The sequence below is a fragment of the Rhipicephalus microplus genome, unplaced genomic scaffold (assembly GCF_043290135.1).
Source record: "Rhipicephalus microplus isolate Deutch F79 unplaced genomic scaffold, USDA_Rmic scaffold_12, whole genome shotgun sequence".
Lineage (NCBI taxonomy): Eukaryota > Metazoa > Arthropoda > Arachnida > Ixodida > Ixodidae > Rhipicephalus > Rhipicephalus microplus.
In genome coordinates, this window is record NW_027464585.1 from 39,662,524 (window position 1) to 39,784,419 (window position 121,896).

At 44.5% G+C, this 121,896-nt stretch overlaps 1 long non-coding RNA gene across 3 annotated transcripts; it reads right to left on the reverse strand.

Moving 5' to 3' along the window:
- Window positions 1-33,376: 33,376 nt before the first annotated feature.
- On the reverse strand, window positions 33,377-111,284 carry LOC119167846 (uncharacterized). Of its 3 annotated transcripts, XR_012888501.1 has the most exons (6): window positions 111,017-111,284; window positions 42,081-42,219; window positions 35,548-35,622; window positions 35,147-35,237; window positions 33,953-34,108; window positions 33,377-33,511 (listed from the first exon to the last, which is right to left on the reverse strand). It is a non-coding gene; the product is annotated as an uncharacterized LOC119167846 (long non-coding RNA). The 3 variants fall into 3 exon arrangements; XR_012888500.1 differs by lacking the exon at window positions 35,147-35,237 and having other exon boundaries at window positions 111,017-111,250; XR_005109319.2 differs by lacking the exons at window positions 33,953-34,108; window positions 35,147-35,237 and having other exon boundaries at window positions 111,017-111,240.
- Between the last annotated feature and the right edge of the window lie 10,612 nt (window positions 111,285-121,896).

The following is a 121,896-nucleotide window of genomic DNA, read 5'->3' on the forward strand; positions in this document are numbered from 1 at the left end:
GGGGACTTCACATATGCCAATATGTTTCGCTTACCAGTTTTCTGGTGCTCTCGCTTCTCTCTTGCAGCTTCCACTTTCCATGTTTGTTTGAGGTTATTGGAGCATTTCTTGAGCTGCACGTGGTCGCGCCGGGTGATTCCGTGGTTGGAATTGAAGCACTTGGCCATCTCTTTCCATGTTTCATTTTTTTTCGCTATTGACGCAACACCAGTCTTCTTGCACTCGATGATGTGCTTGAACTCTCCCACGAGAGCGATAAGCACAGTCTTTTGATTGATTTGTGGGGTTTAACGTCCCAAAACCACCATTTGATTATGAGAGACGCCGTAGTTGAGGGCTCCGGACATTTTGACCACCTGGGGTTCTTTAACGTGCACCCAAATCTGAGTACACGGGCCTACAACATTTCCGCCTCCATCGGAAATGCAGCAGCCACAGCCGGGAATCGAACCCGCGACCTGCGAGTCAGCAGCCGAGTATCTTAGCCACTAGACCACCGCGGCGGGGCAAGCACAGTCTTTTCGTCTTCGGTGAAGCACGGTGCCGCCTTGTGTGTAGGTGTCTCTTGGGACGATAGCATACTTTGCTGCGACATCTCGGAGTGAGTAGTTTTTCCTCTTTGACTCGACGATGTCGCTCAGAAACGTGACACGGTGGGCCTTGCTTTCCCCAAAGGTCATTTTCTAGCAGACATTTCAGGAATTTTTTCTCGTTTCGTGCAGCCATGTGGGGTTGCAAAAAACGCCAGACATCCATCTGCAGCACAAAGCTACAAAAACTTTACAAAAAAGCTGCTCTTTCTTGTGGTTTCTCTCTGACTAGGACGAGTTTTTGGGTAAAAACACGAAGGTTTTCTCCGGAGTGCCTCGTAGCTATGCCTTGCAAAAGGGCAAATGCACCCTTCATTTACCTCGCAGGCCTGTGCCCTTTTCATTATTCTTGACAAACCTTCGAGCAGGCATCCTGAGGCTGACCGCGATCATGCCCCCCCCCCCTGCACCTCACTAACATGGAAAACAAATTTGGTCTCATTTTGGTGGAGGCAAAATATAATGGCCTTGTACTGGCCCATATCTGTGCACGATAAATAACACCAGGTGATCGAAATTTCTGAGACTTTTTCATACGGCGTTCCTCATAGTAACATCATGGCTTTAGGACATAAAACCCTCGAATCATAACGCATACAATCTCTGCTGTAATGCCTTCTAATGACAATGCACATACCAAATAAAAAGTACTTAAATATTACTATTATGACCCTTCCCCCATAGAAAAAAAAAGACCGTAGAAAACCGCGCTCATCATCCGCACTTTTTATCTTCTTAATAAATGTAGTTTACCTTTTAGCACCTCCGATTTGATTTAGCTTTTTTTCGGGTCACCACACCCACAGGGGCTTTGTACATTGCGTTTCTTTTGTACACTGCGTTGCTTTTTTGATTTGAAGTATACCTACAACGTAGCCCGCTAAGGGCATGTTCATTGGCAGATAGAAAGGCGAGTACGACGAGAAATCGCTATGCTTTCTTAACACTTGCGACCTAGACACGTGCCGCTGCACATGACAGCAAAATACGATGAATGAACACCTGGAGAAACGCGCCTCTTTTGGGCGACCACTGAAACCGGCTGAAAAAGGACGCTTTCCACAAACAACAATGCGCGTCGCGGCGCGGCGGGCATCACGTGGGCGTTATTTGGCGCTCCGTAGCAGTAAAACGACAAAAATATGCTTTTAGCACTTTGAGCAGATATGTATTTCGTAATATACGAGCTTTTTTTGCATTGACACGTGCAATACGCGAACAACTTCATTAGTAGCCTTGTTAACAGGCGAGCAACGTGTTTCTGCATTGAAGCACGTTCTTGGCTTGACCAAGCAAGACAGCTTGAGCATCTATGAAACGCGAAGGCCGACTTGAGCGTTTTCAAGACCGGTACTTGCTTCGCGCCGACTTGCTCAAGTCAAGTCGAAGACGCGGCCAAGTAACATCTCTGCATTCGGGGGTAAGCGGTTTCGCGCCGCACGCTTCCCTCTGTGGTTGCTCGTCAACGGTCTATCCGTTCATCACGCGCGCCTATTGGGCTCTGTTACTCCTTTTTGGGTAATTTTGCCTTAGAGTGTGCGCTGTGAAAAAATAAAAAAATTGCAGCGTGTGCGTTAAGTAAAAGCCGAATTCTGCTGTCTCTCATTCTCCCTTAGCAGCCATTGGCATGTACATTAAGCACTATCTTTCATTGTTCAACAACGCACAGAAGAAATCGCTACCCGGCACCACCTTGGAGGTCAAATTGTTATACTTGTTTAACACTACTACAATGGCTACGAGGGACAAACAAGTGCCGCTATATAAAGCTTCGCCCCTAAGCAACGGACACGAGCGCTAGCACTGGTGTGCTTTGTGTTTTTTGGCTCTTTGTCGTCGTATTCTCGCGCTATAACTATCGTAATGTCATACCAACTGGCCCAAGCTGCCACACTTTTAGGGAAAACGCAGAGGACGGCGCTGAAGCATCGGCCGACAAGAAGTACGCAGCAGGCGGAAGCCAAGCAGAACTCTCTTTATATGTTAAAAGCATCACTATATGTACAGGTACAACGCCCGCTAGCGGCCGTGAAGCCAACCGTTTCCAATACAGGAACCGAGAACCCGACACCACAATTTACAATCCATGGTCTTGCTGCTCTTGCAGTGGTTTCGTTAACATGACATGTTGCAAAACTGGTGTGGTATAACATGACTCCATGGTGAACACAAACGACAGACCCTAACATGAAAATCATGACATGCGTGTCATGTAACATTACTGCATGTCAAGCTCATGATGCGCTCGCGGCCATTTCGCTAGCTTCACATATACTATATTCTGTATCCCGGGACGTCAATGGATGACGAAGGTATGTGACTGGTGCAAACAGGATAATCATGAGATGCGTGCCATGTAACAATATAACTACATGCTATGCTCATGATGCACTCACGGCCGTTTCGCTAGATTTACATGTGCCAAATTCGGCATTGCGTGGCGCGAACGGACGACATAGATAAATGACACGTCCAAACATGATAACTATGACAATGCGTGTCATGTAACAACATGACTGCATGCCACACTCATGATGCGCTCGTGGCCGTCTCGCTAGCTTCACATATGCCAAATTTGATATTACGTCATGTGAATGGATGATGAAGGTGTATGACTAGTGCAAACATGTTAATCATGAGATGCGTGTCATGTAAGAACATGACTACATGGCTCAAGGCGCCAATAAACGTTGACGTGACCCATGGCGTTCGTTTTGTCACAACACGCCGGCGATGCCACGCCAGGCGCAGACCTGCCTGCCGTATACTCGCATGCGTGCGCCGCGTTGTATTGCTTTGACGCATGCGCGTTTGGGCACGCCCGGCGTCGCTTCGTCACGAAGAGAGGCAGACGCGTTGCTGTCTGGGTAATATGGTCGCCGCGAAATGCACCATGCCGCTTTTCGCGCGGTTGCCGCCGGGTCGCGTCGACGGACGCTGGTCCCACCAATGCTCGCGTTTTCCTAGCGTATAGCGTCGCTGCGCTCAACAGGCACCCGTGGCAACGTTCCATTTTAGTATGTTGGGCCCTTCATGACGCGCTCGCCGGCGTTTCGCTATCTTGCCATATATCAAACGTGGTATTTACGGGACGTGAGTGGACGACGAGGGTAAATGACACGTCCAAACATGATAATCGTGACATGGAAGTCATGTATGGCTTAATTTACCTCCGCCTCGTAACGTTTTGCTATTTTTCAAGTTGCATATCGAACTTCCTCATTCGCGCTGCCTATATCATCGACTCTCACTGTACGCGTTATCCACCAATTTTTTGCAATTTTTTTACTTCTATTGCCTTGCGAGAGCATGCGCGAATAAATGCAAATGTTCGGAGTTTCTCCATGAAATTTCTCAGTTGAAAGTCAAACCTCGCCTTTTTTCAAACTTTTTCCGTCTTCGTTTATTGCGCTGTTTACCTCGAGTAGCCATGGTGGTGGTGGTGGTGGCGGCGGTGTCTGGCGGTAAAACTGTGATGAGGTAGTGTCCTGTCGCGGCCCTGGAAAACCGTTGCGGTGGCGTAGCTCATACCTTCCGGTTCCGGCTGCGGTGCTTTGAGGATTCCGAGCGACTGCCGAACTTTATAGCGTACAATGTCGGCGATCGAATTATCCTGAGGCTGCGTCGAAGGCAACAGCTTGCGCAGCTCCTCCCACGTGATCGCTCCAATGGTCTTGCACAGGTCGTTCGTGCTGAAGTGTTCGGCACAGTTCCATGATGCGCGGTGGTTCTACTGCGTTATCCGCCTCTAAAGCGCCTCTTTGTAGTCGTGGCCTCTGTAGGCCATGGAAACTAGCCCAAGACTGTCAATTAGACAGTCTTGGGCTGGTTACAGACAAGTCTCGCAAGCAGCAATTTTATTATTCTTCGCATCAGGAACCGGAGCTTCTTAGCCATGACTGGGTAGGCGTGACAAAAGAGCCGGGTGATATCTTCAAAGAAGATGTAGAAATTTTTGTTTGGGAAGTTGCACATGTGTCTCTAAGGCAGCAGCGACACGTTCCTTTCAGGCGATGCTTGTGAACGTGCTCAGGAAAGTCGTCCGAACGAGATCTAAGGTTCGTAGCGTAGATTCCTGGTTAACGAACCACGTCTTAATGGCGTCTTTTAGGTAGAAGTAGACGCGGCGTAGTTTTTTTTTCGTGGTCACACCTGTCCAGGATGGCCACGGTCTTATACCTCGATAAAGCTTTCAGGTCATCGACAGACGATCCACTGAACGTTGGGGGCTCCTCGGGCTGCCAGAGAACAATTGGGGCAGGCGGCACGGGGGCGGTCATCCTTGCTGCTGTTGATGTCAGGATCCGGGGTTGCCTAGTTGTTTTAGGAAGAGGGCCCGTACTCTGGTTACAGACCCATCTCCTGGCGGCTTGTTCGCTGTTTGGGGTTGGCTTCGGTGTCTTCTTTGCCACTTGAAATGGGTTCACGTCTGAAACATGAAAGAAGCAGCGTCTTTACCAGATGTCATGGATTCGTGACGTAGACGAAGGTAGCACACTCGATATTCAGATGAAACTGGTTATTCGGCCGAACTAGTGGCCAGAAAACTAGAGGTCAGAATACAGCAACACGTGGGCTCCGATAGCGGTGAACAGGGCATTGGCCGGCGATCAACTGACAAGTGGCGAATCGTGGTGCCATTTATACATGTGTAGTCGAATAACCCAGCCTTATCACTGGTCTTCGCGCAAGCTCTGGAGTAATTGCGAGTGTTCGCATCCAGCGGAAAATCTTAACAGAACAATCTACAATGATCGCGAAGGTTCTCGAACATTGGTGCGCCGTTTGCGCTACGCATTTCTGACCCAGGCATGGCGGGCTAGAACCAAATAAAACAAAAGTGAAAATCACAAACACGCAAGGCAATACAGTGACTCATTGATCGATCCATTGATCGATGTATGGATCGATGGACGGATGAATAAATGAATGGATGGATGGATGGACAGATGGACGGACGAATGGATGGATATGGACGGATAAATGGATGGACGGACGGACGGACGGGCGGGCGGAAGGTCGGATGGACGGATGGACAGACGGATGAATGAATGGATGGACGGACAGACGGGGATTGAATTTCACTCGCACCTTCATTCTAGCCACCAATCAGTTAGCCTCCTCCTGGTTACTTCAACCTGTTTAATGTCTATTTTGCCTTCACTTTCCATAAACCCCATTGCTTTGAAAAATTCCCCGCACAGGAGTATCAGCCCGGCTCCCCCACTGAGAAAAGTTAAGAAAGCTAATCCCCCCCCCCCCCCCCCACTTTTGACAGTGGTCACAGTCGGCTGCACGCTGGGGAAAACAACAACTAAAGCAATAGTTTCCTGCACCACTGCAATAAATCAATTATATTGTTAAAAGAAAAGGAAAGCATTACGAGGCAAGGGTACATTGTAGTGATAATTTTTCAACATTTCCGCAGTATTTAGCACTGTCGATTTTTTGGAGGTTTTTGCGACGCTTTCCGGCCCGTGCAGTAGCAATGCAAAGCAGGCTAGCACTGAACAGGTGACCTAGATATCACATCATTTGTTCATGTTTTTCTTCTACTGTAACTGGCCGATTCCGCGATAGATAGGGACGAACAGACGTTTAATAGACCGGTCAAATCTTTTGCTGCTTCGGCAAAATCACTTTTTTTCATCAAAAAGGATTACCACCAAGGCTCCTCTGTCAAAACTGCGGTGAGCACATGATTTGATTTTTATTTCTAAATACTTTCGTTTCACCGTACTAGAAGCACCACGAAAGGTTTCCGCTTGAGAATCTGATAAATCTGATCAGCCTTGCTTTTGGCAACTTGGAGCTTTGGAGGCAGCTAGCAAAGCGGCAACGAATAAAGCAGTGGACTACAGCTCAGTGGCAAGCTAAACTAAGTAGATAGAAGTGCTCAAAATACTTCTGGTTCCTCGAGGAGTGCTTTACCTTTAAAAACTAAACTGTTTGTAAGCTGTTAAAAGTCAATAAAAGTCATTCAGTGATGAAAGTTTACTGTTAAGAAGACCGTCATGAATATAATTGTATTCATGCGGAAAGTTATGAGGTAATACATAAAAAGCGTGGCGTGTAATATTACATGGGTCATACATAACAAACATATACGTATTGTTCTACTGCATGCTGCTTTAAATTGACTGTCCTTTTTTACTCAACCGAACAAGTGCCGTGTGTATGAAAAATCACATGAAGTGTGAGCGCGTCGAAAGATCTCCCTCTCATATATATATATATATATATATATATATATATATATATATATATATATATATATATATATATATATATATATATATACCAAGTGTGTCAAGAGTGAACGGGAGCATCGAACGCGTTATTCGAAGGTCGCAGGTTCGGATCCTGCCCACGGCAAGTTATATTTTCACCCACTTTTCTTTCTTCTCATTTACAAAATTGGCCTTATAACTTCCCCTATACCTTCCTTGGCATTATTGTCTGTTATATCTCATTATTATTGTGTAAAAACACGAAAAACGAGCCCTTAAGTGTACACTTGTTTCCCTTATTCATTACCGAGGGTCTCGTACTGGCAGACTTGGTGCCTTAGGTTGTATACGAGAGACTATTGGTCAGCTGCCAAGTAGTAATAACTTCACGTGCTACGTGATGCCAAACAGGCTCAAAAAGAGTGTGCCACACTCGCCGCCATGGCTACTAGTGGCGCTGACTGACACTCCACGTTTAAAATTCACATAGATACCCAATAAGGTGGCTGGGGGGATGGCTGTCGTGGTAGCTCAAGTGGTAGAGCCTCGAACGCGTTATTTGAAGGTCGCAGGTTCGGGTCCTGCCCACGGCAAGTTATCTTTTTACCCACTTTTTTTCATGATCATTTACAATACAATTGGCCAAATAACTTCCCTTATACTGTCCTTGGCATTATTGTCTGTTATATCTCATTATTATTGTGTAAAAACACGAAAAACAAGCCCTTAAGTGTACACTTGTTTCCCTTATTCATTACCGAGGGTCTCGTACTGGCAGACTTGGTGCCTTTAGTTTGTATACGAGGGACTATTGGTCAGCTGCCAAGTAGTAATAACTTCACGTGCTACGTGATGCCAAACAGGCTCAAAAAGAGTGTGCCACACTCGCCGCCATGGCTACTAGTGGCGCTGACTGACACTCCACGTTTAAAATTCACATAGATACCCAATAAGGTGGCTGTGGGGATGGCTGTCGTGGTAGCTCAAGTGGTAGAGCATCGAACGCGTCATTCGAAGGAAGCAGGTTCAGATCCTGCCCACGGCAAGTTATCTTTTCACCCACTTTTCTTTCTTCTCATTTACAATACAATTGGCCTAATAACTTCCCCTATACCTTCCTTGGCAGAATTGTCGGCTAGATCTCATAAATATTGTGTAAAAACACGAAAAACGAGCCCTTAAGTGTACACTTGCTTCCCTTATTCATTAACGAGGGTCTCGTACTGGCAGACTTGGTGCCTTAGGTTGTATACGAGAGACTATTGGTCAGCTGCCAAGTAGTAATAACTTCACGTGCTACGTGATGCCAAACAGGCTCAAAAAGAGTGTGCCACACTCGCCGCCATGGCTACTAGTGGCGCTGACTGACACTCCACGTTTAAAATTCACATAGATACCCAATAAGGTGGCTGGGGGGATGGCTGTCGTGGTAGCTCAAGTGGTAGAGCCTCGAACGCGTTATTCGAAGGTCGCAGGTTCGGGTCCTGCCCACGGCAAGTTATCTTTTTACCCACTTTTTTTATGATCATTTACAATACAATTGGCCAAATAACTTCCCTTATACTGTCCTTGGCATTATTGTCTGTTAGATCTCATTATTATTGTTTAAAAACACGAAAAACGAGCCCTTTAGTGTACACTTGTTTCCCTTATTTACTAACGAGGGTCTTGTACTGCCAGACTTGGTGTCTTTAGGTTGTTTACGAGTGACTATTGGTCAGCTGCCAATTAGTAATAAGTTCACGTCCTACGTGATGCCAAACAGGCTCAAAAAGAGTGTGCCACACTCGCCGCATTTGCTACTAGTGGCGCTGACTGACACTCCACGTTTAAAGAGATAGAAAGAGAGAGAGAATAAAATGAGGGAAAGGCAGGGAGGTTAACCAGAAAATGGAGCATCCGGTTTGCTACCCTGCACTAGGGGAAGAGGGAATGGGGAAGAAAGATTGGAAAGAAAGCGAAGAGGGAAATAGACGCGCGCGAAAGAAAAAAAAGGGTGGGGGGGAGCTGGGGTGCTACAGTCCATACAATAGGCCACTGCCACGCAAAAAGTTCAGTAGGGCCTTCACTGATTTTCTGTGAGCACACAAATCATGTCGTCTTTCCAGCACTGATTGTTCAGACAAAGGTCTGTCGTCAAGGCGAGCTAACGCAGCAGCTAGTTGCCGTCTTTGCACGCTGTAACGAGGGCAGTGACAGAGAACGTGCTCTATAGTTTCATCGCTGCCGCAATGACCGCAAGCAGCACTGTCTTCCATGCCGATTCGGAAGGTGAAAGCTTTGGTGAAGGCGACACCAAGCCATAGTCGGCAAAGCACCGTTGTCTCGAGTCGGGAGAGTTCAGACGGAGGCCGGAGTCGACGAGACGTGTCCAGTCTACGAGTCGCGTGTGCCGTAAGCATTCGGTGTTCCACAGGGATTTTAATTCTGCATTAGCAATTTTTCGGATGGTCATTGCAGCATCAGTCCTTGAAAATGGTATAGATTTTTCTTCACCATCTTCGTGTGCTGATCGGGCAGCTGCATCGGCATGTTCGTTGCCCAATATGCCGCAGTGACTTGGAAGCCACTGAAACGTGATTCTGTGTCCTTCGTCGCAGAGGGGGTGAAGCAGCTCTCTAATTTCCAGCACTAGTTGTTCATGAGGTCCCCAGCGTAAGGCGAATGTCAAACAGTGTAGTGCTGCCTTAGAGTCCGTGAACACGCTCCATTTCTTGGCTTCTTGGTGTTTAATGACTTGAATTGCGCTACGTAGAGCAGCAAGTTCCGCAGCTGTCGATGATGTCTGGTGGGATAAACGAAACTTCACTGTTGTCGCTGTTGCAAGAAAGATCACCGACCCTGCAGACCCATGCACTTTAGTTGAAGCGTCAGTATATAGATAAGTGAAAAACTACCGCCCTATTTTGTTGTTATGTACAGCCGGCAAGGTTATGGAACACTTCCTTTTCAAACACTTAAGTTCATTTCTGGAGAGCAACCATTTTTTTCCCAAATCAACACGGTTTCTGGCAAGGCTTTTCAACCACCACACAGTTAATTCACACTACTGATGGCTTTCTAAAAACACTTGACAAAGGCGGGCAAATTGATGCGATTTTTTTAGACTTCGAAAAAGCTTTCGACCGAGTTTTCCATTCCCATTTGATGTTTAAAATTCGCCGAATCCTAACCAATGAAAGAATTCTTCGATGGCTTGATTGTTATCTATCCCACCGACACCAACACGTTCGGATAGCAGATAACAATTCTTCTTCCGCTCCCGTGCATTCTGGGGTACCGCAGGGCTCTGTCCTAGGACCACTTTTATTTTTAGTTTATCTAAATGATATGTCATCCGAATCTACTATGCAGTGTCGTTTTTTCGCGGATGACTGCGTTGCGTACCTGCCCATCCAATCAAGAACAGATCACGCCACCCTAAATGAATACTTATCGGTTATTACAGCATAGTGTAACTCCTGGAAAATGAGCCTCAACATAGCAAAGTGCGTCAAGATGACCTTAACACGTAAAAAAAAACCCTCGAAATTCACTTACATGTTAAACAACACTGGTATAACAACCGTTAAACAGTAAAAATACCTTGGTCTGAAAATCACTTCTAATTTGAGCTGGAAAACTCATATTGAAGGTATAACATCAGCAGCACTGTGGCGATTGTGGTTCTTAAAGCATCGCATGAGGCACTGCACCAGCAAAACAAAACTAGTCGCTTACACTACATTGGTACGCCCATTGTAGGAATATGCTGACGTTGTATGGGATCCTCACACACAAACAGAAATATACTTACTAGAACGAGTCCAAAATAAATCCTTTCGGTTTAGTTACCACGCGTACAATAGACACTGTTCAGTCACTGAACTCTGTAATAGATCCGCTCTTCCCACATTGGAGTCCCGTAGAAAGCTACATCACTTAAAATTCCTCTATAACATAGTCAACGGACACTCAGTACTCGCCCTTAACACTTACATGCAGTGCAATACATCGCGAAAAACTCGGAACAAGCATGATAACACCATATTGGTGCCGCTTACAAAAACAAATTCTCGGCGATATTCATTCTTTCCACGAACAATTTCCGACTGGAATGAACTACCTCATGACGTCACCAGCATCGCAGCGCCCGATGCATTCTTATCAGCTGCCACTGCCTGTTTGTAGTAAAAGCTGTCTGGTCATATGTGCAGATTTCAATTCTTCTAATGGTGTTTTTACACTTCGTGTTAGGAACAAAAATTTGGATTGTATTTTCGATACCGCTCTTGTGTTTCTCCTGTAACCCGAGTATTCATGTTCCATGCAAACCTGTTATGTGGGGATTTTATTTCTGCGCCGTGAAGTGTAGTGTTATATGTGGCTGCAAGTATGAAAGTTTGTATCACTCCTGCCTTGGCCACCAAGAGGTGGCTGGCAGTATGCAATAAATAAATAAAAAAATAAAAAAGTATGGTCACTGTATTTCTCATATAACAAGAGAAGAGAAAGCTGCTTTAGCGCTGGAGACGAGAGCCGCGCTTTTGACCCTATGCCTTGAACCGTGAGTTCAACATGTGCACGGGTCATACTCCATGAAGGAGTTGAAATCCTCGATGGAGTTGTATATCCCGCAGGAATGCGTGTGCGATATGACAAGACTGGCTGGCCAAATGAGGCACGAGGTCGGGCTTCTGGCAGTGAAGCTAGATGATGGGCAGGGGCACGAGTAAGATGCCTCACGTGTGCTCTGAGCACTTCCATCATGATATGCGTCTTTAGCGGGTAGTCATTAGCGATCTCAAATGTCTCAGCTGATGATGAACATCGCGGTAGCCCCAGAAAAACTCGCAGAGCCATGGCCTGGATGCTTTCGAGAGTCCGAATGTTGGTTCTACAGGTGTTGGTCAACACAGGCAAACTGTAGCGCAAATAGCCAAGAAAAAGAGTCTTCTACAATTGCATCATTGCATATACTGAAGTCCCCCAGGTTTTTCCTCCGAGATACTTGAATGAGATAACAATTTCTGTCAGCCTCTTCTTCAAGTGGGCCACATGTGGGCGCCAGCAGAGGTCTCTATCAATGAATACGCCTAGAAATCTGTGCGTCCTGACATATGGTATGACTTGGCCATCGATTAATATAGCGTATGGTCTCATTGGCTTTCGACCAAAAGCAATCAATGCACATTTTGCTGGCGACATTTTCAGACCCTGGTCCTTGAGGTACACTGACACCAACGTCACAGCTTTCTGAAGTCTTGCGCGTACCTGAGGCCTTGTCACGCCAGATGTCCAGACGCAGATGTCGTCAGCGTACATGAATAACTTGACCACACTTGGTAATCGTTCTACAAGAACAATGAGAACGAGGTTGAAGAGGGTTGGACTCAAGACGCCATCTTGCGGGACTCCACGATGCGTTGGGTGTTGGGAAGTTGGACCATCTGCAGTGTTCACAAACAAGGTCCGCCCTTGTAAATAGCTGCGTGTCCAACAATACAGTTGCCCGCCTAGGCCCACTGACTCAATGGCTTCGAGGATGGCGTCATTTAGAACGTTGTCGTATGCTCCTTTAACGTCAAGGAGCATGGCTGCAGATAGTCGTTTACCTGCCTTTTGTTGCTGGACATATGTGACGAGATCTATAACATTGTTGATCGAACATCGTTGACGGCGAAAACCAGCCATGGTGTTCGGATATATCTCATAGTATTCCAGGTACCATTCAAGCCTGGCCAAGATCATTCTCTCCATTACCTTTCCTACGCAACTTGAGAGTGCGATCGGTCGGTAAGAGGCAATGTCCAGGGAAGATTTTCCAGGTTTAAGGATCGGTACCAAACGGCTAATCTTTCAATCTTGCGGAACGACGCCAGCTTGCCAGGAATCGATGAAGATGTTAAGGAGTGCTTCTCGTGCCCGTTTACCAAGGTTGCACAGCATCTTGTATGAGATGTTGTAGCGAGAAAGAAAGACGGAACGGCGGCCAACGTAGTCGTGTCGTTCTCTCGCCACTTTATTCCACGCCTGAAGCGGAGCCTCGTGGCTTTCCACGTCCGATACGCCAAGTGCTCTAGCTTGTTCTAATCCTCGCGCAGCTCGAGCTAGCATCAGATGCGCGAGAGGCGCGGCGCGGTGATTGAGAAATGATGATGGTGATGGTGGCACTACAGGGCTCCCCCCCTAGCGCTTTGCGCGATTTGAAGGCATATGAAAAAAAGAAAGAGAGTGACAAATGCTATATACATGAACGACAATCCATAAAGTGTTCATTTGGCAAGTCCAGGTTGTCAACGTTTATAGGCCATCGGTAAGCAGTGTGTCTCCGGTGGGCGAAGAAGGAAATGCCGGGTCGCTGTGGTTGCCGACAAGGGGGTCTCAGGATGACCTGGTCGGACAGGCCGAGAGTGGACAGTGTGTCGCGAGGTCACGCTGCTAACGTCGGCAGGATGTCGGCAGTGCGGGTTTTGACGTTGGGGTAGACGCAACACAGACCTCAAAGTTGAGCGGCGTCTGACGTGCCGGTATAGATAGACGTGCCGACGCACGCAGGAACGTGCCCTAACAATGCCGGCAAGTGTACGGTGGGTAGTCGGGTACACGACTAGTGGTGGGACATTGCGTCGGATAGGCCGAGTAGGCGCTTGCGCTGTCTTCAGGGCTGTGACTGTAACTCGTGGCTGCGTAGCAGGGCGGCTCAAAAGTGGCCTCAATGTGTGACGCCAAGCACGTTGTCGTCGCCGACGTAGGGTAATGGGTGGTAGACACGTATGAGGTATGAGCGTCATCGCGGTTGTGACACACGAGCTGGCCTTGTGGACACGCGTCTGGTTGTTGCCGTCCGGAGGCAAAGGCTCCGGGGAATGGTGGTGGTGGAACCCAGTCAGCGTGGGCTCGCCCGGAGTATTGGACGGGGCACCTGTGCTCGTGTAATGACCTCCGGTAGTCCGCGCACGAGGTTTGGCGTGCAGGTCGGCATAATTGATGGCTGCCTCTAGCGAACACTCCCTAGATTGCTTCACCGCAGGTGTGGTATGCCTGGTGAGCCTTGTTTGAAGCGGACCGGGCACGTCGTCCTCAAGCGCGTCAGTCATAGTAGCAGCGTCTTGGAAGCTTGGCCGTGGTTGATGGCTGGTGGCTTTAACTTCAGCTGCGGGAAACTGCGAGGACGATGGTGGTCGTTGCTGTCAGGACGTGCAGAGCATTGAGGCTGGTCGACAGTCGCCTTTGGACATCTGGGAGGGTGAAGGTTTTGCAACTGGGAGGTGAATAGCGGGCGTGATAATGCCCATAGTCGTGGTAGCCACCAGGGCGTTCGGTGATGTTGCCGTCGTAGAACCTGACGTGTCAGGCATGTTGTGAGCCATGGAGGTCGGCCGAGACGAGCCGGTGGTAAGCATGCTTGCAGTGTCGTCGGCCGAGGACGATGAAAACACAAACCCCGTGGCTGACTGGTTGCCTTCAGCCCAAATGTCGAGAACCTTGGCGGATGGGCAGTCGGGCGCATGACACGCGTCGCTAGTGGCAAGACGAGAGGTTAAGTCTCGTTTATCGGACGTTGTTGAAGGCGAAAGCTTCGAGGTCTGGAAGTCAATAACGGGTGAAAGGTCACCTGTGCCAGACTCCGAGGTGGGCGGCAAGGTGGTTGTCATGGAGTCTGGTGGGGCCACGGTGTCGCGTGCCGTCGCTTTCGTGGAAAACCTGCACGTAGCAAGCGTGCCAGAAGGACCTTCAGCCGAGGACTTCGAAAAAACGCACTTCGTGGTGTACGGGTTGTCGGCAGCAGGAACGACTTCAAGAACCTCGTCGGATCTGTGACCGGGTGCGAGAATCACTGCGCTAATGGCCGGACTAAAGGTGGAGGGAGACGTTGTCGGGGAAGTTAGGTTGTGGTCAGATGAGAGCTGCAGGCCGGAGGGTCCAGCAGGCTGCGACGCAGGGAAAACCTGAAAGTCACGGATAAACGGCAGCGGGTGGTAGGTGAGGCCATAGCTGGCAAGCACCGCAGAGCAGAGGTCATCGTAAGGCTGCTGGCTGGAGGTTGAAGTGGCAGAGAGATGACGCAACTCTACCGGAAGGGCGTCATGAAGAATGGCATGCATCAGCGGCTGGTCCGTGACGCCATTCAGCGCAAGAACGGCATCGAGCTGGATGAACCATACCTTGGGGTAGGTCGATTGGAACGGTGGCACTGGCGGGCAGAGTTGCGGGAGCATGGCAGCGGGCCGCTCGGCGAAGGGCGTGTTCTCCGGGTCACCAATGTAGCGAGAGAGAAAGACGGAACGGCGGCCAACGTAGTCGTGTCGTTCTCTCGCCACTTATTCCACGCCTGAAGCGGAGCCTCGTGGCTTTCCACGTCCGATACGCCAAGTGGTCTAGCTTGTTCTAATCCTCGCGCAGCTCGAGCGAGCATCAGCTGCGCGAGAGGTGCGGCGCGGTGATTGAGAAATGATGATGGTGATGGTGGCACTACAATGTCATCCGGGCCAGTTGACGACGACTTATTCCATAAGAGGAGCGCCGCATCGAGCTCCTGTGATGTAAACGGTAGATCCATGCATGGGTCCCGTGAGTGAGGGATTTGATTCACTGTATGTAGGCTTGTGTACGCTGTCTGGCCCACGGTCATAGCGCAGAAATCTTCTGCTACCTCAATTTCATGCCGGCGATGAAAAAGTGCAAGCGCTTTGAATGGAAAACGCTGCTCTGGAACAGAACGTAGGCCTCGCACAATTCTCCATATCTGAGACAGTGGTTTATGAGGATCTAGCGACGCACAAAATTTCCTCCATCGTAGGCGCCGTTGTATCTTCTTTTGGATGCGCCGGGCTGTCCGTAGATCGTCTGTGGAATTGGTGCGTCGGTATCGTCTTTCGGCACGACGGCGTATTGCACGAAGTCGCTCCAGCTCGAGGTCATATTCAGAGTACTTCGAAGAGCGTATTATTGTGCGCATAGTCGCATGTGGAGTTTCCTTAATAGCTTGCTGAAGTCCATTGGACAGGCCTTCTTCACAAGCATCCTCAAGTTGAGTTTTGAACACACTCCAATCTATTCTTTGTGTTGTGGTAGAGGAGTACGTGTTCGAAATACCTTTGATCTTCAGGTAAGTGGGGATGTGGTCGCTTCCGTGTGTTTCAATGTCCAAAAACCAGTTTAACCGTGTAGCAAATCGGCGTGAAACAAAGGACAAATCAAGGCAGCTGCTATATGTAGTGCCTCGTAAAAACGTAGGACTGGCGTCATTCAGAAGGACGAGACCATGGCTGGAAACCAATGATGCTAGACGTCGTCCCGTTGAATTAAGCCTTGAGCTTCCCCAGATGGGATGATGCGCATTGAAATCCCCGGTGATAACCCATGGACCCGGATGTGCCCTTAATATGCCGTCTAGTTTGTTGGCGTCGAAATGACTTGATGGGGATATATACATCATCAGACTCATCAGATGGCAGCTTCGTGTCTGTGATGAGCCGCAAGGCCAAAAGGAGGCTCATCAAGACGTCATCACCAGCAAGCACGTCAACCGTGAAGGCAAGGAGTGAATGCTGGCCGCATACCATTCTCTTCATGCCCGTGGATCCTTCCGCCAGCCTTCGAAAATTGAACAGGCAAGCCATTTCCAATGTTCTTGAGGGAATAGCACAGAATGAAATCAAAGAGGTCCGGCTAAACACACGTAAGAACGTTTTAGCCGTTGGCACAACACATGCAGATACGCTGGAGAAGCTTCGAATGATGACAGAGTTTGGAGATGTCAAAGTACGAGCGGTCGTACCGATGACTGGAACCTGCACTGCAGGTGTCATTTACGACATTGACTTGGCAATTCCAAACACGGATCTACCCATTTTGATAAAACCAGCGTACGAAGGAGTGGTCATTAGGCTTATAAGCCGCCTCGGGAACAGCCGCTGCGTTAAGATAGTCTTTGAGGGCGACTCAATCCCTACGCACGTCAAGGTAGGACATTTCCGGCATGTGGTACGGCATTTTGTTCCAAAGCCGCTTCAGTGCCACAAGTGCTTCAAGATCGGTCATGTCAAGGGCGTCTGTGTGAACTCCACCGTATGCCCCCGGTGCGCGGAGGCGCACACGGTAGACACCTGTTGTGCAACAACTTATATGTGCGGCAATTGTCGAGGTACACATGAGGCCACGTCTAAGGAATGCCCAAGACTCAAGAAAGAAATGGGTATCCTGAAAGAAATGGCAAGGGATAACTCCACCCATAGAGAAGCTTCACAGAAAATCCGGCGTCGACGTCGCCACCGACGGAAGCGCTCCAGTCATGGTGATATTCATGCACCACTTCGGTCTACACCACCATCAACATCCAGTAGAAAACCGGCGAGTACAAGAATACCTCCACCGGCGAAGCGTCTCTCCCCAGAAGACTGGCCGGTGCTTGCGAACGCACGGCCTTCCAAGCAGCCTTCCCGCTCTCTGCTCCCAGTGAAAGCCAATGCTGCTGATGACGAGGCTCCAAAAGCAGATCGTCAAATTATTCCTATGCTGCGATCCATTGTGAGTGTCATCAGAAGTCTTCTGACAAGCATCGATACGCCAACTGCTAGGAGCGGCCTACAGGTGCTGGACGCGTTGAGTCCGGTCCTTGCAAGCCTCAAGTAAAGCCATGGCGGACAATCACAAGTCGTTCCGTCAGGAGGTCAAAGAAGCGTCGATTTTTCAGTGGAACGCAAGAGGTCTGAGATCTCGCATATCTGATATTCGCCAGTTTGTTCATCTGTACCAATTTCCTATCTTGATTATATGTGAACCGAAATTATCGCATTCAATCAGAGTATCCGGCTACGAGTCATTTTTCTCTTCAAGTGACATCGAAAGTAGCAAGGTTGTTGTATTTATTCGCCGGGAGCATACTTACGTCGTCCAGCCAGTGCAACCTCACGACGGCAATCAGTATGTGTGCTTGTCTGTTAAAAAGGAAAAGTGACATTCGCACTTCCACGTTTAAAATTGACATAGATACCCAATAAGGTGGCTGGGGGGATGGCTGTCGTGGTAGCTCAAGTGGTACAGCATCGAACGCGTTATTCGAAGGAAGCAGGTTCGGATCCTGCCCACGGCTAGTTATCTTTTCACCCACTGTTCTTTCTTCTCATTTACTAAACAATTGGCCTAATAACTTCCCCTATACCTTCCTTGGCATTATTGTCTGTTAGATCTCATTAATATTGTGTAAAAACACGAAAAACGAGCCTTTAAGTGTACACTTGTCTCCCTTATTTATTAACGAGGGTCTCGTACTGGCAGACTTGGTGCCTTTAGGTTGTATACGAGGGACTATTGGTCAGCTGCCAATTAGTAATAAGTTCACGTTCTACGTGATGCCAAACAGGCTCATAAAGTGTGTGTCACACTCGCCGCCATGGCTACTAGTGGCGCTGACTGACACTTCATGTTTAAAATTAACATAGATACCCAATAAGGTGGCTGGGGTAATGGCTGTCGTGGTAGCTCAAGTGGTAGAGCACCGAACGCGTTATTCGAAGGTCGCAGGTTCAAATCCTGCCCACGGCAAGTTATCGTTTCACCCACTTTTCTTTCTTCTCATTTACAATGAGAAGCTAACATCATCTTAATACATAAGAAAGGAGATGACAAGGACTTGAAGAATAACAGGCCGATCAGCTTGCTCTCTGTAGTATACAAGCTACTTACAAAGGTAATTGCTAACAGAGTAAAGAAAACATTATAATTCAATCCACCAAAGGAACAAGCAGGATTTCGAACAGGCTACTCAACAATTGACCTTATTCATACTATCAATCAGGTAATAGAGAAATGCTCAGAGAATAACCAACGACTATACATAGCCTTCATAAATTACGAGAAGGCGTTTGATTCAGTAGAGATATCAGCCGTCATGCAAACACTGCGGATGCAGGGCGTAGATGAAGTATATATAAACATTCTGGAAGAAATCTACAGGGGATCAACTGCCACCATAGTGCTTCATAAAGAAAGCAACAGAATACCAATCAAGAAGGGTGTAAGGCAGGGGGACACAATTTCCCCAATGCTATTTACCGCGTGCTTACAGGAGGTTTTCAGAAGCCTAGAATGGGAACAGTTAGGGATAAGAGTCAATGGAGAATACCTTAGTAACCTGCGCTTCGCCGATGACATTGCATTGCTGAGTAACTCAGGGGACGAATTGCAACTCATGATTACGGAGTTAGACAAGGAGAGCAGAAAGGTGGGTCTTAAAATTAATCTGCAGAAAACGAAAGTAATGTACAACAACCTCGGCAAGGAGCAGCACTTCGAGATAGGTAATAGTGCACTTGAAGTTGTAAAAGACTATGTCTACTGAGGGCAGGTATTAACCGCAGAGCCGAACCACGAGATTGAAGTAACTAGAAGAATAAGAATGGGGTGGAGCACATTCGGCAAGCACTCTCAAATTATGACAGGTAAATTGCCATTATCCCTCAAGAGGAAGGTATATAACAGCTGTATCTTGCCGGTACTTAGCTACGGAGCAAAAACCTGGAGACTTACAAGGAGGGTTCAGCTTAAATTGAGGACGACGCAGCGAGCAAGGGAAAGAAAAATGGTAGGTGTAACCTTATGAGACAAGAAGAGAGCAGAGTGGATTAGAGAACAAACGGGGGTTAAGGATATCATAGCTGAAATCAAGAAGAAGAAATGGACATGGGCAGGGCATGTAGCGCGTAGACAGGATAACCGCTGGTCATTAAGGGTAACTGACTGGATTCCCAGAGAAGGGAAGCGGGTTAGGGGGAGACAGAAGATTAGGTGGGCAGATGAGATTAAGAAGTTTGCGAGTATAAATTGTCAGCAGCAAGCACAGGACCGGGTTAACTGGCGGAACATGGGAGAGGCCTTTGTCCTGCAGTGGACGTAGTCAGGCTGATGATGATGATGAGACACCCAATAAGGTGGCTGGGGGGATGGCTGTCGTGGTAGCTCAAGTGGTAGAGCAACGAACGCGTTATTCGAAGGTCGCAGGTTGGGATCCTGCCCACGGCAAGTTATCTTTTCACCCACTTTATATATATATATATATATATATATATATATATATATATATATATATATATATATATATATATATAAGTGTGCCGTACATTAGCCCTCTCCGTCTCGCGAAAGAGTAGGTACACCACTAATTCCGCGCCATTATCTTGTACTATAGGCTGGAGCCCCTTACTTCTAGAACATTATCAAATGTTCAGCCGTTTCCTCCTCCATTCCGCACGCAATTTATACCTTATCTTCGTATTTGGCTCGGTACGTCTTGGTCCGCAATACTCCTGTTCTGGCCTCGAACAGCAATCGTATGTTTTTTCTTTTGCAATTTTGTGCTTGAAAGTTTGGTAGGTCTCCAGTGATTATTTCGTAAGCATTGTAATCTCCCATCTTCATCTTCTTCTTAAGCGATGTTTTTTTGTCTTGGTATTCTTCTGTTATCTAAATACTTGCTTGATAAATATCGAGTTCACTTCCTCCATCTAGTATCAACATTCTTCATGCACAAGTGGCTGAAAGTTTCCCTAGCTCAATGCTCCTCTCTCATTTTTGTCAATCGTCCCTCAAGCTCTATCTTGCTGCAAGCTTTCCTGTGCTCAAAAGATACCCCGGTGAGGACAAAGCGCCGCCTCGCGGCCCCGGTTTCAGCACAAAAAGCCCCCCGAGAGTTACGCCGAAGCTTCATAAGTATAGTGAAAGTTCTCCAGGACTCTGGCAGCCCTAGTGCCTCATAAAAAAAAACCTCCAAAACACTGCGTGTTTCGACTCTCTTTATTGTTCAGCGTTAATGCAGCTGGCCGAAATAACTCGATGACTCTTTCAAACTTGCAGCCAAACACTTCCTCGCGGCCTTTGAAACACTCAGAACTGTGAGATTTACCACTACCGCGAAAAAACTAAAGCTTGCAGATGTTGCAGTCCAGCGTGCCTCAAATGGTAAATAAATTTATTCTAACTACAGAAAATTTGCATGCTTTTTCAAACAATTAGGTACACTTGCTTCTTGCATATATGCCTGTTATCGCCTAGTGTCTCGCTTTTTAGTTGTAAATTCGCATGTACCCATTATCTTACTTGTAATTATAAAAAAAATGTTACTGTTACCTTCTGCGCGCATATTTTGTTCATTTCTCCGAAAGCGTCTGCTATATATCTAAATTTTAAATAACTTCATTTTCCAATTCAAAGAACTTTTATGAATATTGCTTCATTTGCTTCTGCTGTAGTGTCCGCAGCTGGGTAATGAAAGGTGGGGTCAGTCAAGCTACGTATGTGTAGGCTTTTTCTCTCCTTCCGAACCACAACGGAAGTTTTTATACTTTGTATGGCAAAATAAATCCGACTTCAACTTCAAAACACTGTTCCTTACATGCTGGAATCTATGCACGTAAGCATGAAAGATAGTTATAACAAGAAGAACATTCAGCTTACGTTTAACCTTGCTGAGACTTCAGCTGGATTGAACCTTTTACTTCGTCAGTCTGCTGTGGAAAGCTAGTACGCATGGCTAATTTGCGAATTATATGTGCCAAGACGGCCGAAAGGTCGGTATCCGCCACCTCTTCTTTCAGCGTGTTAACTTTAGTGCTCTGCCTACACCATATCGCCATGCGCTACGCCCACTCTTGACGTTATACGTTGCTTCACCACAGCCAGAGCGATTTCCGTGGTGGTACCCGTACTTACAGTAGGAGTACTTCATGAAGCGTCCATCTGCAGCAAGGATGTAGTTGCAGGACCGGCATTGCATCTTCATTGGCCCACCAAGTGTACACGTTGTGCAAGGGGTACCGAAACGCCAAAGCACTTGACATCAAAACAGCTATCGACACGGTGGCAGCAGGGGTAGCCGTGGAAAAAGATATAGGGAAGCACAATTCTGCAGTAACCTAAGTTTACCAACTTGGAAAGGGTAGTGTAAAGATGTAATGGAGGGCGTCTTATGAATGTCACTTTCCGGGTGAGTTGGATCAGCTTGACCCTCACGGGTCCAACCAGCACTGCCACTGATGTAAAAGTACATCCATTGATGTAATACACCTGTATTATTCTTTGCCTAACGAATCAGTTTTTGTTTGTGTAGAAGACTGTATTGACAAGCTTTGTAGCAGAACATTTCAAAACAGTGGTAGTATAATGTCTAGCAGCTTTTAGGGGCGAAGCTCTTTATAGCGGCAGCTGTTCATCCCTCGTAGTCGTAGTGTGTAACCAGTCTTGCATTTTGACCTCCAAGGTGGTGCCGGTGAGAGGTTTATTCTGTGCGTTGTTGAACAATAAAAAATTCGCAGCGTGCACGTTAACTAAAAGCCGAATTCTCTCTCTCATTCCCCCTTAGCAGTCATTGGCATGTACGTTGAGCACTATCTGACAAGAAAGGGTTGCTACGTTATACTCGCTGGGCATAACCTCCTTGGTTTTACAAAGCTTTAGCGAGCGTTGGGCTGCAGTGCCATGAACACAGTGAACTAATATATACCATGAACTCGAGGGGGTTAAAGGTGGGAAGTAGACACAAAGCGCAAGCCTTAAGAAAGTGTGCGTGTGCCACCTCTAGTTTAGTCCTTGGAATGTCCGCTGGATGGCGGTGCATATGTGGATTATATGATGAAAAGGTGCGAGATGGTGGTACTTGGAGTGTCGAATAGATGGACGAACAGACACACAGACAGATGCATGGACGTACTCACGGATGGCTGCACCAACGGATGAACGCGTTCACGGACGCAGGGGCGGATGCATGGACGAACGCAGGGACGGATGCACAGATGGACGTGCGGAGGCACGAACAGACGCATGCACGGACGGGCGAATGCACGCACGGGCGGTCACACACACGAACGCATGGACGGACGGAAGCGAGAACGAATGGACGGACGGATGCTTCGGCCCACTCCCTATCATTCACTCCGTGAACATGCTGCCATGTTTAAAGATCATTTATGTTTTTATTTGAGAGCTACTTTTCTCAAATGGGACGAGAAGCCACATATTCAAAAGGAGGGTATATGTTTCGGGTCATGTATTGCTCCAATATTAAGGGACTTGTTTTTAGCCAAACTTGAGAGAACTGCTTCAGGTGACCTTTTTGACAACCGAATCATGCGCATTTTTTTATTTGTTGATGACTGTGTCATTCTTCTTGACTGCGACCACAAATCCTGTGTCTTAAATATCCTCACCTTTATCAAAGAGCGGTTCAAACCCCTTGTTTAAACTCATGAGCTGCTTGTAAGTAGCTCTTTTAGATTTTTAGATACTGCTATAATTTTTCACGAAGGCCACACTTGTTGGACGTATAAGTCAAGGAGCAATAGACCCCTGCTACCGTACCACCCCGGCTACACAAAACTCGTAAAAAGAGGCATTGTAAACCTGTGCTTTAGCAATCCTTTACCGAAGTCTTGTCCACATCTAATGGCTGCTAGTTCTAAAGAGCAAGCCGGGCGACTTTAGAATGCTGGCTACCCCTCCCACATACGGTGCAACACCGGACAGTATCTATGTGGCGGAAAATCTGGTGAAGAAACTTCAGACCTCAAATGAAGCCCTCCCCCAGGTTGAGCCATTGAAGCCCAGGAAGGTTGCCATAGTTTTTTATTTACATTGAATCTCCCACAACTTAAAAAAAGATTGATGAGTGGGCCGATGTAAAGGTAATTTTCTCTGCCCCGAAAAAGTTGTCTTACTTGGGTATGAAGGTTGTTTCGCATGCAATACCAGATTGTTCTAAAAAGTACAAAACCCTGTTTGTCATTAGTGCTGAAAATTTAATCTTTCTTACGGCAAGCACTACTTAGGGCAAACTGGCCCGCTGTATTAATGATCGTCTCCATGAACACGCCTGCAACGTCACGAATGGTCATGATAGTTTTTTTGGCACAGCACTGCAGCACGTGTTGTGGTTGCAAACCATTTTTTCGTGATACCGTGATTATGGGTAGAAAGAGAAATAAATTGACGAGAGAGATTATTGAGGCAGAGAAGGCAGGACTGAACTGTGTTAGCCCTTCCTCAATCGAGCTTAGTCACAAAGAATTGTTCTTCCTAAGATAGTAAGTTTTCGCGCATGTCATTTGTGAGTTTCAAAGCTGTTTTGTCTGTTTTTTGCTTTTCGAGAGTATATATATGTACGCTCTGCAAAATTAAATTTTGTTGGAAGTTAGCGCTCCCCTTTTGCCCCTTTTCTGTGTCTCACTTGTTACGCGCTACGATATTATTAGTTTTGATGTAAGAAAGGCCTACTTCCATCACTGCTCACCACGCTCTTCACAGTACTTAATTTACTCTCAATATTTTGGCTAACCAGCATTTTATCTCCCGGAGGTTTTCACCTGATATCATTCCGCTAGGCCCAGATAAGTGTCTGCTGAGACCCCCGTAAACCTTGAAGTACCCGGGATATACAAAAAGGCTAGGCTGTCATTTGCAGCCATCAAGTAGTTGTCATTGGACTTATTGCATATACCATGTATGCTTACCGAAGTCATACAGACAGTTCAGCCTTGGGAAGGTCGATGGAAGCCTTTTTGGTTCCATCTCGGTCAATCACCGTTAAGTTAACCCTTTGATGTCTGCTGTTGCTCCGGGCCAACAACCCCCAAATTTTTTTTCAGCAAACACACCCACCTGTGCGACACTTCTGGTGCTATATGTGGTAAGAGCACGGTGTAAGTTACTAACACTTCAGATGGGGACACTTTTTGGCTTTTTTATGGGACGCGATTTACCAGATAAAGTAACAACGACGCGCGTCCGCTGAGCCGCTGCTGGCAGCGCACCTATTGGCAAGCCAGCGCAACTTCAAAGTGGAAAAAAAATTCACGCACCTTTTCGAGAGCAACCGGTGAGGTTTGTGGCAATGCCGGCGTTCAAAAAGCGTCATGTTTTTCACTGGCGCGTTTCATCATCTCCGTTTGCGAAATGAACTTGTGATGTGGCGAGCAGCCATAAATAAAATCTGCTGAAAGAAGACGTCCACACAGTGAGGGAATATGCAACAAAGTGCTTCGTTAGTGGTTGGCGGTCAGGTTACCCTACGTGCCAAGAAAAAAATAGTAGTATCCAATGTTCCTTCTGATCCCAAACGCCTCAAAGCATGTACTGAAGCAGTTTACAGGATGGACCATCCGCTCACCACAAAGAATGCAGTCTGCAGCAAACGCTTCACAGATGAGATGACTTGTCATGAATGTGAATGAATTATTTTCGCTGCGAGACCATTGTTTTGTTTATGCAACACAATGATACGCGCAATATGAGCGTTTCTTCTGTTCCAGGAGTAGTCATCTTTTTTTTACTGCATTTTGTTGTGAATTCACTGCTTTTTGTGAGCAAGCTTCCAGTGGTATTACTCAAAAGGTCCGCCGATCGTTCTAAGCGCAGAAAAATACTGCAATCCTATTTCCGCTCTTTCCGTGCACGGTGAGAAAGGATGGCGAAATCAGCGAGAAGATATGCGCGGGGTTTCCCGTAAACTTTTCTCCCAGCGGGTATTGACGCGGTCGACAACTTTTCGCCGTGTAGTTATCATTAGAGCCGCAAAAATAAAATTTGGTGCAACACCGGACGGCATCTATGTAATGCACGCCAGCAAATTCGTCAAGGTATCTAAGTGGTTGCTCCATTTTTACGAGCAGTCACGTGGTCTTATTCAACTTCTGCTTTGCTCGTCATCAAAAGCATGTGAGTCCACCCACGCCTTTCGCGTGCTTCGCAGATACAGCTTGCCGATACGAAATAGGGCATTTAAATAAACAACTGCTTGATATCCAACTTTGCAAAGCATGTCAGTTAAGTGCGTATCTACACCCAAGGCAGTATTAAGTTCAGAGGACGAGCGACAACCGCTTCAAATATCGCCATGCGTTCCACGGGGAGGCATGTAGACTGTGCTTTCCACGTAACTCAAGCCCTCGTCATGCTGGCAGTCAACTGTAATCAGCTTTCACTCTTTAGCATGAACAACGCTCCAGTGCCATTTATTTCATAACAACCGGTTGTTATAAGAACGCTTCTTTCGGTCTTCAAGTTGCGTCTACTCGCCGATAGACACGCTACCGGCAGCGGTCGGACAGACGCGCGTCACTCTTACCTTACCTGGTCGATTGGGTCGCACGAGTGTTTTCACCTAAAGTGTTTTATCTAACACCGTGGGCAAGACACAAACACAACCGAGTTCTGGAGCTTTATAAAATTCGTAAACATAAATGCATCGCGTTTTGGTATTGTTTTGGTCCTGCATTTGGTGGTGAAAAAAAGTTCAACACACGGAAGGAAATTTATTTGACTAGAGCGGAACAGCATACAACTGGGACATTTGTTATACTTGAGAATTCAGAAGGTGTTATGGAAGGTTTATGAGCACCTTTATTGGTGTGGCCTCAGATTATATTGCAGAATTCTTGATCCCAAATGCGTTGTTGCTGACGAGCAACTTCGGGGGAGTAAAACCGGAAATGGGAAAACGCTATTGTAATAATTTGCAGTGTGCGGAACAATTAATATTGATTCTTTTAGCATGGGAGAGAAAAACAACTATCAATTTCATGAACTGATTCAAGCTCCTTTAACCTTCTTCCTCACCTTCGTCACTCCCAGAAGAAATGCGCTGATCAGTGCAGCACTTAAAAAGCAGGAAACTATATGTTTTTAATAATGTCTGCGTGTTTCAGTGCCCTTTTTATTTATATAAAGTGACAGTTTATTTTCTGTTTTTTAGCTTTGAAATATTTTTTCTAGGCTACCCTACTCAAGCCCAATCTTTCAGGGCAGGTATAAACCTAAATTTTACTAAGTATACATATCAATCTCAATCTTGGATGGTGCAACTAGCATCTACACCTTATTCGAGGCCGCTACTGCTGTAAGAAATTCTATGTGAAGTAATACCATAGGTACACATGTTTCTCAGGAGCAACTACTCATTACTGACCTAATAATTATGAAAAATTTTTCTGAAAATGGTATTGGCATATTTTTCACTTCGTTACCCATACCGGAGTTTTCTGGGTGTTGTTCTTTAAAATAAATTTGGGCACCAAAGGGTTAAAGACCTCACACATCATGAAATCTGCGTGTTCCAAGCTGCCCGCCCTTCCAGCCGCAGTTATATTTGTTATGCAAGAGTCCCTTGGTAAGTTGACTATATTCTGCGACTCCAAGGTGACCCTTCAATGTGCGCGAAGTCTACGACACGAGAACTACCATAAGTAGGGGTCTAAAATCAATAAAATCAGTCATCGCGCCTCTAACCAAGAACGGGGCATTCTTTTAATGACTGTCTAATCATTGTAGGATCGGTGGTAACCGCCTCGCCGACAACACTGACCGATGTGCCCACAACGGAGCGTCCACACTGCTCATTACCTTTTCAAAGGTGAACGCTGCAAGAGAACTTCGTCACATCTCGCATGATTCTACACATATGCATTGAAATCTTCCGCTGAACTCCACTTCTCCACTAAAGAACTTCGATTCATTATTCCAACTACATATGTCATCAATAACTTCGTGACGCGGCACCACAATACTGTGTCGGCTGTGGGTCGGTGTGGCACTTACCAACTCAATCAGCTATTGCATTCGTATTAATCAGCTATTGCATTCAACTAAGTGCGACAACTGTGTCTTTGCAGAAACTCTTGATCACGTCTTGTGCGAATTTCCCAACTTTTACCAAGATCGCTAGACTCTCCAGTGTGCCTTGACGAGACCGAATGATTATGCCTTTACTATAGAAATTTTCAGTGCGTGGTCTTCGAGTACATCAGCCCGCAAAGCCACCTGAACCCTTCTACAATTCTTCAGGGCGACATCATTGAGTTACCCTTTGTAAAACCCTGCACTGAGTGTGGGGTGTTTTTGTGGTGTGAAATGCGCGCTCTCTCTCTTCTACTCCTTGATGCCTCTCCCCATGTGTAAGGCAGCTAATTGGACGTAGTCTAGTTACCCTCCCCACCTTTCTTATATTCTTTCTCTGTCTCGCTTAATCGTAGTATCAGCTTTACTCACAGCATCAGCCAAGGCGGCATGACAACACCTATTGATTCAACAATCATGTCCTGAAGTGTTATATTTCATCTAGGTTGAACGGCACACACTAGACGACGACGAAGTAAAAGAGCACAGACAGGGCCTGCCTGTGTTCTTTTACTTCATTATCGTCTCGTGTGCGCTGTTTAACAGTGATGAATTCATACCAACTCGCTCAAGCTTCCATTCTTATGCAGTGTTATACTTGTTTGACTTAAAGAATGCTACCTTAAATAAGCTTTGCACGCTCACAATCATTGGACGTTACCGTACTACATTGAAGGGCCAACACTGCGATGGCGGAACATTGAAATAGCCACATGACCTCTAAAAGGCACAGTTTGTCTGTCTAACAGACCATCTGTCTTTCTGTCTGTCCATCCGTCCATCCGTCTGTCTGTCCATTCGTACGTTTGTCTGTCCACCTGTCTGTCTGTCTGTCTGTTGGCAGTTTTTCAAGGCCTTTGCCCGAGAGGACAGGAAAGGGACGGCGGAGCCTGCTTAGAGACAAGGGTTCAAGGCCCTGACGAAAGGGTGACGACCTACATAAAGGACATGAATCGGCTTTTCAGGCGTGCAGAGCCCTCTATGACCGAATCCAAGAAAGTTCGCCACTTAATGCGTGGCGTTAAAGAAGAGATTTTCGCCAGCCAGATTCGAAACCCGCCTGCGACACTTGCGGAGTTCCATGACGAAGCCACTGCCATGAAGAGGGCCCATCAACAGCGTTCGAGGCAGTATAACCGTGGTGTATAAGTGAGGTCACTTGTGTCACTCTCGGCAATGACATCAGCGCGTTGCGAGAGCTCAGGAGAGCTCTCGCCAAGGAGGAGATACGAAAAATGCAGGTGACTACTTCACCTGCAGAGCAGCTCTCTGTTGCGAAGATGGTACGTGCTGAGCTACAGCAAGGCGTTCACGCTCCTCAACTGTCCGAGGTGCCACAACAGCGGCACTGCACTGAAATGAGCTACGCAGAAGCAGTGCGACATCCTCTATCGTGCAGTTCATCCAGCGTGTTATACCCAAATGAGCGACACGCTCAGCAAATGGAGGTAGGCTTCCGCCCTCGCAGCCCGCCGTTGATAGCCGAAGCACGACCGAGGACGAGTGACAAATGGCGTACACACGACCACAGGCCCCTTTTTTTCACTGCGGGGAAGCTGGACACGTCCACCAAACATGTCCATACCGCCGTGTGTGTCTCCGTGGATTTTCGCCTAATGCCCCTCGTCCCCGACCTGGCGAGTGACTATTGGAAATAGTTTCATCTCGAATCGTCGCAGTATCGAACATCGGTCACACGAGCCCCGCTCATCGTCGCCTGGTCGCTACAGGTCACCGAGCCCAGCCTATACAAGCGGCGCTCCGAGACACCACTCACCCAGTCCTGCAAGTCGGGAACACCGAGTTCAGCGACCTACAGAAGTGAGGCCGCTCACGCTGACTCTACGGGAAATCATCAACTACGACGACAGCGACGGCAGCAAAAAATATGTAAAGGCGCAGTCACAAGTGGTACGAAGAGTGGTAACATCAAACATTGCAGTAACCGCGGACGACGAAGAAGTAATAACGCTAATCGACATTGTAGCAGACACTTCCATTACCAGCATGAGTCTTGCCTGCAGGCAGAAGGTTTCTACCCAGCGGGCTGGGTCCCAGATACGTACGGCAGGAGGCCATCTTCTCACTTCAGTGGGACGATGTACAGCGCCAGTCAGTGTTCACGGATTTACGTATCTCGGTGATTTGTAATATTGCCGAGTTGCTCGAGGGACCTGATTCTCGGACTGGACTTTTTGCATGATAAAGGGAGCCGTGATTAATTTTCAAGAGTCGCAGGTGACGTTTTATACGGCACACGCTTTAGCGCGCAACGCTCACGACAGTTACGCAAATGCTTTGAGAATTGTCGACGATGACGTCACGTTACCAGCGAAAAGTAGCGTGTTGATCTTGGTAACCTGCGACGTTTTCTATGAATTCAACGAATATGAAGGTATGGCAGGGGCAAATATCCCGCTGTTGCTCAAAGGAAACATCTGCATAGCCCAAAGCCTCGTTCGGTTAGAGAATAAACGCTCTTGAGTTCTGCTGACCAACTTCAGCAATGAGTTTCAGTACGTCCCTAGAGGCACCACTGTTGCTTTTCTCAGTGAAATTGCCGACTTTTCCGATGTCGACACATAGAATGTGACTTCACAGGATGCAAAAGCTAATGCTGACTTGGACAGCCGCATTCACGTTAATCCCGACTTGCCATGTTCACAAAAAGAGTGGCTGATAAAGTTTTTGACGGAATTCTCAGACTGCTTCTCCACACTGTAAAAAAATGAGGACCCTCCTTCACGGAGAATGCTGAAGGTATAGCGGGGCCGAGCGATTCCGAGAGCATGAATACAACTATCTCCTTAAGATGTAGCCTCGTCACGGAAGTCACCCTTCAGCACAGTTACCACAGCACCCGTTACTCTACTAAGACGACAAATATTATTCAGTGGTCAAAATACGACAATTTCCTTCGGACAAATATTCTATACGTTATGGCAACTAATAAAAAATGTTTGTATTGTTCAACATAACAGTCTGCTGTATTGCTGCGCACAACAGTATGCCATACCACAGCTGTGTCGTGCAGCCTGCTTGCAAAATATAGCAATGGAGGATTTCACTTATGTTCTGCGTGCGTGTGAATGTGAGTTATTTGTGCTGTTTGAGGGAGAATTTTGTTGGCTGGACACGCTGTTAATTTAGTTTCTGGGCGCACCTTCATCTGCAAGTGAACACAGGGTTCATTAAATGATTACAACGTAATATATGTTTTGCACAGGTAGCATGATTTCGTGGATCGAGTGCAGTCATTTATGGCTAACTCCCTAAAGTACTTGTTTGTTATGCACACAACCCCAAATGTAAGAGGACTCCAGTTGAACAAAACTTTACACAAAGAACACAAGAATGGAGTGTGCAGCAAACAAATGCGCAAAGAGCACATGACATGTTTATAGAGCTGATCACGGCACCGAAATGACGAAGATGGGGCAGGCCAAACATACACAAGCCTGTCCCATCCTTGTAATTAAGTGCTATGCTTAACTTTATGAAAGTGTTAGACCAAAAAGGCCAATTTTTACCTGTGGTAAGTTCACATTACACCCTCCCTTTACCCATTTTGCAGATTTCTTTTTGTTGAGCCAATCTGTACATGCAAACATGTTCCAAACTACGTGTGAAATAATGAGTAAAAAGTTTACTTCAATTTCCAAATAATGAAGTTGCGTAGAAGTGTTCCCACCTAAGCAGGTGACAGTTGCAGCATATTTTTGCAACAAGTCAGTGAAGGTTAACCAGTTCTTTAGCAATATACATCCTCGTAAACATGTTGTTCTTGGAAGTTGATGATTCAGAAGAAATAAACCAATATTCCAAGTCCTCCCCCTCCGGTCTGTCTCCAAGCCACTTTCAAGCACTCTTTATAAAGAAGGTACGCCTTATTGTCCAGCAGTTAAACTGAGTCTTGGAACAAGCTGCACTGGTGGCAATAGCAGCATCCCCCTTTTGTCGTCCTTAAACCTCTGAACTCTTTCTGCCCATTTTGCCAATTGGATTAGCGCTGCAATACCCCAGTGTGCTTTGTAGAAGATCTTCCTCCGATAATGCGCAAGTGTGCAGTCGTTGAACGTATATCTCAAGGTATACCGAAAAGCAATTAAGATTTGAGTGAGGTCATCGGTAAAGTATAAAGCGAAAATTGCGACCCAAATTCTGTGGGCAAAAAAAGTGAGAAATGGTGTCACAGGCCCCGTTAATTAGGCAGCGATCGCCTGGCTGATTCCAAGGGCCTAAATATCGGCCCCCCGAACTGCACCGCTAAAGCGTGGACAATTTAGAAGTGGTCCTATTTGGTGCGCCAGCGGACGCTGGCTGTGGCCGAAAGAAAAAGTCAGAGCCGAGAGGTGATAAACAGAACAAAATTCTATTCTCAATTATGGCAGATCAAAACGATACACAAATATGCACACTCGACAATAGTTGAATACGATATGTCACCAATCAAACAACGTACTACACAGTGCAATCAGCTACACTGGAAACAACGGACACAAACAACAATACGCCCAACGCAGTCGCATGCATCGAACAAACAAGACACCTAAAGATTAAAGAGTTAGAAAACTTGTTCAGTCCAAAGTCCTTGGAACAAAAGTCCGAATGATACTCTTCTGAGAATCACTCACTCAAAGTTCAGCGCTGTTGTCGTTCCGCTGCCCCCGAAGTTTCTCTTCCAAGAAACCTCGTCACTTCAATTGGCCGCTCTCCAAGCGCCAAACTTCTTCGACGGTAACACGTCGCCTTCCCACGCGCAGCTGTTGCCACGTGTCTTCGCTCGCTGGTGGTAGACAAACACTCCTGCCTGTAGCACGAGTCTTCACCCCTCAGGTGGAAATCCTCTTCTTCTCCTCCTTTGTCACTGAGGACAAAAGGCTTCACCCACACGGCGGAAAGACCCTACGCACACTTGCGCAAAACTTTCACCTTCTGCCTACGCCCACGGGCGCGAAATTTCTTCACACCTCTGTCACCGAGGACAAAAGGCTTCGCCGACAAGGTGGAACACCCTACGCACTCTGGCGCAAAATTTCTTGTTCTCCTCATCTTCCATCTCTGCTGCTCGGTTAAATACCCTTCGCGCTAGATTCCAGAAAATTCTCATCGTTTCCGTCGGTGCGATGCGCAGCGAAGGCTGGGGAAAGCGCGAGTCGTTTCGAGGGCCGTCTGCGACACATGAGGCAACTCCGCAACACCACGCTCCTTTCCCTCCAGAACCTTCCAGGGCTTGCTCGGCCGCCGATGTGAGGAGGTTAGTCGGCGAACTACGCTTCCGAGGGGAAGAGAGATGGCGCGCCCAGAGAGTCTTTGGATGCTTGTTTTCTTCTTTATCGTTGACCTTGAGGCGTCTCTCTAGCGCTTGGTCGCGAGAATTCGGTGGCGCGCCCTTTTTGAGTGCTCGTTTGTGACAAATGGTCACCAAAACCTAAAGAACACAAAAAGGATGTTGCTTAACTTTTCCATGCAACATGTTCTAACTCTGAGCTTGTTGAACGCTGCAGAGTGATAAGACATGGCTGCAGCCTGACCAATTTGACTATGCCACCTCGTGTACAAAGGTGAGAAAACAGAAAACTTCTGGAGTCGCGCTTCAGTCATTACCGTGTATCAGCTACCAACAACCCCAGCCTTCTATCTATAAATGTTTACAAGATAATATGTGACCAGTGAACTGTTTGAAATTTGCACACCTAGTGCCAGCGTGTGCTGAGAACGCTACCTGCATAGATGGCAAAGTTTTCATGTCATTTTGTCAGTAATTATTGTGCAAGGTGCGAGTAAACAATTTACAGTTAAGCCACAAATCCCGAGTGTATGTGGGGGTAGTTTGTGTGTATGCACTGTGCTGCGTTGTGTTGCAGATGTGTGAGTCATACCTGCTGCAGCGTGCCAAATGAACAATGAAACGCACTACTACACGCTTCTTTTAACATAAGATTAATAGATGTATTCAGAAACATATTTGTCAAAAGTGCTGAAAGCCCTCTTATATAACGGTGTGCGTGGCCCATAAACAGCTCCGCTTGGCTCCTTTCTGTATGTCTGAAAAGGAAGTACAAAAAACTATTGTAGCAGCACCAATGTTCAGTGTTTAAACCACTTTGATGTCTACTACATATATCACCTCTGTTACACCACTATTTCATGAATCACAACAAGCAGACGGTATTTCTGGGCAAGAACAGATCACATGCAGAACAAGCAGCAGGATGCTACGAGGGCCTATTGCTATACTAGACAAGAACTCAACGTTGAACGCACTATATTCTAACTGCAAAAGATTTCATAGAGTAGCATAACAAATTCCATTTAGTTAGTGCCATGGTGTGGCAGTTAAAAATTCTGTAACTACTAACACCATGGAGAGTTGTGTGGGTTAAACAAAAGAATTTTGCATTATAATATGAAATCTTACACAAGACAAAAAATACTGTAGACCACTGCAAAGGCCTACGTGCGGCAGGCAACATACTGTAACGGTACCTTTGGAGCGAGAAACAGAAGCTGTGAGATGAGAGGTTAAGGACTTCGTCGTCGTTTCCGTGACCTCAACCCATTCAACACTATGTCGCTGCGCCTTACAGAGTGCTGGATGGGTACACGTTGCCTTATTCATATCATCATGGTGGAGGTATTAGTCTGATGAAGACAATGAATAATGCATCAACACAAATGGTGAGGACTAACTTAGGAAGCAAGGCTTGAATATATAGTTTTTAAAATCCAATAAACATTACATGACAGTTGTATATCTCATTACGGCAGGAGCTAACTTGAAGATGGGGGCTTGAGTGAGTGTGATTGCTAAATTAAATATGTTGTTAGAGCGAATGTTTGAATAAGACAATTTGCCTAAGTTGTGGCAGCAACCTTGATTCAGCTTTCTACCTCGGAAAAGAAAAGTTCCGTTGTCAAAGAACAAGCTCTAACATTTGTTCAATAATTTTTTTCATCAGGTATACATCTCAACACATTCATTACAAATTCTCAACTTTAACAAATGCTTCTATTGTAATGATACTGGGTGCCAAACATAAGCTGCATAGGACAAGGCATTTAGCAGGGGTCTGTAGCTCAACAGTTTTATAACACTATGTCCTAATGCTAAAAATGAGTGATTCGACAAGAGGACATCTATTTACCAGAGCAGAAAACCGTATCAAGGTTACTGCCACGACTTAGACAAACAGTTTCGTACAAACATTTAAAACGATCTAATTTAAAAAATCTTGATTGGCTCCAGAAAAACTTTATTTATTGATTTGACCCTCATTCAAGCCCCCCCCCCCCCTGTCATCATCTTAACTTCTGATATAATAAGAGAACTGTCATGTAGTGTTTGATAGAATTTTGAGATATGGACAGTAAGCCTTTCTTCTCAATTGATGCTCACCTTTTACGTTTATTCTTTAATAACTGTCTTATCAGCCAAACAACCCATGGTTAAAATGTGTCGAGGCGTCTTTTTTACATTCAGAAGTATTTTTAACTCTTGGTAAGTACCCCTTTAAACAAACTCTGTAATTATATGTAAAAAATCACTCCTATAAAAGTATACAAAAACACTGCATTTTGCTATGTTTGATTTGACTGATATGCTGGGTTTAACGCCCAAAAACTACCTTATGATTATGAAAGATGCCGTAGTGGAGGGCTTCAAAAACTTTGACCACCTACAACATTTTTGCAGCTGCTGCAGCCGGGACTGAATCCCGCGAACTGTGGGTCTTGGGCGAGTACTATTTTGCCATGTTCTCTCATGACCAACCTTAGCATAAATTGAAACAAAAATTATTTCGATACCATAGCCATGAAATTTTGCTGACAAAGAAACAAAGGCTTTAGTAAAAGCATGAAGCCACAGTCATGTGTAGGTTATTTTTCTCTTATAACTCAATTTCTGTGCACATGGTTTCAAAGGCCTCTGCTGTATTAGAAAGTTTGTACCCTAAAATAGTGCTGGAACAACTCCTTTTCACATTAAGGCATCAAAGCACCAGTTTTGGAAAATATTGCAAATAGTCAAGAAACCACTTCACATACTAACATGACAAGACCATAAACTCGCAAATACTTACAGGTTAATGCTCAGTCACAGTTTCTGAAGCAGCCCGATGGCTTCTGTGTGTTCACCTGTACTGCCTTCCGTCCCCCTTTGGGCCAGTTTTGTAGAATGTCCGCCGAGAAAACAAAAAAAAACACATTAGAAACAATTCACTTTTTCTAGCGTGCCCCACATAACACAACTTGACTTTCGCGGCCTCATGAGGTAGCAGTCTCAAAGGCATGCTAACAGCTGCTGCTTTATTTACGTATATCTCATACTGCATTAGCAGGCTCTAAAATAATGCCCCGTCATTGTTAAGCAAAAAGTTTAACAGAAGAAAACAGAACTAACATTTTACACTAGACATAAATTCCACTTCTTAATACCTACTCAATAACCTATTTTCCTTACACATTATATGCATACATGTTGAAAAGACAGGGCTTGCAAACATAGCCGCAGGTGGGTCAGGACACTTCAAATGCCAACTAACAATGACAAGGCAGACTAACGGAACATATAAAACAGTTAACCATACGCCCACCAATAAACGTATCTATATATTACGACGTAAATACTTGCCAAAATTCGAATCACGCAGTTTCGTACAAGCACAGAATTGAAGAAATGCATATAATGGTTGAGCCTTGGCATAGCAACATGTAATAGTGCTTGTGTTACCTCTCACATACACCAACAGGCATGACGTCTCGATCAATATCTCCACTTGCCTTGCATCGTTCCTAGCTTAATGTCAACTTTTACAGTTGGTGTTTGCGGTGTCTTGACAACTCTCTTAAGTCCATGTTTGCATGGCCTGCCTTTTTAACATGAATACCAACCTACTAAGCATCTCACCTCTCTTATTTGAAATAAGTATACAATCTAGAATCACCACTTTGTTCATTTGACGTAACAATAATAATGGTGTTCTGAACGTGAGTGTCGATTCCGAAGCATTAGGGCCTCTAGCATTTTTGCCTTCTTCAAAAGTGCAACTGCTGACCTAAAAATCAAATTCACTCAGTGCGGGGGTTGTTCACAAGGTAACATAGCTCTGAGCAAGGTAAGATAAACTTTAGGACTGTGAAAAGAGCTCTAAGTAAAAGCAAGACACGCAACTAGCAAGGAGCCGCATATTATCCGGCCTAAAATTTCTTCCTGGTAACCTAGAATGCTGTGGCGCAGGCCATGCACCTCAGCATCTGTTCAGATTTTCTTTCTGAACCAAAGTAGTAGAGTCAATATTGATATCAACAGATAGCTCTGAAAACAGCAGTTAAGTTGCCAAAAAGTAAAAGCCAAAAGACCGAAAAAAGCTCCACGACCAATAAAATATTTAACACCTAATGACGCAAGTATACCCAAAACACCGTTTTAGATGTGCTGGTTGAATAGGTATTAAATAAACAAATCAGCAAAGCAATGAGCTGCCAGCTATGTAGCTGCCAAAGCGGAGAAAAGAGGTGGATATAGTGCAATAAAAAATTTATGAAAGTACTATCTACAGGAAAAGCTCGGTAGATGTTGAATCCACAACAAATGCGAATTTCCGCTACGTCGGTACTTACTTAACGCTTGTAATTAGACTGGTGACTGCATGCGAAGTGCCGTACGAAATATTTCTTTCAAAATGCATTCTTGGACAAAGTGAGAATTTTGCTTCATCAAACATATCGTGTACCACAAACTTTTGCTGTTGATGGTATATATTGATTACACAGAATGTTTCGTATAATGAACACATAAATATTGACAGAAGTTGCAGGCTATTGCACAGACGAGCATTGCAAAATATAAACCAACAAAGCCATGCAGTGCATAAACTGACCATTCATAATTGGAATATAAAAAGCTATAAACAACCCCACCATCTGAAATTTCTGACGACTGCCAAGTTGTAAAATGTGTGCACGTTCCCACAAATATAGTGTTCACATGATGAAATGATGAAGTCACAGCTAACAAAGCACACATTGTAACTGTTTTCAGTTTTTCACTCGGCTTCTCCATCGTTCTCACCGTGAAGAGGGGTACGCATAGGTCACCACCATGACTACAGTCACATGGCAACAAAGCATGAGGTCAGTGATTGTGCAATCAGCATGCAGCCATCAACTAAGCAAGGCCTCGTTAATGTGCCGCTGTGCTACATCGGTGTGGGGAAGAAGTACTGTGCAAGGCATAGGTGATAATGAATATGCAGCACGCGTCACAATGACACAATCTATACGGCGTATTTATTAGGCCAAAACACTATTTCATATTCTAGAAAAAACCAATCGACAGTCAGTGCAAAATCACATCACTCCGCTAGCGAAGAGCATACGCTGGTCAGACATGAAAGGGTCACCGTAGTTGTTTTTCGAAATGAAGTTTCTGTGACACTCACACAATGCGATTGCTGCAGCACTCTGTATGAATTAGCAAGATGGTCTGGAAGATGATAAAAAAGAAAGACAGAGCCAAAGCTGCCTAATGGCACTCTGAGAGAATGGAAAACACACTGTGCAGGGAATTACTTTAGCAGACATATCCCTATAGGCTATAAAACTGCAAATTAACATACGTACTCTATGCAATATAGAGATGTCTCACAACTTTGCAAGAACTTTACTGTGGTGGCTGCACTGTCGGTGTAGGCCAGAAGCAGCCGGCCCGTGGCACTCAGGCGTCTGATCCGTTCATTGAAAATAACTTGTGGCTCACATACTTGTAGTACTGCTTTTGGGAGGTGCTTTCCGCGATAACAAAAGTAGCAGTGCACAATTATGCTCTGTAAACACTCACATGAAATCCACATTGGTGTCTTTAAACAAATTTCAGCTATATACTGAACCACAGCAATACTTGCTTCTGTTATATCGCAGCAACTTATTGCTTTCCCTGGCCTGGTTTCTTGTTTTCACCCATGAGACAATCCTTAAGATTTAGTTGGGAGGTAGCAGTTGAAAAGCATTAAGCTTAATGTACAATGTAAAAACTTGAAGAATTTTGCATGATATATGAAATTATATTTCATGTAATGTCCCACCACTAAGAATTGAGCGAGCAAGCTGTGCTGTTAAGGTGTCAAAAAATAATGGAGTTTCTGGAAAATGCAATATACAGCTAGGTAAATCTGCTATTCAAAGGTGTTGTTACTACTGACTTTGTAGCTGCGAGTGCCTGCTGAATCTACTCGAGTTCATTTAGAAAACCTGTGTAATGATGTTGACAAACAGAGAAAACTCAGTAATCACTTAGCGGCCCCATCACAACATCATGTTGCTTCACATAAGGGTTCCTGGTATGCAGGTTGCAGATGCATGAACATTGTGGCTATGTCGTACTACAGCAAACGTGATCGACATCTGCTCGAACTAAGTAAGCAGCTGAAAAACTCTCCATTGTGCAATTAGCTGTAACAATGCAGTATTGCTAGCTACCAGTCACTTCCTCGTACCCCACAACAAATTTGGCACCAGCAAGGTTTCGCAGCGTATACAAGCGTCTGAACACAGTATTCATTGCTGCCAGAAGCATACTCTATTTTTATATTTTATAGATGAATAGAACGTGCACACAGTAGCCAATAATTGTGCCAAGTAGAAGAGTCTATTTTAGGTATTCTATAAATTCACAGACAAGAATCAGGCACACCACTCAAGCCTGTTGTTTAATGTCATAAGTGAACTTGTGCTCGCAAACGTACACAGAAAAATTAGCAATTGACCATAAAACATGGTAAAAACTAGGCTTATGTTTGGCAGAAACAAATCGCATACAGTAAAGATTGTCCAAGACACTGCAATAATAAGGTTGTAAATTTCAATGTGGGTTACTATTCTTCAACTATGCATGCATTTACAAGAAAGATAACAATGCTTGCTGCAAGAAACCATAAAGTTTTACAGTTTTTGCGAAATTCCACTTGCCAGTACCCTATTCTACAGAAAGGCAAGACTTTGCGAAACCAAGTCACGTTTCCAGACGAAACGCACTCGCCATGGTGACAGTGACAAATAGGTGGAGTACAGCATGATTTATTGGAAATAAAAACAATGATAACAGTAATTTCTTATTATAGCTAGCAAGAGCTTTTCTACTGTTGTTTTTGTGAAGCAATTTTATGACAGTGAGAGGTCACAAGAATATGGGCCACATAATAATGAGCGGTAAAGGCGCAGTGACTGGTTGTGCAGCAATTTCCAACTATGCTCATTAATGGCAACCATTGCACTTCTCCCTCAAATAAAGGTTGCACATAATTAACACTTTAGCACGAATAATGTTAGGTTGGTAGGCAGCTTACATCCTGATGTTACTCTGTATACTATCACTTATTTAGACACATTCTCACTTCGACTTGACTAGCAAAAAACAACACTCTTCTTCATAAATGGAACTTTGTACATTATATTTGGCTTAGCCACACATGCTGAATAAGCACCTCCTATGGGACGCTTGGCTCACCGCGTGGTCAGCACTGCCGAGTTTGTCATGGCACTTCTGTTTGCTACCTGCAGTACGCAGCCAAAAACTTAGGCATTCAAAAAAAAAACGAAGCAAGTATGGCAGCAGCACTTCGTCCTTTGGAGATAGAGAGAGGGGAGGGGTAGTGCAGCAATGTTCTTCAAAAGCTACAAACACATGCAATAACTGTTTTAGTTTGGCGCATAAACAGTATAAACGAGTGAAAATGGATAGGGGAGACAAGTGGCCGCAAATTTAAAATCCTCCAAAGAAGCCAGAAACACTAACTTGGGATTTTACAGTATCTATTCTGTGCCATCTATAAAAGGTATGTAAGTGCTGAATTCACTAATACTTGTGAAACGACAACGTATTGCACTCGCTTTGCTGTCCAGCTGGTGCTTCCGAAATGTGCTGAAGTTGTACAGACAGCAAGGTGGTCTGGCAAAATTTGAGTTAACTCATTCCAACAAGCACCGCTGGTTTCAACTCCAAGTGACAGCACCAAATGAATTGAACAAATACCCCGTCATCCCGTCATGTATGTTTTATGAACATACACCTAATAGTGGCATGCGACTAATACTAAGTACCTAAGCGTTTCAATAAAAGAATGCAAGTATATTTCAGTTGAATGATCGATTCCTATTGTTAATTCTTCCGCATGTCACCTTTTCTCTGATGCTTGGTATCAAAATAAAGGCAAAATATTTTTAAAATATACTATTACAATGTGTTTACCAGCCACAGTCATACTATATTATACCATGTAGTGCTAGCGATATCACTGCGAACATTCAGAGCAACGGCAACGGCAGATCTCAGAGACCTTCACAGTCTTTCTTTCAGCAGCAGTTAAAGGTGGCAGCCGCTGTATAAACTTTGAACCCCTTCTTTCAGAAACCGAGTGAGCTGCTTTTCGTCAAAAAACTTGCGGATGCATGGTGCAGACATTGACGGAAGTAGATATAGCCCCGGCAACGGGGACTATAACGCTCGAAGTTGATGTGCCGGCACTCTTGCCAAACCGTTACAGCGAAGACAGCTTCTTTGTCCCTTTTCGCCCTATAGGCTTGGGAAGCGCCCGTGCTAACGCACTGTGAATCCCTCGGGGTTGCTCCAATCAGGCGATCTCTTCCGTGTGGTGTTTCCGCTTTGTTCTTCTTTTAATTCATTTTTTGTGATAGCCAAATAGCGAGAGACGCGATGCGCCACAGCATAGGTCACTGGCACTCAACTGTGACGAGAAAATCACTAACGGACACTTCGAAAATAGCGGAAGCCAATTGAACAACACGCTGGGCGTAACTTGAGCAACTACTGCCGGCACAAACCTGCAAACGCTAAAATAAACGCTGCCGGCTGAATAGGCCGCGCTTATATTTATAAGTGAATTATTGCAATCAGATACAGCCCAGATGTCACACTTCTGCTAATCAAAGTGGCTTGTTTATCTACACGGAACACTCCAACTGAACTTCAGTTATGTCGTCTAATAACGCAACTGCAACGAAAAGAATTGGAGTCCCAGCTTTGTCGGCCACTTCCCCGGGACGTAGAGGAATTTTCGTTTACTATAACGCAATGCGTACTGTATACCGAAACGTGACAGCAGCTACCAAGCCCACACCGCTAAATTCCTGGTAACCAACTTTGCGGTCAGGGGCACGCGACAACGTTGCACAGAATTCGCAAGTACGCCAAAGCCGTGGCCCCGCCGCGGTGGTCTAATGGCTAAGGTACTCGGCTGCTGACCCGCAGGTCGCGGGATCAAATCTCGGCTGTGGCGGCTGCACTTTTTAATGGAGGCGGAATTGTTGTAGGCCCGTGTGCTCAGCTTTGGGTGCACGTTAGAGAACCCCAGATAGTCGAAATTTCCGGAACCCTCCACTACGGCGTCTCTCATAATCATACGGTGGTTTTGGGACGTTAAACCCCACATATCTATCATGCCAAAGCCGCACGCGCGCAAGAAAAAAAAAAGCCGATTTCGAGTAAGCCTCTGTGCGACTTCAAAGCAGCGTAAACATTCAAGGCATGAGCTTTTTGTCGGCAGTCGAACAGGGCGAAGGCGGGGAAAATTTACGAGAGTCGTAAGATAGGACTTACCTCATAGCGAAATCCACAAAACTTGTTCGCTGGTCAGCAAGGCGGGAAAGCTCCGACATAGGCACCCGACATTTAACCAGAGGGTGCGACGAAGCTCTTTGGGCCGCCTCAGCATTGTTGGCGCCGACCACCAGGGATACTAAGAAAATGAAACGCTCACTGAACACAGTGACACGCTGAAGTGTCAGTGCCTTTTTCGGCAAGTTTTCAAAGAACGCTTCCTCGGTGCTTACATAATCAGCCGTGACCCCCATGCTCACATATAAAAAAGAAAATGATATGCATGTGCGAGTATGGTTTCGCTGCGTATAGTCGCTAGGCTACGCATTGTAAGACTCTGTTTTGCTGCATCTAGTCGCTAGGCTCTGTGTTCTGGTGCTACCATGACATCTCGTAAATTGCATTGCCGGGTGCCTCTAATGGTGACTCGAAGCAGTGAAGTTAACGGTACATAGCGCTAACTTCTGGTGATATACTGTTCGACTCCATGCAACCACAGGTTAGCCGATCAGAGTAGGACAACGAATACATGTCTTGGTGTCGCAAATTGCCGTTGAGCATGGTCGTTTCTAACGAATCCTCGACCATGACGTTCCACCGTGAAAATCGTCCATGTTCGCAAGCGAGTGCCGCGCATGCGCGACCTTGCGTGTGCCGCGTCATGGAATTTCCCGTTCTTGATGCGCCGCGTATATACATCACGTGACCACGTCGTAGATGTTATCACGAGCCAGCGCACGCAGCTGTGTTCCGGTGTCGCGAAAGGGCCCACGCTCGGAGGAGTTTCTTGTTGAAACAGTATTAAAACCATGCTTTGCGGTTGCGGTATAAGCTCGCTGTATTCGCTACACCTCCCCTGCAGTACGATATCATGTGTACTTGAGAATGAGACAGTTCGTAGAAACGGTGAGCCTGTCGTAGTTAATTTTCGCATGCAAAAACATTATAAGTACACTATGATATTTTCACGTTACACCGTAACTGTAACCTGTAGACATTGGTACACAAGGACGTCAAACGGATTCGAACAACGGCAATATGACTATTGTTTTTCTCGTCACGCGCATCTTCGTCCTCTTCTGAACAGTGGCACATACAAGCCTGCCAGCATCTGTGGAAATGATACTTTCAGAACTTGTACTAGTGGCATTACCCCCCTTTCCAAAGGACATCGTCCCGATGTCACAACATAATTACCAGATGAAAAGAAAACACATACGATAAGCAGTACACAAGGGGGTGTTCACAATTACTGTAAGTCTACTCAAGGGAGTTTGACGAAAAGTCAGCATTGGTAAAATGGTTTCATCCTCGAAACATGAACGACGTGTGGCTGTTGTGAATGGCGGGATTGACGAGCCATGTCCTCGTCAAGAACCTTGTAGTTCACTTCGCTGAGACGAAGGAGAACTCTATAGGGACCAAAATAGCGGTGTAACAACTTTTCTGACCGGCGCCGTTGTCGAATGAGAGTTCACAACCATACTAGTTCTCCGTGTTGGTAAGAGACATCGCGACGACGAGCGTTGTACCGCAGCGAGTCGATGCATTGTTGCTTATGAATTCGTTCGACTGCAAGCTTACGAGCTGCGTCTGCCAGTCTGATAAATTCGTTCGTCTTGACACTAATCTGGTGTCTGTCTGGCAGAACTATGGCATCCAGCATTGTAGTGACCTCCCTGCCGTGAAGCAACCGGAATGGAGTGAATCCAGTTGTTTCTTGCACAGCGGTGTTGTAAGTGAAGTCGAGGTGAGGGAGGATGTCATCCCAGTTTTTGTGGTCTTGGTCAACGTACATGGATAGCATGTCGGCGATCCTCTTGTTCAGTCGATCTGTAAGGCCGTTGCTTTGTGGGTGGTATGCAGTAGTTTTTCGATGTACTGTGCCGCTAAGCTGCATGGCGTCTTGTATCATCCGGGTGGTAAAAGCTGTGCTACGATCAGTTATGACAACTGCTGGTGCTCCATGTCGGAGGACGATGTTTTTCATAAAAAAGCGGGGAGTCTCAATGGCAGTGCCAGGTTGTAATGCCTTCGTTTCGCAGTAGCGCGTCATGCAATCAGTAGCGACTACAATCCAGCGGTTGCCGTCACGAGACTTGGGAGAAGCTCCGAGTAGATCCATGCCAATTTGTTGGAACGGTTGTGTCGGAGGAGCGACGGGATTCAAAAAGCCGGCTGGGCGCTGATGTGGTGCTTTACAGCACTGGCACTCATGACACGTCTTCACGTAATGCTTCACGTCTCGATTGAGCTTAGGCCAGTAGTAGTGATGGCGAATCCAGGCCAAGGTACGTGTGAATCCTAAGTGGCCTGAGGAAGGCTCATTGTGACAGGCAGACAAGACATCAGCTCGTAACGCTGGTGGGACGACGTGCAGGTACTCAGTCGCGTAAGGGTCGAAGTTTCTTTTATAGAGGATATTTCTGCGAACGGAGAACGATAATGACGAGCGGGCGAATGCTGTCGGTGGATGCGGCGTACGGCCTTCGAGATATTCGATGAAGTCTCGAAGCTTGGAATCGTTCTTCTGCTGTTCAGCCAAGTCGGTTACACTGACGCCGCAGAGAACACGGCCGTCGATATCGTGATCACCTGACGCTGTCTTAAGAGGAGCTCGGGAAAGGCAGTCCGCGTCAGTATGCTTCCGACCAGACTTGTACACGACTGTCAAATCGAACTCCTGAAGTAAGCTCCACCTGGCCAGACGTCCGGAAGGGTCTTTAAGGTTCGCCAACCAGCAGAGCGCATGATGATCGGTAACAACTCTGAATGGGCGACCATACAGGTATGGTCTGAATTTAGCTATTTCCCAGAGAAGAGCTAGGCACTTCTTTTCAGTTGTTGTGTAATTTGCCTCCGCAGATGATAAAATCCGGCTCGCATAAGCAATAGGGCGTTCGACGCCGCCTTGCCACTGGACGAGGACAGCACCAAGGCTGATGTTACTGACGTCTGTGTGTAGTTCAGTGTCGGCATATTGGTCGTAGTGTCCGAGTAAGGGCTCAGACTAGAGACGCTGCTGGAGCTCGGAAAAAGCGCGTGTTTGCTCAGGGCCCCACACGAAGGGAACGTCGTCTTTTGTCAGATGAGTGAGGGTGTTACAAGCTGCCACTCAAGCGTCGCCAGCGTGAAGTCGGCGACGGGAATGACAGCAGGTTGGTTCGTTCCGCACGCAAGCAGAGACAGTGAAGAGATCAGAGACGTGAGAAAACAAAACAACTTTACTCTAGTGATATTGCAGCACACGGGATCTAATACAACACTTCAATACAACTAACAAAATTCATCTACACTTGTTACATCTAAAGAAATATATAACAGAAACAATAAATCAGCTTACGAGAGAGAACTACTACAAACTACACAAACTAACAAGAATAGAACGACGGAGGAGAAAGTTCGAAGGCAAAAACAGGTGAAGGCATACGTGTGATGACCGGCAGCGTTGTGTCCACGACGATCGGATGCGAGAAGTCGAAGAGAGTTCTGGCACGACTGCGATGTCGGCGGTGTTGCAACGCTGGTGGCTCCGGGAGGCTAGTGCTTGCAGGTGACTTCGAGCAGGTTGAGCTAACTCGAGGCGAAGTCCCGATGTCTACGTTGCAGACGTTAATATCGCGTCACAACTAGACGAACGGCTAAGTTTAGGAGGCCAGCCGATACAGAGCCACACTAAAAACTTCTAAAAGAGATGCTTGTTGATCTGTTTCTACACCATGTTGGTCAACGACTAGTATGCCTAGCAGGGCGAAATCCTGCGCTTAAATTCCCCTCGTGTCTCCTCGCTCTCTTCCTTGGGGACAAGAGACCTTTACCTGGGTCCAATCATGCGCGTTTAATTGATGGAAACTCCGCTCCAAAAATATTTTGACCCCACCCCTTTTTAATTGGAAGAGGGCCCTCAACTAGCGAGAGTGACAGCCTGTCGGGTTGTTGTCATACGGCTTGGCCACCAGAGCGTTTCCCACGCTTTTCCCCGTGGGAACGGTCAACCGTTCGGCTCTCAGCCGGTGCGTCTCATAGTCTAATCCTTGTTCGGGGTATACCGCGGCCTTCTACGACCTTGGAGACGCCGCCGCAGTTACAAAAGGATCAAACGTCGACGGCGACGTTCTAAGAAGAGCACCCCATTCTGCACTTCTCGGCTCCCTTTCATGCGCCGCCGTTCTCACGGTCAGTCGGGGAGTACGGCGCCTATTAATTGCCGTGACGCGGTGTCGCCAAAAATGGCCGTCCGTGACAGAGGGGTTCGGCAATGTTTGCGAAATTTTGCACAAAGCGTCTTTAGTATGTGCAGAGGCCTAAAAATAGACGCACATCACGTTTGTTGGCAGGTGGTGGAAAATCTGCGACAGCCAATGTTTTGTCTGGGTCCGGCCGAATACTATCAGGGCTAACAAGGTGGCCGAGGAGCTTTAGTTTGTTGTAACCAAAATGACATTTTTCTAGTTTCAGTGATAGGCCTGCCGTACGAATTGCAGCAAACACAGATCTGAGTCGCGGCAAGTGCTGCTCGAACGTTTGGAAGAATACAACGACGTCGTCTAAGTAAACAAGGCTTCCCACTTGAGACCGGAGAGCATCATCCTCTGGAATGTCGCAAGGGCTGAACACAGACCGAACGGCAGAACCTTGAATTCGTACAGACCATCAGGCGTAATGAATGCTGTTTTCTCTCGGTCGCGTTTATCAACTTCGATTTGCCAGTAGCCACTGCGTAAACCCATAGAGGAGAAGTATCGGGCGCGTCGGAGGTGGTCTAGTGAGTCGTCGATGCGTGAAAGTGGATAAACGTCTATCTTTGTGACTTTGTTGAGTTTGCGGTAATCGACGCAAACTTGGAGAGTGTCGTCCTCCTTTTTTACTAGCACGACGCGGGACAACCATGGACTGTTCGAGGGTTGGATTACGTCATCTTCGAGCATCTGCTTCACTTGAGAACGTATAGCCTCTTGTTCCTTTTGTGATGCTCGGTAGGCGTGCCGACGTATGGGTCACTCAGCAAGGTCAGTGACAATGCGGTGCTTTATGGTTGGCGTTTGTTTTATCTTGTATGTAGGCGCGAAACAGTCGTTAAACATGCGGAGGATACAGTGCATTTGCTCTTTCTGCGCACATGACAGCTTCGAATTGACATCGACTGTATCGGCTACCATGGTGTCACTTTCAACGGCTGCAGAAATTGGGGCTATCGTCGTACACGCTTCAACGTCAATAGATTCGAAATGAGCAATAGTTGTTTGCTTGGCCAAATGTTGGTATGCTCCACTAAAGTTGGTGACCAACAACTCAGTCGTCCCCCGTTGAAATTGAATTATGCCGCGGGCCACGCAGATTTGTTGAAACAAGAGCACCGAAAGGTTGGCTTCAGCGATACCACTACTGCCATGGTCTATGTCGCCCTGTACAGTAAGGAACATACTGGTGCGTGGCGGAAGTGTGACGGTGTCGTCGACAATGCGAAGCGCAGTATTCTGCGGATCGGTAACTCTAGGCTTCGGGCCATAGTCGTCAGCAAATGTCATGAGGCAGTATCGAAGATTTATAACAGCGCCGTGCTCACGAAGGAAATCCATGCCAAGGATAACTTTCCGGGAGCATTCGGGAAGCACAACGAAAGAAGCAATGAATGTCGACTCACAGATTTGCAGTCTTGCGGTGCATCTCCAGATTGGTGTCAAGAGATGACCACCTCCTGTCCAAAGGTTTGGTCCATGCCCCCAAGGAGTCGTGACTTTCCTGAGTTCATCCACAAGTTCAGCGCTGATAACTGAGTAGTCGGCTCCGGTGTCGACCAGAGCAGTCACTGGATGGTTGTCGACAAGAACGGCAATGTCAGCAGAAACGGGTTCGTCAGCGATGTGAGGTGTCGGCTGACAGGAATCGTCGAAGGTCGGAGGATGGGTCGGAGGAAGCTGTTTTGACGATAGCTTAACAGCGGTCCCACCCCCAGAGGCCGCTGATTCTAGTTTCCCCGGCATGGACTTGGAGACCTAGCGGATCGTCCCGCAACAACATCGGCGAAAGAAGAGTATTGACTCGCGGACGTAGAGCGTCGAGGAGACGGAGAGCGTGATTGGCGTCGCTGAAGATTCGGAGACGGTATACTTGCCAAGTATTCTGCGATGGCGCGGGGTCGTTGGCCGTCCCTGGGCCGACGAGCATCTGGCCGAAATCCAGGTATGCCCATCTGTCTGTACGAGAACTCCCGGTACAAGTGACCTGGCTCATCACAGTGGTAGCATAGTGGCCGATTGTCGGAAGCGCCCCACACGCTAGATTTCCGCAAATTAGGTCGCGGATTCTCATAGTACGGCGGGCCCGAGAAGTACTGTGGCATCTGCAGGCAAGTCGGTCGTTGGTTTTCATAGTGCGGCAGGCTCGATAAGTGCTGCAGCGTCGCCAGGCTGGTCGGTCGTTGGTTTTCATAGCGTGGCAGTCCCGAGAAGTGCTGTGGCGTCTGAGGGCTAGTCGGTCGGGGGAAATAGCTGGCTGCCGGTGCAGGAGTGCGTACAGCTTCCGCGTACGTTAGCGGAGGAGCTTCGGTTGGAGGTGGCGCTAATGGTCGTACCAGCTGCCGCACCTCTTCACGGACGACGTCTGGCAGAGCAGCCACTTGAGGCAGTGAATGCATTGCGTGAAGCTTTTGCAGCTCGTCGCGTACAATGCTACGGACAAGCTCAGCAAGGTCTCTCACGCTCGTGACATCGTGTGTTACCAAGGGTGCTGGCAGACATGCAATGTTGTCGGACCACTAATACTGCGAAGACCGCTGTCTTAGCATTCGCTCCATTGTCGTCGCTTCACGGAAGAATTCCACCACGGTAGCTGGTGGGTTTCGGGCAAGTCCTGCAAACAGCTGCTCCTTGACACCCCGCATAAGAATGCGTACCTTTTTGTCTTCCGTCATTGCAGAATCCGCAGAACAGACGTCATTGCAGAACAGACGAGACATCTCCTCAACGAACATGGCGACGCTTTCGTTTGGTCTTTGTTGCGAGAACTGGGGAGACGTTCGGCTTGTTCTTTGTGGTCAGCGCTACCATACTGTTCCGCAGCTGAGTGCAAAACACCGACCAGGTTGTCAGGGCGGCCTCGTGGTTCTCGAACCAAATACGTGCTGAGTCCTCCAGGTAGAAATAGACATACCGCAGTTTCCGGTGCTCGTTCCATTCATTGGCGACGGCGACTCGATCGTATTGGTCCAGCCAGTCTTCAACGTCTTCGTAGGGCTCCCCATGCAAGGGCTTTGGGGTTCGAGGGGCTGGTGGCCATGGAGCTGGTGGAGTCGCGGTCTGTTCAGTCTGGCTTGCAGTTGTCGCACTTGCCATGGTTCTGGAGCATTCCGGAAGAGGGCCGAATTGGGGTGGTAGGCCCAGTTGCTGCCTACTGCGTCTAAGGTTGGCTGTTTCTACCAAGGCGTCGATGTTGGGGCCGAGATATTCCTCGTGGTAACAGTGCAAATACTATTACCCAGCACCTCCGCCAGTGTCACGTTACACCGTAACTGTAACCTGTAGACAATGTTAAACAAGGACGTCAAACAAATTCGAACAACGGCAACAGTTTGTTTGTTTGTTTGTAGCCTTTAATCCATGGCTCATACCCACTCTGGGGGATTGGCCAAGAGAGCATATAGTCTCATATGGACGATAACTGCATTATTGCTTACAACGAAAAAAAATGGGGGGGAGAAGTCGTATAGTGAAGACAGTATGTTAAAAAAAAGAAAGAAACCAAAGATTTAGATAGTGAGAAAAAAGAATCAACAAGAAAGTAGACACTAATAGCTATAACATGATTTTGGGAGCCGACCAGACAGCTGGTTTTGCCAAACCCGATTAATTTGGTATGTCACGGATTTATCCAGATTTGTGAATTACTTTTCGACCCGGTTTTCTTTTTGAGTACCTGTTAAAGTGGTCTTTATGTTGAAAAACGATTATAGTCTTGAATAAAATTACACACCGCATAGAATGCATCTCTGTGGCAATTTCCCAAAACAGAGGCACCAAAACTTGGAACATTTTCTGTGGTTAAATTTAAACCTAGCTTCGCAAATAGAATATCTGAAAGTCGTTTCCTAATTAGTGCATAGTTCTGACATTAGCCAAAATAATGTTCGATAGCTTCTGATTATTTGCAAAACGAACAAAAGGGGGAAGTGTCAGACCAGCACTGTGTAAATAAAAATTTAATTGGGGTGACACGGCACTGTAATCCAGAGATTATAATTTCAAGTTTTTTTTAACGGACTCCACTGCGATTTCCATGGAAATTTGAGGTGCTGATATTCTGTCCATTGTGTGATATTTTCTAAACTATCTGTAAAAATAGCGAATTTCCTATATCTAACCCCTGATAAGTATTCTAACTCGGGAAGTACTGAAATTACTGGTCCATTGAGTGATGCTCGTGCCAAAGCATCTGCCAATTGATTTAACTGTATTTCGCAGTGACCTGGGATCCACGCTAATTTGAGAAGTTTTAAATGCGGCGGTGCTAATGTGTGGAACGCTGCTAGGGCACGAGATCGTTCGGAGGTTTTCAGAGCTGCACACACCAAAAGTGAGCCTGTTAGAATGATTGCACTGGTCTCGGTCGTAGGAATTTTACGAAGAGCTAAAATAATAGCTACTAGCTCGGCTTCAAATACAGGAGTGAAATATGGAAGCCTTACTAAAAAAGACCAGCCGAGGAAATCATACGCAATTCCAATATGACTATTGTTTTTCTCTGCACGCGCATCTTCGTCGTCTTCGAACAGCGGCACATACAAGCCTGCCAGCATCTGTGGAAATAGTACTTTCAGAACTTGTACTAGTGGCAATATTATACGTAAGCGCTGTTTGAATGACGAGATGAACTCAGGCATTCAGTTGTGCAAAGCACGTAAATGCAATTTTCACCTCTAATTCAGACAACGTTTTTTTTGTGAGGCGAATAAAACAGAAAAAAAAACAAATTTTAACCGAGAATAAAAAAATTGTGCACCAGCTCTGTTAATTTTAACGCACTTCGTTTTTTATTTGTTGTTGTAAGTGCAATCTGAGAACCCTGAAATGCTTGATAATAGGACATATGAGTTTTCACATCAGAGGGGTCACAATAAATAAAAAATTCCCGCAAACTAGAAAGAACGTGTGGAACTCACTGTTACATCGATACTGGTTTCAACGACATATCAGTGATGATAATGACATAGAACCACCAATGTTTATATGCTCTCTTTGGCAAAACAACCCGCTTACGACAATGCTGCTGTGCCACATTATCAATTATATCAAGCGAGTGTGGCTGCTGTGTGTTCGGGCCAAAAAAAAAAGGGGGGGGGGTAACGCTCGTGGCGTGTAATCCTCGAAAATAAAGAAGAAAATGAGAAATGTTTGCGTCCCAACACCCCTCTATTAATATAAGGGACTCCGTGTGGTAGTGGTCTCTAGAATGTTCACTATCTGCCATTTAAAGAGATAATAAATGAAAGTTTCGAAAAATTGACAAAAACACGGAAGTTCTTTTAAGAAGGCCTGCATGTTCCGCTTTTTGAATAATTTGGTTGTATTTTTGGTGGATTTTCATCGCGCGGCGACAGCACGTGACCCTTGCCGACACATTCTCCGAGGCGCACGCAGGGTGCCGGTATTCAGACCCTTCTCTTCCCTTTTTCCAACTCTCTTTTCATCCTACCCTTTCCTTACAGAAAAGCGCTGATGCTTTAGCTCTAAGCTAGGAGCATTACTAGCTGCCAATGCCGTTCGTAGTGGGGTCATTCCACATCAAACATACCAGCTATTTTGGCGACCACCTCAAATCGATTCGAAGAAATATTCTGCAGATTTACTGCATTAAAACCAGTGAATCACTAGAATAATTCAGGAAGAACAAAATTGTGGTCACGTGAGTGCTTTCTGAATTTATCGAAATGTCGTATGGCTGTTGTTCGGGAAAGGAATTATTTCTTAAAGCGTAACTTCCTCTTTTAATACCAAATTTAGTTTGTATAATAAGTAATGGTGACTGTGCAAGGTGTTTTAAGCTAATCATTATCATAGCAATTTTTCGGCCACAAAAACAACAAGAATTTAGTCGACAGGGGTTATGTTTGCAGTTTTTCTACTGCATTACTGCTCTTTTAATGAATAGTTGAGAAACTAATGATTACTGCATAAAAGGTACATTTTGCAAAAAAATTACGTTTGCACCCCTCAAGTTGAAAAACTTTAGGAGAAAAAATCACAAATTTCCGAAAATCATCAACTTTGTCCACATTGAGGCCAATTTGCACCACGTGGTGGTTTAATTAAAGATAACATTATCAAGCTGGAAAGCAAGTAAGGAGTTCTTTTGATATTCCAAGCTTTATCATTACAAGTTTTGTTTCATGGAAGAAAATAATCTTTTAAGTTTACAATTGATGGCTATCTTCCCATTTGGTTATATGGCACCTTGCCTCTTGTTCTCTGTGGCCCCAGCATTCTTCAAGACAGCCAAAGCGTTTCCTCTCTGGCTGAGTATAAATCGATGACATGCCTCGCACGCGGGTGATATCGCATGCGCCCTTCGTGTGACTGAGATGGGTCAGCTTGCTTCCCTTTTGATTCTGCCTCGTTTGTAGGGCTCGCTCGCTTTCATTTACGCGCGGCTAGAACACACGATTTTCGGGGGCTGTTATCGATTTGGACTTTATACGGTGCACGACGGTGATGGCGATATCGGAAACACGTCAAGAGTATTCAAATCACAGTAAAACGAATAAACAAAAACTATAAAAAAACGAATGTTAGTTACACGCACCCAGGCTCTCTGTCAACACATCGTGCCCCCCAAAAAGTGGCCTGGTAGTGGCATTTGGGCTAGAAACTAACTATTCAGAGCAGCCAACTTCTAGACTTTTCCGTAAGGTCCACTGAACAAGGACATTTTTTTCGTACCTACAATAACAACACTACGTCTGTTGGCATCCACGGCCATTTTCTCCTTTTTCCCTCGAACTAAGAGGCACACGTGAACTTTACTTTGATCTTTGCCGTGCCTCTAACGGACAGTTTTTTCAGTGCACAGCATCGAATTTTCAATGTACTATCGTTACAAAACACCGTATTGTTACCGAGGAGTTGGCGTGGTGTCTTCACCAACATTCATACCACGTGTCCTCGAAGGAAAGATAGGGTATTTAGTGTCAAGTTCAACAAAAGCTGAATTAAGACGTCATTCAACCCTCGACAAGTATGGGGCGCCATTTGTTGTTTTAGTAAAGAAAAAGAAAACACAGCACGCTTCTGCGACGACTACCAATGGCTTAACAAAGTCACAAAACGAGACGTTTATTCCCATGCCACGGATTGATGAAGCCTTAGACCGTCTACGGCATGCCAAGTTCGTCATTAGATCTCAAGTCATGGTACTGGCAAATTGAAGTTGATGAGCGCGACCATGAGAAAACCGCGTTCATGACTCCCGACGAGCTCTACGAATCTGAAGTGCTGCCCTTCAGTCTCTGTTCCGCTCCCGCCACGTTTCAACACATGATGAACACTGTAACCGCTGCACTATAGTGGCAGGCGTGTCTTGTATACTTGGATGATGTCGTTGTGTTTTCAAGCAAGGTTGACGAACATCTTTCAAGGCTAAAAAGTGTCCTCACTGCAATACGAAGAGCAAGTTTTAATATCAAGCTTCAAAAGTGCTACTTTGGCAATTAGGAACTCAAATTTTTCGGCCACGTGGTGAGCCCGAAGGGGGGGTGTTTTACTTGATCCGGAGAAGTTGGCTGCCGTCGCTAAAATCCCTCATCCTGGTGAAAAGAAGGTTGTTCAGTGATTTCTCGGACTCTGTGCCTATACCGTCGTTTTGTTAAAATATTTTGGGAAATTGGGGAATCTCTTACAAGACTGACACGGCCAGATGTGCCCTTCGTATGCAAGGTAGAACAACAACAAGCCTTCGTAGAGCTATGCAATCGACTGCAGACAGCTCCAGCACTGGCACATTTTGACGACATTGCCGACAATGAGATTCACGCGGATGCAAGCAACGTAGGAATCATAGCCATTCTAGTTCAATGGTAGGACGGCCCCCAGCGTGTGATCACTTACGCGAGCTGCAGTCTCACGAAAACAGAGGCTAACTACTTTATCAACGCAAAAGAATGCCTATCAGTCGTTTGGGACATTAGCAATTTCCACCCTACCTATACCGCCGGCCATTCCGAGTGGTCAGCGACCAATATTCGCTCTGTTGGTTTGTCAATCTACGGGATCTATCAGACCACCTCACCCGCTGAAGCTTCCGCCTTAAAGGGTACGACAACGGTAGTCTACTGGTCAGGACATAACCACACTGATGCTGACTGCCCATCTCGTGCTCCTATTTTCCCAACGTCATCTGACACTGAACAAGATTTACTATTTATAGGCATTGTGGATGTGGTGTGGATTGCTAAACTTCAACGTGAGGACAGTGAGCTACTTCCTGTCATCCAGCATCTTCAAGGAGAAGACGTTATCGTCCCACGCCCGTTCTCAAATAGATGAACATCGTATTGCCTGCGGAACAATGTTCCCTACAAGAAAAATCTTGAGAGCAGCCACGAAGCTTTTTTTGATCGCCATTCCAGCAACACTGTGCGAAGAAGTTTTGCAGGCGTGCCATGACGATCCTGCTGCCGGTCACTCACGCTTCGCTAGGACAATAGCACGCATTCGACAAAAGTACTACTGGCCACATCTGTATTCGTCCGTTCAGCGCTATGTGCGAATATGCCAAGACAGTCAGAGGCGTCAAGTTCAACCCACACAGCCCGCTGGCTTCCTCCAGCCTTTATATCCACCCCCAGCACCGTTTCAGCAAGTGGGAATGGGTCTTCTTGGTTCATTCTCTGCGTCAACAAAAAAAAAATAGTGGATAACCGTCGCAACCGACTATCTGACTCGCTCTGCCGAAACCGAATCTGTGCCTAGGGGAACTGAAGTTGAAGTCGCCACATTCTTCGTCCACGACATCGCTTTCGTGCTGCACCTGCTGTTTTCATAACTGATCGCGGAGCAGCATTTATGGCAGAGTTATTGCAACAGGTCACCAAGTTGACGCATACCAAGCACCGGAAAAAAACGGCTTATCGTCCCCAAACGAACGGCTTGACGGAGTGGTAAACGAAACACTGGCCAACGTGCTATCTATGTATGTTGATTTAGAGCGCAAAACGTGGGATGAAATTTCGCTGTACGTCACGTTTGCTTACCATACCGCTGTGGAAGAGACCACAGACCTAACACCATTCGAGCTTGTTTATGGCCGTCGCGTCACAACACCGTTAGACGCTATGCTCCCCGTAGATCAGGACATTAGCGGAAATGACAGCGTTGACTACTTCGTTCAGAAAGCCGAGGAAGCCCGCCAGCTTGCACGGAACCGTATTCCCACGCAGCAACATACCGAAGCTCGCCGTTGCAACCAAGGCCGAAGAAACGTCCACTATCAACCAGGTGACTAAGTATGGGTCTGCACATCAGTTCGACATCGTGGGCTTTCGGATAAGCTATTGCGACGCTACTTTGACCCCTACGAAGTTGTGCACTGCCTTAGTAAAGTGAATTACGAGGTAGTTCCCCAAAGCTCCGATACCAGTCTAAACAAAGGACGTCCACGTCTAAAGTAGTCCACGTAGTACCACCCCCGTACCACCCCCGCGGTACTACGTACCACCAATACCACGTACCATACAATGTATCACCCTCGCGCGTTATGAACACTGCGAACATTTTTCTTTTTTATCTACAACAGCGCGGGGTGACTTTTTTCTGCGTTGACGTGACCATCATTCTCCATGGCGATCTCCAGCATCTTAGTCAATCGACCGGGATGGTCGCTCTTGAAAGAAGGGAATTGATGCAAAGTAGGCTGGCAACTATAGTGGCCAGCCTCTGAGGAGGATAACGTAGTAGCTCTTTGGGCACGTGCTCTGGTGCTCGTGCTTTTGGCCTATCCTAGTCCATTCTCAAACATTCTATACTAATAGAGCAGATGCAAGACTCACTTTTCAAAATATGTAGCTTCACAGATTACAGAGTTTCTAAAAGACGGAGAATTTTATTGCTTCTTGAGTGAATGCTCCTCTAGGAGATATGAGCAGACACTAGGTGTACCTAGTGTCTGCTCAACAGTGCAAATTCTGTACTTAGTAAATTCCGTACAGTGCAAATTCCGTACTAATTCCGTACTTATTAGATACACACCACAAACAGTGGTGTGTATCTCGGCAGTTAGAAATTAGAATCACTAGATTACGATGCAGAATTCCGCACCTGAATATTACTTACATAAAGATGGACCCACAGCATGTCCGTTATGTCTCTTTTGCAAGGAATTAGAAACAATAGAGCATTTATTTTTTTTCTGTCACCGATATTCTTATCAAACGAAAAGATACCTGGTCGAACCAATTAAGAAGCTAAGTTTCAAAATAAACGTAGCAGTAATTTTATCCATTGGAGGGATTACATTGGGTTATAGCCATAGGAAGGCTTGCCCTGCTGTGTCTTCGTACGTAATGGCAACAAAAAGATTACCTCGTTAGTCTATTGTCAATAATAGTTTCGGCTCCGAGACTACCTGAATGCCTGACCAATAGCTCGTGTAGCATTTTCATACACTTCTACGATTTGTTTTGCTTTATACTGAAATTTTATTTATTGATAATAAAAGCATAACTGACTTGATGATCCTGTCGACCAGTTTTTGGCCCTCCCCCCTTCATGGACGAGTGCCAGCAAAGCAAAAGGCTCATCATCATCATTGGCCTTTGGTACCGAAAGTAAATGCCCTGTTTTGTGCCTGCATTCCTGTGTCCTTGTGACAATATATAAATGCGATGCGGGATAAGTAAACCTTCAGTTGATAGCCTGCGGTTCTTGTCTTTTTCTCGACAATATTTTCTACCGCGTAGTATCTTAGATCATGTATCACCAACTGGCACAGTCGTCCACTCTATTTTTACGTCTGTTTACCCATGCGGCCGTCTGTCCATCCGTCTCTCAGACTGTCTGTCTGACTGTCCATCCATCTCTCTGACTGTCTGTCTGACTGTGTGTCTGACTGTCTGCCTGTCCGTCTAACCGTCTGTTAATTTGGCTGTCCTACCGTCCGTATGCCTGCCTGCCTGCCTGTCCGTCCGTCCGTCCATCCGTCCGTCCGTCCGTCCGTCCGTCTGTCCGCCAGCCAGCCAGCCAGCCAGCCAGCCAGCCAGCCAGCCAGCCAGCCAGCCACATTTTTCTTGGATTCGTATATATCCGCGAGAAAACCCTTTCGTAACGTTTTTCCTTCGCTTTTCTTAGCTCTGAATTTACTTGGTAACGATAAGTCTTAAATTCGGCTGAATGAATAATATTCCGTGTTTTAATAAATGCGCGGTACATTTGATTTTTTTCTTTTAATTTTTCTGAGAAGCGCAGCATTAACCCATGGTTTCCTACCTTTTTTAGATCATTTCGTAACACTTAGTTGCGGAAAGGCTTTATCGTAACCAGCAATCATTTTATTAAAAAATGCATTGTATGCCTTATTTGAGTCACTTTCAAGCAGTTCAGATTCCCAGCTTATTTCGCTAATAAGTAAGCGGAATAGGGCTATTGTCGTTTCATCAATCAGACGATAAGAAAAGGTGCTACGCTTGAATTTCTTGAAGCAGTGCAGAAAACAGAAAATTGGAAGATGATCACTTATGTCGACGGACATGACACCAGCAGTCACAGTAGGAGCATGTACATTGGTGATACAAACATCCAACAGGTTGGCACTAGAAGTGGTTACTCGTGTTAGCAGGGTTATCATATTCGAGCATGCGTAAGAGTACATCAACTGCTTATATTCTCTAATTGTTGCATTTTTGGCCATCATATCTATGTTCGTATCACCTAGTATGGCGAACATTTTGCCTGTTTCGCAGAGGTAAGATAGAAGTTTATCCATATAGGAAAACAAATCTGTTTTGTTTCCGCAAGGTGGCCTGTACAGAACGGAAAGCGTCACTGTTTTAAGACCAATAGTGTGGCATTCAATGTTTTGCTTATTCAGCGAGAAATCCGAAATTATATCCGAATTCAGACCATTTCGTACATAGACAGTCAAGCCGCCACCCCGAGCGTAGGTGCAGTTCAGTCCGTGATATTTGTAGTTATCGAGCCGGAAGGCCTAATCCTTATCAGAAAGCCACGTTTCAGTAAAAAGAAGCACATCGGGATAGGTTTCGGTCTATTGAAGCAACTCTTCAACTTTATCTTGCTTACTTTTTAAACTTTGGACGTATAAATGAAGGACTGAAATATGTTTTTCAAGCGCGGCAGATATATTTCTAAAGGCAATGTAATCATGAGAAAGGCATTTATCGATTGAAGCCATGACTATACTGAAGAAGTAAAAACATTCTTTGAGTGAATAAAATTATAGCACTTCGTAAACTTCCTGCAAGCGAATCAGAAGCAGTCATAGTTATTGATTCTCTCTCAGTATTTACTGCGCAAAATATTAAGCATTATTGAGTATGATTAGTCGTTTATTACCTGTAAACTAGAGAAAATTCCACTTGCTATGGGTATCTGGCCACTGCAGGATTTGTCTGAATGAGATGGCCGACTCGTTAGTCAAAGCAACTTTAAGTGAACCACTCTTACCATATTTTACATCATTTCGCTTAAGCAACAGCACTCAGATATAGAAATGCTTGTTTGCACAAAGAAATAGAAAAAAATTATCATTGGATAAATTCAGAGACTTCGTACATCTAGGATTTCGCTGGAACAAACAGTAGTGTGTACCTCGGCAGTTAGAAATTAGAATCACTAGATTACGATGCAGAATTCTGCACCTGAGTATTACTTACATAAAGGTGGACTCACAGCATGTCCGTTATCTCTTTTGCAAGGAATTAGAAACAATAGAGCATTCCTTTTTTTTTCTGTCAGTGATATTCTTATCAAAGCAAAAGACATCTGGCCGAACCAATTGAGAAGCTAGGTTTCAAAATAAATGCATCAGTAATTTTATCCTTTGGAGGGATTACATTGGGTTATAGCCACAGGAAGGCTTGCTCTGCTGTGTGTTCGTACGTAATGGCAACAAAAAGATTACCTCGTTAGTCTATTGTCAATAATAGTGCCACGTTCCGATTTCCCAAGTTATCGTTATCGTCCCAAAACACCACACGATTCTCAGCGCAAACCGCGCCTGCAGTTTTCCAGAAGGTTCCGGACTGTAGTAGATCATTTCGATAAGATCACGCCCACTGGGCGAACGGTACAGATTGTTCTGGAACCTACACCACCGCCAGCAATAACGCTAGAACATTCGATGGCAAGAGTATAAATGCCGACGCGCTTAGCCGCTTGTCAGTTGTTGATCGAAGGCCGACGCTCCGTTCGCCGCTATCAGCCCGAGACTGCTATCTGTGCAAGACTGCTGCTGTAATTGGACTTTCTGTTTACCGGGCACAGGTTCGCCCAAATAAACAGTTAAATCCCGACACGAAGTCTCCTGTCTTCGGCCACGTCACAACCCCGTGACATCTGGTGGAGGTGCTGCTTCTTTCATGTACCGGACGCCCCCGTCAAGCCGTGAACCCAGCCCACGTCGTGAAGAAGACACCGACGCCAACCCAGAGCAGCGAACAAGCCGCCGACAGCAAGGTCTCCCACCGGAGTACGGGCTTCTACAAGACAAGGCGCGGAAGACGAAGGCCATGACCGCGACTGCAGCGACAATGACAACCGCAGCGTCCCAGCCCACGATGGTCATGCATCAACCCAAAGAACCACCAATTTTCCATGGGTCATCGTTCGAAGACCCGGAGTCCTGGCTGGAGACATACGACCGTTTGGCCACCCTCAACGACTGGGACCATGACGAAAAGCTGCGTCGTGTGTTCTTCTATTTGGAAGACACCGCAAGGACATGGCTTGAAAATCGGGAGTCCACGCTCCGAACGTGGGATGTTTTCTGCGGCGCATTCCTTCAAACGTTCGCGAGCGTCGCTCGCAAAGAGAGGGCCGTTGCCTTATTAGAGACCCGGGTTCAGCTACCAAATGAAAATGTCGCCATTTTCACAGAAGAAATGACCCGACTATTTCGTCATGCTGACCCAGACATGCCTGAGGAGAAAAAAGTTCGTTTCCTCATGCGAGGGGTCAAACAGGAGCTCTTCGCGGGACTGATGAGAAACCCATCGAAAACCGTCCAAGAATTTGTAGCCGAAGCGACCACTATCAAAAAGACCCTGGACATGCGCACCAGACAGTATAATCGTCGCCTGACCACAGACTGCGCTGCTGCTCAAGAAAGTAACTCCGGAGACCTGCGTGAAACAATCCGAGCGATCGTGCGGGAAGAGCTGCGCAAGCTGTAGCCTTCGGTGCAGCCTCAAGTGGATTCAATCACCGACATTGTGCGAGAAGAAGTTCGGCAATCGCTTCAAATTCCCCACGCACCGCTGCCCGAGCCGGATGCTATCAGCTACGCCGCTGCAGTGCGCCACAACACTCCTCCCCATCCACGCCGAAACGCCGCCCCGTCGCACTTCCGTCGCCAGACACCACCGCCGCCACCACCCCCACCGACGACCTACCGTTCGCCAACGGGCCAGCTCAGTGCGCCGAGGAAAACCGACGTTTGGCACATCCCTGACCACCGCCCACTGTGCTACCACTGCGGCGAGGCCGGGCACACTTACCGCCGTTGCCAGTACCAACAGATGGGACTGCGTGGCTTCGCCATCAATGCACCACGTCCGCAGCCAGGGGAACGGCCACGTGACATCGCCGACTACCTGACAGGAACTCAATGGACACCACGAAGTCCTTCCCGTTCGCCGTCGCCCAGCCGCCGCATGTCACCGCACTCCCGGCAGTACTCTGGCCCAACGCGGGGCCGGTCTCCTAGCCCGTATCCGGGAAACTAAGGGCAGCAACCCGTGGAGGTGAGGTTGCTGTGCGACGAACTACCGAAGATCCTCCGACGACGACGACGCCGCGACGGAGCTTTCCGTACACAACGCCAACCAGGCAAAGCCCTGACGGCGAAAGCTCACTTACCGAAGGTGGCCTGACGACGCAACATGGAAGCAGCGGAATAAGCCGACGCAGCCGTGACCCGACGCCACGCCCTAACTGTAATGCGAGACGGCGAACTAGCGACCTCGACGTTCTTATCGACGGCCACAGTGTGACTGCTCTCGTCAATACTGGAGCTGACTATTCTGTCATCACTGGGTCGTTCGCCGCGAAGTTAAAGAAAGTGAGGACAGCTTGGAAAGGCCCTGAAATCTGCACAGCTGGAGGTCATCTCGTAACGCCTGCAGGAATCTGCACAGCAAGAGTCACCATTAACGGCCGTATTTATCCTACAGACTTCGTAGTCCTACAGCGTTGCTCGAGAGATGTCATCCTTGGCATGGACTTCTTATGCCTCCATGGTGCTGTCATCAACCGAAAAACAAAGTCGATAACGTTATCCACAGAAGAAGCACTACCGCCGCGCACGCCGTCAGGACACCGTGCCTTGAATGTGCTGGAAGAACAAGTCACCATTCCGCCTCGCTCAAGCGTCATTATTTCAGTCGGCGCTCCTAAATCACCTGACTTGGAAGGCGTCAATGAAGGCAGTCAGCATCTGTTGGTCACCAGAAATATTTGCGTCGCAAGAGGAATTGCAGAGCTGCGGGGAGACAAAGCAACGGTTATGCTCACGAATTTCAGCAATAAGTACAAACATGTGAACAAAGGAACAACGGTCGCATACATCGAAGAAATTGTCGAAGCCACCAGTGCTTTCGCCCTCGCCGATTCTGCGGAACCTGCTCAGAAGAACCAAGCCCCCCCCCCCCCCTCTAGCTTTCGACGTCAATCCCAGACTTCCGAACGATAAGCAAGAACAGCTCAAGGCCCTGTTCCTTCAATACGAAGATTGCTCTTCGTCATCATCGAAAATTCGGCAGACCCCAATCACGAAACATCGCATCATAACCGAAGAAAAGGCCAGACCACTCCGTCAGAGTCCGTACAGGGTTTCGACGCGAGAACGTGAGGCCATGAAGAGAGAAGTTGATGAAATGCTGCGGGGTGACATTATCCAGCCGTCCAAGAGCCCATGGGCATCCCCCGTGGTGTTAGTGAAGAAAAAAGATGGGACCCTACGTTTCTGCGTCGATTATCGCCACCTGAACAAAATCACAAGAAAGGACGTGTATCCTCTCCCACGAATAGACGACGCACTTGATCGGCTCCATAACGCCAAGTACTTTTCGTCAATGGACCTCAAGACTGGCTATTGGCAAATCGAAGTCGACGAAAGAGACCGAGAGAAGACGGCTTTTATAACACCGGACGGCCTCTTCGAGTTTAAGGTGATGCCCTTCGGCTTTTGCTCAGCGCCTGCAACTTTTCAACGCGTTATGGATACAGTACTGGCAGGATTGAAGTGGCAGACTTGCCTTGTGTACTTGGATGACGTCGTCGTGTTTACCTCGAGTTTCGACGAGCATCTTCGGCGCCTTGAAGCTGTACTTCAAGCCATCAAGACGTCCGGACTCACACTGAAGCCAGAAAAGTGCAGATTTGCGTTCGAGGAGCTCTTGTTTCTTGGGCACGTTATCAGCAAGTCTGTAGTTTGTCCCGATTCGCGGAAAACAGCCGCCATCGCCAACTTCCCGCCGCCCACTGACAAGAAAGCCGTGCGCCGATTTCTGGGCCTGTGCGCCTATTATAGGCGGTTCGTGAAAAACTTCGCCCTCATCGCCGATCCTCTCACTAACCTTACCAAGGCCGACGTGGAATTCAAGTGGGAAACGCCAGAGGAACACGCTTTCCAGGAGCGTAAACATCGCCTCCAGACGCCTCCGTTAATTGCCCATTTCGACGAATTCGCCGAGACAGAAATACATACTGACGCAAGCAGCGTAGGTTTTGGCGCCGTTCTTGTGCAGAGGGCTGACGCACTTGAAAGGGTTATTAGTTACGCCAGCCGATTGCTATCCAAAGCAGAAGCAAATTATTCCACAACAGAAAAGGAGTGCCTCGCCATCATCTGGGCTACGTCGAAATTTCGCCCCTACCTCTACGGCAGGCCCTTCAAAGTTGTGAGCGACCACCACGCTTTGTGTTGGCTAGCCACCTTGAAGAACCCTTCAGGTCGCCTCGCACGATGGAGCCTGAGACTTCAAGAGTATGACATTACTGTCATTTACAAGTCCGGCAAAAAACACTCTGACGCGGACTGTCTCTCTCGTGCGCCTTTCGACCAACCGCTACCCGACGACCCGGATGACGACTACTTCTTGGGAACGATAACTACAGACGACTTCGCTGGACGACAGCGGGCCGACCCGGAACTTAAGGCCCTAATAGAATACCTCGAAGGCAGGACCGCCGAAGTCCCGAAGGTATTCAAGCGCGCACTTGCGTCGTTCTTTCTACGAAACGGTCTTCTACAAAAGAAAAACTTTTCACCGCTTCGAGCTAAGTACCTCCTTGTGGTGCCTTCAGTTCTGCGACCAGAACTCCTGCAGGCCCTGCACGACGATCCGACGGCAGGGCACCTCGGTGTTTCTCGCGCGCTCGCGAGGATACAAGAAAGGTACTACTTTCCACGTCTTACCACCGACGTCACTCGTTATGTGAGGACATGCCGGGACTGTCAGCGACGCAAGACACCGCCGACAAGGCCAGCGAGACTTCTGCAGCCTATTGATCCACCTTGTCGCCCTTTCCAGCAGATTGGTATGGACCTACTAGGGCCGTTCCCGACGTCGGCTTTCGGAAACAAGTGGATCGTGGTAGCTACCGACTACCTCACCCGCTACGCCGAGACAAAAGCCCTGCCAAAAGGTAGTGCATCCGAGGTAGCTAAGTTCTTCGTCGAAAATATCATCCTACGTCACGGCGCTCCGGAGGTCCTTATCACCGACAGAGGAACGGCATTCACTGCCGACTTAACTCAAGCGATCTTGGCATACAGCCAAACAAACCACCGCCGGACGACAGCGTACCACCCATAGACCAACGGCCTCACCGAGCGGCTTAACAAGACGATCGCCGACATGCTGTCAATGTACGTCGATGTCGAACACAAGACGTGGGACGCCATTCTTCCGTGTGTGACCTTCGTATACAACACGGCGGTGCAGGAGACGACGCAGATATCTCCATACAAATTGGTCTACGGAAGGAGCCCGGCAACTATGCTCGATGCCATGTTACCCAACGTCACCGACGAAAAAAGCCTCGATGTGAGCGAGTACCTTCAACGTGCCGAAGAAGCTCGACAACTTGCGCGTCTCCGTATCAAAAATCAACAGACGACAGACAGCCACCGTTACAACCTTCGACGACGTTTCGTGGAATACCAGCCCGGTGAACGTGTTTGGGTGTGGACGCCGATACGCCGACGTGTACTAAGTGAAAAGCTTCTGCGACGCTACTTCGGACCGTACAGGGTGGTTCGACGTCTCGGCCCACTTGATTATGAGGTTGTCCCCGAGGGCATAATGAACTCTCAACGACGCCGATCGCGACCTGAAGTCGTTCATGTCGCGCGCCTCAAGCCGTTTCATGCGCGTTAGAAACTGAAACAGTGTTTTTTGTATTATTGTTTCATCGTAATTTATTCATTGTACTTCCTTGCATTATTATTGTACCTTCATCTTTAGTTAAAGCATCGGGACGATGCCTTTTTTCAGAGGGGGGCAATGCCACGTTCCCATTTCCCAAGTTTTCGTTATCGTCCCAAAACACCACACGATTCTCAGCGCAAACCGTGCCTGCAGTTTTGCAGAAGGTTCCGGACTGTAGTAGATCATTTCGATAAGATCACGCCCACTGTGCGAACGGTACAGATTGTTCTGGAACCTACGCCACCGCCAGCGATAACGCTAGAACATTCGATGGCTAGAGTATAAATGCCGACGCGCTTCGCCGCTTGTCAGTTGTTATCGAAGGCCGACGCTCCCTTCGCCGCTATCAGCCTGAGACTGCTATCTGTCCAAGACTGCTGCTGTAATTGGACTTTCCGTTTACCGGGCACAGGTTCGCCCAAATAAACAGTTAAATCCCGACACGAAGTCTCCTGTCTTCGGCCACGTCACAACCCCGTGACAATAGTTTCGGCTTCGGGACTACCTGAATGCCTGACCACTAGCTCGTGTAGCATTTTCATACATTTCTACGATTTGTTTTTATTTATTCAGAAATATATTTATTGATAATAAATGCATAACTAACTAACTTGATGATTCTGTCGACCGGTTTTTGGCCCTCCCCCCTTCGTGGGCGAGTGCCAGCAAAGCAAAAGGTTCATCATCATCATTGGCCTTTGGTACCGAAAGTAAATGCCCTGTTTTGTGCCTGCATTCCTGTGTCCTTGTGACAATATATAAATGCAATGCGGGATAAATAAACCTTCAGTTGATAGCCTGCGCTTCTTCTTGTCTTTTTCTCGACAATTTTTTCTACCGCGTAGTATCTTAGATCATGTATCACCAACTGGCACAGTCGTCCACTCTATTTGTACGTCTGTTTACCCATCCGGCCGTCTGTCCATCCGTCTCTCTGACTGTCTGTCTGACTGCGCATCCGTCTCTCTGACTGTCTGTCTGACTGTGTGTCTGACTGTGTGTCTGACTGTGTGTCTGACTGTGTGTCTGACTGTGTGTCTGACTGTCTGCCTGTCCGTCCGACCGCCTGTTAATTTCGCTGTCCTACCGTCCATATGCCTGTCTGTCTGCCAGCCAGCCAGCCAGCCAGCCAGCCAGCCAGCGAGCCAGCCAGCCAGCCAGCCAGCGAGCCAGCCAGCCAGCCAGCCGGTCGGTCGGTCGGTCGGTCGGTCGGTCGGTCGGTCGGTCGGTCGGTCGGTCGGTCGGTCGGTCGGTCGGTCGGTCGGTCGGTCGGTCGGTCGGTCGGTCGGTCGGTCGGTCGGTCGGTCGGTCGGTCGGTCGGTCGGTCGGTCGGTCGGTCGGTCGGTCGGTCGGCCGGTCGGCCGGTCGGCCAGCCAGCCAGCCAGCCAGCCAGCCAGCCAGCCAGCCAGCCAGCCAGCCAGCCAGCCAGTGAGTCAGTCAGTCAGTCAGTCAGTCAGTTTGAAGTTTGAAGTTTGAAGTTTGAAGTATATTTTATTTCTTTCTGATACAGAAAGAGGAGTAAGAGTGAAGGCCGTATCCTGACAGAGGCTCCTACTCCCATGCGCATGCGGCATGCGTATACATGTTTGCATGCGATGCCAGTATACACACAATAGAGCAACCAGAAAAATGAAAACATGCATGTACCTAATTGTCACTGCAAATAAAGCATTACAGGTAGACATCATAAATGAAAACTCTTCATGAAACCAAACATAGTATACAGACACTCCAAGAATATATACCTATACGCATTAAATTGTGATCTTTTATTTGTAGCGCAAACCATATATGCGGTACAGGTAGAAAATTATACAGATATATTTTATTATAAATTATTGTGGAATGTAACAGAAAGTTCTTTATAAATTTTTTAAAGCGGGGTGTATGAAAACTCATATGATGTTCAACAATGTTCTCATAGCCGGGGTACTTGATACTCAAGGTCCTGACGCCCGTATTCAGTTCGCATAAGTGGTGGCATTCTCGCTTGGCATTCTCGCGTAATTGATATCGAGGGAGAGAAACGGGCAGGCTACTAACATGGAGCCTGCGCTTTTTTATGTGCAAAAGTAATCGATAATAGTAGATTTGATTTGCTCTGATTAACTAGTGTGTCTCAAAAAGATTGCGTGTGGCTAAATCTCGCGGTCTACCGTGATAGTCTTTGAAAATTTGCATTGCCCTTTTTTGCAGTATTAATAATTTGTTGTATTTTTTGCAGTTGTTGTTCCCCATAATAATGCACAATAGCTAAGTTTTTAGTGAAAGAGGGCGTTGTACATTGCCTTCTTCAGTGTTAGTGGTATAAGACTACTAATTTTATACATAGAGCCTACTACTTTACTGAGGTCGCTACTGAGTTTATTGATATGATTGTTTCAAAAGAGGTTTTCTTGAAACCATACCTCCAAAAACTTTTATGTTGTTACCTGTTCTATCTGCTCTCCTTTGAAGAAGACAGTTCTCTTGACAGTCATTGACTTATTTATCGGTTTAAATATTATATACTTAGTTTTGCTGACATTTAATTGAGGTTTGTTTAACTTCAGCCAGCCAGATAATAATTCTGAATTATCTATAATTTCTTTTTCAATCTGTTGTAGGGACGAATTTGAAAAGAAAAGATTAGTGTCATCCGGATACATGACTATCTTCGGTGTAGGTGAAATGCTTGGTGAAATGCATTGATGTATATGTTAAATAATGCCGGGCCAAGTATGGATCCCTGCGGTACGCTAGTCTGTACTCTAAGATATGGAGAGGTCACCTGATTGAGTGAAACATACTGAAAAGGATCCGTTCAGTAGCTTCGCATGAGATCTAACGTTGTACCGCGTGTCCCATAGCTATGAAGTTTAGATAACAGTGTTTCATGATTAACACTGTCGAATGCTTTACGGAGGTCAAGGAATAAACCGACCGTGTATAAATACTTTTCAATGTTTTGTAGTACTTGATGTTTTATTTTGAGGAGTGCATCCTCATATGATTTATTTTTAAGAAATCCATACTGAGATGTACTAATTATAGCATACTTATTTAAAAAACCTTCGAGTCGTGAATTGATAACAGCCTCAAAAAGTTTTGAGAAGAGTGGTAGTATTGAAATAGGTCGGATATTGTTTACAGAATTGTCTGCACCCCCTTTATGAATTGGAGCGACAAGGGCTATTTTAAGTTTGCTTGGAAAAATTCCGCATTCGAACATTCTATTCATAATACGGGCTAGGACTGTAGATATGACATGCGATGCATATTTTATGGGAGATGCCAGTAAACCGTCCAATCCTGCAGCTGCATTGCATTTAAAACTACTGATTACCTCTTCAACTTCACCTGCAGTCGTAGGAAATAATACAAAAGAATTTGGCACAGATTGTTTCGTTACAGCGAGTCTTACATACTCGGGATTTTCAGAAGAATTGCTGCTACAGCATTCAAAAAAGCGAGTATTTAGGGCACTGGCAGCTTCAACGTCTTTAAGAGCATCATTTAGCGAAGATATTCGTACATTTTTACAAGAAGCATTCGCTCTAGACAACTTTTTAGTTTCTTGCCACATTTTTCTTGGATTCGTATATATACGCGAGACAACCTTTTCGTAATGTTTTCCTTCGCTTTTCTTAGCTCTGAATTTACTTGGTAACGATAAGTCTTAAATTCGGCTAATTGATTAATATTCCGTGCTTTAATGAATGCGAGGTACATTTGATATTTTTTCTTTTAACTTTTGTGAGAAGCGCAGCATTAACCTATGGTTTCCTAACTTTTTTAGATCATTTTGTAACACTTAGTTGCGGAAAGGCTTTATCGTAACCAGCAATCATTTTATTGAAAAATGCATTGTATGCCTTATTTGGGTCACTTTCAAGCAGTTCAGATTCTCAGCTTATTTCGCTAATAAGTGAGCGAAATAGGGCTATCGTCGTTTCATCAATCAGATGATAAGAAAAGGTGCTACGCTTGAATTTCTTGGAGCAGGGCAGAAAACAGAGAATTGGAAGATGATCACCTATGTCGACGGTCATGACACCAGCAGTCACAGTAGGAGCATGTACATTGGTAATACAAACATCCAACAGGGTGGCACTAGAAGTGGTCACTCGTGTTAGCAGGGTTATCATATTCGAGCATGCGTACAACAAATTAATAAATAAATGAATTATATTTAAAATAAATAATAAATAAATAATTAATAAATTAAAAAATACAACAAATTAATAAAAGTGCGAAAAAGGGCAATGCAAATTTTCAAAGACTATCACGGTAGACCACGAGATTTAGCCACACGCAATCTTTTTGAGAAACACTCGTTAATCAGAGCAAATCAAATCTACTATTATCGATTACTTTTGCACATAAAAAAGCGCAGGCTCCATGTTAGTAGCCTGCCCGTTTCTCCTCCTCGATATCAATTACGCGAGAATGCCAAGCGAGAATGCCACCACTTATGCGAACTAAATACGGGCGTCAGGACCTTGAGTATCAAGTACCCCGGCTAAATAGAACATTGTTGAACATCATATGATTTTTCGTGCACCCCGCTTTAAAAAATTTATAAAGAACTTTCTGTTACATTTCACAATAACTTATTAATAAAGTATATCTGTATAATTTTCTACCCGTACCGCATATACGGTTTGCGCTACAAATAAAAGTTTACAGTTTAATGCGTATAGGTATATATTCTTGGAGTGTCTGTATGATATGTTTGTTTTCATGAAGAGTTTTCATGTATGATGTCTACCTGTAATGCTTTAGTGTCAGTGACAGTTATGTACATGCATGTTTTGATTTTTCTGGTTGCTCTATTGTGTGTATACTGGCATCGCATGCAAACATGTACACGCATGCCGAATGCGCATGGGAGTAGGAGCCTCTGTCAGGCAATACGGCCTTCACTCTTACTCCTCTTTTTGTATCAGAAAGAATTAAAATAAACTTCTGACTTCAAACTTCAAACTTCAAACTTCAAACTTCTGACTGGCTGGCTGGCTCGCTGGCTGGCTGGCTGGCTGGCTGGCTGGCTGGCTGCCTGACTGACTGACTGACTGACTGACTGACTGACTGACTGACTGACTGGCTGACCGACTGGCTGGCTGACTGGCTGGCTGGCTGGCTGGCTGGCTGGCTGGCTGGCTGGCTGGCTGGCTGGCTGGCTTGCTGGCTGGCGGACAGACAGGCATACGGACGGTAGGACAGCCAAATTAACAGACGGTCAGAGGGACAGGCAGACAGTCAGACACACAGTCAGACAGTCAGACACATAGTCAGCAGACAGTCAGAGAGACGGATGGACAGTCAGACAGACAGTCAGAGAGACGGATAGACAGACGGCCAGATGGGTAAACAGACGTACAAATTGAGTAGACGACTGTGCCAGTTGGTGATACATGCGCTAAGTATACAACGCGGTAGAAAACATTGTTTAGAAAAAGACAAGAAGAAGCGCAGGCTATCAACTGAAGGTTTATTTATCCCGCATTGGATTTATATATTGTCACAAGGACACAGGGATGCAGGCACAAAACAGGGCATTTACTTTCGGTACCAAAGGCCAATAATGATGATGAACCTTTTGCTTTGATGGCACTCGCCCACGAAGGGGGGAGGGCTAAAAACCAGTCGACAGGATCATAAAGTTAGTCAGTTATGCTTTTATTATCAATAAATAAAGTTTCAGTATAAAGCAAAACAAATCGTAGAAATGTATGAAAATGCTACACGAGCTTGTGGTCAGGCATTCAGGTAGTTTCGGAGCCGAAACTATTATTGAAAATAGACTAACGAGGTAATCTTTTTGTTGCCATTACGTACGAACACACAGCAGCGCAAGCCTTCCTGTGGCTATAACCCAATGTAATCCCTCCAAAGGATAAAATTACTGATGCATTTATTTTGAAACCTAGCTTCTCAATTGGTTCGGCCAGATGTCTTTTGCTTTGATAAGAATATCACTGACAGAAAAAAAAAGGAATGCTCTATTGTTTCTAATTCCTTGCAAAAGAGATAACGGACATGCTGTGAGTCCACCTTTATGTAAGTAACATTCAGGTGCAGAATTCTGCATCGTAATCTAGTGATTCTAATTTCTAACTGCCGAGGTACACACCACTGTTTGTTCCAGCGAAATCCTAGATGTACGAAGTCTCTGATTTTATCGAATGATAATTTTTTCTATTTCCTTCTACAAACAAGCATTTCTATATCTGAGTGCTGTTACTTCAGCGAAATTATTTAAAATACGGTAAGAGTGGTCCACTTAAATGTGCTTTGGCTAACGAGTCGGCCATCTCATTCGGAGAAATCCTGCAGTTGCCAGGTACCCTTAGCAAGTGGAATTTTCTGTAGTGTACTGGTAATAAACGAATAATCATACTCAATAATGCCAAATATTTTGCTGCAGATATTGCAGTAAATACTGGGAGAGAATCAGTAACTATGACTGCTTCTGATTCGCTTGCAGGAAGTTTACGAAGGGCTATATTCTTATTCACTCAAAGAATGTTTTTACTTTTTCAGTATAGTCATGGCTTCAATTGATAAATGCCTTTCTTATGATAACAATGCCTTTAGAAATATATCTGCCGCGCTTGAAAAATATCTTTCAGTCCTTCATTCAGACGCCCAAAGATTAAAAAATAAGCAAGATAAAGTTGAAAAGTTGCTTCAACAGACTGAAACCTATCTCGATGTGCTTCTTTTTACTGAAACGTGGCTTTCTGATAAGGATTATGCCTTCCGGCTCGATAACTACAAATATTACGGACTAAACCGCATCTACGCTCCACCCTCGGGGTTGCATCTTGGCTGTATAACCAGAAAAGTGTACAACATCCTGATCATTCTGACACCAAGTTTCCGTAAATGCCATGAGAGAGAGAGAGAGAGAGAGAGATAAAGATGCAAGGAAAGGCAGGGAGGTTAACCAGACGCACATCCGATTTGCTACCCTGCACTGCGGAAGGGATGAAGGAAAGAAAAGAGATTGCAGAGAGATAAGAAGGTACACACAGTAACGAGAACACTCGGGGGAGCACACACAGTCTACAGGCGGTCGCTCAGGTTTGTTGACATTAGGTAAAGTAGGAGTGCTTTAGTCACTTTCTGCGCAACTGAGGCGGATTCCCAAGATCCTAGATTCTTCTGCACACAAAATGGTCTGGAAGTGAAAATAGTAGTCAAGCGACTCAAAAAATGAATCAATTTCTAGTTGTTTGTTCTTCAAGCTTATAATATTTACATGAAAAACAGACAAGATATCATCTCTACTGCTCACATTATCTACTAAAGAATTGAACGAAGAAACATCGTGATACACAATCTTAGTGTGGTCAGCCGTCGAAACAGAAATGCCAAAAAGGAAAGAAAGAACGGAGATGTTATCTGCGCTCAATCAATTTTTTTAAGATCCGCTTCGCATTTGATGTGCAATGCACGCTGGCCAGAAGCTTTGCATTGTACATTTGTCGACTTGACCCTATGTATGTTGTACGCAATGTATACACGTACGCCAAATTTGTAGCAAATAGCATGTAAGAAAAAAAAACTGTGTAGCTCAGTCGTAGAATACTGGGCTGGCACCCCGCACATCCTGGTTTGAAGTCCCACTGTCAGATTGGTGCAAAGTTTTTTTTCTAATTTTGCGCGATGTAGTTCCGGACACCGGTGGCGGCGGCGGACAACATGCGTGACCAGAAAAGTGATCTCATAAAAGCTCCCGCTGTGAAAAGTTCCATACGGACCAGGCAAGCTCTTGGTACACGTAGAGGAGTTGACGGGGTCTCCGCTGACCATCTCGCCAGCTTAGTAGACGACGCGTGTGCCCGATAATGCAGCCGTCTCAGTACGTTTCGCGGGCCATTCCATGCACGTCGCCTACGCGAGCCCCGCGACACCAACGACCGCACTTTTTGCTGGTTGCACGCCAACTGCTGTTTCCGAAGCAGTCAAAACTTTTTCAGTGCGTACGGGTGCTCCCGTACAATCTGGAAGTAATTTCTTTTGCCTCAAACACATTTGTGCCCTTTTCGGTACAGGTGTAGGGAAGACGAGGTGGCGCCGTGCTTGGTTGTTGGTCTCCAGATGTCGTCTTCCCAATACAAAGGCGCTCTCCTTGGACAATAGAACGTGCGGGTGAGACGAAAATTGAAGTCATTTGTGACTATGGGGATGTGCCAATTTTTTGTATCCAGATGAACAAGATATGAATAAGTGGTTCAGTCGTGCTGCGGTAGTGGGTAGTAGGCGAAACACAAGCTGAACACGGACAAGCAACGCAACAAAAGAGTGATTTGGGGCAAAAGTTGCACAGAGGAACCCAGCGCGACTATCATAGGCCAAACTGTCATACACAGATTGCTCTTTACTAGCTAGCGATAGTAACGTTGCATGGTATTTGAGCATTGGTAGGGCAGAGAGGAGCCGGTAAACTGCACTCAACGCTTTTTATTCGCAGACAGTCGGTTCAAAAGGCACGTAATGAAGTGCCGCTGCGTGAGTTATGCCTACGCGCCGCCGAGCGCCTATCCGTACTACCACGCAAAGGTGCTACCACCTATAGCCCGATATTGCTGCGAACACGAGGACGGGATTTAGTATGCCGTCGTCGTATGGTAAAATGATTCATGAATAGCATATTGAATGTGCGCCAAAGAAAGTTCGTCATTGTCTTGTTGTTCGAGTGCTTTGATGATAAAAACTGCAGTGCGTTTGGCGTACAGCGGGTGCCACCGCATACAAAATTATAAAATGTTGTGGCAAGCGCAAAAATTAAAGAGCCAGGAAACGGAAAATGACAGCAAGCCAGAAAGAGGTAGATGGAGAGAGGGCAGAAAAGTAAAAAAAAAATGGAGAAATAACTACAGGAAAAATAAAGCGGAAATTGAGCAAAAGAAAGAACGAGAAGAGAAAAGAGAGACAAAACTGAGGAGAAAGAAGGCTCCGCAATTATTTTAGGCTTGAATAAGTGGCCTGACTATTATCTTTCACTTCACACCATACTCCATGCACCTTCTTTCAGCACCGACTGATAATTTTTTCACTACATTTATTAATTCTCAGAAATCTAGTTCTTTGAACTTTCTGTGCCCTTGCAGCGAACATCATCGGCAAGAGAAGGTGCTGTATCCTTGCCTGGGCGTCTTTTTTGTCACAGCTATCGTTTTTTTTATGAACAAGCATGGTGCTGTGGATTACTTGTTGATCTAGGCTAACGTAGTTGATAACATTTCAAGTACTTCAGACGTAATGCCTCTAAGGCTGATATGATTCCTGCAGAGTTAAGTGCCTTTTCCTAGTTCATGAAAATTATCAACGTTCGTGGCACGCAGAACATTGCATGCGTCAATCGTAGAGCGAACTTTCCTGATACCAGCTTCCTTTCTCAATGGACGCAAGTATTTACCTCCCACGGATATTTTGTATAAAACTAAGTTCAGGCACATGGTTCAATATTCCTGCAAATCTTACATCCTTTTAGGGGTGAAGCTCATAAAGCTGTGGGTAGTCCCTCCTCCTCCTCCTCTTCCGTAGTATAGTAGTATAGTATGTAGCCACTTCTTGTAACTGAGTTGCTTAATAGTTGACACTGTTTGTAAATTTCTTTGTACATATCACAAGAGGGCGTAAGTGGTTTTCGTATAGTTGATTGACGCATGGACAGAGATGCAGATGAACGGATGGGTGGACAGACAGACAGACAGACAGACAGACAGACAGACAGACAGACAGACAGACAGACAGACAGACAGACAGGCAGGCAGGCAGGCAGGCAGGAAGGCAGACAGACAGACAGGCAGACGGGCGGGCGGGCGGGCGGACGGACAGACGGACGAACGGACAGACGGACGGACAGACGGACGGACAGACAGATGGACAGACAGACAGAATAATGGACAGACATACAGATGGACAGATGGATAAACAGACATACAGACAAGTGGATGGACAGAAAAACTTACTGACAGATGGATGGACAGACATGCAGACACGCGGATGGAGAGACGAACATAAACAGATGAATGAATGGGCAGACAGACAGATAGACAGGTGAATGAACGGGCAGACAGACAGACGAATGGCCAGACGGATGGACAGACAGAAGGACGGATGGACAGAGACAGACAGACCAACCAACAGATGCACGGACAGGTGGATAGAATAGAATAGTTTATTTCGGCCTTAGCTGCAAATATGTCCACGAGGCAAGGCAAAAGGAGACTCGTACGTCTCCTAACGAGGCCTTCACTCGAGACTCTCACGTCGATTAGACAGGAGCAAAACGAGAGATAATAAGTACAATGTTCCAGAAAAACAGGTAACCAGCAAAATAAATTAATCACGATGCTCATTGCACAGAATATACAAACAAAAATGAACATAAAAGACATTAGGACAAAAACTATTCAAAGTTTGCATTGTTTGCGTTTTATAATTATACAAAATACACAATTTTTTCGTTCATTACAAAACAATTGTATATATCAAGGAGGCAGGAACAGTTGCTTTGCTTGAGTTTTGAGTGGCCAATTTGACTAGGAATGGGTATGCATTCAACTATGAAATGATTTGATAATCTATAGTTTTAATACCGTATTTAGTCCTTAGTTTGTATCTCGGTAATGAAATAGTGCGAAGTTCATATGTCACTTCTCTGTTTATACATTTCTACGATCATATTTGAATTCGCGGAAAATCATTGTTTGCAAAGAAAAGTAATATAATTTTCAGAATGGTAACACGTTCAGATTTTTGTACAAGGAGACAGTTGGTGGGGGAAACCATTTTTAAGCTTATTTTTTTGTAAAAAGGAAACGTGTTTGGCCTCAGTCTTGTCGCACCTACCCCAGACAAGGTCACAATATATTTAGTGGAAATGAATAGAAGCAAAATATGATTGTTTTCTGACGCGCAATGGCAATAAATATTTAGCCTGTATAACATAACAAGAGATATCGATAACTTAGCACAAACAAGGTTTCTGTGTTCAGACCAGCTGAGGTCAACCCTAAAATTGACACCCAAGAATCAGCAAGAGTTGATGGGTGTTAATATATTGACATTGATACTCAATTTTACGTTATGAAGTAATAGTTTATCTTTGGTCAAAATATTACGCACTGTGTTTTCGTTAAATTTACGTTTATTTTGTTCACATAAAGCCAGGTATGAAGTTCGATTACCAGAAATTAGGACGCTGCTCCAATGACTTGAGATCTAGACCGGAAAAGAAGACGTTGGCGTCATCGATATAGAGAGCAGTAGACAGAGTAAAAGGAATGTCAGCAATGTCAATTATGTATAAAACAAAGAGAAAATGAGCCAAAATAGACCCTGAGGGACCCCGAAGTTTATGTTACCCAAGTCTGATTTCAATTCATGAAGCTGTGTATGTTGCATTCTACATTCGAGGTAGCTCTCTAATAATGTAAGGGCGAGTCTGCGGACATCTTATGTCCTAAGGTTTTGAAACAAGATTTGGTTTTTGATCAAATTGAACGCTTTTCTAAAGTCAAAGGAAATTCTTACCGTAAAAGATTGCTGTTTGAAATTGCTGAGTATCTTTTCTTTCACTTGGAGTAGAGCAGATTCCACCAATTTTTTGGACTGAAAGCCGTAATAATATTCGAGATAATATTTTAACATGAATAAAATGATACAATCGCTTATAAATATGATGCTCGGTGATTTTTTTAAAAAAATAGGTAGTGCCGATATTGGTCGATAAGTATTGAGGTCATTTTTACTGCCACCTTTATTATAAACAGTAGCACGTGCTACTTTTAATTGGTCAGGAAAAATGCCAGTCTTGAACATTCTGCAGATATAAGTTAATAAACCAGAAGTATAGCAGATAGCAGCTTTAATCGACGAAACTCTAATTTCATCGTAACCGGGCGAGCACATGTCTTTCAGTGCGAACACAGTGCGAACAGGATGCTATCTTGGGGCCAAGAAAAGCACCTGATGCCAGAAAATACAGAATAAACTGATCTGCAAGCGTCGTGCCAGTGGTGGCTGTTACATTATAGTTTCGTTCGGTAGGTGTACGTGGTCGTTAGATTCCTCGAACCTTGCTAACCGCCCCCAAAGTCGTTTAGTGTTTTAATTAGCGGCAAAATTATATTTTGATAACATACATTTTTTTGCCTTTTCAAGTGAAAGCTTAATTTATCGCTCTACTTTTTAAACACGACTAAGTCTGCTTGATTCTTTGTTTTAGAAAACGAGTGAAAATGAAGTCTTTTTTTTATAGCATTTGAATAATGACGATGTGATCAACTCTTTTCATGCCTTATTATGCTTCCTAACCATAACACCTAGAAACACATTAATATAGTTCTCATTCACTTTTTGAATAAATATAGCGTAGGCTTTTGATGGATCACAATCATGGTACAGTTCATCCAAGCTAGTTTCACTCTCTAAAGAACAGAAGTTTGTAACGCTAGCGGAGTTTATTATCCTACGCGTATAATTACTTTTGGATTGTTTTTCTTCAATGTGAAGAGAACAAAAAATGGCAAGTGGTCACTGATTTCCGACGTAAACACACCAGACGCAAAGTTTTCCGGAAAGGAACTTGTAAAGCAGACAACGAGCAATGTGGCTGATTGTTTAGTGACCCTTGTGGCTTAAATAACATTTTCACACCCACAAAATGGCATTACTTCAATCTGATTTGTTTTAACATTGCTATTTGCAAGCAAATATTGTCACGGTTATAAGCCGTCAGCACAAAAGCAGGAAGAAACCAGCATCACGTGTGGTGGTCGCTGGCGTTTTCGAGGAAGACGACGTTGCGCGTCTGCTCTTGCGCTTTGTTTTTGTGTGCCAATAGAGCCTTGCTGTTAACGTCAAAAGGAAGCCTTGTGTCCTGTTCTTTGCACGTTGCGACAATATACATTTAGATTGCCTTGCATTTGTTGAAAGTAGCGAATTCCAAAAAAGATTCAACGATATCCAAAAATATTTCTACCCTACTTTGAGAAGGACGATATCACAAAAGAACAATGATTTTGTTAGTCACAACACCAATTGCTTCATAGCTATCATTCATAGTAGTCACCCCTTGAACGTTGTCATAAAGCAGGTTTTTCTTTATATACAGGGCCACACCACCTCCCCGCTTATTTTGACGAAACTTAGAAATGTTGTTGTAACAGGAAAGATGCCTGACATTAATATTGGATCTAAACCACGTCCCAGAAAAGCCAATGTTGCCAAAGCAGTAATTTATTATTTGCATATTTGCCTCGCATTCCTCTAATTTGTTTTTGGGGCTTTGCGCGTTTAAATCTTATAAGGAAAGGGTTTAATTAGGAGGATAACTATTGTTCCTGATTAAAACTTAAAAATTTGCATCAAAGTATGACATCATGGCTGCTCAAGATTATAGTCACTTCTTGCTGCTCTTGGCAGTGGTTCAGGAGGTCTTAGTTATATCGTGTTCCGAGGCGATCCTTACTGCACGGGCGTTAGGTTCTTTTCTTGCAAAGATCTTGCACTTGGAAGACCACACGAAGCGATAGTTTGCTTCTCTTGCTTTTTCTTTAACAAGCCACAACAATGTTTTGTTCAGAGCCGTCATGTTAGGAAAAAAGCGAATATTGTCTCTATATAATGTCTTTCAGACTGCAACGTTTCGCAAGCCAGGCATCCTTGGTAGCCAACGTATGAAAGGATATTAGTGTAACTGGCACTTTTTTTTTGCCGAGCGGAAGACAATGAAATGTTTCCGAATTATTGTCGCCTAACAGCGGTAAGCCAAGCCTTTAAGCGAGGTTGTTAAGTTTTTCGAGAAGATTGTCCTTAACGCTGGGGGGCAATCCATGGACCTCCTAGCTGTAGCGTTAGATATACTGCTGCAGATCATTCAATTCTTGTTTTCGTTTCGTTATTTCTTGATTTTCTGGGCTCTTTTCGTCAGCATCGACTCTTTTTTGTAGGCTTTCAATGTCCTTATGTCGTTTAGATACTTCAAGACACTGATCATGCTTGTCAGAAATGTACTGCATTGACTGTTCTATGTTTGATACAGTTTGTTTCAAAACGGACAAGTTGTCTACTTTTGTTGTAAGGCCGAATTCTCAGTTATTTCCCCCAGTTGATTGCTGAAAACTGCAAGCTGCGTAGCAGATGGTTTATCCGTGCTAGAATGGCCGCGAGATGCAGAAATATGACATGTGGGACATTTTAGTTCCTACCTCGTATCTTCAATTTTATCTTTGTACGCGCGCCCAGTTATCCTGGCACATTTCCCGAAATTGTAGTTTTGAAAGCAGTCAGCACACTTCGTGACTGACTCATAGCGAAAATCTTGGTAACATGATAAATAAGTGTCTCCTTCCCCGGCAGCCGTCACCGCGATGCCCATCTTAGTAAGCAGGAACAACAATAATGGCACTAATGGCGGCAGAAGCAGCAGCAGCAGGGGCAGCACTAAAGATCAGGTGAGTTCGAGAAAAATAGGAGGATTATGACCAACCTGCATGTACAAAGCTCTTCAGATTCTGCTCGTCCGAGCAATCTGCTGCTCCTGCTGCCAGACGAATGATGCATTTGCCGTGATTTCTGGTCCTCTTAAATACTCCCTTGTCGGGTGGTGGGGCACACTCTAAGTAGCCGCTCTGCGCGTGTCGGTAGGCTTTCCTTGTTTAGCAGGCGGCTAGATAGGATCAATCCCGTCATCTGAGCTGAAATATTTACAGTACGCCCTGCATGTACAAAGTTGTTCAGATTCTTCTCGTCCGAGCTTTCTGCTGCCCCTGTGGCCAGGCAGACGGACAGGCGTACGGACAGGTGTACGGACAGGCGGATCGACAGACGGACGGACGAATGGATGGACAGACAGAGAGACAGACAGACAGACAAACAGACACACAGACAGACAGACACACAGACAGACAGACAGGCAGGCAGGCAGGGAGGCAGACAGGCAGGCAGGCAGACAGGCAGGCAGGCAGGCCGACCGAACGACCGACCGAGGCAGTTCGCCAGCAGTGCATCTTAAGCACACAACTAACGCTATCTGCTTTTGCAGCTGACGGTCGCTTCATCGCTGGATTTGTCACGCACGTGGAACAGGAGACGGTGATAGCTGCAAGACTGCGGAACCACTTCGTTGCGGCCATGCAACGCTCTCGTCGAACACTCGCGTTGTTTCTGTGCGCCTTGTCTACCACAAGAGGGCAGGAGGACAACACTGCTGGCTTTAAAAGGCGACGGATCGACGACCGGACTTGCAGTTCAGCAGCAGTGCATCTTAAGCACACAACTAACGCTATCTGCTTTTGGAGCTGACTATCGCTTCATTGCTGTATTTGTCACGCACGTGGAACAGGACACGGTGATAGCTGCAAGACTGCGGAACCACTTCGTTGCGGCCATGCAACGCTCTCGTCGAACACTCACGTGGTTCCTGTGCGCCTTGTCTACCACAAGAGGGCAGGAGGACAACACTGCTGGCTATAAAGGCGACGGATCGAAGACCGGACTTGCAGTTCGGTAGCAGTGCATCTTAAGCACACAACTAATGCTATCGGCTTTTGCAGCTGACGATCGCTTCATCGCTGGATTTGTCACGCACGTGGAACAGGACACGGTGATAGCTGCAAGACTTCGGAACCACTTCGTTTCGGCCTTGAAACGCTCTCGTCGAACACCCACGTGGTTCCTGTGTGCCTTCTCTACCACAAAATGGCAGGAGGAAAACACTGCTGGCTTTAAAGGCGACGGATCGACGACCGGACTTGCAGTTCGGCAGCAGTGCATCTTAAGCACACAACTAACGCTGTCTGCTTTTGCAGGTAAAAACTACACGTTCGATTTCCTACACGATACACTGCTGCCGGACTGCATTAAACTGCGGTTGTACCTTCTCTGTTTTTTACGCTAGTGGAATATCGCTATGTCAAAAAAGGCTGTGAACGAACTGCGTGCTGATATAATTGATGAATTCAAGGAGAGAAAAGAGTCTAGTAGAACTGAAAGAGCTTAAACAGGAAATAAAGACCTAGGAGCCTTAAGAGAAGTGATTCACGCCGTTTTAACAGAAAACAAGGAACTTAAAGTGCAAAATGCTAAGTTGGCACGAAAACTTGAGGAGCTAGAAACGTACCAACGCTCCAATAACTCCAAGGTCCTGACGCCCGAATTTAGTTCGCATAAGTGGTGGCATTCTCGCTCGGCATTCTGCGTAATTGATATCGAGGGGTAGAAACGGGCAGGCTACGAACATGGAGCCGGCACTTTTTTATGTGCAAAAGTAATCGATAATAGTAGATTTGATTTGCTATGATTAACGAGTGTGTTCTCAAAAAGATTGCGTTTGGCTAAATCTCGCGGTCTACCGTGATAGTCTTTGAAAATTTGCATTCCCCTTTTTTGCAGTTTTATTAATTTGTTGTATTTTTTTGCAGTTGTTGTTCCCCATAATAATGCACAATAGCTAAGTTTTTAGTGAAAGAGGGCAAAGTACATTGCCTTCTTCAGTGTTAGTGGTATAAGACTACTAATTTTATACATAGAGCCTACTACTTTACTGAGGTCGCTACTGAGTTTATTGATATGATTGTTTCAAAAGAGGTTTTCTTGAAACCATACCTCCAAAAACTTTTATGTTGTTACCTGTTCTATCTGCTCTCCTTTGAAGAAGACAGTTCTCGTGACAGTCATTGACTTATTTATCGGTTTAAATATTATATACTTAGTTTTGCTGACATTTAATTGAGGTTTGTTTAACTTCAGCCAGCCAGATAATAATTCTGAATTATCTATAATTTCTTTTTCAATCTGTTGTAGGGACGAATTTGAAAAGAAAAGATTAGTGTCATCCGGATACATGACTATCTTCGGTGTAGGTGAAATGCTTGGTGAAATGCATTGATGTATATGTTAAATAATTCCGGGCCAAGTATGGATCCCTGCGGTACGCTAGTCTGTACTCTAAGATATGGAGAGGTCACCTGATTGAGTGAAACATACTGAAAAGGATCCGTTCAGTAGCTTCGCATGAGATCTAACGTTGTACCGCGTGTCCCATAGCTATGAAGTTTAGATAAAAGTGTTTCATGATTAACACTGTCGAATGCTTTACGGAGGTCAAGGAATAAACCGACCGTGTATAAATACTTTTCAATGTTTTGTAGTACTTGATGTTTTATTTTGAGGAGTGCATCCTCATATGATTTATTTTTAAGAAATCCATACTGAGATGTACTAATTATAGCATACTTATTTAAAAAACCTTCGAGTCGTGAGTTGATAACAGCCTCAAAAAGTTTTGAGAAGAGTGGTAGTATTGAAATAGGTCGGATATTGTTTACAGAATTGTCTGCACCCCCTTTATGAATTGGAGCGACAAGGGCTATTTTAAGTTTGCTTGGAAAAATTCCGCATTCGAACATTCTATTCATAATACGGGCTAGGACTGTAGATATGACATGCGATGCATATTTTATGGGAGATGCCAGTAAACCGTCCAATCCTGCAGCTGCATTGCATTTAAAACTACTGATTACCTCTTCAACTTCACCTGCAGTTGTAGGAAATAATACAAAAGAATTTGGCACAGATGGTTTCGTTACAGCGTGTCTTACATACTCTGGATTTTCAAAGGAATTGCTGTTACAGCATTCAACAAAGCGAGTATTTAGGGCACTGGCAGCTTCATCGTCTGTAAGAGCACCATTTAATGAAGATATTCGTACATTTTCACAAGTAGCATTCGCTCTAGACAACTTCTTAGTTTCTTGCCACATTTTTCTTGGATTCGTATATATACGCGAGAAAACCCTTTCGTAATGTTTTTCCTTCGCTTTTCTTAGCTCTGAATTTACTTGGTAACGATAAGTCTTAAATTCGGCTAATTGATTAATATTCAGTGTTTTAATGAATGCGTGGTACATTTGATTTTTTTCTTTTAATTTTTGTGAGAAGCGCAGCATTAACCCATGGTTTCCAAACTTTTTTAGATCATTTTGTAACAATTAGTTGTGGAAAGGCTTTATCGTAACCAGCAATCATTTTATTGAAAAATGAATTGTATGCCTTATTTGGGTCACTTTCAAGCAGTTCAGATTCGTAGCTTATTTCGCTATTATATGAGCGAAATAGGGCTATCGTCGTTTCATCAATGAGACGTTAAAAAAAGGTGCTACGCTTGACTTTCTTGAAGCAGGGCAGAAAACAGAAAATTGGAAGATGATCACTTATGTCGACGGACATGACAGCAGCAGTCACAGTAGGAGCATGTACATTGGTGATACTAACCTCCAACACGGTGGCACTAGAAGTGGTCACTCGTGTTAGCAGGGTTATCATATTCGAGCATGCGTAAGAGTACATCAACTGCTTATATTCTCTAGTTGTTGCATTTTCGGAGATCATATCTATGTTCGTATCACCTAGTACGGCGAACATTCTGCCTGTTTCGCTAAGGTAAGATAGAAGTTTATCCATATAGGAAAAGAACTTTGTTTTGTTTCCGCAAGGTGGTCTGTAGAGAACAGAAAGTGTTACTGTTTTAAGACCAATAGTGACGCATTCAATGTTTTGATTATTCAGCGAGAAATCCCAAATTATATCCGAATTCAGATCATTTCGTACATAGATAGCCAAGCCGCCACCCCGAGCGTAGGTGCGGTTTAGTCCAAATATCTGTAGTTATCGAGCCGGAAGGCATAATCCTTATCAGAAAGCCACGTTTCGGTAAAAAGAAGAACATCGGGATAGGTTTCGGTCTGTGGAAGCAACTCTTCAACATTATCTTGCTTATTTTTTAAACTTTGGGCGTCTAAGTGAAGGACTGAAATATGTTTTTCAAGCGCCGCAGATATATTTCTAAAGGAAATGTAATCATGAGAAAGGCATTTATCGACTGAAGGCATGACTATACCGAAAAAGTATAAACATTCTTTGAGTGAATAAGATTAGGCAACCATCTTGCTGATGTTATAAATGCTAAAAATATGCAGAACAGGGGATGTTTCATTACGTCTAACCATTACTTTCCCTCCACTGGTCCACACGTATTTCCAAGCAACCTCATTTCTCTTCTTTCGCAGCACTCAGTAACTGTTTGCCTTGCCTGGTCAAGTGCTCATTGATGAACATTGGACGATTCTCATCAAAACCAAGCATTCTGATATCAATTTTTTTCTTTCATGCTTCAGCAAGAAAACCGTTTCTTCTGATGCGGCGCACAAAGTGAACAATCACGTTATGTCCATTATGCTTAGCTGTTGGCACTTTGTGGCACATATCAATGTCAGACTCTTGCACTTCTTCTGCAACTAGTTCGCCAATCTTTTTAATGATAGCTATCGGCTCTTCATCAAAAGGAACACCCTTGATTTCTAAATTATTGGAGCGTTGGTACGTTTCTAGCTCCTCGAGTTTTCGTGCCAACTTAGCATTTTGCACTTTAAGTTCCTTTTTTTCTGTTAAAACGGCGTGAATCACTTCTCTTAAGGCTCCAAGGTCTTTATTTCCTGTTTAAGCTCTTTCAGTTCTACTAGACTCTTTTATCTCCTTGAATTCCTCAATTATATCAGCACGCAGTTCGTTCACAGCCTTTTTTGACATAGCGATATTCCACTAGCGTAAAAAACAGGGAAGGTACAACCGCAGTTTAATGCAGTCCGGCAGCAGTGTATTGTGTAGGAAATCGAACGTGTAGTTTTTACCTGCAAAAGCAGATAGCGTTAGTTGTGTGCTTAAGATGCACTGCTGCCGAACTGCAAGTCCGGTCGTCGATCCGTCGCCTTTAAAGCCAGCAGTGTTTTCCTCCTGCCATTTTGTGGTAGAGAAGACACACAGGAACCACGTGAGTGTTCGACAAGAGCGTTTCAAGGCCGAAACGAAGTGGTTCCGAAGTCTTGCAGCTATCACCGTGTCCTGTTCCACGTGCGTGACAAATCCAGCGATGAAGCGATCGTCAGCTGCAAAAGCCGATAGCTTTAGTTGTGTGGTTAAGATGCACTGCTACCGAACTGCAAGTCCGGTCTTCGATCCGTCGCCTTTATAGCCAGCAGTGTTGTCCTCCTGCCCTCTTGTGGTAGACAAGGCGCACAGGAACCACGTGAGTGTTCGACGAGAGCGTTGCATAGCCGCAACGAAGTGGTTCCGCAGTCTTGCAGCTATCACCGTGTCCTGTTCCACGTGCGTGACAAATACAGCGATGAAGCGATAGTCAGCTCCAAAAGCAGATGGCGTTAGTTCTGTGCTTAAGATGCACGGCTGCCGAACTGCAAGTCCGGTCGTCGATCCGTCGCCTTTTAAAGCCAGCCGTGTTGTCCTCCTGCCCTCTTGTGGTAGACAAGGCGCACAGGAACAACGTGAGTGTTCGACGAGAGCGTTGCATAGCCGCAACGAAGTGGTTCCGCAGTCTTGCAGCTATCACCGTGTCCTGTTCCACGTGCGTGACAAATACAGCGATGAAGCGATAGTCAGCTCCAAAAGCAGATAGCGTTAGTTGTGTGCTTAAGATGCACTGCTGCCGAACTGCAAGTCCGGTCGTCGATCCGTCGCCTTTTAAAGCCAGCAGTGTTGTCCTCCTGCCCTCTTGTGGTAGACAAGGCGCACAGGAACAACGTGAGTGTTCGACGAGAGCGTTGCATAGCCGCAACGAAGTGGTTCCGCAGTCTTGCAGCTATCACCGTGTCCTGTTCCACGTGCGTGACAAATACAGCGATGAAGCAATAGTCAGCTCCAAAAGCAGATAGCGTTAGTTGTGTGCTTAAGATGCACTGCTGCTGAACTGCAAGTCCGGTCGTCGATCCGTCGCCTTTTAAAGCCAGCAGTGTTGTCCTCCTGCCCTTTTGTGGTAGACAAGGCGCACAGGAACAACGTGAGTGTTCGACGAGAGCGTTGCATGGCCGCAACGAAGTGGTTCCGCAGTCTTGCAGCTATCACCGTGTCCTGTTCCACGTGCGTGACAAATCCAGCGATGAAGCGACCGTCAGCTGCAAAAGCAGATAGCGTTAGTTGTGTGCTTAAGATGCACTGCTGGCGAACTGCTTCAGTCGGTCGTTCGGTCTGCCTGCCTGCCTGCCTGCCTGTCTGTCTGTCCATCCATTCGTCCGTCCGTCTGTCGATCCGCCTGTCCGTACACCTGTCCGTACGCCTGTTCGTCTGCCTGGCAGCAGGGGCAGCAGAAAGCTCGGACGAGAAGAATCTGAACCACTTTGTACATGCAGGGCGTAATGTAAATATTTCAGCTCAGATGACGGGATTGATCCTATCTAGCCGCCTGCTAAACAAGGAAAGCCTACCGACACGCGCAGAGCGGCTACTTATAGTGTGCCCCACCCCCCGACAAGGGAGTACTCAAGAGGACCAGAAATCACGGCAAATGCATCATTTGTCTGGAAGCAGGAGCAGCAGATTGCTCGGACGAGCAGAATCTGAACAGCTTTGTACATGCAGGTTGGTCATAATCCTTTTATTTTTCTCGAACTCACCCGATCTTTAGTGCTGCCCCTGCTGCTGCTGCTGCCGCCATTAGTGCCATTATTGTTGTTCCTGCTTACTAAGATGGGCATTGCGGTGACGGCTGCCGGGGAAGACACACTTGTTTATCATGTTACCAAGATTTTCACAATGAGTCAGTCACGAAGTGTACTGACTGCCTTCAAAACTACCATTTCGGGAAATGTGCCAGGATAACTTGGCGCGCGTACAAAGATAAAATTGAAGATACGAGGTAGGAACTAAAATGTCCCACATGTCATATTTCTGCATCTCGCCGCCATTCTAGCACCGATAAACAATCTGCTGCGCAGCTTGCAGCTTTCAGCAACCAACTGAGGGAAATAACTAAGAATTTGGCCTTACAACAAAAGTAGACAACTTGTCCGTTTTGAAACAAACTGTATCAAACATAGAACAGTCAATGCAATACATTTCTGACAAGCATGATCAGTTGCTTGAAGTATCTAAACGACATAAGAAGGACATTGAAAGCATACAAAAAAGAGTCGATGCTGCCGAAAAGAGCCAAGAAAATCAAGAAATAACGAAACGAAAACAAGAATTGAACGATCTGCAGCAGTATAGCTAACGCTACAGCTAGGAGGTCCATGGATTGCCCCCCGGCGTTAACGACAATCTTCTCGAAAAACTTAACAACCTCGCCCAAAGGCTTGGCTTACCGCTGTTAAGCGACAATAAATCGGAAACATTTCATTGTCTTCCGCTCGGCAAAAAAAAAAGTGCCAGTTACACTAATATCCTTTCATACGTTGGCTACCAAGGATGCCTGGCTTGCGAAACGTTGCAGTCTGAAAGACATTAGAGACAATATTCGCTTTTTGCCTAACATGACGGCTATGAACAAAACATTGTTGTGGCTTGGTAAAAAATAAAGCAAGAGAAGCAAACTATCGCTTCGTGTGGTCTTTCAAGGGCAAGATCTTTGCAAGAAAAGAACCTAACGCCCGTGCAGTAAGGATCGCCTCAGAACACGATATAACTAAGACCTCCTGAACCACTGCCAAGAGCAGCAAGAAGTGACTAATCTTGAGCAGCCATGATGTCATACTTTGATGCAAATTTCAAGTAATTTAATCAGGAACAATAGTTATCCTCCTAATTAAACCCTTTCATTATAGGATTTAAACGCGCAAAGCCTCAAAAACAAAGCAGAAAAATGCGAGGCAAATGTGCAAATAATAAATTACTGCTTTGGCAACATTGGCTTTTCTGGGGCGTGGTTTAGTTCCAATATTAATGTCAGGCATCTTCCCTGTTGCAACAACATTTGTAAGTTCCGTCAAAATAAATGGGGAGTTGGTCTGGCTCTGTATATAAAGGAAAACCTGCTTTATGACAACATTCAAGGGGTGACTACTATGAATGATAGCTATGAAGCAATTGGTGTTGTGACTAACAAAATTATTGTTCTTTTGTAATATCGTTCTCCTCAAAGTAGGGTAGAAACATTTCTGTATTTTGTTGAATCTTTTTTGGAATTCGCTGCTTTCAACAAATGCAAGGCAATCTAAATGTATATTGTCGCAACGTGCAAAGAACAGGACACAAGGCTTCCTTTTGACGTTAACAGCAAGGCTCTATTGGCACACAAAAACAAAGTGCAAGAGCAGACGCGCAACGTCGTCTTCCTCGAAAACGCCAGCGACCACCACACGTGATGCTGGTTTCTTCCTGCTTTTGTGCTGACGGCTTATAACCGTGACAATATTTGCTTGCAAATAGCAATGTTAAAACAAATCAGATTGAAGTAATGCCATTTTGTGGGGGTGAAAATGTTATTTAAGCCACAAGGGTCACTAAACAATCAGCCACATTGCTCGTTGTCTGCTTTACAAGTTCCTTTCCGGAAAACATTGCGTCTGGTGTGTTTTCGTCGGAAATGAGTGACCACTTGCCATTTTTTTTCTCTTCACATTGAAGAAAAACAATCAAAAAGTAATTATACGCGTAGGATAATAAACTCAACTAGCGTTACAAACTTCTGTTCTTTAGAGAGTGAAACTAGCTTGGATGAACTGTACCATGATTGTGATCCATCAAAAGCCTACGCTATATTTATTCAAAAAATCAATGAGAACTATAATAATGTTTTTCTAGGTGTTATGATTAGGAAGCATAATAAGGCATGAAAAGAGTAGATCGCATCGTCGTTATTCAAATGCATTAAAAAAGACTTCAATTTCACTCGTTTTCTAAAACAAAGAATCAAGCAGACTTTGTCGTGTTTAAAAAGTACAGCGATAAATTAAGCTTACACTTGAAAAGGCAAAAAAATGTATGTTATCAAAATATAATTTTGCCGCTAATTCTAACACTAAACGACTTTGGGGGCTGTTAGCAAGGTTCGAGGAATCTAACGACCACGTACACCTACCGAACGAAACTATAATGTAACAGCCACCTCTGGCACTACGCTTGCAGATCAGTTTATTCTGTATTTTCTGACATCAGGTGCTTTTCTTGGCCCCAAGATAGCATCCCGTTCGCACTGTGTTCGCACTGAAAGACATGTGCTCGCCCGGTTACGATGAAATCAGTGTTTCGTCGATTAAAGTTGCTATCTGCTACACTTCTGGTTCATTAACTTATATCTGCAGAATGTTCAAGACTGGCATCTTCCCTGACCAAATAAAAGTAGCACGTGTTACTGTTATTCATAAAGGTGGAGGTAAAAATGACCTCAATACTTATCGACCAATATCGGCACTACCTATTTTTTTTTTTAGATCGCCGAGTATCATATTTATAAGCGATTGTATCATTTTATTCATGTTAAAATATTATCTCGATTACTAGTACGGCTTTCAGTCCAGAAAATTGGTGGAATCTGCTCTACTCCAAGTGAAAGAAAAGATACTCAGCAATTTCAAACAGCAATCTTTTACGGAAGGAATTTCCTTTGACTTTAGAAAAGCGTTCAGTTTGATCAAAAACCAAATCTTGTTTCAAAACCTTAGGACATAAGATATCCACGGACTCGCCCTTACATTATTAGAGAGCTACCTCGAATGTAGAATGCAACATACACAGCTTCATGAATTGAAATCAGACTTGGATAACATAAACTTCGGGATCCCTCTGGGTCTATTTTGGCTCATTTTCTCTTTGTTTTATACATAATTGACATTGCTAACATTCATTTAACTCCCTCCACTGCTCTCTACAACGATGACGCCAACGTCTTCTTTTCCGGTCTAGATCTAAAGTCATTAGAGCAGCGTCCTAATTTCTGGTAATCAAACTTCATACCTGGCTTTATATGAACAAAATAAACCTAAATTTAACGAAAACACAGTGCGTACTATTTCGACCAAACATAAACTATTACTTCATAACGTAAAATTGAGTATCAATGACAATATATTAACACCCGTCAACTCTTGCTGATTCTTGGGAGTCAATTTTAGGTTTGACCTCAGCTGGTCTGAACACATAAACCTTGTTCGTGCTAAATTATCGATATCTCTTGGTATGTTATACAGGCTAAATATTTAGTGCCATTGCGCGTCAGGAAACAATTATATTTTGCTTTTCTTCATTCCCAATAAATATATTGTCACCTTGTCTGGGGTACGTGCTAGAAGACTGATGCCATACACGTTTCATTTTTACAAAAAAAAAAAAGAAGCTTAAAAATGGTTTTCCCTACCAACTGACTCCTTGTACAAAAAATCTGAACGTGTTACCATTCTCAAAATTATATTACTTTTCTTTGGAAACAATGATTTTCCGCGAATTGAAATATGATCGTAGAAATATCTAAACAGAGAAGTGACATATGAACTTTGCACTATTTCATTAACGGGATACAAACTGAGGACTAAATACGGTATTAAAACTATAGATTCTGAAGTTATTTCATAGTTGAATGCATACCCATTCCTAGTCGAATTGGCCACTCAAAACTCAAGTATGTAATGTTTTCAAAAACAAGCAAAGCAACTGTTCCTGCCTCCTTGATATATACAATTGTTTTGTAATGAACGAAAAAATTGTGTATTTTGTATAATTATAAAACGCAAACAATGCAAACTTTGAATAGTTTTTGTCCTAATGTCTTTTTATGTTCATTTATGTTTGTATAATCTGTGCAATGAGCATTGTGATTAATTTATTTTGCTGGTTACCTGTTTTTCTGGAACATTGTACTTATTATCTCTCGTTTTGCTCCTGTCTGTTCGACGTGAGAGTCTCGAGTGAAGGCCTCGTTAGGAGACGTACGAGTCTCCTTTTGCCTTGCCTCGTGGACATATTTGCAGCTAAGGCCGAAATAAACTATTCTATTCTATCCACCTGTCCGTGCATCTGTTGGTTGGTCTGTCTGTCTCTGTCCATCCGTCCTTCTGTCTGTCCATCCGTCTGGCCATTCTTCTGTCTGTCTGCCCGTTCATTCACCTGTCTATCTGTCTGTCTGCCCATTCATTCATCTGTTTATGTTCGTCTCTCCATCCGCGTGTCTGCATGTCTGTCCATCCATCTGTCAGTAAGTTTTTCTGTCCATCCACTTGTCTGTATGTCTGTTTATCCATCTGTCCATTATTCTGTCTGTCTGTCCATCTGTCTGTCCGTCCGTCTGTCCGTCCGTCTGTCCGTTCGTCCGTCTGTCCGTCCGCCCGCCCGCCCGCCCGCCCGCCTGTCTGTCTGTCTGTCTGTCTTCCTGCCTGCCTGCCTGCCTGCCTGCCTGCCTGCCTGCCTGCCTGCCTGCCTGTCTGTCTGTCTGTCTGTCTGTCTGTCTGTCTGTCTGTCTGTCTGTCTGTCTGTCTCTCTGTCTGTCTGTCTGTCCACCCATCCGTTCATCTGCATCTCTGTCCATGCGTCAATCAACTATACGAAAACCACTTACGCCCTCTTGTGATATGTACAAAGAAATTTACAAACAGTGTCAACTATTAAGCAACTCAGTTACAAGAAGTGGCTACATACTATACTACTATACTACGGAAGAGGAGAAGGAGGAGGGACTACCCACAGCTTTATGAGCTTCACCCCTAAAAGGATGTAAGATTTGCAGGAATATTGAACCATGTGCCTGAACTTAGTTTTATACAAAATATCCGTGGGAGGTAAATACTTGCGTCCATTGAGAAAGGAAGCTGGTATCAGGAAAGTTCGCTCTACGATTGACGCATGCAATGTTCTGCGTGCCACGAACGTTGATAATTTTCATGAACTAGGAAAAGGCACTTAACTCTGCAGGAATCATATCAGCCTTAGAGGCATTACGTCTGAAGTACTTGAAACGTTATTAAATACGTTAGCCTAGATCAACAAGTAATCCACAGCTACCATGCTTGTTTATAAAAAAAACGATAGCTGTGACAAAAAAGACGCCCAGGCAAGGATACAGCACCTTCTCTTGCCGACGATGTTCGCTGCAAGTGCACAAAAAGTTCAAAGAACTAGATTTCTGAGAATTAATAAATGGAGTGAAAAAATTATCAGTCGGTGTTGAAAGAAGGTGCCTAGAGTATGGTGTGAAGTGAAAGATAATAGTCAGGCCACCTATTCAAGCCTAAAATAATTGCGGAGCCTTCTTTCGCCTCAGTTTTTTCTCTCTTTTCTCTTCTCGTTCTTTCTTTTGCTCAATTTCCGTTTTGTTTTGCCTCTCGTTATTTCTCCATTTTTTTTTAACTTTCTGCCCTCACTCTATCTACCTCTTTCTGGCTTGCTGTCATTTTCCGTTTCCTGGCTCTTTCATTTTTGCGCTTGCCACAACATTTTATAATTTTGTATGCGGTGGCACCCGCTGTACGCCAAACGCACTGCAGTTTTTATCATCAAAGCACTCGAACAACAAGACGATGACAAGCTTTCTTTGGCGCACATTCAATATGCTATTCATGAATCATTTTACCATACGACGACGGCATACTAAATCCCGTCCTCGTGTTCGCAGCAATATCGGGCTATAGGTGGTAGCACCTTTGCGTGGTAGTACGGATAGGCGCTCGGCGGCGCGTAGGTATAACTCACGCAGCGGCACTTCAATACGTGCCTTTTGAGCCGAGTGTCTGCGAATAAAAAGCGTTGAGTGCAGTTTACCGGCTCCTCTCTGCCCTACCAATGCTCAAATACCATGCAACGTTACTATCGCTAGCTAGTAAAGTGCAATCTGTGTATGACAGTTTGGCCTATGATAGTCGCGCTGGGTGCCTCTGTGCAACTTTTGCCCCAAATCACTCTTTTGTTGCGTTTCTTGTCCGTGTTCAGCTTGTGTTTCGCCTACTACGCACTACTGGAGCACGACTGAACCACTTATTTACATCTTGTTCATCTGGATACAAAAAGTTGGCACATCCCCCATAGTCACAAATGACTGCAATTTTCGTCTCACCCACACTACCTATTGTCCAAGGAGAGCGCCTTTGTATTGGGAAGACGACATCTGGAGACTAACAACCCAATACAGCGCTTCCTCGTCTTCCCTACACCTGTATTGAAAAGAGCACACATGTGTTTGAGGCAAAAGAAATTACTTCCAGATTGTACGGGAGCACCCGTACGCACTGAAAAAGTTTTGACTGCTTCGGAATCAGCAGTTGGCGTGCAACCAGCAAAAAGTGCGGTCATTGGTGTCGCGAGGCTCGCGTAGGTGACGTGCATGGAATGGCCCGCGCAACGTACTGAGACGGCTGCATTACCGGGCACACGCGTCGTCTACTAAGCTGGCGAGATGGTCAGCGGCACTCCGTCAACTCCCCTACGTGTACCAAGAACTTGCCTGGTCCGTATGGAACTTTTCACAGCGGGAGCTGTTATGAGATCACTTTTCTGGTCACGTGCAGTTGCATGTTGTCCGCCGTCGCCACCGGTGTCCGGAACTACATCGCGCAAAATTAGAAAAAAAACTTGCACCAATCTGACAGTGGGGCTTCAAACCAGGATGCGCTGGGTGCCAGCCCAGTATTCTACCACTGAGCTACACAGTTTTTTTTCTTACATGCTATTTGCTACAAATTTGGCGTACGTATATACATAGCGTACAACATACATAAGATCAAGTCGACAAATGTACAATGCAAAGCTTCTGGCCAGCGTGCATTGCACATCAAATGCGAAGCGGATCTTGATAAAATTGCTTGAGCGTAGATAACTTCTCCGTTCTTGCTTTCCTTTATGGCATTTCTGTTTCGATGGCTGACCACACTAAGATTGTGTATCACGATGTTTCTTCGTTCAATTTTTCAGTAGATAATCTGAGCAGTAGAGATGATATCTTGTCTGTTTTTCATGTAAATATTATAAGCTTGAAGAACAAACAACTAGAAATTGATTCATTTTTTGAGTGGCTTGACTACTATTTTCACTTCCAGACCATTTTGTGTGCAGAAGATTCTAGGATCTTGGGAATCTGCCTCAGTTGCGCTGAAAGTTACTAAAGCACTCCTACTTTACTTAATGTCAACAAACCTGAGCGACTGCCTGTAGACTGTGTGTGCTCCCCCGAGTGTTCTCGTGACTGTGTGTACCTTCTTATCTCTCTGCAATCTTTTTTCTCCCCTTCATCCCTTCCCCATTGCAGGGTAGCGAACCGGATGTGCGTCTTGTTAACCTCCCTGCCTTTCCTTGCATCTTTATCTCTCTTTTTCTCTCTCATGGAATTTACGGAAACTTGGTTTCAGAATGATCAGGATGTTGTACACTTTTCTGGTTATAGATCAGAAGGTGTTTATAGATCCGATCGTAGAGGTGGAGGAACCTGTTTGAATATTAAGGATGGTATTAGTTATGATGTGTGGGGTGAATTTTCGGGTGTTACGGCAAATTATGAATCCGTTGTTATTAAGAGCGTGGGAACAATATTGCTTCGGTTTACCGCCCCCTTTCATATGATACTAAAACTTTTTTTGAATATGTTACTTCCCTGTTTGAATATGTGTCTACAGAATGTTGCCTATTGTTCTTGTTGGTGATTTTAACATTGATATATTGAGAAACACTCCACAATAAGATCAATTATTAAACTTGATAGAATCATACTCCTGGGGAAATGTAATATATTCGCCAACTTGTATTACAGGATTAAGTGAAAACCTGATTGATTTGTGTGTTACTAACTTTGATAAAAGTAATATTATTTCTGGACTTTTCGCGAGCAATCTGAGTGACCACCTACCCATTTTCTGCATCTTTCCTGCTAAAAAAAAACAGAATATTCCGAACTCGTACTGCTCCTGTTCATTATCGTAGGTTAGATGAAACATCCCTCTCTGCTTTTCGCTCAATGATCGAGCTTGTCGACTGGTCAAATGTTCTCGAGGAAGAAAACCCGAGCATCTCATACGCTAGATTTCTCAAAGAGGTGAAGCGTTGCAACGAGGAAGATTTCCCTAAACGTTATGCGAAAATACACAAAAGAAGTAGAAAACCACGGGTAACAAAAGAGTTACATCAGAGAATTAAAGCAGGAGATATCTTGTACCATCGATTTATTAATCTAAAAGATTTAGCACTTCTTAACGAGTATAAGAAAGTGAGAAACAAGGTAAACTCTGACCTGAAGAAAGCTAGGATTAAATATTATAAAAACAGATTTCTTGCTGTTTCCGATGACCCTAAAACGTTTGGAGCACATTACGTTCTCTAATTGGTCAAGAACAAGATACCATTGCTAGCACGTTGCGACTGATGGTGTCTCATACAGTAAAGAGGCTTTGTCAAATAAATTCAATTCATACTTCTTAACCTATGGTACATATTCCTCTTCCGCCAAGCCATTAAACGTTGAAAATACATAGCTTACTCTTGTATGAATTCTCTATTTCTATCGTCATGTAGTGAATTGGAGATCTGTTCATTTATTATGGGGCTAAATAAAAATACTGCGGCCGGTAACGATGAAATCGAAGCCATTTAAATAACTTTTGTTCAAATTTACTTGCGGCACCTTTACAACGTATCTGCAACAGAGCGCTATTTACAGGCATTTTCCCAGCTGGTATGAAAACTGCGAGGGTAACAATCTTACATAAAGGAGGCCCTATCAATGATTTCAATAATTACCGACCGATATCGGTGTTACCCTAATTCTCGAAAGTGTTGGAAAACGTAATAAAATCAAGGATAACCAAGTTTCTCGATGATCATCAACTACTTGTCTGTGGGCGATTCGGCTTTCGAGCAAAGAACTCTACATAAAGGGCATTACTTGGCATTAAAGAACAAATCGCTCAAAATATAGACAGCAAGCAGTTCACCCTAGAAAAATTTTATACTTTCAAAAGGCGTTCGATTCGGTTAAGCATGATATTCTGTTCAAACGTTACCGTATTATGGCATTCGAGGTATTGCTCCAGAGTTAGTACGTAGCTATTTAACAGACAGGTTACAATATACATGTGTTCATTGGTATATTTCCCAGTTAAAACCAGTAACACTAGGTGTGCCTTAGGGTTCTATACTGGGACCTCTATTTTTTATTATTTATATAAATGATATCGTTCTTGTGCCAGTGGCTTCTTCTACAGTTGTGTATGCAGATGATACAAGTTTGTTCTTCTCTGGCAGCTGCCTAAATGATCTTGAGAAGAAAGCGAATGACTGCCTGGTCTCACTCTTTTACTGGCTAGATTCAAACCAACTACAGTTGAATGTTAGTGAAACTAAATTTATTTTATTTAAGAGCAAAAACAAGTGTGAAGAGAACAGGATTTCTCTCTGGTTTGAAAATAATGAAATCCAACGAGTACCTTTGTTTAAATTTTAGGCAGTACTTCTTAATGAGCACCTGAGTTGGGCCCTTCAAATAAATAAAGTACACGCCCATAAGTCTCGATCAATTTCGGTTTTAAATAAACTTAGGTCCCTAGTTCCAAACTGGTTAAAACAACAGCTATATTATTCTTTGGTTCAATCTCATCTACAATACTGTCTTTTAATTGGGGGCACAACTTCAAAAACCAATCTTGACAGGCTGTTAGTTTTACAAAAAAGGTCTGTACGCTACACAGAAAATCTGCAACCTAGAGAACATACTCCTCCATTTTTTGGAAAACTTCAGATATTTACTGTCTACCAAATATACAATCTTAAACTCAGCTTATATGTCATTATTGAAATAGGAAGCACCGTTGGCACTTATATGAAGCATTGCTACCCAAGCGATGCTCCCTATGAACTACGCTTTGATAGTTTTCGATTGCCTTTTTTCAGAACAACATATGGTAAGCAAACTTTATCATATCCAATACCTTATCTACTCCACGAAAACAGCTATGTCCGTGAACTTTTGAAAGAACATAGCACTAAAAACAGTGTGAAAAAAAAAGTTATGATGTACTTCTTTCCTTGTAAGGAGCCCTAATTATATTATTTATTATAAATATTTCTTTTGTGTGGTTCGTGCTTTTCCATATTAGATGAAAATTGCTCAATTTCTTTCTCTTCAAATGTATTTTTCTATGGTACTTAGTAATTCTGTCAAAAATTCCTCCTTGTTGCATTTTTCTTTGTATTTTTGTATTGGTACTGTAAATTGGTGATGACTGTAATGGGCTATTTTAAAACGTATGTGTCGACATCTGTTATACTTGTTGAATTTGAATTTTGTGTCCCCTCAATCAAAAGCAGAATAAAATTTGAATCCTTTGCTCCAATTTACTTGAGCAAATGTATGGGTGGAGGGACCTTACTCAGGCAGAGGTAATCTGCCTTTAGTCCCTTCAACCAAGGCAATCTTTGCTTTTGTCTGAATAAACAGTGAATGAGTGAATGCATGTTACAAAGTACATCTCGTAGAACACCATTATAAAGGGGTATTTGAGTAGCACACTTCATTATTTCAGCATACCAGTCCGGCTAAAATTGCACTTGGTCACAAAAGTCTCTTAGCCACACAGTCATTTGCACGAAGTGGCTTCTCGAAGACACCATTGGTTCCACTGCCTGTCCAACATGCGAGTTTTCCACAAACAATGCATGCCCATTAACAACAGCATGTCAACTGGCATTTTGTTGCATTTAGGTAGTACATGATAACGGACGCTATGAGAATTGAAATCCAGATGTTCTCTATTTCAAAGCCCTCTGCAGGACGTCCCAGAAAAGTATGGCATCCTCTCAACTAATAAAGCAGTGTTAGAATGTTTCTTGAACTTGACAGAGGCGGCAGTTGATTGGGGATACAAATATGCCTTCGGTGTTTAACCAGGTTTTTACAGGTATTGTTTCTCTATGCATTTTATGAAAAATAGTCTTGGTTATTGGTGAAATAGACGTTTTCGTTAAACGCAATAGCGCGTCATGACCAGAAAATTCGATATATAGTAGCGGTCAAGTGCAGCCGGAAAAAGCGCATCCAAAACAATATAGGTATTTTCTTGTGAACACGTACTCATTGAAGCATCAGTAAACGCACTGATTCGAATACTTCACGCATAATCCCTTGCAATAGGGAGGCAATGCAACATTAGTAGATACCACTAAATTTGGAAAAACTTATGAGAAATTCACTTGTAAGAATGTTTGAAGCAGTGGCTCAGCGCAGTCACGAAAATAGAAAAAGCGCCACACCAGTTGTCTGATAAACAGGTGTACCAACCCAAGACCACCTGAACAGACTGGTCTAAAAACATTATCTCGCCTCATCGGTTCCCAGGTTTATGACCAAATAAATGTAGCAAATATACGGTTAAATTTCCGTTTGTGAACCCTCGAACAACAAATCATTTGCAGAACGTAGAATATATTTGTAGCAAAAAAAATGCATGCTTTAGCTCTGCCAAAGATGAAGAGGTTTTAAGGAATAAGTATCTGGGCATAGCTCTTTAGGATGGGTACACATTTTTTTCAATAATTTTAACCTGATCGATATGCATCGAACAGAACCCCTAGGTGTTTTGGGGGAACAGAATACAAATTTATATCCTGAAAAGTGGTTGGTTTTTATGCACATGGGCCAAAACACAAACCCAAGATTTTAGCAAAGTTCATTCGTGCCGCTGAAAGTTTTCCGAATTCTCCGATTGTTGACTCCACCATTTTTTACTAGAAAGATCTGCGCAAAAGAACGCCAGGTCATCCGCATACGCCAATACCTTTGCCTCATTCCCACAAGCACTGAAACCGCGGACGTGACTAGATCGAATTACACTCAAGCACAGTGGCTCCAAATAATGCAAAAAGCATTGTCGACAACGGACAGCCCGGTTTCAGAGACGAGTTAAGAAACACTAGTTTCGAAACACAGCCATTAACAATTAAATGGGTTGAACATTCATTGCAGCACAGCTTTACACCTTCAAGTATAGCAGAGCCAACGTTGGCAAGCTTGAGAAGAGAAAACACAAAAGAATGGCGAACCCAATCAAAGGCTTTCGCTAGGTCTACTTCTAGTATTGCCAGTTATTAATATGAGTGTGAACAATGTTCCAATACTGTGCGAGCAATGTGTATAATATTTTGTATTTAGCAACATTTTAGACCACACGTCTGACCAGCACCAATGAGTATTGACAATGCAAATCGAAGCCTGTTTGAAAGTACCTTTCCAAATGTTTGTAATCAACGTTGCACAATCTATTCGGTCTGTAGCAATCAACTTGACGAAGTTTCTATCTGAGCATTTTAGAATTAAAACAGTGTGGCTTTTAGTAAAAGAGCGAGGAAGCGTCTCCAGATTCAAACTCAGCGTAAAATTGTAGAGCAGTGCAGGGCACAGTACGGATTTAAGTGCTTTGTGAAACTCACCAGATATTCCACCAGGTCCTGGCGTTTTTGATAATCGGAACTGTTCTACGGAAAGTTCTATTTCTTGTATAGTGAATGGTCCAGTAATAGATTCACATTCGTTGGCAGTTAGAGGAGTCACAAATGACAAAAACTGCGTCACCCGATCTTCATTGTCGTTTTCAGAAGAGGCGCTTAAGAATTCATTGTAATAAGTTTCAAATTCTCACATAACTTCACTAGAATTAGTGACCAAGAATCCTCTCGAGTAAATGTCTGGCGTAAACTTGATTTAAGCTATACCGGTGCTTGTGAGTTGTTGTCAAACTTGCTTTAGGCAGGCTTGATGTCGGGAAAGCAATCGCACTATTACGACTTATAAACAGTTTTACAACAGCGAAAACAAAACAACCAGTCATCGCACAATGCGAATAGCGTAATGAGTGGGCTGTCCAATACTCCAACCCCTCAAAATATCTTGATCTTGTTTCCATAATAAGGCGCATACCCACTTCAGATTTAATTCCTCAGTGTCGTCAGTCACTGCATGGACAATTGGCAAAAAATTCTTGCAAGTGTTTAGAGGACACCACGCTTTTCAGAAGAATGATGAAAAATAGCATAGCAGTGCCAGCCTACTACACAAAAGCTTATTATTGATGCTCTAGTGGGTACCAATCAAGTGAGCTTGCAGTAGTTACGCAATGAGTGTTTTGAAAAAAGGCTCTGAAAGGCCGCTCTTCTAGCTTTCGCTCTGACTGTGCTGCGCCAACTGCGCAGGCCTGGCATTTTTATTCTGTTTTTTTAACTGTTTTTTTATACGCAGCTTTGCAATAATTGTATAGCTGTGTGCGCTGCGTCAAACGTAGAAGTTCAGAAACATGAGAAGAAACTTTTTCTCGTAATTTTATTTCTGTCTCCTTTAGTGTCATCATGTTGTTTTATTAACATTCCGCTGACTTGTGTTTAGTCTGTACCTGTTGTAGTGTCCTTTAAGAGCATTGTTGGTTTAGGAGCTGTTCTTTCGCAATCGCGTGAATTTTTGTTGTTTCCTCTTAGGTTAATTTTTCTTCACAACTTGCCATTGTCCTGCTTTTAGATAAATGCTTGTTTGAATTGTTTGAAAAATCCGTGTCTGCTCTATGAGTACGTCGGTCAGGCCCATACATCACCATACGTGCTACCCCGCACGGGTCGACCGATCTGCAAATAAATCTACCTCTTCAAGACCTTTTAGGCATCGCAGGCCTAAGCGTAAAGTGGAAGTCTGCGAGTCTGCCGCACGTCGATGTTGGATGGGTGGAGCCTCACCCGAAGTGTGTGACACACATACAGTAAGAATCGATATGTGAAGCCTGATTGAGGAAGATTGATATGTCACTTTAAAATCAGCACTACGTTACGAGGCAGATGTAAATTATGCCATGCATCACTTCCATGTCATTATTATAATGTTTAGACGTGTCATTTACCTTTGTCGTTCATTCGCTTCCCGCGATACAAATTGGTACATATGGAGCTAGCGAAACGGCCGCAAACGCATTATGAGCGTGGCATGTAGTCGTGTTCTTACATGACACGCATATAATGATTATCATGTTCGACCCAGTCTCATACCTTCTTCATTCATTCACGTTCCGTGGTGCCAAATTTGGTGTATCTGAAAATAGCGCAACGACCGCGAGCGCACCATGAGGGTGGCGTCTGGTCATGACCTACAGGACATGCATGTCGTGATTTGCAGGTTAGGGTCTGTCATTTGTGTTTCCTATGCAGTCATGTCCTACGATACCAGTTTTGCTATACGTCATGTGAACGAAACCATCGCAAGAGCAGCAAAGCCACAAAATATAAACTGTGTCAGTCACTACCTACATGTCGAAATTTTCATGTTAGGACAAACTATCCTTTATGCTCGTCGTACAGTCATGTTATGACACATATATTTTAGTACCGATACCACTATTGGAACGGCTAGAAGAGGTGAAAGTCGAAGGCGGCTAGGTAAATAGATAGCCCCGCTGCGATGGTCTAGTGGATAAAGTACTCGGCTGCTGACCAGCTAGTCGCGGGATTGATTCCCGCCTGCGGCGGCTGTATTTCTGATGGAGGCGTAAATGTTGTAGGGCCGTGTGCTCAGATTTGGGTACACTTTAAAGAACCTCAGGTGGTCGACATTTCCGGAGCCCTCCCCTACGGTATTTATCATAAACGTATGGTGGTTTTGGGACGTTAAACTCCCCATATCTATCAATAGATAGATAGCTAGATACGCTTAAATTCGCCGCAGTTTACTGAGAAAGGCTTCGCAATGAACGAAAGAAAGAGAAAAACATTCGTGGTATGACGAGCCGTTGCGACTACCAGATATACTGCGTTCCGAGGTGGCCTAAGAATGACGTACACACACACATTCGAGAGGAGGAAGGAACTGGCAGGCCCTTTTCTTTGTTTTTCGAGGCTCCTCGAGTGCACGCGAGCTTGGCTCCCATATTCTTTGTCTTCTTCCCACGAAGGTGTGAAACAAACGACGAGCGTCATCTGCTAGCGCTCGGGACGTGCCCAGGTTTTAAGCTTGGCGACAATTTTCTTTGGCCACACAGCCATGGATGCAAAGTCCAAGCGCGCCCTTTCCTACTACGCTTCTGCATTTAGTCCATGAACGCCAACTTTTAGGGGCGAAGCATCTTAAGGCGTGGTCTGAGCATGCCCTCGTAATCGTATATACGTAGTGACCTCTCGCTAGTTCTTGAACCAACCGTAGAGCGCGGTATTTGTACATGTAACGAAGCACATATACGCTGAAAAATGCAAATAGTACAATACTAGAGGACGTTACTTGTAGTATGATAAATAATGAAAATCACAGCATACCCATGGAATTGAAGATAATGAGTGGGGCGAAGCGCACATCAGTCCGTCTGCGCTTCCGTCCGTCCATTCGTTCTTGCTTCAATTCATCCGTGCATCCGTCTAACCATCCGGTCGTGCGTTCGTCCATTCATGCATACGTCTGTGTGTCCGTCCATCCATGCGTCTATCTATCCGCCCTTCCGTGCGTCCATTCCTGCGTTCGTCCATGCGTCCGTTCATCCGTCTGTGCGTTCATTCGTTCACCGTGCGTCCATTCGTTCATGCCCTTGTGTCCGTTCATGCATCCGTCCATGCGTCCACCCATCTGTCCACCCGTGAGACCATCTGCCCGTTTTCTCGTGCGTCGATTCATGCGTCTGTCTGTCCTGAAGTCCGTTCCTGCGTTCGTTCATGCATCCGTCCATGCTTTCGTCCACTCGTCTGCGAGTCCGTCCTCTCGTGCGTTCGTCCTCTCGTGCGTCCGTCCTCCCGTCTTTCCGTCTGGCCATCCGTCCGCTTCGCCCAGTCGTCATCATTTACCTCATGGATATGCTGCGTATTTTTATACAGCGTAGCCTAATAAAAAGATAAAAAGAAAATATGTAAATATTATGTTCAAGATTGTTGGTAATAATATTAGGAAACTTCACAAGTGGAACTTCATGTTCAAGATTGTTTGCACTATTATTAGTAAACCTCCCCAGTGGAAGTTTTTCGTTCTTTGCTGTTCCTAGTTTCCTGGTTCTCTTGTGGAATTTTACGTTTCTCTGCACCGGTAAACAACAATGGCGTCACTTGGTTGAAGCAAGTTCACATCGAAGCTTGTGAGCAAGCATGGGTGCTTGTTCGTTAGGTGATGTGTATTCACTGAGCAGGAAGAAATGAAAGCAGGGTGCGTCGTGAAATATTTTGTTTCCCGTACATGCAGTCACCGAGAAGGTGTGTGCGAGTAATACTATCAGGCGAAGTTAGAATCTAATCGCTATAACTTGAGCGACACCAGCTGCTTGGAAGAAAGTGATTGGAAACAGCACGTAAAACCAGTTACCCTTTTCTTGAATTGCGTTGCGTATGTAGTTGAGGTTCTATCTGCCTAATAATGTTGACACAATAACGCTGGATATCGCGTACCGTAACACCGCTCCCGTCGGCGTCTACAGAGGGAGTCGTTCCTTGCGGTTTGCCTGTGTGACAGACGCGTTCATTTATATTGCCCAGTTGACTGTGTGAAAACACCGTTCTTGGTCGTGTAAAGATTGCGTTTCCCCCACTCGGACTCACGAACGTCAGACGCCCGCTCATGACCGATCGATGCCAAGATTTCTGCTTCCTATTGTTGCCTCCGCGTCTCCTAAAAAATAACTCGAGCACCTCCACAAGGTTTTCGTATGCGATTCTTGTGTGATTCTTAAAGAGAAAAGAAGAGTGAGCCCCGTAACTGTCTGTGTCAGAGTGCGACACCTCAACAGTAGCTCACGAGGGATGGGGGTAAGGAGAAATAAAAAGGATATGATTAAAAGGTAAATAGATAGAGAGAATAGGAAGAGAGCGAGGTGCAGGGACAGCGAACTACAGAGAACGACGGAAGTAAGGAGGAGATAGGAAAGGTGGACACGGTCGCAGGAGTCCGAGGACGGGGCACCACTCAGCGAGAGCTGATGTCGGCGGCAGGAGATGGCGTAGGGGGAGCCAGTCGGCCAGAGCTACGCTGTCGTTGGAGATCGCGGGGGCACAACCGGTCGGAGCGAAATCCAGAAAGCGAGTCCCAGAAAGTTTTTGCGTCTCTAAAAGTAGTAAAACGATGATGCCAACAAGGTATGCACTGAAATTGAGAAAATTATTTGTTGGCTTTGCTTTGTTCTAGTCGCCCAGCGCCTGCTCGGCTGTATGCTTCTTTTTTTAGATAAATCTCAACGCTTCAAAGAGGCTTCGTGTTCTTTCTCTTAAAATATAACATTTATTTATTTCCTTTTTAATAAATGTATGATTCATTGCATGGTGGTCGTGCGGAAAAGTACATATTGGTTGCGCTTGCTAAACCAAAACGGAAACCGCACGAAAACGAACTACTTCGCGTAGTAACACTTGTTCAGAAGCTCCGCCCACGCAGCTTTGGCTGTGCTGCCACAGAAAGTTGTCACCGAGTATAGTCGCCCCGAATATATATGCAAGACGCTAAAATAGAAGAGAAGCAGACATAACTCACTTAAACAGTACCATCTGTAACTACTTAGAAAAGTTATAGAAACATTGTCTGTGCACTTTCAGCCACACAAAACTATATACGAGCACCAAGAACTATTTACACTGCACGGCACCCATGTACACCTTACAACGAAGCATTAGGTTGCTTCATATGAGCACTGGGGCTCAGATATAGTCCTCATTTTTTGACGTGCATAACGTCACTTTCGATGTTGCCCGCGAGTTCGATCTCCTAGATCACGAATGACAGTTTGTTCACTACATGTTAGGACGGGTGTACGATGTAGTTGTTTTCACATCAGAAGTTGGAGCCTTGAGGAGCACCAGTTGGTCTGTTTCAAACACATCGTCCTTGTGGTGCTTGTTTAAGTGCCGCTTCTGTTTTCCTTGGGCCAATAAGATGTGCGTGGCTGCAAGCTCCCTGGCTTTTTGAAGTCGTTAACGCGCTACCGTTTATAGTTCAATTCTTCTTTGAGCTCTTCAAGCTCTTGGCGGCTGTATAACACATTTAATGGTAGATTGAGCTTTTTGAGCTCTTCAAGCTTGGTGTCACCAGCTGTTCGTTTCTCCGCTGGTGTGGGTTGGAAGATTCAAATCTTCCTACCACTTCGAAAATTCTGCATTTAGCAGAAGATGACACTCCGCAATAAAATGGCCACTTCTGGAGCAGTTCAAGCACAGATCTTGAATTATCCACACATTTCCTTGAAAACTTTCACGAACATGCCTTGTGGAATGAGTCTGTTGCCACGACGATGATGGCTTTGGTTTTGTAACCCCTCCTTTTGGCATACTTTTCTGAGCTACCACATCATTTGATCCGCTAGACTTTATGGTGTCTGTGAGTGGACGATGGTGCATAGGCTTCCGAGGCACACGCTTTGCGTTAACACGGCATTCGGCACTGTGAATGACGTTCCGCGTTCTTCCACGGCCAAAACTTCCATGCGTTCCTCAAAATTCCTGATCTGCTCAAAACGTAGAAAAGGAACTTGTCATATCCTCTAGCCGGTTAAATGCCTTATCAAAAACGTGCTTTTTTGTCTTGGACGACAGTGTACTAATGATAACTTGGGACTTTTCCTGTTGTAGTACGGGATAATTGCATTGCTTCATCAGGTCGAGCTTTCCGTATGCCAAGTCTGTACAAGACTCGCCTATGCTTTGCGTTGTGCCGGACATTCGCTGCTTAGAGGTTGTATCGCAGCCCACAATATAATGTCGGAAGAACGCTGTCTTCATATCGGTGCATGTACTGATACAGCCACCTTTATGTGTTGACGTAACCATGTAAAAGCGTTTACTGGGAATGGCATGGCAACTTGATCAAGAACGCTGAAGGTTTAAACCAACAGTAAACTTGGTGAAACCAGGCGTTGAGATCTTTCTCAATATGCGGTAGGCAGCTCGTCGCGAAACTTTAAAAAAGGTTACGAGCTTCTTCACTCTTATCATCACTTCTACACGAGAGTATCACTTCTGGCTTGTCTCTGTTGGTTTCTCGAGCAGCGTCTGAAATTCATCAACGCACTGCTCTCCTCTGCCCTCGTGCTTGATTCGGCGTCAGCATCTTCATGCGTTTTTAACACTAAACGATCGACGAGTTCTACTAGGGGAGCAAGTAGGTTGCAAAAAAATTCGGGACTTGCCTTCAGCTGCGAGTCAGTAGGTGGTTTTGGTGCGTCGTCTTCTATAGCGGTGGCGTGGCTCTTGAGGAGCATCAGTTTCAGTTCCTGCAATTCCCGTCGGAGCTACTCCACCTTGGTTTTTAGAGCATCAGCTTCGTTTACGGCTAACCTGTAGGCTTCAACACAGGCGGCGTCATTCAGCTGCTCTAACAGGTCAATGTAACACGGGGCCGTCGCCAACTCGAGTTCACGGAGCCGACGCTGTCTTGAAGTCAGTAGTTGAGCTAAAAGAGCACGTAGAGAGCGACGTCCTCACATAGAAGATGCAAACATCTTAGTTCACCACGAGCCATTGGGAGCCAAATGTGACGTGCCGTTGTGGCCATTGGATATATTGGGCTCTAAGGTGGCCTAAGGATGACATCCGGAAAGGGGTAGCCGTCGCCAACTAACGGTGACAAAAACTCTTTCGTTTATCTTCTATTTCAACAAAAAATGACCTCCACACACATTTGAGAATAGAAAGGAATTCCCAGACCCCTTTCTTCATTTTTGGAGGCTCATCGAGCGAGTGCGAGCTCGGCGCCAATTTTCTTTGTCTTCTTCACGCGAAGGCACGAAACAAACAACGAGCGTCATCTGCTATCATTCGTGACACGTATAAAATCCGAATATTGGCGCAATGATTTCCGTACCACTGTTCGCACGGAATATGCGTTCGCATTTTTTGTCTCATTATGTTCGCCCACCTCGGTGGAACAGTTGCTCTAGGTTGCTGACCAAAATGTCGGGTGTTCCATCAGGGCCATGGCGCTCGCATTCCAACAAGGTAAATTGGCCCGTTTACTGTGCGATGTCAGTGTACCTTAAAGAACAGCTGCTCAAAATTTTCGGAGCCTTCCACTACGGCGTCTCTCATAATCATATTGGGGTCTTGGGATGAAAAATCCCAAATAATATTATTACTGCTCTCACTCTGTTCACCATGAAATACCGTTCTGTTCTAATGTTCTCGGCTGTTTCCAGCTTTACTGCTGTTTCATCATCTTATCACGAGCGTTTGGCGCCATAATTACGGCCAGGCGCGACTGGAACCATCCACTTCAACTGGAAGCCAATGTCTTCAACAGTGTTACTGCAGCCACATAGTCTCCATATTTCGGCCTGATGTTCTCGTGAAGACTCACAGTCGATTCAGTACACCTCATAGAACCACCTCTAACGCCATCATATGTTACTTTGCAGCGGCGGTAGGAATGCGCGCCGCGGAAGATCAATGTCAGCCTGACGCCTCCCACTTGGGCCTCGACATCACATCGAGAATGCCGCTGTTACGGCCCATGATTTCGCATCTAAGTTACCTCAGTTATGCTGCTAGCATCAAACAAGAGCAATTACTAGCTTTTTGCGGTGCCGTGCCCACCAGAGTTCTCCCATCTCTTAAAAAACCAGACACCTGGCCTGTCTTGTGTCTGTTGAACTGACCCGACCTTTTCTTATTGCTTGCTGGCTGCGTTCAGAAAACCCTGGCTCTATGTCGCAGGCGGAGGCTGTACGCATTCACTCAGCCACTGAAAACTCTACGTGAACTCAAACATGGATACGCTGCTTTGGTAACTGCTTTGGTACAGTGCTCGACAAAATGAATTTCATTTCCTTAAAGACCCCACTTGGGGGTGTTACATGAGGGGTGAATATATATATATATATATATTATTGTGCAATCAACCACTTATATTAATTGCGTGACAGGTGATGGGTTATACTTTGCAGGAATAAACTCGGGCAGGTAGGGGCGGCAGTGCTGTGGGAATGGTCGTTCCACTCAGCAAATGCACGTAGGACGAAAGAGGTAGAGAATATCGTGGTGCGGCTGCGTGGTCTGGCGACTTGCAAGGTATGACCAGTGCGGTGAGATGTGTGGGCTGGAAGGGTGATAAAGTCTGGCCAGTCACGGGAGCTGTATTAGAACTTGTGAAATAGGGCTAATGTAGCAATGTGGTGACGAAGTGCAAGCGTTGATACGAATGATTCTTCTGTCATTGATGACACACTGACATGACACGAATATGAAGAATGAATAAGTCGTACTGCACGGTTCTGTAAAGCCTCAAGTGAATTTGCTAGATATGCCTGAGGTGGGCTTCAAATAGCAGCTGCGAACTCAAATTTTCATCTGAAGATGGATTTGTAGGCTAGCAGTTTGAAATGTTTAGGAGCATAACGTAAATGCCGTTTTAGAAATCCGAGCAATTTGTTAGCACTTCTGATTACGTTCATGACATGTCCACCCCACGTTAGATCATGTGACAGATCATGTTACACCTAGGCACTTGTAGGAATGCACTGCGTCCAAGGCGACGTTACTGATTGTGCAAGCGAAAGTTAAGGGGCTTTGAGATGCGAGAAGGACAATGATCTGCATTTTGTTGGGTTAAGTGTCATGAGCCACGGATCACACCATGCTTGAATAGAGTTAAGGTCATCTTGAAGTGATTGCTGCTCAGATGAGTTAGTAATGGTACGATAAATGACGCAATCATCGGCGAACATACGACTGCGACATGAAACGTGCAAAGGTAAGTCGTTAATATAGATCAAGAACAATGAAGGGCCGAGGTCCGTGAGGGACACCGGACGTTACTGGAAGAGGGTTAGAAATGTGCTCATTAACAAAAACCGATTGCGAACGGTCTTTTAGAAAGGCTTCAAACGGATTAAAAACACTGGGTTTATAGTTTAAGACAGAAACTTTAAAAAGAAGAAGCTGATGTGAAACTATCACACGCTTTCGCGAAGTCTAAAAAGATGGAGCCTGTTTGTTGATTACAATTTAGGTTTAGGTGTACATCATGAAGGAAGTTATTGAGCTGAGTTTCACAGGAGAAACCTTTACGGAAACCATGTTGGGAACAATGAAAGAAGTAGGTTGAATCTAGAAAGGCCATGATCTCTGATTAAAGGACATGCTCGATGATTTTGCATGGTAGGATTGTTAATGATATTGGATGATAATTCAATGGTGACTGCTTACTGCGAGATATATGAATGTGAACGACCTTTCCCACTTTCCATTTATCGGGTAAGTGGCCTGTTGAAAGAACTGGGAAAACAAAAGACATAGATAAGCAGCAGAAATATTCTTGGCATTTAGCAAAAACTTTGAAGTGATTTCATCAAAACCAGATGATGATGTAATCTGCAGATATTATATACGAGATGTTATGTCATCAATTCAAAATACAATGTCAGGCACCAGAAGTTCACTAGGAATACGCGCATATTTTAATACGGGTTGAGGCACGGCATGATTATTAGTAAATACACTTGCGAAGGCGGTGTTGAATGCGTCCGCATATTCTGCGTTGCCTATGACTTCAATGTTTTCATTGGCTAGTGTTATCATGTCTTTGTGTTCTTGGTTAATTACATGCCGAAATTGTTTCGGGTTTCGTGTTATCATACCAGGAAGGTCGTTCTGAAAAAAACTTCTGTATTGCATTTAGGCATTCGATTTCCGCTAGGTAGTACTTATCCCACATCAATGGGTTGTTTTTCTCTTTGGCAGCTTGAAAGAATCTTTTTTTTAAATTTTCTAACCTCTTTAGTAATTTCTTAATCCATGGTTTGTTTATCGTAGCGCGGAAGCTACATACAGGTATATGCTTATCAAGTAGTTCTAGTACTTTGTTCTTGAAAAGTAGCCAATTTTCGTGCACTGGACGATTACAGAAGCCCGTCTCAAATACAGAAAAAAACTGGTTAGCTCACTGTTAATAGCGTCGTAATTGGCCTTATCATAAAGTCGAATTGTTTTTTTTTTGTAAGATTCTTGTACTAGCGCGGCAAAATGGAAAGTTGCATCAATAACTTTGTGATCGCATATTTCCCCTAGATGTGCGATACTTGTGATACGGTCTGGATTGTTAGTTAATATAAAATCTAGGATGTTTGTTGAGCCCTGTGCGACACGAGTTGGTTCAGTTATCAACTGCGAGAGGTCAAAGTTGAGGCATACGTCAATAAAGTTAGATGTTTCTGGGCTACTAGTTGAAGTTCTGTAGTTTTGCTAGTCGATGCGAGGACAATTAAAATCCTCGAACAGAACGACGTTTGCGTTCGGATGCACTTTTGTAAGGGTGCTTAGAAAACTGTTCAGTTAGTTTAGAGGGGAAGTCGGGGTTACTTTGGGGTGGCCGATAGCAAACGCCTAAAAGTACGGTTCGCGGTACCGCACGGATGATAACCCATAACATTTCAATATCTGTATCAGTGTGAAACGTTGAAGATGATAGCTGCTGATTCATTGACACAAAGACTTATCCCCCACGTCCATCTTGGCGATTCTTGCGATAGCAATTAAAGTTAGGCATATCGGCTAGAACTTCAGCATCACTGATATTGCTATGTAGCCACGTTTCCGTTAGTATAAGGACATTGCTGGTAGAAGATAATAGAACGTTTGACTCAAGTTGAGGCATCGACGAAAAACTACGAATATTAGTAAACATTACAGAATGCAAGGTTAGCCCGAGAAACTTTATGGGGAGTTTTTATTTTTTTTACAGCGTGCAGATATCTACTGGCATTCTTTGACAGATTGCGAAACTTCATCATAAAAATGTTTCTTTGAGCCAATAGAGATGGTCTCGTAAGGCAGGAAAAAATGAGCGAATTTCGTTTTGGCAAAAGCCACCAAATGCTAACGAGCATTTTTTACAGAGCAGGAGAAGTCTTGTGCAATGCTGTAATTCGTTTCTTTTAATTTGCGCGCATGAAAAAGAACAGCTTCTTTTGTCTTGTAGAAGCTACACTTAACAATAATAGGGCGACCACGCTCTGTAGACTGGCGGCCTAGACGATGAACCCTTTCAAGTTCTTTCGGATCTAATGTAAGGTCAAGATGGTCACGACAGTGTTCTATGACCAGTTGTTTCGTTTGGGTGCAACTCTCTGAATAGCTAGGCTCGGGCAGGCCATAAAATACCAAGTTGTTCCGTCGTGACCAATTTTCAGCATCGTCAAGGCGTGTGTCGAGTTCAAAAACTTCGTGAGTCGTCTGGGTAGTGTCGCACTTAATGTTTTCGATTTCCGCGTGAAGTGGGGCCAGACCCTGGCAATGTTTTTCAACGTCATTCATGCACAGGCTCAGGTGGGTGATGGCTTGATTTGTTGTAAGAAGCTGATTCTTCAGCTTATTTACATATGAAATTAGTTTTCACTGACCAGCTGACATTTATATGCAATTCTTCACGTATAGCAGCCGAGTTAGGACCCGGGTTTAACTCAACATCACCCGACTGCATGAGTAAGGATCGAATGACATCTATACACTCGACAACAATAAAAAAGCAGCACTATGGGCTCAGAAGTTGTATTAAAAAGTAGTTGCTCGATTATTTCGAGAACAGAGCATATGCTTTACTAACCTGCATGGCAAAGGCAAGTGGATTACTGCTCTGCGCTGTAGCACAGCTGACAAGCCCACACAGTGCCACTGTTGATCGCAGCTCTTCTATAGGCGATGAAAAAGGTGATGTTCCAGGCGATGCAGCCTCCCACGGTGAAGTGAAGACCAAGTGTTGCAAAATTAGCGCCCTCTGGACGAGTGAAGTGCTCGATTCCAGTCGGGAAAGGGGCGTTGCTAGGTACAAGGGCCGCGCTTCACAGCCATTTCTCTGGGACCGGCCTGTCGACGCACTCTCGGTGATAACTGTTGATAATGCAGGCGACAGTATGCGCGAGATCGCAAGCGCGAAAACCTGCATGCATGTCAAAGGTAAGTGGATTACTGCTGTGCGCTGTAGCACAGCTGACGAGCCCAACTTAGGCTCACCTTAGGCTAATGTAGAATCAACTTAGGCTAAATGTAGATGCGTGAGAAAAGGATCATTGATTTCATATGTGGGGATTATTGTCCGAAAGCCCCCATATGAATATGAGTGACGCCATAGGTAAGGGCTCCAGAAATTTCGACCACCTGGGGTTCTTTAACGTGCCCCCAAATATGAGCACACGGGCCTACAGCATTTTAGCCTACATCGAAATTGCAGCCACCGCAGCTAGGATTCGATCCCGTGACCTGCGTGTCAACAGTTAGAAAAGGATCATGCCAGCATACTTACGGCTGGGGACAGCAGAGAGCCTGCTATTCGCGATATGTCTGAAAAAGCTGACGTCAGCTGCACACGGGAAGAGCAGAGGTGGTGTCACTTGAAGAGGCGAAGTGTTCGGCAGCTACCCCTACTCGTGCTCCACCTGCAGACACACTGCCCTGAGTTACAGATCACGTCATGCCACTGTTTTCTTGCTGTGACGAAGCGAAAACAGAATGCGTCGTTTCAACGTCTGCTTTTTTTCGGTTTGTAAGATGCTAATAAGGATTGCGTAGATTTGGAACGGACAACAAGTAGGCTGTGTTCTGAAAGTTTACACAGATACACAGTTTAAACGGATTCATAGATTGGGTAGATGAGGTTACTTTTTTTCAAAGATAAGGAGCAATACTTGTCACGTGCACGAAATATGAAGGGCACAAAGTTTTCAGTACGCGAGTTTGTTAGAAACATGAAAGCCTCGTAGAACGCGAACAGAATTAGTGAATACACAAGATAAGCCATTTTAACTTCTAGTAGACAAGCAGCGCATCATACACATAGCGCATACGTCTACGGCGCTGTCACTGAGTGGGGTGTATGCTAATGCAGATAGTGTAAAGAAACGTACAAACGTTCAGGTTGAAGCAACTGCATAAGTCTTGCATTTTACTGTCACTAAGAGTATCAATCACTAATACTAGAAACATCCTGTCCAAACGTGACATGGTCTGATCTTACGTCGCTGATAGCCCTTCCGAAATTTTTATCTTCACTTGGACGTGACGTAAGGCTGACGTCAATGACAGTAAAATTTTTACGAGTTCTGACAGCTAAAACATGTATCGATGCGATCGCCGACACAGAAAGGGTGGGGTGGTTGGGTTATTCTAGTTATTAAAGGATTCAGAACGTCACACTCAATAGCTTCCCATTTCAAAATGAAATTATCTGGGTTGGATGCACAATTCATTTCACAAAAGTATTCCTCGGCAGCTGTTATCGTCCTGCCTATTGTCATGATCACTTCTTAGACGAGTTGCGCCAGAGCATTAGTTCTGCCATCGAAGTATGCCACTGTACACCCATATTTTTTGATTGGATGATTTTAAGCTAACATTTATTACCTGGAAACAGTTGTCTTTTTCTAAGCACTCAGGTGAATTCATTAACTTAGCTTCAGACTTTAATCATGATCTCGTTATTACTCACCTAACCCACGATTTGAATACACAAGGCCTCATTCTTAACGGCCCCTGAAACAATTGACCACATACACTATTAGAACGAATTTAGTGTCCACAAACTGCTGAAAGTAGATCTTGCTGTCCAGCCACCTCTTGCTAGATTTTAATAAAAGAAAATTAGAGATAATAATAAAGTCGACTATATGACGCCAACAACGAGAAACGTGTGTTTTTTTTTTACAATGTGATACTGCCTTTTATACAGTCGCTTAGCTGAAAAAAACTGGCTTCTTTTCAAGAATAATATTGGAGCTCGAATAGGAAAACAGGGGCCTTTAATCCACTCTGTGTGCCGGTATGGTGGCACCACCCCTCGGCTTGTGCGGAGAAAGCGATTGCACCCTCTTGCGACCCCACATAGGACCCTATACATTTTGAATAAAATATACGCTGCCATGGTGAAATATTGGACAAGCGTCATCTCTTTGAAGTATTTCACACCACAACAAGACTCTTTTATTTCCAGCGCCTTCGCACGCTTCAAGCGAACCCCTCTAGCACCGCTTTTTATAATTTTTTCGGTAACCGTGGGAGTGCGCTCTTGCAGTCGGCATCGCACCCAAGACCGGCTCGGCTCGTCTCTTTCGTGGTGGCCGCGTCTTCCTTGAATATTCCAACGTAAGTTTGCGTAAAGGTTGTGGCCGCCCGTCGGAAATCATCCCCGATTGCGCTAAGCTGACGTCGCGTTAACGGCAATGCTTCAAAAACTTCAGACATGCACTTTTGTTCATTGGTCGCTGTGCAAGATGGCCTCTTATACAAGATCGCGTTTTTTTCTGACAGTCACCTGTGTGCGTAGCTCTCAGCGTTGCGGCAGTTGACGTGATGAGGAAAAGAGGTGCTACATCGTGCATGCGACGGCAACATTCACGACGTTACTGTACGCGCACGACTGTGCTACAGTTGAAACACGACGCTTGGCCTCGACACCAGTGTGAGGTGACAAGTGTGTTGTTATTGTTCTAGCGTTGGTTAATATTAAATCGTAATTAGTATACCGTTTTTGCAAAGGTCAGTCAATCTGTAAATAGCCCTACCATATGCTCGCTATTCCACAAACATTACTTTTGAAATAGCATGTCTCGCGGATTTTGACGTATTAGAGGAGAATATATCATACGCATACTACACGCGTGCCCATTTCCTATTTAAATCCAGGAAATGTTCTGCATGTGAACTTTCTGTGCAAACATTGATTTTTGGCGCCTAATATTTAAAATGTAATTGAAAGAAAATTGTGGCTTCAATTGTGTTAATGATTAGATTTTTCAGAAACACGTGATTGTAATTCAATTTGAAGTTCATAATATTTATTTGGTCCGAAAAATAAACAAAAACTGCGAATGTTTGTTGACCATTTGCTCTGGTGCTTGCACACATTATTGTGCTCTTGTGTGACACCTATAACAACATGAATTCGCTTTCCGTTTCTTCTTTTTATTTGTAATTACCTGGACACAGTTGACAATTTATGTCTTTTTTGAGTTTTAAAGCATTATTAAGCACAGCTATTATCTGCAATGTTACTATTCATGGTGCTCAATAGAAGAAGAAGGGCTTTCTATTTGTAATAGCTTATGTTTCGTTTTTATTAGCTGGTGACGCAAAAAAATTCATCGCATGCACGTTAGAAACGCATGCGTTACACCGCGCTTGCCCATAACTTTTAAAGAAGTGAGATGAAATAATCGACAAACATAATGGCTGTCTAGTGGAGCAGCGTCAGCAGTGAAAATATGAAAAAAAGTATATAAACTGGAATAAAGGAAACGGTTAGCAGCGTGCACATCCGCTTTTTGCCACCATTCGCCGTTGGTGGTGCCACCGGTACCGCTCAAAGCAGCAGCGCACGAGGTGGATAACGATTACTTACGATAAAACTGATCCATGGTTCAAAACGTTTTTGCTCAGACTTATAGAAACAAAAAAAGAAGTGGCTGTATAAGTCATCGAAAAATTCACATTCGCAGATATCTTGGGATAGTACGAGGAATGCCTAAAGGCACTTTGCCATGAGATTGAATCTGCCAAAAATAAATGCTATTCTCAGGATTTGGCTTCACTACTGAACCCATAAACGTTCTGGAAGTTTTTATAGCGATGATTAGTTCATTTCATCGCACGATAAAAATATCACTCATTTAGCCGACACTTATAGATTAGAAATAGATTAAATAAGGAAACCAGCAAGCGCAGACTGCACTACATACATACAGAAATGGAAACCAGTGCAAATAAGACTTACGCCTTTTGGACGAAGCTGAACGTATTTTTGAACCGTGGTACAACACTGGCAAGTGGGCAGAAATTGACTATAACTGGGCGCAGCGTATCAGGAGCGAAATTTGCAAATATATTCAATGACCACTTAGCCAATAATACGCATAATAAAACGTCTAGTGATTTTATTCAATTTCTACCAGATCCAAATTCATCCTCCACATTTTTTGAGCCTGTAGTGGACGAAGACGTTTATTCCGTTTTCTCGAAACTTAGAAATACATTATCTTGGGTTGGTATGCAGATTGGACCCATTAAATATGCGCTAGATATTCTTGTTCCTTATATCACTCACATATTTAATCTCTGTTTTTCAAGTGCAACGTTTCCCGAAAGAATGCAGACAGCAAAAGTCAGTGTTTTGTTTAAAAAAAGCGACAAAAATGATTTCAAAACTACAGTCCCATGTGTATTCTTCTGGTGTTTTCGAAAGGTTTAGAAAAGCTTAAGCACCGTCAACTGTACCAATTCTTAGAAAAACACAACGTGATTTTCCCAACTCAGTTTGGTTTCAGGAAACATTGACCTACGGAAATGGCATTATTATAACAAAAAGAGTACATATTATCAGAATTTGAAAACAAACGTGCTGTTCTCGGTATGTGTGTTGATTTTAGTAAAGCCTTCGACAACATTCAGCATTCCACGTTGTTTGAAAAGTTTCAGTGCTACAGAATTCGTGGTCATGCACTAGACTTAACAAAAAGCTACCTTAAATATCGCAAACAGGTGGTTGAAATAGATAGAAAATTCTCAGAGCTGAAGCCTATTACTAAGGATGTACCTCAGGGAAGCATCCTTGGACCTTTTCTTTTTATAGCCTATATAAATGACTTAACTCGTATTTATTCAGATGCTAAATACGTCTTATATGCCGATGATGTCAGCATGTTTGTTTCAGTTGAAAATAGTATCACGCTTGAGGAAAAAATGAACCATTCTCTTGTGAAACTAATGCTCTGGTCATGCCGTAATAATTTAGACATAAACACTAGTAAAACAAAGGCGGTACTATTCCGACCTAAAAATAAGCCCGTTAATGAAAACATACACCTCAAGAATGGCGATACTTATATTGAGCTTGCAAATAGTATAAAAATTCTTGGAGTTACATTTTCGAGCAATAGGCTTTGGAGTGAACACATTGACAGTGTGCTGAGTCAGTTATCTCGCGTAGTGGGTATGGTGTACAGTGGCAAAACTGTTATACCATACAAGCTAAAACTCTTACTTTATAAATCACTTTTCTATTCACATCTTACCTATTGTTTCTTGGTAAGGGGGACTACAACTTACACGAACTTGCAAAAACTGTACCTTATGCAAAAGAAGTATATTAGAATTATTTTTAACTTGCCGTATGATGCTCACACAAGCGAATTATTTCAACAGGCTGGAATACTACCCGTACATCGTCTCTACAACTTTAGGTTAGCTTTGGCAAACAGGCGTGAATTGAAAGAAAGTCTACATTTTTTGCATGACCTCTCAAAAATGCAGCCAAATATTACATTGTTTAAAACACTAAACAATGAAACATGGAAAATAAAAACTTCGAGAGTAAACTACTCTACAGATAAGTTATCCTACATAGTTCCTATGCTACTTAATAAATATGTGAAAGCTGGCATAGATTTTTTACACTGTACGCAGATTCAATTGCGTGATATACACATGTTTAGTTTCTAAGATTTCTTTGCAGTTGCTGTATTATCATGATGGCTGTTCTTATTTTGGTAATTTGGACCTTATTTTCATATCTTTATTCATACTTATTTATTTATCTATTTGGTGTTGTTGTTATTGTTGTTAATTTCACATTGCTGATTGTTGGCCACTGCTGTCGTGCTAAAAGGTAGCTGTGGGCCTTTGTCAAGCTGCCTCTTTTGGAGAGGAGCTTTTACCTGCAGCTGTCCCTCATCAAACTATTTAAATAATAATAATAATAGTAGTAGTAATAATAATAATAATATTGATAATAATAATAATAGCAATAATAATTAATTATTTATTTATTTTATTTATTTACAGATACTGCAATCACCTTTGGTGATTTTAGCAGGGTGGTACATGAAGTTAGTCATGAACAAATGGCAAGTACAATGTCATATAATATATACAGGTTATACAATGTCTATAGGGCAAATACAAACTTCAACTGGCAATATCATACAATAAAAATAGAAGACTACAATTATACAAGCATGTACAGTGGTATGTAATACGATTCAACAATTCAACTGGTTAGTGCACTTTCTAATTTCGAGGAAAACAATGCCAATGAGGGTGCTGAAACAATTGCATTAGTTAGTTTGTTCCACTCGACTATGGTGCGAGGAAAAAATGAATACTTAAAGCAATTATTGTGTGTGGGAAAGGGGGTTATGGTGAGGTCATGTCTCTGCCTGGTAGAGTAGCCAGAAGAAAAAGAAAAAATATCGGCTATGTCTACTTGATATTGGCCGTTAATTAGTTGGTACAGAAACTTAAGCCTTAAGTTACGGTATCTTAATGATAAAGGTGAAAGTTGAGCTCTGCTTAATAGGTCAGTAACGGAAGTCCTCGAAAAATTATTGTAGACAATTAAACACAATAAATAACAATAACAAAAATAACAAAACACAAAAATAACAATAAATTATTATTATTATTATTATTATTATTATTATTATTATTATTATTATTATTATTATTATTATTATTATTATTATTATTATTATTATTATTATTATTATTATTATTATTATTATTATTATTATATTATTATTAATATTATTATTATTATTTCTTAAACTCATTGCTTTTATCCGTGCATGCACGGCCGTCTTGTTGAACCCGTCGATATTACAATTGTCTGAAAATGCAGACAACCTGCAAACGTCGTCATCTTCTGGTATTACCTATATATTTCTAGAACAATTCTATTCCACATTTTTGGGCAGCCGCTCACTACAGAAATGTTGCCTTCTGACTATGACATAGTGAAGGGAGTGCCAGTACATAAATGTGCCAGAAAGTTCAGCTGGAAATTATCACCTCATTTTCTTGACGTGCTTGAGTTTCGACATGCTTGATCACGTCACAGCTTCGAATATTTACGCTCATTTAAAAATTCTAGCAATTTCTTTTTCTCCAATCATGCAGCATGGGTTCCGAAAGGGTCGTGCTTGTTTGAGTCCCCCCTCCCCCTCCAGACCTATGTTACAACATGAACAGTATTCTAAAGACAGTATGGATGGACCTTGACCTTGACTTTGCAAAGACATTCGATTGTGTGGCTCAATTCCACTTGATGGTAAAGCTGTGATCGCTAAAACTATACTCGCTTACGCTAACATGGCCCCGCAACTTCCTAAAGAATCGGCAATGACTCACTATTGCGAATAATCATACTTCATCACTTTGTTACGTTTCCTTTGGTGTCCCACAAAACAGTCTTCTTTGTCCTCTACGGTTATTTGTCTATTATAATGTCCTTCCTGACAAACTGTTGTTATGCATGCGTAAATATGCTGATGAATAAATTTGCTGTGAAAACATTTTCTATCGTTTAATCTGCAGAAGTAGTGGTCATCTCACCCTTTAAAAAGACCTCGAGTGTATTAATGAGAGGCGCCAAACATGGCAGACCAAACGTTTACAAAGCAAGCTAATCATATTTAGTCGCAAACATGACAACTTTAATGAACAATACAAATTGATAATGTCATCAGAGACCGGACTGAGAACTACAAGTATCAAGCTAAGATTGCTACAAGCTAAGATTGCAACCGGCCACTTGTGATCTATCTTCTTTGAACGAAGCCAAGTGGCAAGAAATATTGAGTTACGCCTCACTAGAACTACTACGTATAGTTATTGATCACTACAAATCGCGTGCGCTTAGCCTCCATAGCGAGGAAGCCTGCCTTACTGCTCAATTAATTCGCGTGAGTCGGAATCCTTAGAAGCCTATAAAGATAAAAAAAGAATAACTTAAGTACGCCTAAATGCAATAAATTCATTCGTGACGGCATAGACCCGTCTGTATTTACCGCTAATACGAATAATGCTCCTGTTAAATTGTCGGTCACAAGCATGCCCACTGAACCCAGTGATAATGTCGTAAACCTATCGGCTATCACTGTCTCTTGTGCTCGAATAGCTGCATTGTCAAAAGGTCTTACTTTTTGCCCAGCCTCAGGTGGATTTAGTGAATTCTAGCTTTTAAAAGATTTGGATAACTTCGCACGCGACATGCGCCTTAGAGAATACTTTCATGACCGTGAAAATTCTACTAACAATACAATACCAGTGCCGTCGCACAAGAGGTGGACACCACAACCACAACGTAATCAATGCCTCGATATGTACATCAGTGCTTTACAGCATGACGTCCTTGAGGCGTAAAAGACCCGTGTTCATTACCGACAAAATTTAACAAAGAAGGAAAGGCAGCGCTTGAAGAACTATCCAATAACCCTGACATTGTCATGAAACCTGCCGATAAGAGAGGAGCAATCGTCATTCTTGATAGGAAGGATTACATAGCGGAAGCTACCCGACAACTCTCAGACGACAGTTTTTATAGAGCCCTTCCAACCAACCCAATGGATAGTTATATGTCCATCTTGGAAGATAAACTAATGACTCTATCAAGAGAAAAAAAAACTAGAAGAAATAATTGTTCGGTCACTTATTCCGCTTGGCCCTGTAGCCGGCAGATTTTACATACTCCCGAAGACTCATAAACAAGGTAATCCGGACCGTCCTATCATCTCCGGTACAAACACTACAACCGAGAACTTGTCACGCTATGTTGATTCCGTTACTAAACATATTTCCGAGACATTTCCATCATTCGTCAAGGACACCAATAATTTTCTTCAAGACATATCAAGTCTTAACATTCCCCCAAACACAATACTTGTAACACCGGATGTCACTTCACTTTATACTAACAAACCGCATGCCGATGGAATGGCTCCAGTGCCTAATGCATTCGAAGATTCTTGCCTCGATAAACCAATCGATAAAGAAGCACTACAATTGCTTTTGAAGCTTATCCTTGAACTCAATAACTTTGAATTTATTAATTGTCATTACGTTCAAATCAGTGGCACGTCAATGGGAACCCGAATAGGCCTTATGCTAACATTTTCTTGGGCATTCTAGAGAATAATTATCTGTCCAGCACAGACCTACAGCTTTTGTTTTGTAGATGGTTTATAGATGATATATTCTTAATTTGGACACATGGGGAGGACACGCTCTGAAAATTTATAGATGGATTCAATAATTTACATCCGTCAATCAAGCTTTCGCACAGCTATTCGATAAATTCTGTTAACTTTCTGGATGTCACGTCGCGCTTACCCAAGGAAAATTGCTCACAAAATTATACCGCAAACCTACTGATAGAAACCAGCTTCTCTATTTTCAGAGCAGTCATGTGCGACAGTGCAAGACAGGTATACCTTATAGTCAGACTCACCTTTTTAAGCGATTGTGTTCCGATCGCGAAGACTTCCTATCTAACTGCGAGCAACTTAAAAGCGCTCTCTTTAAACGACGGTATCCTGCGGACTTTGTCGCTGACGCTATAGACCTAGCAGACCAATTGAATAGAGCCGACATTCTTAGCGCAAAGAGTTTGCCTGAACAACGTGCTGGCACTAATCTCGTATTAACTTACTCGGCATCAGTGCCAAAGATTCTTTCTATACTTAAACGCCACCACAACATCCTCACCCAAAGTGAGCATCTGAAAAATATCTTTCCTGAACCACCTCGCGTAGTTTACCGGCGCTCTAAGAATCTCCGCGATATGCTAACATCGTCAAAATTAAACGAACCCAAAACATCTGGCTGCGCACCTTGCAACAAACCACGCTGCAAAGTTTGCCTACATATTCAAACTACCCAGTAAGCCGTTAGAACGTCGTCTAATATCACCCTTAAAATTCGCGGCCCCTCTAATTGCGATGGCTCTAGCGTCATATACATGCTCGAGTGTGCTGTATGACAAGAACAGTATATTGGCCATTCAAAAACATCGTTTCGAATACGCTTAAACAACCATAAATCGCATACCAATACGCAACCTAACCTCCCACTCTCAAAACATATTCGCTTACCAGGGCACTCGTTCGAAAAAATGAGGGTCACTATACTTGAATCGGGCTTTCATTCTCACCACGATCGGGAAATCCGCGAATCGTACCTCATCTACAAATTCAACACCATGTCATCAGGCATAAGCGAAAGTACAGGCACGCTCTCTAGTGTGCCCACCGAGCATTAACAGCCTCAACCATGGCCCGTAGCGTGGTCGGTTAAGCTTTTTGGATGCCGCCTCTAATGCTTCTGTTATTGTGTATATTTGTGTATCCAATGTTTACAGTCACTTGAGTTTATTAATCGCCGCCGCTATCACGAATGTGGATGCAAGACTGTATTTGAACGCGCACGCGCAATAAAAGCGTATACTACTCATCTTATTCATATCACAATGACAGAGCTGTGTATATGACGCGCAATCTGACTGTAATATCACGCGGTTTTTTTGATATTTTGATATCCATGCTTTCATTGTTGCTTTATCATTATCTATCTCCCGTTCCTTCAACGTTTTGCTGTGTGCACGAAGAAGGGATTTCTGTCCTGTTCTTTGATGTTACATATATATATATATATATATATATATAT